This window comes from Erinaceus europaeus, chromosome 8, assembly GCF_950295315.1.
Source record: "Erinaceus europaeus chromosome 8, mEriEur2.1, whole genome shotgun sequence".
NCBI classification, from domain to species: domain Eukaryota; kingdom Metazoa; phylum Chordata; class Mammalia; order Eulipotyphla; family Erinaceidae; genus Erinaceus; species Erinaceus europaeus.
In genome coordinates, this window is record NC_080169.1 from 7,828,653 (window position 1) to 7,972,831 (window position 144,179).

General features: G+C 42.0%; 3 protein-coding genes across 7 annotated transcripts; 2 read left to right on the forward strand and 1 right to left on the reverse strand.

The window, feature by feature from the left end:
• Positions 1 to 3,126: 3,126 nt before the first annotated feature.
• ANLN (anillin, actin binding protein) lies at positions 3,127 to 61,041 on the reverse strand. 4 transcript variants are annotated; one of them, XM_060195866.1, is made up of 25 exons: positions 60,809 to 61,041; positions 55,167 to 55,320; positions 51,374 to 51,685; positions 44,696 to 45,081; positions 43,349 to 43,577; positions 41,042 to 41,232; positions 39,794 to 39,898; positions 37,263 to 37,371; positions 34,661 to 34,765; positions 33,374 to 33,597; positions 29,366 to 29,511; positions 28,936 to 29,080; positions 28,266 to 28,401; positions 27,177 to 27,359; positions 26,270 to 26,396; positions 24,421 to 24,469; positions 24,271 to 24,327; positions 23,241 to 23,279; positions 22,731 to 22,752; positions 21,640 to 21,752; positions 20,681 to 20,734; positions 14,271 to 14,357; positions 8,327 to 8,434; positions 5,442 to 5,614; positions 3,127 to 4,440 (listed from the first exon to the last, which is right to left on the reverse strand). In XM_060195866.1, the coding sequence occupies exons 1-25, from the start codon at positions 60,824 to 60,826 to the stop codon at positions 4,317 to 4,319; spliced, it is 3,396 nt and encodes a 1,131-aa protein (XP_060051849.1). In that variant the 5' UTR covers positions 60,827 to 61,041; the 3' UTR covers positions 3,127 to 4,316. The 4 variants fall into 4 exon arrangements, with proteins under 4 accessions (XP_060051849.1, XP_060051851.1, XP_060051850.1 ...); XM_060195868.1 differs by lacking the exon at positions 34,661 to 34,765; XM_060195867.1 differs by lacking the exon at positions 20,681 to 20,734 and having other exon boundaries at positions 60,809 to 61,040.
• Positions 61,042 to 86,134: 25,093 nt separating this feature from the next.
• MATCAP2 (microtubule associated tyrosine carboxypeptidase 2) lies at positions 86,135 to 116,171 on the forward strand. Of its 2 annotated transcripts, none has more exons than XM_060195873.1 (7): positions 86,135 to 86,215; positions 96,756 to 97,447; positions 100,965 to 101,108; positions 102,039 to 102,171; positions 102,910 to 103,215; positions 108,572 to 108,669; positions 113,618 to 116,171. In XM_060195873.1, exons 1-7 carry the CDS (start codon positions 86,152 to 86,154, stop codon positions 113,777 to 113,779), a joined length of 1,599 nt encoding a protein of 532 aa, XP_060051856.1. In that variant the 5' UTR covers positions 86,135 to 86,151; the 3' UTR covers positions 113,780 to 116,171. The 2 variants fall into 2 exon arrangements, with proteins under 2 accessions (XP_060051856.1, XP_060051857.1); XM_060195874.1 differs by having other exon boundaries at positions 97,152 to 97,447.
• A 20,309-nt stretch (positions 116,172 to 136,480) lies between these two features.
• Positions 136,481 to 141,994, forward strand: YAE1 (YAE1 maturation factor of ABCE1). The gene is made up of 3 exons (XM_007535169.3): positions 136,481 to 136,666; positions 138,674 to 138,795; positions 141,196 to 141,994. Exons 1-3 carry the CDS (start codon positions 136,538 to 136,540, stop codon positions 141,623 to 141,625), a joined length of 681 nt encoding a protein of 226 aa, XP_007535231.2. The 5' UTR covers positions 136,481 to 136,537; the 3' UTR covers positions 141,626 to 141,994.
• The last annotated feature ends 2,185 nt before the right edge of the window (positions 141,995 to 144,179 follow it).

The following is a 144,179-nucleotide window of genomic DNA, read 5'->3' on the forward strand; positions in this document are numbered from 1 at the left end:
GACCTTTGATTCTAAGGGGGAAAAGTCAGGTGACACATGTAGATTCCTTGTAAACATGTAGAAAACTAGGCCTTTTGGTGTGCAGTATTTGCCAGGAAGACACTTATCTATGGAATGCCCTTAAGCAGGATGAAGTTCGTTAAGGATCACTTATGACAAATAGACTCTAGAGTTTATAGATTTGTAAGGCTAGATTCCTGAGACAGTCAACAACTCTATAGGGTAGGGTAATGTTTCCTTACCTGCAGTGTAAAATCAATAGACGTCCTCCTTTGTCTTTAACCCACCTCCACCCCGCCCCCCCCCCAAAAAAAAAAGTCTGGACAAGAGAACACATATCCATTGTGGGAATAAAAAAGTTAGTCAGACTTCACTTCTCAGTGTCACCATCTCCTTCTCCTTATTCTCCTTCTCCTTCTTTTTCTTTTTCTCCTTCTTCTTGATACAGAGAGAATGAAAGAGACCACAGCACCAAAGCTTCCTTCAATATGTTGGGAGCTGGGCTCAAACTCGGGCTGCACACATGACAAAGTAGCACATTACCCAAGTCAGCTATCTTGCCAGCCCTTTCCCAGTATCTCATTCGCCTAAGTCCTTAATATCATAAGCACGGCTTCATATGGGTAAGAACTCTGAGAGTCAGTCTGAATTTAAGAGAGCCCTGAGTATTAACACGGAGACTCTGGGGAGCTACAAGTTGCTGTCCAAAGTTTTTAATCACTTTGTTTTTTCCAAAAGTATGGATTTGCCTCACAACAACACTGACTAGTTTCACCTGATTGAAGGGTCAATAGCCACTGCTATTTAAATTAGCATCTTTCTGTTTGTTAATATTATTTTTAATGTTTCTTGATTTATGGTGATGGTTTGGTGGAAGGGGTGGTGTTGAACCTGAGACTTCAGAGCCTCAGGCATGAAAGTCTCTCCCCAAGCCTGTGTTTGTTGACTCTGGATGGAGAGGCAGAAGCACCACCTCTCCCTTACACAGGGGCATATTTGAAAGTTACATTATGAAAGTGGGGAAGGTGGGTCAGCACAGACGGACAAAAGAAGTCACGTTATGACCTGCCCCTCAAAGGAAGAATGCAGAGATTGAGGCCTCCCTGGTACAAGTAGACGTATTGAAACAAAAATTAATAGTTAAACTGTACCAGACCTAGATGAGCAGTGGTCCATACCAGGCAAAGATCCGTATGCCCCCCATAGAAGATTAATGATAGAAATAGCCCTCAGCAAAAGTCAAAAACAATTCTGGGTATGACCTCCCCTGAGAACAGGGCGATACTAAGTATTGTAACATTCTTTAGTTATAGGGGAGTAACATGTAGCCTGCCAAAGCCACAAGACTATGATGCTATTGCTACTTCCTTATGAGCTAGTTCCTTAGGCAACCTGAATGTAACCTGAAAAAAGTATAAAAGCTAATGCAGTTTCACTATTAAAATGAGTCCAGATTCACCCTCCAATGGAATGTGGTGTCTATCTGTTCTCCCTCATGCCGACTCCTGACCCACCGGGGAGGTTGCCTTCGAGACCCCTGACCCTCCTGCTGCTCATCCACTGTGGTGGTCCGCGGCACACCACCATAAACTAGAACTAAGCAGCGCTCAAGGAAGGGAGGGAGGGAGGGAGGGAGGAGTTTGGTTGGGAAGAAAAGAAAGGAAGAGAGGGAAGAGGGAGGGAGAGAGAGAGAGAGGAGATACTTTTCAAATGAGCTTTTGAATACCAGGTGAAGTGCACATATTAGGAAGCACAGGACCCATGCAAGGACCGCTGTTTGAGCCCTGGTTCCCCACCTACATGGAGGGTCACTTGACAAGCAGTGAAGCAGGTCTTCAGATGTTTTTCATTCCTCTTTCAATTTCTTTCTGTCCTATCCAATAAAATGTAAAAAAAAAAAAAAAAAAAAAAAGGCCTCCATAAACAGTGGATTTGTAGTGCACTGAGCCCCAGTTGTAACCCTGGAGGCCAAAAAAACAAAGAAAAATTAAAAAGTCACAAAAAAATCCCCTCCAATAAAGGGGAAAAAAGGAAATTAAATTCATATCTATAGATACAGAAATTGATCATTTTTCACTGATCTGATCAGACCTATTCCCTGCTTAGCTGTTACTTTTTCCATTCAGTCTCTGCTGAGCAACTGGAGTCATCCCATCCATATAAATTAAATGCATATCCACTTATAATCTGTTGAAAAGCTTTAAAAAACAAAAAAGAAAGAAAAAAAAGGGACCCTTCACCAACCCATTCCTTTAATAGTTACCCTTAAAACACAGTGATCGGGGAGTCTGGCGGTAGCGCAGCGGGTTAAGCGCAGGTGGCGCAAAGCACAAGGACCAGAGTTAGAATCCCAGTTCGAGTCCCCGGCTCCCTACCTGCAGGGGAGTCGCTTCACAGGCGGTGAAGCAGGTCTACACGTGTCTGTCTTTCTCTCCCCCTCTCTGTCTTCTCCTCCTCTCCATTTCTCTCTGCCCTATCCAACAACAATAACTACAACAATAAAAAAAGGGGGCAACAAAAGGGAATGTGTCGTATGTTTTACATTGGTTTGTTCTAGCCCTCCCCCGCCAAGAGAATTGGATCAGTCTTATTAATTTCGCGGGCCTGCTTGGCCCCGCCCCAAGGAACCCCGAGAGAGGGTTCCTGAGTCCGAGAGTTCCTGAGTTCCTGAGTTCGAGAGTTTCAGGGTTACAGAGTAAGAGAGAGTTCCAGTGTGCCAGAGTTTCAGAGGGCTCTCAAGTACGAGAGTTCCAGAGTGCCAGAGTTGGAGAGGGTTCCTGAGTTCCAGAGAAAAAGAGAGAGTGCTTGCGCCGCCGCAAAGAGACAGCCGAGTTCTGTCTGGTGATTAGTTTGTCTTAGTTTGTGAATCGTTGTTCCTGAATAAAAAAATACAGCTTCCCTGCCCAGCCGTTGTCTCCGCGTCTCTGTTACCTGCCCGTGAAGCTAGACCCGCCAGCTAGAGCTGACGAATTTTGACAACAGGAATGAATAAATATTTAAAAAGCAAAACACAGTGACCTGAGTACTGGGCTGAATGCAAATAAACACTGTCTGTCCCCAACGTAGGGATGCAGACCGACGGCGACATGGCCCATGTGCAGTGTTTCTCCAAGAACTCACTCTAAGTTATTTGCAAGTATTTATTCAGGGAAGAGATCATCAAATATATTTTTATAATACACATAAAAAGCACACTTGAATAAAAAGTAAATTGACAGGTGACAAGATTTAGTGTTTATAAATGAGAACACTGGTAACAATTCAAAGACATTCAAAATGTATTTAAAAGTTGAGACCAGGCTTTACAACACCCTCTAATAAAAAATAATAACAACAACATATTAGGCTTTTAAAGAAGGTACATAACTTAAACAGGTTTTTCCTTTTTTTAATGCTTCCATGAGTTCCTAGAAAGTGTCATATATGGACATGAAAAAAAAAAAAGATAAGAACTTTGGCAAGCAAAGTATTAGTTCATAGCAGCTTGGTCAAGTTTACTTGGTTTATAGAAAGGTTTTCTTTTTCAATTTACATTTGTTCTTATAGGAGTAGAAAAAGACCTGATATGCCAAGTATACTCGAGGAGCCTGTGAGCTATAGGCAAATAAGGGTTATCTTTAAAAGCCTGTGTTCTGTGAAAATGTGCACCACACAGCGTCTGTAGCATCTGAGTAGAGGTAAACCAGGTGATTATTAATCCTGCCAAGTAAAGCCTTGCACCTCGCACAGGATGGCCTGTGTCTGTATCTCTTGTTTGAAGGCAACTTCAAGCTTTAAGGTAAGATACATTTGTTATTTGAAAATTTTCTTACGACCATTACTAAAAAAACATTTTCTGCGAATCTCTTGTAACAGATTTTCAGTACTTCAGTAGTAAGACACAGCGTGAATGACACCCTTAAGGAAACAAGGACTCAGGCTGAAGAGAATAGGGATTAACAGAAATCAACCCCTAGAAAGCGTTTTTACTTTCAGGCCCATGGCCCCAAGAAAACTCCAAGTTTCTTACGTTTAGAAAAATCTTTTTTTCATGAATAATTTGCTACCTAGGGAAATGAAGGTTTTTTTTTTTTTATATTAAGATTTAGCAAAAGTGGCTAGAGTGAGTTTTCCTCCAGACATTTACAAGTGGCAGAAGGAAAATCAGTTGAGGCTTTACATATGAAATACATAAATATTGCATAATATGTAGTGACTATTGGCACATACCCTTTTGCATTCAAAGCATAAAATGCAATTAGCACATCTGCTGCTCTTAGCATTTATTTATGACGTAACTCAAAACACCTCCACCTGGCTTAAAAACTGCCCACAGCTTAAGGCTTTCCGATAGGTTTGTAGCAAGCATCAGGTTGCCAGAGTCGAATATCAACGAGAACTTGATTGAGTTTTTGCATCCAGAGATCCCGCTCTTCCTTGGTATCTGCAGAAAGCCAATTCCTATAGGAACAGCCAAGCAAAAGGTCAGGAGAGACAGCTAGCTCTATGTATGTTTACTAGAAAATGGGGGACAGTTAAAACAAGTTGATAAACAGCACTGTTCTGAAAGCCCTTCCCCTTCAGCCCCCGGACACCCCAGAGTCCTTTTCTTTGGTGAAATTTTAATCAAAACATTGTACACTGAAGACAGTCTTTTAATTTATATTGAGCACCCTAAGCAAAATAATCTGTAGTGGCCTCTTCACAAAAGAAGCTTTTTCATTTTTCATTTCATTACCTAACAGCTTCCCAAAAGTCTATTCTGCCAATCTCCAAAAAGAATTTTGCAGAGTAAAATTAGATTGTTTTTTTTAAAGTCACCTAATGGATATGAGTATTTTGGGGATGGAAAAGAAGACACATAGAAACTTTCTGAGTAATGTTTGACTCCCCAGCCCAAAGTTTATTAGTGAGTGACCTTTAGATAGGCTAAACTGTGTGTACATTAGCATGTGTAATTAAGACATAGTGGTGGTAGGTTTTAACTATATTAGTTTTATAAACTGTTCTTTTATTGATGAGTGCTGTTTTCTCATCAAGATGGCACATAATTCAAATACATAAGCCATATGTCATTTTTAAAGAATACATGTCATTTGCTTTATTTAATGAGAGAAAAAGATACAGAGGGAGACAAGAGCACTGCTCAGCTACAGCTTATGGTGGGACGGGGAACTGAACATGGGACTCGGGAGTCTCAGGTATGAAAGTTCTTTTGCATAACCATTATGTTATCTCCTCTGACCCATATATCTTTTTTAAAAGACTTATTTACACAGAGAGAACCAGAGTATCAATCTGTCCTATGCTGTGCCAAGGACAGAACTTGGGACTTCGTGCACGGAAGTTGTACACTCTACCTGCTGTACCACCTCCTGGGACACTGAACCGTATTTTTACAGTGGTAAAAACATCCCAGACAAGTGGTTACTTAGTAGAACTATGAAGAGACCGATACGTACTTGGTGACACAGAGCGTGTCCCTGCATTGGCTGACAAGAGTTTCTCGGTCATCTTCTCTTTGCGGTCGGACAGTAATTAATTCAAAAGTGTTGCGTCTTGCACAAAATTCTCTGTTGGCTGGTTCTATCTGACGACTGGTACAATTGGCTAGATTTATTCTTCCTATGGGATTCTTTAAAAACAATTAATATATACACATATATATTAGTGGAAAATAAGCAAGACCGTTGCATAAGTAGTAATCAAACCATTTTATAAATATAAAATGAAAATTCCACTCGTTTGAAAGTTAAACACAAATTATTACACTGGAATTAGAGGAACATATTCAATATTAATTATTGTTCCTTACTGAACTCAAAGACAAAAAAAAAAAAAAAAAAAAAAGATTCCCAACTAGAGCATTTAGAAAAAAACTCCAAAGATACAAAACAAAGAGAACATGCAAAACCTCCATGTATCTACCAGTCGGTTCCAGGAGTCTGAAACACATACTCAACCCCCTTTAGTGTTCCTCCTCCTCTTGTTTTAATATTCACTTATTAACCAATGATAGAGAAGACAGTGCGAGAGAGAAGCAGAGCGTCACGCGAAGCTGGGGCCTAAACTCAGGTGTCATGCAATGCTTGAGGGCCCCACGCTGTCCCCTACATCACCTCCCAGGTCACAAAGCCAACCACAATCTTTTCCTTCCTCTTTTTTCTTTCTCTCTTTCCTTCTATATTTCTTCCTTCCCTCCCTCCCTCCCTTTCTTCTCCTTCTTTCCTTCTTTTTTTTATTTTTTATTTTTTGCCACCAGGGTTATCGCTAGGCCTTAGTCCCAGCATGATGAATGCTGCCGATCCTAAGGGCCATTTTTTCCTTATTTTTCTTTTTCCATGTTTTTATTAAATAAGACAGATTAAAATTGAGAAAGGAGTCAGAGATAGAGATGGAGAGAGAGAGACCTGCTCACTGCCTGTGAAGCACTGCCCCTGTAGATGAGGAACAAAGGGCTCTACCCTGTGTCCTTGACCATAGTAATTTGTGGGCTTAACCCAGTGCATCACCGTCCAGCCCCATTCATCTCTCTCTGTTTACTCTCTCTCTCTCTCTCTCTCTCTCTCTCTCTTTTCCTTCTCTCCTTCCTTCCCCCTCCTCTTACTTTATGTACTTAACAGAGCATCACTTAGCTCTGGCTTAGAGTGGTGCTGGGGCCTGAACCTGGGACCTTGGATCCTCAAGCATGAAAGTCTTTTGAAGAACCACTATACTATTTCCCCAGCCTATTTCCTCCTATAAACAGACTCCTCAATATCTTAGTGAACCTAATATTTATGTATCTCTGAAAGATCAAGCAAAATAATTATTTTGACTGATTGGAAAGTCATGTCATTTCCAAGGTTGGAAATCGAAGACCCATGAAGTTTTACTGAACAACAGTAAAAGAACCATCCATGGGAATAATGGTTTAACAACCATTAATAAAAACATCAACAATATTAGAAATTAAAAAAAAAAAAACCCTAAGATAAAATGCACCATTTCACTGTGAGATTGCTGAAGTCTAGAGAGAACATACATAACCCCTTGCCGAATGTTTGAAGGGTAAGAGACAGAAACTCTTACACATTTGAGTAAAAGCACAAAATGTTTGATAGGCTATTTGCTATGCAAAAAAAATTTTAAAGAAATAGGTGAATCATACCTAGAAGAAATTTATGCTAAGGATATGCATGTTTGTATCCATAAAGGTGTCTACATACATGCAGTGAACTTTACATAACAGTGAAAAACTTTAAAACAAATTAAATCACAATAGGGGAATATTTAAACAAATCATATTTTGCTTCCAACAAGTGTGGAAGCCTCAAGATTTTCCTGTTTCATAACTCCACAAATGCAACATTAGTGAACTCAGAGAAAAATAAAAGAAACCGTCAAGGGCAAAAATCAATGAGGAACTGAGAGGACAGAATGTTAAATCAGCCTGAACTCTGGTTTCCCTGAGGTATCTGCCACTGCTAGGAGCTTAGTCTTGGATCACACAGACAAAATAATATAATGTCTCTGCTATTTACTTTAACAACAGCCAGCAAAACAAGGAAGTATGTGTGCTTAGGGGAGATAAATGAGACATGAAGCCTAGTCCATGAATCAGTTCATTATTCTACTTCTCTGCTTTACAGACATTTCAACATTTTTTTAATTATAAAAGGTTAAATAAATCCATAGGTGTGTGTGTGTGTGTGTGTGTGTGTGTGTGTGTGTGTACACTTGCCTTTAAAATTTAAAGTCATGGTAACTGGGCTGAAAGATAAAAGACTGAAGGACTAAAACTGACACCCTAAAAAAAGGACCCCCCCCCCCTTCATACATGCCAGAAATGGTTTGTGTATTGCCAGGGAAAGGATTAACTACCTAGTAGTACAAACGGGAGTCAGAAAACAAAACAAACAATATACCATAGCAAAGGAAATGTTCACACCAGAAAGGATACTTGTTCTAGCAGTGGAAACACAACATAAAAACTCAATGAAGAGCATTTCAGACCAGCCAGACGAACAGAAGGCGGAAAAGCTGACCTACCAGGTATTGGTGCAGGTGTGACACACTGAGGACCCTCATATGCCCTCAAGGGGAGTAGAATAGTACACAACTATTTTCATTAAAAAATTGACAAAATCCTTTCAGATTGAAGCTAGGCAAACTATACAATCCAGTGATTCTAAGTAGCTACAAACTCAAGAGCTCCCACCGATGTTCTTAAGCACCTATCACGGAGAAGATGGAAACCGTACGCGTGTCAGTGACTGTCCTGCACACCAGTACACCCCACACCTCCTCAGTAAAATGATTTTTTTTTAAAAGTGAACTATATATATATTCAAAAAAGGAAGAATACCTTTCGTTTCTCATCATCTGGATAAGTCCAATAAGAGATACAGTTTCCAGAAAGGACACACCATCTTCTATGCCAGGCACCAAAACCACTAACATCTTCAAATATAGTCTGGAAAAATCGATGAAATCGGACTTTGGAAATGTGAGAATCAATGAACTGTTCATTCTATACATTAAACTCCAATGCTGACAGAGCTTGTCCTTCAAAACTTAACTTGCATAACTTTTTTTTTTCTTGTCTCCAGGGTTATTGCTGAGGCTCAGTGCCTGTACCACGAACAAATCCACTGCTCCTGGAGGCTATTTTTTTCCCTTGTTGCCCTTGTTGTTTTATCATTGTTGTGGTTATGATTATTGGTGCTACTGCTATTGTTGTTGTTGGACAGGACAGAGAGAAATGGGGAGAGGAGGGAAAGACAGGGTGAGAGAGAGACAGCTGCAGGCCAGCTTCACTGCTTGTGAAGCCACCCTCTGCAGGTGGGGAACCAGGGACTCGAACTGGGATCCTTAAGCCAGTCCTTAGGCTTCGCACCATGTGTGCTTAACCTGCTGTGCTACTGCCCGACCTCCAACTTGTATGACTTTTAATAATGAAACTCTGTGATCAATCATATCCAAACATTTACCCAGATTTTCAGCAGCACTGAGTACAAGTTATTTAAGAACTTTAATATATCAGCCCCAAATAAATGATTCAAATTTTAGATTTTTTTTTTAGATGCATGTACCTGACCAAATGCTCTCCACATAATGGAAATGTGTCTCAAGTGCCGGAGATTAAAATACTATAAGAGCATTGCAGCCTTACATATTGAAACATGAGCGCTGGTTTAGTAAGTAGACGTATCTTAGTATGGAAGACCAGCATTTATTTGTTTGTTTGTTTGTTTGTTTGTTTTTGCCTCCAGGGTTATTGCTGGGGCTCAGTGCCTGCACCATGAATCCACTGCTCCTGGAGGCCATTTTTTCCCCTTTTCTTGCCTTTGTTGTTGTAGCCTCATTGTGGTTATTATTGTTATTGTTGATGTTGTTCATTGTTTGATAGGACAGAGAGAAGTGGAGAGAGGTGGAGAAGACAGAGAGGGGGAGAGAAAGACAGACACCTGCAGACCTGCTTCACCGCCTGTGAAGTGACTCCCCTGCAGGTAGGGAGCCGGGGGCTCGAACCAGGATCCTTACACCAGTCCTTGCGCTTTGCACTACGTGCGCTTAACCTGCTGTGCTACCACCCGACCCCTCCCCCCAGCATTTAATTTTTTATATAAGACAAATCAGGGTTAGAAAAGAGTCAACTCATGATTGTATTCCTTATGGAAACCATGATAAACATCAGAATTCCCTACCTACTATTGAGTCACCACACAGACTTAAAGTACCATCTCTCAGCTGTCAGGCAATTGGCCAGCTTGTGTATTAGAAATAAGTTCCTTTTTTGTTGCTAAGTTTGGTGAGTTCTTTATATACTTTGGCTATAAGCCTCTTGTTTGATATATTGCATGTCAAGATCTTCTCCCATTCTGTGACGCCATTTGTAGAAAATGCCTTACTTTTAATTGTTTAAAGGGTCAAAATAGACAAGCAGTCATAAATAACTAATAAACAAATGCATCCACATTCCAACAAAAATTTATAAAAAGAGCAGTGGGCCAGGGCAGGGGGGTAGATAGCATGATGGTTATGCAAAGTGACTCTCATGCCTGAGGCTCCAAAGTCTCAGGTTCAGTCCCCTACATCATCACAAACCAGAGCTGAGGGAATAGGGTGGTAGTGCAGCGGGTTAAGTGCAGGTGGTGCAAAGCGCGAGGACCAGAGTAAGGATCCCGGTTCGAGCCCCCGGCTCTCCACCTACAGGGGAGTCACTTCACAAGCGGTGAAGCAGATCTGTAGGTGTCTATCTTTCTCTCCCCCTCTCTGTCTTCCCCTCCTCTCTCCATGTCTCCCTGTCCTATCCAACAACAATGACATCAATAACAACAATAGTAACTACAACAATAAAACAAGGGTAACAAAAAGGACTAAATATAAAAAAAAAGAGCTGAGCAGTGCTTCTGTAAAAAAAAAAAAAAAAATAGCAGCAGGCCATATTTTGTTAACCCCTGATAAAAATCACCCCAAAACACATCTGCTTTATTTCAGAATGCACTAATGCTGGTTCAGTTTTAAACTGCTCAGCTAAGTGTTAAGTCAAACATACGGTGGTAGATATACACACTCTCCTCATTTCACTAACTTGTGTGAATTTACCAAATGGGGCTTTAGGGATAGTCTCTGGCCTCAGGAGGTCACTTTGTGAGAGAAACAGCTCCATGATAAACTGAAATTTCAAGATCAGTTTAATTAACTGGAATTAGTTTACTCCAACTATATAAACTCTTACTCCATTTTAATTTCTCCTTTTAAAGGCAAACTTTTAATATATATATATATATTTAGAGGGAGAGGGAGAAATAAAGATATCCCAAACATACAGTGCAAGGAAATAAACTCAGGTCTCTGGAGTACTCCCCTCACTAGATCACCTCCCAGGTCACAAGGCACATTTTATCTAAACAATACTGTTTATTCACAGCCACCAAAAAAAAAAAAAAAAAAAGTCTTGTTATTTTGACCTCAAGTACAAAACTATGACAATAACTCATCAACTTCCTTCTGTTTCTGTTCACTTTTACATCATAAATAAATAAGAAAAAATACGGGACTGGGTGGTGACATACCTGGTTGAGCGCACGTTACAATGTGCAAAGACCTAGGTTCGAGCCCCTGGTCCCCACCTGCAGGGGGAAAGCTTTTGCAAGTGGTGAAGCAGGACTGCAAGTGTCTGTCTGTCTCTCTCCCTTTTCTCTTAATTTCTGGCTATCTCTATCTAATAGATTATTAAATAAGGATTATTTTTAAAAAAACTTGGAAAATGTGTGTAAGAATGACAAATAATTAGTATACCCTCTATATTCAGAGAAATAATAACAAATAGCTTTTTAATTTTTAGTTAAGAAAACTGAGGGCCAACCTTCTAGCTTCTAATCCAAGAATGTCCATATATTGCTTCTCAACCAGTCTAAGCAGAGCGAGACCAGTAGCATTTTGGAATCACTTAGCTAGTCTCTTTGGATGCCAGCTCTTTGTCTCCCAGCAGACAAGAAGACCTCAAGAATAAAAACTGAGCCCAGTAAGTTCAATGTCATTCACTGCATCAACTTCATAGAGAGGGTGAAGTTAACTTAAAAACATTGCTGAGACAGGAGACAAATTCTTTTTTTTTTTTTGAAATATTTATTTATTCCCTTTTGTTGCCCTTGTTTTATTGTTGTAGTTATTATTGTTGTTGGTACTGATATCATCATTGTTGGATAGGACAGAGAGAAGTGGAGAGAGAAGGGGGAGAGAAAGACAGACACCTGCATACCTGCTTCACTGCTTATGAAGCGACCCCCCTGCAGGTGGGGAGCCGGGGGGTTCGAACCGGGATCCTTTTGCTGGTCATTGCACTTTGTGCCACCTGCGCTTAACCCGCTGTGCTACTGCCGACTCCCTAGGAGACAAATTCTTTTGTCTTTTTGGAGTATCCTGGACAACTTCTTTCCCCATTTCTCTAAGTGCAAATGTGATAAAAGATAGGCTACAGGATTCAGGCTAGAGTAAACTTGAAGAAATCTTACTCTGCGCTAATTAAGAACCCAGCTCATCTGCAAAGGAGCCAGGTGCCATGACAGAGTATGCAAATGACTGACTAACAGGTTCGACAATGAAATAATGGGGGTATTCACATTAAAAGAAAAGCTGAGTAGGTAAGCACTGCCTTTTTAAAAGCCAGAAATATATAAATCACTTTCCCAAGGATATCTAGTGCCACCTACTGGATTTACATATAAAAATAGCTAAGAAAGTCACGTAAAGTCACTTTTACCACGTAAGCTTTTCACAAGTCCAGCTTTTCTTTGTTGCGCACTTGACATGATTACAAACTGGCACATGATATCTTTTGTATTCAAAGTTAAACGCTGTTCAGAAAAATCCAAGCTCTAAGCTTTTCTCTACTTCTTGTGCACATTCATTTGTTTTAAGATCAACCCCACAATTTCTGAGGTTTGGGTCTTAACTGCTTCCCATTTTTGTGGCCTTGTCTCATTCCTCAGTATTTTCCTTTTTTTTTTTTCTTTTTTTTGCCAATGCTTCTTTTATTTTAAATCTTTTCAGCCCTTTTAGAAACTATACATGAAAATTTAAAGATTCTCCAAACAAAAATGTCAACAGAATTCTTTTTTCATCCTACCTGGTTGGACAAGTATAATTGTCTAGCTCTTTGTGCCTTTTGTGGGTAAACTTTCAAATTCTCATTGCTCACTTCCATTCCTCTTCCATAGCCATTTGCAATGTAGCTTTCGCTTTCAATATGACTAAAATGACTGTCCTGTGAGTCTAACAGTCTCTCATAGATCCTAACCTAACGTTCTTACTTCCTCTTCTCTTAGCAACAAGGGCACTACATTTCCCATTTCCCTCCCTCCCTAGATCCTTTTTTCAAAGCTTCTCCTCCTTGATATGTCTTTAAATATCAGTGTTGCTCCTAATTCTGCTTTACTCAATTCCCTGTGAATTTCAGTTACTAATATCTCTATGCTAAAAACTTCACAATCTTTGCCCCAGTTCAAGTTGCTATCATGAGTTTCAAACCTACATCTTTGAAACATCTCTAGGCATTGCTTAAAACTTAACCCTTATAAATGTCCTACCTACCTTAGATGGGAACAGACTGTCAAAGCATATGAGGTAACTTTCTGGGAGGATGTTCTAGATCTTAATAGAAACTGAATTACATACAGTCAAAACTCAGACAGGTAAGTATTTACTTTGAAGGGAAATGTACTGATGCCAATTACATACAAAAATAAAGCAAAGATAATGAAAAGCGCTAACGGCTGGTTTAGATGGCCAGTATCTGAGTGCTCACTGGAAAATCCCTGACATTGTCAGATGATTGCAGTTATTCGTAAGAAGATTTGGGGGGAAGGAATGAACACTTGCCATCCCCCATGAGTTCTTCTTGCTCCTCTTCTGAGGTCCTTTCTTCAAAGGCATCACTGTAACCCAACAAATTGGGCAAGGGAGGGATCCGGGTGTCACCCAGGCTTCTGCTTCTCCATCCCTTCAAGCTGAATTGCTAGTATCTGCCCTTCTCCCTTCATCTCTGCTTAAGAAATCCTTCTTTCTTTGCCAGTCGTTGGTCTCCAGCCCCTTTCTCACTGAGTAACTCAGATTCCTAAATAGTCTGGTGCAGGACTGTCACTTTCCAGTGCACTTCCCTTATGTCAACTTTTCCAAACCTCCAGTCTGACGTTAGCACTCTGTTTAAATTCCTGCAGTAGCATTTTGCTGGCCTCAGGATTAAGCTTAAGAGTCTTTCAGAGGCCATTTAACACTTTCCCCCACAATTCCTAGCCACGCTTTCCTCTAGTCCCTCCTCAATCTCTACCCCAAAAACCTACCTAACACTATCTCAGCTGGCTGTGCCTTTCTTTGTTGGGATGAGAAAAAGAAGGGAGGGTCCTCTAGGCCATTGGATACATTCCTCCCTTCCTCTGAAGTAGTCCCTTATTCCCCCATTTACAAGTTAGTACATGCAATGGCTTTAAGTCTCCCTAAACATACAGATCGGGAGTTGTAACAGTTCAGATCCATGCACTCTCTGCTCTGTTATAGTGCTATACTGTACTCACCAGTTGATTGGTATTTTTTCCCTACTAGATTAAAATCTGAGTGGGAAGACAATTTCTGTTACTTATTACATTTGAACAACAGCACAAAGACCTGTGTATAGCGAACATATAACAGACCTTGACTACACTAATTTATCATTGAATCACACAGACTCTGTGTCTACAGAAAATCAAGACTGTATTTTACAAAATGGAAACAGCATATATACTTAAGATGAAGAGATTACTTACTAGAAAGCCTCTTTCTTCAACACTTGAATTCACTTGACACTTTATTTTTAAATAAATATGACCTTCCAAAGGACATAAAAAGGGTACCTGTGAAGACAGAGGGCAAGTTATTTTTCAAAACAGTTTCAAAGTGCAATTTTTCTCAACAACACATGTATAAATCATAAACAGAGGGGCCAGATCGTGGCGCACCTAGTTAAGTGCACATGTTACAGTGTGTGAGGGCCCAAGTTGCAGCCCCTGACCCCCACCTGCAGGGGGATACCTTCATTAGTGTTAAAGCAGAGATGCAGGTGTCTCTCACACTCTCTTCTCTCTCTCCCCATCTCTCTGTCTCTACCCAATAATTAAGAACGAGAGAAAGGAAAAATAAGAAGAGAGAGACACTAGTATGGCCTGAAAACACGGTATGTGTAAATAGCTGGCAAAAAAAGTCTCTGGCTCCTTAGTGGAAAATGCTTTTGAAGAATAATGCATTCAAGATAGAACTTGATAAAAACAGAATGCTGAGTCCCAAGTTAACGTGATAAGAAAGCACAGACTGTGGTCTGGGAAGTTGCTCAGGGGATGAGGCACTGGACTCTCAGGCATGAGGTCCTGAGTTCAATCCCTGGCAGCACATGTACCAGAGTGATGTTTGGTTCCCTCTCTCCCTCTCCCTCTCTCTCCTCTTGTCTTTCTCATTAATAAATAAACTACTTTTTAAAAAAAGAAAGAAAACAGATTTGTGACTGTATGTGCTTATCTACTTTCTATCAACAAGCTATATTCAATAGGAGACTGAGTAAACTATCCAATATATTAATTAATATATAACACATTATTACTGGGCAATATACAGACAATGGATGCAAGCATGGAAGTTTATACAGAATTATAAGAGGTCCAAAATAACTAAACCAACCTTGAAAAAAAAGAGCAACTAAGTGGATTCCTGATTTCAAAACTTAATCCAAAGTTAAAGCAACCAAAATAATGTGTTACTGAGATAAGCACAGGTATACAAACCAAAGATACAGTGTTAAGGGTCCAGAAATAAACTCCTACATCTATGGCCAAGTGGTTTTAAGCAAGGAGACCAAAAGCATTCAGTGAGGAAACAGGAGTCCTTTCAAAATAGTGCTGAGGGAAGCTAGACATGTACTCAAATCCTTGCCTCAAGTTGCATATAAATACTAACTCAAAATCAACCACGTCTAATTCTAAAACCAGGAAACGCTTGGAAGAAGATAAAGATGTAAAATCTTGTCATAATCATTTTGGCAATAGATTCTTAGAAAGGAAAAAAGGAAAAGGAGTGAGAGAATGAATGCAAGGCAGATTTAGGAGTGAGAGAATGAGTAGCAAGACAGATTTCATCAAAATAAATAAATAAATAAATACATAAATTCAGGCCAGGGAGATCACTCAGGGATAGCACATAGGGGTGTGTGTGTGTGTGTGTGTGTGTGTATGTGTGTGTGTTTCTCCAACTTTGACCCTTAGCACCACTAGTAAGAATAGCTGAGCGTGATCTGGTCCACAAATATTTAAACTTTTCACTTGGAGGTTCCTCAAAAAAAATGACAAGCAGAAACAGAACTAGCATATAAGCAAATGATCTGCCTTGTGTGTATTCTTTTGTATAAAGAATTAAAACTAATTCCTCAAGGACATCCATGCCCATTGTGGTAATATTTTTCATGATATCAAGCGGTAGAAACTGCCTCAATGTCCATCAATAGATAAATAAATGTGGTGCAATCTCTTTTCCCCACATTTTTTTTTTTTTTTTGCCTCTAGGGTTATCACTGGGGCTCAGTGCCAGCACTACGAATCTACTGTTTCTGGTGGTCAGTTTTTCATTGGTTAGGACAGAAAGAAACTGAGGGGTGGGGGGAGATACAGAGTGAAAGAGACAGAAAGACATCTGCAGACCTGCTTCACTGCTCCCCGAAGGAGGGGAGCCAGGGGCTCAAACCAAGATCCCTGTGCAGGTCCTTACACTTCATACTATATGCATTTAACCCAGTGTGCCACCGCCCATCCCCTCTTCACACTTCTAAGGATGAACACTACTCTAAAACACTGAGATACCATTCTTCTCAAAATCTAAAGTTTATCTTCTAGGCTCTAAAACGTTTTTTACTTATTATTTATTATTTTTTATATTATTTTTCCTTATTTATTCATTTGTACTGAGCCTCAGCAGTTACCCTGGTGGCTATTAAAGAAAATAATTAAATAAACAAGGGGGCCAGCCTAAGATGCACCTGATTAAGCATTTACATCACAGTGAGCAAGAACCCAGGTTCAAGCCCCTGGTCCCCACTTGCAGAGGGAAAATTTCATGAGTAGTAAATCAGGGCTGCAGGTGTCTTTCTGTCTTTCTTCCTCTCTACCTCCCCCTCCCCTCTCAATTCTCCTCTGTTTCTATACAATAATAAATAGATTTTAAAACGCACACGCACACAGAAACACACCTAAATCTAAATCCCTGACAGGGGAGAAGAACCATTAAAAAGATAACATAAGGGAGTCCGGCTGTAGCGCAGTGGGTTAAGCGCAGGTGGCGCTAAGCACCAGGACCCGCATAAGGATCCTGGTTCAAGCCCCGGCTCCCCACCTGCAGGGGTGTCGCTTCACAAGCGGTGAAACAGGTCTGCAGGTGTCTATCTTTCTCTCCCTCTCTCTGTCTTCCCCCTCCCCTCTCCATTTCTCTCTGTCCTATCCAACAACAATGACAACAATAATAACTACAACAATAAAACAACAAGGGCAACAAAAGGGAATAAATAAATATAAATGAATATAAAAAATATATTAAAAAAAGATAACATAAATAATAAATAAGAACTGGGGCAGGGTAGATACATGATGGTTATGCACAGAGACTCTTATGCCGGAGGCTCCAAAACCCCAGAGTCAATCCACCATAGGCCAGAGTTTATCCGTGCTCTGGTAATAAATAAATAATAATAATAAAGAACTAAAATCACCAAAAGGTAATATATGAGGCTATAGTACAGTATCAGCATATCAACATTCACATTATAGAGGTGTCAGAAGAGGAAAGGACAGAATTCTTTTTCTTTCTAGTCATCATTGGAGTTTCACTGTTCCAGGCCAATACTTTCACACAGAAAAACAGAGACAGAGCCAGGGAAAGAATAATATTGGTACTATAGCAAACCTAGATGCCTAAAGTCCCAAGGTCCCAGGTTCGATCCTCAGTACCACACCAGGGTTGAGGCGTGCTCTGATTAAAAAAAAAAAACTAAAAAAACAGAGATAGAGAGATAAAGAAACAACAGCCCCGATGTTCCTTCAATGTAGCGGGATCCAGAGTCATGCCTGGGTCGTCTGTGTAACAAAGCAGGTGCACTATCCAAGTGAGGTGTCTTAACTGCACAAAGACAGGATTCTTATTTGAAGAAAGAATAGCCAAGAAGTTCCCCGATTCAGGAAGGAGATGAAACCAGCACATCTAGGAAGCTCTAAGAGTTACGTAAACAAGGAAGCCAAGTCTCCACTGTAGAATAAGATGATGGCTCAGTTGACAGTGAAACGTACTGATTGCCATCTTGAGAAAATGTGGAAATGTACCTTTGTGATAGCAAGCATTCTGTAAATCAATGTGCTCATTGGGGGCAGGGGAGGAGGAGGGGGGGGAAGAGGAGGAGGAAGAAGAAGAAGATGATGATGATGATACCAAAATCAGTTAAGAATTCATATTCTATTCCCTGGCAAAGCAAAAACAGAAAAAAAGAATACACAAAGTTATGATTAGAAATATTTGGCAAAGAGAAAAGGTGTACAAAGGAAGGGGGGAAAGAATACAGTTATGGCTAAAAAGTCAACAAAGGAGGAAAAAAGAGGACCGTTAAAAGTGCAAGAACCAGCGTAAGGATCCTAGTTCGAGCCCCCGGCTCCCCACCTACAGGGGAGTCACTTCACAAGCAGTGAGGCAGGTCTGCAGGTGTCTGTCTTTCTCCCCCTCTCTGTCTTCCCCTCCTCTCTCCATTTCTCTCTGTCCTAACAATGACAAAAAAGAAAAAAAAAAAGTTCAATTATTCCAGAGGAAGGCAAAAAAAAAAAAAAAAAAAGGAAGAACCAATGAGAGACACAGAACAAAGAACAGAGAACAGAATAATAAACCAAGAGTTTGTCAGACTTTTCTGTCAAAATCCAGGCTGTAACACTTTAGACTTTGCAGACGGTACATACAATCCCTGTGACAATCATTTAACTTAGTGACGATACGAGAATCCAGCATGAAGCCCAGCCAGTCTATCTTGGCGTTACTCTCGATCGCACCCTGTCATTTCACGAACATCTCATAAAAACTGCAGCAAAGGTGGGCGCGAGGAATAACATCATTGCAAGACTGGCCAGCTCCTCATGGGGCACGAGCGCTTCCACACTGCGATCATCCTCTCTGGCATTATGCTATTCCACTGCAGAATACTGTGCCCCAGGATGGTTCCGTAGCCCCCATGTCCACTTGGTCGATTCCAAATTATATTCCTCCATGAGGATTATTTCTGGAACCATCCGTTCCACCCCGGTTCCATGGCTGCCAGTTCTCAGCAACATCGCCCCGCCAGATATTTGTCGGGATGCGGCATCATCTAAGTTCATTTCCCACGTCTACGCTCGACCGGACCTGCCAATATACGCGGATATCTTCGCCCACCATGTCCAACGATTGACGTCTCGTCACCCAATCTGGTCCCCTATGCCTACACTGAACTTCTCTGTTCCAGTCTCTTGGAAACAGAGCTGGCAGTCAGCTGAGGTAAAGAACAAACACCTCATCACAGACCCCTGCAAGCGTCAACCCGGCTTTGACCTAGCACGTTATGATTGGGCCCTCCTCAATTGCTATCCAACAGGCCATGGCCAGTGTGCCGCTATGTTCCATCGCTGGGGAGCCAGAGACGACCCGAACTGCCCCTGCGGCTCCAGACAGACTATGACCCACATAGTCAACGACTGCCACCTCTCCAGATTCAAAGGAGGTCTCGAAACTTGACATCAGGCTCAACCTGACGCTGTTGACTGACTACGGAAGAAGGGCAAACGCTAGAAGAAGAAGTGATATTCAAATGGACATGACTATATCTATATTTTCCCCACCAACTTAAGGAAGGTCTGTATTTACCTTAAATAGCCTCCCATATCAACTACACACTATTGGAACAAATGTTCATTTTCTTGTACTACTCACCAAAGCTCATTTGGGGCAGTATTAGAGGGAAGTATTAGAGGGGAGAGTGAGAGAAAGAAAGCAAGAGAGAGGGAAGGAAATCTCCACCATCCATGGAGTTTTCTTGGAGGTGTCCATGATACATGTGAAGCTGGAGATCAGACTCGGGGCTTCACACAGTAAAGGCATGCACTCTACCTACTGAGTCAGATTTCCTGCCCCCCCCCCAATTTAAACTGATGGCATGTGACACACAGAGATGTTAGTGTATTAGGTACAACCAGTAAAACTGAATGATTTCATTTTCCATCCAATCATGTGACTGGCTACAGAAGTTTACAAATTCAGAGTAATTACTGAAAGCAGAACTTATCCTCACAAGTTATTTTCACTTTGTGTGGCATGTGGAATTAAGATGGTAGCCTATTCTTTTTTCAGAATCACAAAGATTATATTTAATATATGTCTTCAAAGTATTTCTGATTTTAGAAATGAATGAAATCTCCTACATATCTAAAAACTGGTGGTGTGAGAACCCTGAGAAGGACAGTTCACAGGAGCACAGCCTTAGACCTAACTTGCAAACCTCATTTTAGGAATTTCAAATAGATCTGGGGAGATGATTCAGCAGCAGAGCACATGGTGTTCATGCAAGAGCCCCCCCCCCCAAATTTGATCCCCAGAACCACATTGAAAGGAAAAAAAGAAAAAAAAAAAAGGAATGTCACAAGTGTTACAGCAGTTCTCTCATAATTTCTTACAAAAAACAATCATCAAACTTATATAATTTTATGTAAGTTAAGTGCATTTTAAGTTCAAAACAATAAAAGCACTTGCTACAAATCAAAAATTTGTAGAGACCAGAGAGGTCTTATGATTTTATGTATCACTAGCAATAGCTCTTATATATGATATCTAAGAGGTCAACAACATTGAATGAACTTTAATCTTAACTATAGATATATATTTTAGCACCCCAAAATTTAATGATAAGTGACTAGAATCTTGGAGATTCACAGTACGAATAAAGAAGACAGAAGCCCAATGACCAAGCATGCATGAAAAAAAGAGAACTTTCATAGTCTTAAAAGTATTGTTAAAGTAAAGAAAAAGATACCCATCAACAAAAGTTTAATGAAAAGAAGCATAAAAATCATATCTTTAATTATTCAAAATAATCAAGACACTAGAGTGGTTAGTAAACAAATATATAGATGGTAACCTTTTCCTGGAACATATAGCTCAGTAGCTCTCGCTCTTTTACATCATAATTTATCTAAAACAAACGAAATAAAAGACAAAGAAAAAAAAGATCCATGATCACTAATTTGCTACACTAGCTGCATTGTTAAATAAAAAGCTACACATATCCTATTCAAACACATGTAAACATTACACAAAATATACAGAAACAATAATCCAATTTTTAAGTATATTGTCTTTTGCCTTTCAACTAAAGGAAACATATCATAGAAGGATATGGGGAAAGACCCCAGAAAAACAAAGCAGCTCTGCTTAGTGTTAAAAAGGAAATAACAGGATAAACACTGACGACCAGGTTTCTGTATATTTCACCTCTACATTATACTATAGAAACTTATAATATACTAAAATACCACTGTATCGTATAGTAGGAATTAATCCAAGCAATAAAGTTTGCTTCCAGTCCCCTCTCCCCCTTAATAAATGGTCTGTTTAGCTGTTGTTCCCATCATGGTGAAAAAATACTACTCAGTAATGGTACTCAGGTATCTGAATTTTACAGCTCTTTTAACTTGGAAAGTTTGGGCAGGAAATCCATTACATCCATAAGTACTCTTCTTAGAAATCAGCTTATCCTTTCCTATCTTGTCAGAACTAAATCTATAAAATATTACTCATTTCAAATATAACTTCAAATAAAGTAGATTTGCTTTAAAGCTGTACATTTAACATTTATATGCAAGAAGTAATACTTCTTGAGTCAGAAGTAATAATACATTGAGGATTTAACTATTAAAATACAAGAGGCAAATACTCATATGCCAAAATACATATCATTTACGTATATCCATGCCTACTTCACACTTCCTAAGAACACGTATTTTTAGTCAAAGATCTCAAGTATTTGAAAGAACTGGGCCATTTTCATGACCTTAGTTTTTCTAAAACTACGTATGTAAATAAGTAAATTTGGATTACCTTGTCAAGTGCAAATTTAGCGTTTCCTACTGAAGACAGTGAGAGTGTGTACGACCCAACAAGGGCAAAGTTGCTGGTTCGCACAACATTAAGACCACCTGGACTGGCCATAACTATAAAGGGGAGAGGGGAAAAAAAAAAAAAAAAGGAAATAGTTGATTGGTTCAGTTTAATTCCTTATCCCAACTGAGTGAAATTAAATTGTCACAGAAGCAATTATCTCATTAGTCTCCATCTCCAAATACAGAGGGGAAAGGTCAACAATCTCCCTCTTCCTCTCCTCTCTTCTATGTGTGTAGTGGTTTCTTGTCTAACAGCGAAGTCTCTACTCAATTTGTGCTGACTTCTGTGTACACTGTATATGGGGTTACATTTTCATTCTTCTGTGGGTTTCAACCCCAATTTTCTCAGCACAATTTGTGGGAAAGACTTTTTCCACTTAATGATTTGGACCACCTTGTCAAAAATTAATTGTTCATAAATGTAGGTTATTTTTAGACTCTACGTTATATTCCACTGGTTTGTGTGCTCTCCTCTCTTTTTAGCCAAAGCACTGTTCATACTGAGGAGGGAGCCTTGGACTTAACGTTTCTCATTTGTAAATGAATAAAATCAGTTGAGAAGAAGGCTTTCCCTGGCTTGCAAGTATCTAGTTTTCAGTGAACTAGATATATATATATATATATATATATATATATATATATATATATATATATATATATATATATATATATATATGCTTTTCTCATATGATTCAATGCCAGTAGGTCACAGGTCTACAGAATAAGAGAAATTCACAAAACAAGTCTCCAGAATAGAAGGTGGGCTGTTAAGTGACTAAATACCACATCCACATGTGCACTGCAGGTAAACCCTAAATAATGTGGTGATTGGTGGCCTAAGGTGGTACCTCCACAAAGGTGCATCCACACAGCATGCTATTCTGATCAGTAATCTTATGTCGCTAAAAGCCACACAGAAAATACTATTCAGAGAGAACTAAGGTAAACACTCATGACAGCCAGTATGTATAAGTATGTGACTGTTTAGTACTTTTCCTTAGTGCTTCAAATAGTTCAAGGTACACTCACCTGAAGAATGAAGGGTGCTTTTCTAAAAAAGAAAAATAAAACAGTGACAAAGTTATTTTGATACAGAGATTTAAGCACTGGCTATAAATCCATGAAGTAGACTTCATCACATACTGAAATTCCATTTGTCCTATGTAAATATCAGATTCTTCTTTTTTGTTTTTTGCCTCCAGGGTTATGGGTAGGGCTCTGCGCTGACACTATGAATCCACCACTCTCGGTGGCCATTTTTTTCCATTTTATTGGAAAGGACAGAGAGAAATTGAGAGAGGTGGGGAAGATAGAGAGGGGGAGAGAAAGACAGACACCTGCAGACCAGACCAGCTTCACTGCTTATGAAGCACCCCCCAGCCCCCCACAGGTGGGTAAATATCAGATTCTCTACCTCACACCACTAGTATACCTTAAAGGTTTCCACAGTGCTAAGGGTTTTAAAACAGCTTACAGTCTTACAAGTTAAAAAAAAAAAAAATTCTCGAGAAGATCAATATTCAAAAAAAGTCTACTCACAGTAGTAATGGATGTGAGAAGTCGCTTTGGAGTAATAGCCTAGAAGAAAAGAAAACTTAAGTTTATTTCCAATAAAAACACTAATATTCAGAGTTTTACTAACTGTGATATTTTGTCACACAGAAAATAATTCTTAGCTTCATGAGTGATGAAACCAGGTTGCTGGTATCTGTCACTTTCTCTCTCTAGCTCCCCCTCCCCTCCCAATTTGTTTCTACCCAATAAAAAATAAATAAGATTAAAAGTAAGTATTTAAAAAAACAAAGAAATATTATTTTAGGTTTTTATTTATTTATTTTCTTTTATTCAGGGGTATCACTGGACCTTGGTGTCTAGTAGTTGCTAGGACGGAGAAAAACTGAGAGGGGACAGGGAGATGGGGGGGTGGGGAGAGAAAGACAACTGCAACCTATTTCACTGCTCATGAAGCATCCCTCTGCAGATGGAGAAGAGGGCTCTCGAACCCCAGTCCTTGTGTATGGTAGCATGTACACTCAACCAAGTGTACCACTGCCTGGCCCCCAGAAAATAATTCTCAAATATGAGTTCACTGTCTATACTTGAGTCATTTTATTAAGGCTTCACTCATACTTTCATCCCTCTTTTGCTAATGCTAAAATAAATGTTTCTTAAATGATGGGGGGGGGAAGAGCAAGACTAGAAATGAAAGCTTCTACTCCTTATGCCTACACAGTGAGCACAACATTCTGAACTGCTAGCCTAGAGGACATGAGATGGTAAGAGTTCAAAGGAAAAATCTGAGAAATGTTTGAAGATATTAAAATTAAGGGGTCAAACAAATGTAGAGAGAACAGAATTACCTAACTTGGGTGAAGCAGCATTTAGTGATTCAGACTATGATCTTACTCACTGTTGAGTTGGCTTCCAATAGCCATGCCTGTCGAAGGCACTGAGTAGAAATACAAGGCATACACAGTATCCTCAAGTGGCATACCTGAAAGCTCTATCTAAATGTATAGTGACATGGATCCTTTCCCATTATAATGTTTCTACAGGCTTTGACTTTTACCTTAGACTTGTATGCTTTTTTCTTCTTATCAGGGCCTGAGGTATCTTTCTTTTGTACCTACACACAAAACCAGAGCATAATTAGTGTAAAATCTTGTATCTTTAAGAAAAGTACACTATTGGTGGTTTTAGAAAAATTTTCATTGCTTACCAAACTGTAAACTTCAATATTTATTCTGAAGTCATTAGACACATCATTCCTGAAACAATAAGGTATTAGATAAAACTCTAAGAAAAAAATACTATCAGGACATTTTAAATGATGCCACAAATATTGCTACAATAGAATGAGAGTAAAATCAGAGGACCTAGTGGGGGTTATATTGTTATATGGGAATCTGGGGAATGTATGCATGTACAAACTATTGTACTTACTGTTGAATGTAAAACATTAATTCCCCAATTAAAAATAAAATAAAATAATAAAAAACATTAATATAATAAAAAATAATAAAAATAAAACAAGGGCAACAAAAGGGAATAAATAAATAAAATAAGTATTTTCAAAAACACACACACACACAAAAAAAAGAATGAGAGTAAAAGAATTCACTATTTCCATAACCTAGATATACACCAGTTTCTGTGAGAGAGAGCTTATGTGCACACGTATCCATAAACTACTGCAAAATATATACCTGAAAGCAGGACTACACTAGAGTTTGCAGTGAGTACCTCCCTAACACTTCCTCTCCACTATTCCAAGCTTGGGATCCATGATTGCTCAACAAATTGTTTGGCCTCATATGTTAACTCTCTTTTCAATCACCAGGTTCCAGATGCCACCAGGATGCTGGCTAGGCTTCTCTGGAATGAAGACTCCACCAATGTGTCCTGGAGCTCAGCTTCCCCAGAGTCACACCCTACTAGGGAAAGAGAGAGGCAGACTGGGGGTATGGACCGACCAGTCAACGCCCATGTTCAGCAGGGAAGCAATTACAGAAGCCAGACCTTCTACCTTCTGCAACCCTCAACGACCCTGGGTCCATGCTCCCAGAGGGATAGAGAATGGGAAAGCTACCATGGGAGGGGGTGGGTTATGGGGATTGGGTGTTGGGAATTGTGTGGAGTTGTACCCCTCCCACCTTATGCTTTTGTTCACTAATCCTTTCTTAAATAAAAAATTTAAAAAAAAAAAGAATTCACTATTTTAATTAAATGCCATAGTGATACAAAAAAAAAAAATTTAATTAAATGCCATAGTGATACAAAAAAAAAAAAGATACAAAAATTGGTAAGACTACTCTACTTACTCCAATAAAACACATTTTTTTCCTTCAAGATTTTACAATTCAAGACCTTCAATCCAACACACTGGGTCTTGACTCTCTAACTATAAAATAAATTCACAACGTGGTTATCTTTGGGAGGCAGCAAGGTGTGGTGTGGAGCCACGCACTGTTTCTGTGTAACACAATCTTGTAACACACTGTTAATAACTGTTAATAAGAATTATAAACAAATCTGTGATGACAAAACAGTTTTTAAGTTGGGATCAAGTACTAGTTACATTCTGAGATTTAAAACATGCATTAAAAATTATGGTCTGGATTTTATATACAAACATGCATATACATAGTGCTATCTAAAAATGCTTCCGAACATAAGTATCTACAGTTACATGGAAGAAATGAGAAGAAACACACAGAGTTAAATCAAAAAGTAAGAACTAAGTTACACACCATATAAAAAGAATAAAAACACTAAGTTGCAGGGGGCCTGGGTGTGCATGGACCCGGGTTCAAGCCCCTGGTCCCCACCTACATGTAGGGGGAAGGCTTCACAAGTGAAGCAGGGCTGCAGGTGTGTCTCTGTCTCTCTTCCTCTCTATCTCCCCCCTCCTCTCAATTTTTGGCTGTCTCTATCCAATAAGCAAATAAACATAATAAAAAAAAAAAAAACGCTTAAGTTTCAACGATTACAAATGCCACCTACATGCTGTATGAACTGTATACAAGAGAATTACAAAAAGTGACCCCTCAAAAGTCAGATTTACTTACAGAGTAAAAGTAGTGCTGAACGTCAGAGCATCACCATTAAGGGAGCTTGAAGTACTTGCTAGTGGTGTAGCTACCATATTTTCAGGTCCTGCTTTTAGTATAATCAAGAAATAGTAGTTTGCTGCATCTGCAAGAAATAATCATCTTCTGTAACAAGCAAAATCAACATTCTGGATAGAGTTTAGTACTCTGGTTGAAAATAATAATAATAGGGGCCAGGTGGTCTGGGTATTAGCCCCCGGTCCCCACCTGTAGGGGGAAAGCTTCACGAGTGGTGAAGCGATGCTGCCGGTGTCTCTCTGTCTCTTTCCCTCTCTACCACCTCCTTTCCTCTCAATTTCTGAATGTCTCTACCGAATAAATAAATAGATAATAATAATAATAATTTCATGAAACTCATCACAGTTCTGTTTTCAAGTCTTGGTTCCATGTTCTCTTTTTGCTCATATATAATGTTTAGGAGAACACATACTTTGAAAAATTTACTTGGAGGCAGAAAGGGGATGATATTTCCAAAGAAGTATCTTTACTCCTTGCTCGCATAGGCAGTTAGTTCAGAATTTAGAGAACAAGTTTCTATAACAGTGAATTTTGAATGGAGTCGAGTAAAATCGGTTCTTATTAGATGTTCCAGTGATTTCCACAATAAAATTAAGTAGTATAACCGTCAGGATAACTCATCTTCGGAAAAACTTCACATCCGTATCTGTTAATGTAGAAATAAGTAGCCCCTGTGTGTTACGTTCCCTAACTTCATGTTGTACATATATTTTCCTAAACACTAAAGATCCAAGATATAAGTTTTGTGTCTTTATGCTGCTTCTACTTGGTCCCATTTGTACAAATCCTATCTAAGTGAAGTTCATCACTTAACACATGATGTAGCAGCAATGCAAATAGAAATCACCTGGTTTCTGCACTGTACTGCAGACAAAATCTGCTTTTAAAGGCAAGCGGATTTCTGACAACGTCACTGAGCCTTTCGATGGGACAAAATCACTCTGGAGTATAGCACCAGCCTTATTCTTCCTCTGAGGTCCTTCATTCTTCAGTTGATTCAGCTCTTCAATCAACAGTGTTCTCTTCTCAGCTATGTAAAAAGGTGCGATTGAACAGAATGTTAAGTGTTAAATGTTAAAATGGTGACTAGTTTTAAATGAGAAAGAATTCAGCAATTCCAATTCGAGATCTGTGCATGTAGCAGTTATACATAAAGGCCAAATACAGAGCCAGCAACAGCAACTCTCTCTTTACATGAACAGGTGATAGGGAGCTGTTGGGGAAACAATGATTACTCATTGAATCAAATATAAGTAAGATTATTTATTTGATTCAGTTCTCCTATGTGGTATAATGTCTCCATCCCAATAAGCCGTACTACTATATAAAGATGACAAAATGGATACCTTTTTCCAGCTCATAAATACAAAATGTGAAGACATATATATTTACATGAGTGTTCACATATTCATTCTAGCAGATACACACATATATTTCTTCATCTGAGAAACTACATCTCATTTCACAAAGTCCTTAAATTTTTTAAATATATTTTTATTTCCTTTTGTTGCCCTTCTTGTTTTATTGTTGTAGTTATTGTTGTTGTTTTGGATGATGTTGTTGTTGGATAGGACATAGAGAAATGGAAAGAGAAGGGGAAGACAGAGAAGGGGAGAGAAAGACACCTGCAGACCTGCTTCACCACCTGTGAAGCGACTCCCCTGCAGGTGGGGAGCCAGGGGCTCGAACTGGGATCCTGCCGTCGGTCCTTGGGCTTTGCACCACATGGACTTAACCCACTGTGCTGCCGCCCGACTCCCAAAGCACTTAAATTTTATAGGAAACAAAAAAAATGAGAAAGATCATTATCAAAAGAAGCCCTTTAAAAAAAAATGCCCTTTCTTCTCTAAGACTAGACATTTCTAAATATATTTGACTAAATGAGGTTTTCCTGGATTGAAATAGCATTGAGTTGTTTCAAGTGCATCACACCTACTTGCTATTAGAAGGAGTCTTTCTGCTTCAGCTTCCTCTAGGGATCCTTTGCCATGTTCCTCATCGGTGCAACAGTTAAGAGCCTGGCTAGCTTGGTAGATCACTGTCTGCTGCAGATTTATTTCATTATTGAGTTCCTAGCGAAAACAAACAAGAAGCCAGTGAGGAGGGGAGGAAAAAGAGCTCATGTTTTAATCATTTTTATTGTACCTAAACTTTAATTCTAACTAATTCAAAATGTTCAGAGAATAAAATTAAAATGCTACAGTTACACTGTCCATAGTATCTAGACTATGAACCAAAAAAATTAAAAAACATAGACATTTCGGAGGCCAGACGGTGGTACACCCAACCGAGTGCACACTTTATCAGGTGCAAGGACCCGGGTTTAAGCCTCAGCTCCCCGCCTAGGGGAAGGATGCTTCACGAGTAGTGAAGCAGGTCTGCAGGTGTCTTGACTATGATTTAAGGGTATTTGTGAGAAACATATTTAGAAATATTTCAGTAATTATCAAGCAAGTTTCCAACTTTTTGAAGAGGACCTTTCTCAAATTAAAGTGAATTCCAGAGTAATATACTAGGTGTCAGAGACTTAGTCTAGTTTGTTCCTCAAGGAGCTCATAGTCCAGTGGAAAAAATATTCCAAATTCCATTTCCATGGAAGTACACACCTGCATTTTCTGTTTGATAGGCACTTGACAGAAGACATTCTTTTTCTCATCCACTTTTGACATGACATTTTCCTTCCGAACAATCACCTGTTTTATTGAGGGGCGTTCTGTCTCTTTGAATCTCTGAGATCTGTATGCGTCAATGCTTTAGGAGATAAGTCATAATCACAAGTCAATGACCCTGTGGCACACTGAGCATTCTCTTTATTGAACATACAAGCAGAATTTGATACTAACATCCCAGAATATTTTGCCAAAATAGAAAATGCCACTTGGGGGACAAAAAGAAGCTGATAAAAGGTATTCAAGATTACCTGCAGATGAATTAGTAAAGCTGTAATTGCAAATTATAAACATCACGTATTAAGTCAAAGTGTCTTGGCTCACTACATTGTAAACCCTTAGTGAGTTTCTCCAAAGATGGTCTTACCTATAAAGAAGATCACGATCTTCTGAACCAATGCTATCACCAGACTCAGCTCTTGGGACTCGCGTTCTTTGGAATTTCCCTGGTTTCGGACTTTCATCACTTGTACTAGTGCTTTTCAGTTCCAACCCAGGTGGAGACACTAACCCCTGTAAGGAGACATACCAGACAGTAGTCGATTTTACAGATAATGCTGATTCCAAACAATTAGTCTCTAAGTGTCTCCATTTTGTTTGTTTGTTGTTGTTTTTTGCTGGTTTGATTTTTGTTGTTGTTAGTTTTTTTCTTGCTTTTGGTGGAACTGGTTGTGGTGGTGTGGTGTGTGTGGGGGGAGCGTCACACTTATGCAATTTTACCACTCATGGCCACTTTTTTCACTCAGACAGAAAGACTGACAAAGGAGCCACAGTACCAGCTTCCTTGAACTTCCGGGAGGCATGGCTACGGACTAACAGTGAACAGCAAAAACTCTCCCACCAAAAACAGCAAATATGGACAACCATCGAGCCCACAGACCTCACCAAATGACTGTTGGGACGTCTGCAGACACCGAGGTCTTAGGTAGGAGCTGGTGTGTGTGGCCGGGATGGGGGTGGGGAGGCACAGGACTCAACCCAAGCACGTGGAGGTTGGGAATTTTGGCAACAGAGGCCACCGTATCCTCTCTGAGCAACAGCAGTCAAGGCTGTGCAGGGTGCTGACTATGATGGGGCAGCCTCTGAGTTCTGGCCCATAGCCTAGGGGTGAGAATCTGCTGAACTGGTGATGGGGTCGCACCACTATAGCAGGGGACTTGCCAGACCAGTCTGGTCTGCCCCCCACCCTCACCCCCAAAACTAGGGCAGACATTCAGAAGATTATTTGTGACAGCTGACAGCTAAAAGGTGATAGTCAGCAGCGGGTGGCCAAATGGTAAACTGAGTCCTGATGCTCCAAACACAACTGCCACCTAGTAGCAAACACGGGGGGCTTGAATTCAGACTGAAATCTTACAGAGAAGTCACATATACACACTACACAAAGTATAAAGCAGTTCAAGGGACTAACAGGAGGCAAAACACCAGTCCCCCAGCCCCCATCATCTAATATATAAACAAGTGAAATCTAGTAAGTATAAAAATAGCACCATCTGTTTGTTGGCTCAGCAATAACTAGCACAATAAATGCACAAACAACAGAGATATAGCAAAAAACAAACTTCAGAACATGACTACTTAAAGACAGAAATGAAACAGAAGGACTCCAGGGAAATTCAACACAGAGGGACTATCAGAGAAACACTACCGAAAAAGCATTATGAAGTCTCTCCAAGACTTGAAGCACAGTCTTGAGAAGCATGCTCAAGAGTTGAAAGAGTATTTCATGAAGGAGTTAGGAAATACAAAGGAAGAGCTCCAAGCAGAGTTGTCCAAGCAACTAAAAAACATGAGAGAAGAACTTCAAACAGAATTCACCAAGCAGCTAGGAAGCATGACAGAAACACTTCAGATAGAATTGCAGGGGCGTGAAAGACTGAGCGCAGTGCAAGCTCGAGTATCAGGCTTCAGAAGTAGACTCACTCAGACAGAGGGAAGAGTATCTAAACTAGAGACAGAATTAGCCCACTCTTTCAGTCCAAAGCTTCTTCCATTGCTGCATTACTTCCATGTACAAGGTCTCAAATTTGGGTTGGTCTCATGACAATGTATTCACAGTAACCAGTGAGCTATCTATCACGCCCCAAATAACTGTTCTAAGAAACTGAATGACTTACTCTCTTAATAAACATTTTATATATTAACTGATCATAAAAATAAGGTAAATGGAGCAGGTCATGGTGGACCCAGTTAAGCGCATAAGTTACTATAATCAAGGACCTGGGTTCAAGCGTCCGCTGTCTACCTCTGGGGGAAAAGCTTCATGAGCAGTGAAGCAGGTCTGCAGGTCTCTCTCTCTCTCACACACCTTTCCCTACCCCTCTCAATTTTTCTCTATTCTACCAAAGGGGGAAAAAAGAGAGAGAGAAAGAAATGGTCACTGGGAGTGGTGGTGGAGGCACCACCACCAGGGTTATTGCACCTCAGCAATAACCCTGGTGGCAATCAAAAAAAAAAAAAAAAAATTGGGTAAAAAGACAAATTGGGGCTGGGCAGTGGAGCACCGGGTTAAGCGCACATAGTATGAAGTGTAAGGACCCACACAAAGATCCTAGTTCGAGCCCCTTGCTCCCCACCTGCCCTTGGAGGAAAAAGAGAGAGCGAAAGACAAATTAAATCTCTTTCTTTTTCTTAAGATTTTATTTATTTATTCATAAAGAATGATAGGCAGAGAGAAAGAACCAGATATCACTCTGTATGTATATGTGTGCTGCCAGGGATTGAACTCGGAACCTCACACTGAAGAGCCCAATGCTTTAGCCACTGCCAGACCACTAAACTAAATTTCTAAAAAGTAAATGATGTGGTCCAGGAGGTGGCACAGTGGAAAAGGCATTAGACTCTCAAGCATGAAGTCCCAAGTTTAATCCCCGGCAGCACATGTACCAGAGTGATCTCCGGTTATTTCTCTCTCTCCTATCATTTCTCACGAATAAATAAAATCTTTTTTTAAAAAAAAGTAAATGAAAAAAATTCAGACAATGAAAGTTCAGTTGAAACCATCACTCACACACATTTTTTTATTTGTTTTTTTTTAATATTTTATTTTATTTATTTATTCCCTTTTGTTGCCCTTGTTGTTTTATTGTTGTAGTTATTATTGTTGTTGTTGTCGTTGTTGGATAGGACAGAGAGAAATGGAGAGAGGAGGGGAAGACAGAGAGGGGGAGAGAAAGATAAGACACCTGCAAACCTGCTTCACCGCCTGTGAAGTGACTCCCCTGCAGGTGGGGAGCCGGGGTTCAAACCGGGATCCTTATGCCGGTCCTTGTGCTTTGCACCACCTGCGCTTAACCCGCTGCGCTACAGCCCGACTCCCACTCACACACATTTTAAATTAATTCTAATTCACTTTGTTTCCAAACAGTGCTATAAGTATTTAACTTGGAGACATAATTGATTAAATATAGTAAGCTACTAATGAATGTTAGTTATCTGTCTGATAATAATTCCTGATAGTAACATACTTTTATATTCATGATACAATCACTATTTCTAACCTCATTTTATACATATCATAACTGTGGCAGGAAGGTTAAATAATTTGACTGAGGAGTTCAGATGCCTATCTTTTAAGCCAACTGACAGTTTGGATTTTATCTACAGTTACAAGAAATGAGTGAAACACTGAAGATCTTTTAAGAGAACTGACATTAGCAATCCCAATAAAATATGTGTGTGTTTAACCCATCCAAAAAGATTTATGTACACCTATGTTCATAGCAGCACAAAATGTAATAGCCAAAGCCAGGAAGCAACCCAGATGTCCAACAACAAATGAGAGGCTGAGTAATATTACTCAGCTATTAAAAATGGTGAATTCTCTTTCTTCACCTCATCTTGGATGGAGCTTGATGGAACCATGTTAACTGAGATAAGCCAGAAAGAGAAGGATGAATATGGGATGATCTCACTCATAGACAGAAGTTGAAAAACAAGATCAGAAGGGAAAACACAAAGCAGAACTTGGACTGGGTTTAGTGCACTGCACCAAAGTCAAAGACTCTGGGTTGGGGGAGGGTACAGGTCCTGGAACAGGATGGCAGAGAAGGACCTAGTGGGGGGTTGAATTATTATGTGGAAAACTGAGAAATATTACACAGCTACAGACTACTGTATCTTACTTTCGACTGTAAATCATTGATCCCTCCAATAAAGAGGGAGGGGGAAGTGTGTGTGTGTGTTTTTACACTATGTGTGCTCAACCCTGTGCGCTACCACCCGGCCCCCATGTGTATATTTTTAAATCCCCCTGATTAGGCATTATCAAATCCCTCTGCTCTAACTAGAGCAAAAAGGAGATTTGCAGTAGTCCTCAGATTCTCTGTGCGCCAAGCCTATCTGGATCCCGCCCTTTCTTGCCTCCCAGACTTACCACGTCGACTGTCTGTGCCAATGGAGCAAGCAGAGACATGGAGGAGATATTCAGGGCATCTTCCTGTTCTTCGCCGCTTTCTGCTTCTGCTAGACCCACCTCTTCTTGGCTCTTTTCCTCCTCCAGTTCGCCTTCTTCTAGTACGTCACTGAAGATGTCGTTAATCACTTTGGAGCTATTGATATCATCGTCATCCACATTCATCTCAGTTTCATGTACCACTTCTGAAAAACATTTCAGTAGGTGGATACAGTGGTTTACACCTTGAGAAACTAAAGGAGAAGCACAGAAGAGCTGCTATTTCTGAATAAATGGAGGGGAGGGAGGTCCTAAGGAAAAGCAACTCTCAAACAGAAGAGATTAAAAAAAAAGGGGGGGGAGAAAAGGGGGGCGGGCAGTTAGGCGCACGTGGCGCAAGGATCAGCATAGGGATCCCGGTTCGAGCCCCCGGCTCCCCACCTGCTGAGGGGTCACTTAGCGGGCAGAGGAGCAGGTCTGCAGGTGTCTGTGTTTCTATCCCCCTCTCTGTCTTCCCCTCCTCTCTCCATTTCTCTCTGCCCTATCCAACAGTAACGACATCAATAACAATGATAATAATAACCACAACAATGGTAAAACAACCAGGGTAACAAAAGGGAAAAAATGGCCTCCAGGCGCAGTGGATTCGTGGTGCAGGCACTGAGCCCCGGCAATAACCCTGGAGGCAAAAAAAAAAAAAAAAAAGGAAAAAAAATCACTACCTATGAAACCAAATGATGTTCAAAGTTCTACCAGCATTTCCTAAGCCCTGATGTTGGAACTGTCACAAGTTCATTCAATATTTTCGGTTAGAGGATTAAAAACTCCAACTGAAAAGTAATAGCTAAAAGATCAAGCTTACAAAACAAAACCTCTTTTTATCATGACTTTCCTGTTCTGTTCTATTATTGGGAGCTACACTTCCACATCACCATCAGTAAGAAAAGCTTAGTTAGGGGTAGGCTTCACAGATAAGATTCAGGGGCACCAACTCCTCTACCAGTGCATGGGGAATGAGGAAGAAATCCCAGTATCCTGTCTTTCCCCTGTGAAAGCGATAGCCTTAATCAGATTTTCATGAATCTCTGGTCTACAGATAACTAGAACACTGTAACCCTGTGAAAGCTGTATTTCCTAGATAAAAACAACAACAACAAAATGAATATTGTAAAATCGTACACAAAGTGGGTTTGACTATGTGATCGTAATAATATGTTATTTATTATAATGTGTCTAAGGTCAAGGAGAAAGAAGTAGTTAGAAACCAACCAGTCTGCTGCTCTGAGTCTGCTGCTACGTTTAACGACTTCTTCTCTTCTAAAAACAATGTTATTTTCAAAGGGCTAGACTTTGTCATTTCGCTTTCAGTGACACCTAACCAAAAGAAATAAAAAGGCATATTAGTGTACAACAGAACCCAGAATACATCAGCTAAGAGGATTTCTTAAAAGATAAAAATGGAGGACAGCGCCCAGGTGGGCAACACGGGGTCTGCCATGTACACAATACGGGTTCCAGTTCAGCACCCACCACATGGCAAGTGTACTGTGCACACCTACGTTCATAGCAGCAGTTTATAATAGCCAAAACCTGGAAGCAGCCTAGGTATATAACAGACGAGTGGCTGGGAGTCGGGCAGTAGCGCAGTGGGTTAAGCGCACGTGGTACAAAGCGCAGGAACCAGCATAAGGATCCCAGTTCAAGCCCCCGGCTCCCCACCTGCAGGGGAGTCACTTCACAGACAGTGAAGCAGGTCTGCAAATGTCTATCCTTCTCTCCCCCTCTGTCTTCCCCTCCTCTCTCCATTTCTCTCTGTCCTATCTAACAACGACATCAATAACAACAACTACCACAACAATAAAAAAAACAACAAGGGCAACAAAAGGGAAAATAAATAAGTAAATATAAAAAAATTTAAAAAAAAAAAAAGATGACTGGCTAAGAAAGTGTGGTCTATATACACAATGGAATACTATTCAGCTATTCAGAATAATGAATTTACCTTCTTTACCTCATCTTGGATGGAGCTTGAAGAAATCATGTTAAGTGAGATCAACCAGAAAGAGAAGGATGACTATAAGATGACCTCACTCACGCACAGAAGTTGAGAAATAAGGACAGAAGGGGAACCACAAAGCAGAACTTGGACTGAGTTTGGTGGACTGCACAAAAGCAAAGGACTGGGGCGGGGGTGGGGGGGGGAGGCCGGTGCGGAGGAGGGAAGCAGGGGGACTTTCAGGGCCTGGTGTATGATGGTGAAGGACCCAGTCTGGGAGTGAGTTACAGAAAATTGAGAAATTTTACCCATGTATCAACAGCTATATTTACTGTAAACCATTAACCAACCCCCCAATTAAAAAAATACAGTCAACTTCTTCATTAAAAAATGAGCAAAGCAATGGGTTAAGTGCACATGGCACAAAGCGCAAGGACCAGCATAAGGATCCCGGTTCGAGCCCCCAGCTCCCCACCTGCAGGGGAGTCGCTTCACAGGCGGTGAAGCAGGTCTGCAGGTGTCTGTCTTTCTCTCCCCCTCTCTGTCTTCCCTCCTCTCTCCATTTCTCTCTGTCCTATCTAACAACGATGACATCAATAAGAACAACAATAACTACAACAACAATAAAAAACAAGGGCAACAAAAGGAAAAGAAAAAAAAATGAACAAATATTTAAAAACAAACAAAAAAAGAAAAAGTAAATGTGCATCTGGCTTTTAAGTAGCTATAAAACATTTACATTTACAAAATAACATCAAGTGGATTCAGCGTGATGTGTTTAAACAATCAACCTATGTATTTAGGTCATTTTAATCTTATTACTAACATAAAATGTGATGCAATTAGTCTCATAACAAACATCTTTACAGACAAGTTCAAAGCATTTGACTTACAGAAACATTTGCAGAAATATGACTCACAAAGCACACACATGTTAAAATTCAATAAATCTAACTGAATTCCCCCCACGCCTCCCCCATAACTGTTGCAAGAGCTGGACAGTGCATCCGGCAGAGTCATGCATTACCACATGCGAGGACCAGGGTTCAAGGTCCCCACCTGCAGGAAGTTTCATGAATAGTGAAGCAGGGTTGCATGTATCTCTCCTTTTCTTTCCCTCTCTACTTTCTCCTTCCCTCTCAACTTCTGTTTCTACCAAAAACAAGTATCGGAAGGAAAAGAAAACGGGATTATGGATTCATAGTGCCGACACCAAACCTCAGTGATAACCCTGGTGAACTCATAGTATGAATTTTCACTCTGGAAAAGAAACAAATATAAAAATTAAAAAAAACACGTGGTCCGGGAGGTGTCGCAGTGGATAAAGCACTTGACTCTCAAGCGTGAGGTCCTGAGTTCAAGCCCCGGCAGCACATATACCAGAGTGATGTCTGGTTCTTTCTCTCTCTCTCTCTCCTCCTATCTTTCTCATCAGTAAATAAATAAAGTCTTTAAAAAAAAAAAAAACACTCCATGAACAAATGGATCTATTCCTGAAATGTCAAAATACTATGTGTAATTAGGCCTGGGGTGCTATTATGAGCAATGTTTTCTTCCTCGTTTATTCTTTTCCATATTTCTCCAGTTTTCTCCACTGTGCATAGACTGTTTTTATAATTAGAGTATAAGATTTAAAAAAAAAAAAAAAAAAAAACAATGGAACAAGTCACCGCAATGCAGATGAGATCCCAGACACTTATTAAAAAGCAAATCTGAATAACAAAAAAAGAAAAACATGACGCATTGCTAATAATGAAAATAAAGAAATGAAACCTCCTTTTTATAGTAGAGAGGTAGTTCTGTTTTTCAATACTATTTCCAAAACTTTGAAAAATTGAACGCATTTTAAGGACAGCAGAAATAGAAACTGCTGACCTGTAGGTTCTGTTCTCAAAGATTTCTCTGGTGTTTTTTCTGTTACTGGGAGAGTTGAGGTATTTAAAACAACCTGTTTCCTGATGGAAGTGTCCTGACAGTGAATTCCCTGCAAGAGAAAAAAGAATAAAACAGTAAATTTTATTTCTCAAAGCTATGGATCTTTTTAATATAACATTAAATGAAGCAAGCAAGAATGATTACTCTATAAAACATCCTTCAGAACAAAATACAGTGGATCTGAAAGGTTCAGCCATGTTCAGAACCTGTCCTCGTACAATATTCCTGGTAGTTTTCAGTATGTGAAATCTCTCTCGCGGCGAGAGAGAAAATGAACGTTCCTACCACAACTCAGTATTTTTCTTAACTATCTGAGACTAGCAGCATGACTATTTAGTTAGACTCTTAATGAAGCTTCATCGATTTGTACAGCACATAGGAAATAGCACTGCCCCCACAAACAGAAGAAAGCAAGTCAATGAAACGTGCACACGACTCATTTTTAAGTAAGCTCAAGTAAAAGTCATATACTGGGGGAAAGCAATTCCTTCCGCATCATTTATCTCATCCCACATCTAGAAGATCTAGGAACAGTTCCTATGTCAGGATTCCACTTACAGTTACTCAGTGGGTATAATGCAAAGGAAACCACAAAGTGCAGAAAACAGATCAGAAGGAACGCACAGGGTGGGGGGGGGGGTCCCCCTCATTTGGGGTTTTTAATTACTTACAAGGCTACAGAGGAGAGGAGAGACATCCTTTTTTGACTAAATCAATGCTGGGAATAATCTAAGTGTAAGATATCAGCAGGCTGTTATTTACATTGAGCTCTACATGTGCTAGTCAACTTTCAAGCATTTTATATTATTGCTTCAGTTAATCAGCCCAGTAATCCTGTAACTTAATCCTGTCCCACTTTATAGATGAAACAACTGAGGCCCAGAAAAGCTAAGTAAATTCCATACACAACACCTAACTTAGAGTCCCTTTTAATGGATTCAGATTTTTTCCAAGCTCATGTACAAGCACCCAAGGAGGAATTCCACAGAATTATCAGAAACTGGCCAGCACGTAACAGTTTAATGATTATCGCTCAAAAAAAAAAAAAAAAAAAAAATCGTGGTCCGGGAGGTGACGCAATGGATAAAGTGTTAGGCTCTCAAGCATGAGGTCCTGAGTTCAATCCCCGGCAGCACATGTACCAGAGTGATGTCTGGTTCTTTCTCTCTCCTCCTATCCCTCTCATTAATAAATAAATATAGTATTTAAAAAAAAATCTTAATAGTGTTTTGTACACAGTAGACTTACAAATGAAATAGAACATTAAGGATTCTGCCCAAGGCTAATGAAATTTGACAGGAAGTAATGAGTAAACAGAAATCTGAGGTATTCAGTGACTGAAAGGATTATTGACAGTCTCAAATTCTTTTTATTTTTTTTTAAATATTTATTTATTGATTGCTTTTTGTTGCCCTTGTTTTATTGTTGTAGTTATTATTGTTGTCATCATTGTTAGATAGGACAGAGGGAAATGGAGAGAGGACGGGAAGACAGAGAGGGGGAGAGAAAGATAGATACCTGCAGACCTGCTTTTCACCCCATGAAGTGACTCCGCTGCAAGTGGGGAGCCAGGGGCTCGAACAGGGATCCTCACATTGGTCCTTGCGCTTTGCGCCACCTGCACTTAACACACTGCGCAACCTCCTGACTCCCGATAGTCTAAAATTCTATCTGTGAGAGATGTACTATCATTAGAGAGAAAAGTAGATCCTGCTATACGATAGCCCGCCCCCCAGTGTGGCTGGTCAGGCTGAAACCTGGGTCACCCACCTTGTTGACAAAGGCATGCTCTCCAGATGAACTACCTTGCTGGCCCTGAGAAACAGTTTTAAGACCACAAGGTAAGAATATTAAAAGGAATCTAAAAGAACGAGGGTCCAAGCAGTGGCACACCCCGTTGAGCACGCATCTGACCATGTGGGAAGACTCGGGTTCAAGCCCCTGGCCCTCGCCTGCAAGGGAGAAGCTTCAGAAGCTGTGATCCGGTGCAGCAAGTGTCTCTTTCTTGTCCCTATCTCCCCCGTCAATTTCTCTCTTCCCTATCAAATAAAAGAAAGGAAAAACTTAATTAAAGCAGAATATAATAAAGTTAAAGTATTTGAGTGAAAAAAAAATGTTGAATTTGATTTTAAGAAGGTCGACAAATGAGTATGTTAAAGAGTTACATTAATGGGAAAAGTATTGTAAGAAAGAAGTTAATAAACCAGGGCATAGTTTACTGGAAAAGGACAGTATAGAAAGAATGCCTACACCCCAGCATGACTTTAGTATAACGTTCATGTTTATATTTCTTTTTTAAAAAAAAATCTTTATTGGAGGAATAATGGTCTACAGTTGACAGCAAAACACAGTAGTTTGTACACGCATAACATTTCTCAGGTTTCCACATAACAGTTCAACTCCCACTAGGTCCTCTCCTGATAACATGTTCCGGGACCTGAACCCATGTTAATATTTCACATTATCGTTACCTGCTTGGTTTCTTGTTCGCTTTTTGTGGTTTTGTTTTTTTCTGCACTCCATAAACTGCCCTTGTCAAATCGGCCACGAAGACACGACAGTTCTTTCTCACGTTCCTAAAACCATCAAAAGTTCTATTATATACAAGTCAACAGTGTTATGCTTAAGAATATAACTAAAGCAGGTTTGGGAAGACAACATAATGGTGCTTTAAAAGACTTTCATGCCTGAGACTCCAAGGTCCCAGGTTCAGTCCCCAGTATGACCATAAGCCAGAGTTGAACAGCACTCTGGTCTTTCTGTATGTGTCTCTTTAAAAAAAAATAAATATTGAAAAAAAAAAAAAAAAAGAATATAGCTAAAGCAAACAAACCTGTATAAGTAAAAAAAAAAAAAAAAAAAAGTAAGCAAACTATCTCTCAAACTTTTGAGAAGTGTGATTGTTTGATTGTTGAGAGCAGAAGAAGACAGAAATTTGGTGGTGGATGTGGTGAATCACACATACACACCTATGAGAGGGAATGAAACACTACTAGAATACCAGTACTTTTTTTGAGAATAATAATACCCTAATACTATCTTATCTTCAGTCTTAAGAGTTAAGCCATGAATGGTATAGGGGGCCAGGTGGTGGCACCTGGTTGAGCGCACACATTACAGTACACAAGGACCCAGGTTCAAGTCCCTGGTCACCACTTGTGGGAGGAGGGAAGCAGGGCTGCAGGTGCCTCTCTGTCTCTCTCACTATTTCCTTCTCCCCTCAATTTCTGTCTCTGATAATAAATGAATTAATAAAAGATCATTTTAAAAAAAAACCTTTAGTAGGGGAGTCGGGCGGTAGCGCAGCAGGTTAAGTGCACGTGGCGCAGAGCACAAGGACCGGCTTAAGGATCCCGGTTTGAGCCCCCAGCTCCCCACCTATAGGGGAGTCGCTTCACAAGCGGTGAAGCATGTCTGCAGGTGTCTGTCTTTCTCTCCTTCTCTCGGTCTTCCCCTGCTCTCTCCATTTCTCTCTGTCCTATCCAACAATGACATCAATAACCACAACAATGTTAAACAACAAGGGCAACAAAAGGGAAAATAAATAAATTAAAAAAAAAAAAAAAACCATTAGTAGTGTATATGGACCACAAGACAATCTATATATTCTGAAATGAGTGGTACAGAGAATCAAAATATGATTTATCTTAGTCAAGATAAATTCACCATATGTTTCCTAGGTTCTGTGCTGAGACCACACAATAAGTAATGTGTTATACCTGCTTGAGCTGTTGGGCTACATGGGCAGTAGATGAAGAGGTGTTCTGCCTGAATAATCTTTCCTGGATGGCCTTGGTATTTGGAGTGACGGCAGGGGTTCTCTGGGGTGTGCTACGAGCTGGACTTTGTTTGCTGTGTTCTTGGCAACGCTCTCCAAAGCGTTCCAGAAAAGGCTTAATTCCAGCTCCTCCTAAAAGAAAACACATTTTGGAAGACTATTCAGAATAAGTAATCATTATGATTTTTATTTAAAAAAAAAAAAAAAAAAAAAAGCTCTAGGGTGAGGGAGATAGCATAGTGATTATACAAACACTTTTCATATCTGAAGCTTTGAGGTCTCAGGTTCGATCCCTAGCACCACCATCAGCCAGAGCACAGCGGGTCTATCTTTCTCTCAATAAAAAAAAATATGGGATTTAGTTCTTTAAAAACATTAAATTAGGGGCCGGGTGGTAGTGCACCTGGTTGAGCGCACATGTTACAATGCAGAAGGACCCAGGTTCAAGTCTCTGATCCCCACCTGCAGGGGGAAAGCTTCATGAGTAAAGCAGGGCTGCAGGTATCTCTCTTCCTCTCTATCCCCCCATTCCCTCTCGATTTCTGGCAGTCTCTATCCAGTAAATAAAGATAATAATTTTCTTTTTAAATAAAGGTGGTAAAAAAAAAAACAACATTAAATTAAATGGCTTGTTTACTACTCACCCAGTAGTAAACAAGCCTGAGAGCACAAACCACAGCACCATATGGGAGCACCATGACAGCACAGTGCTGACTCCGTGAGTGGATGGAGCAGTACTCCAGAGTCTTGCCTTTGCTTCTGCTTCATTCTGTGTGTCTGCGTCTCTTCTCTATCATACAGAGCTTAAACACTGGACCAGGAGGCCCAGGGCGGTGGCGCATCTGGTTAAGTGCACACATTATAATGTGAGAGGACCCAGGTTCATGGCCCTGGTCCCCACCCGCTGGGGAAAACTTCATGAGTGCTAAAGTGGTTCTGTAGGTGTCTCTCTGTCTCTCCCTCTCCCCTCCCCTACCAATTTCTCTCTGTCTCTATCCAATAATGAATAAATTTAAAAAATTTTTAAAAGAATAAATGCAAATTAAATATGTCTAAACCCATGGCAATGTATTTCTGGCATAGCTAGTAGCCAATAAAAAAACAAACAAACAAAAAAAAACTCATGTATTCCACAGGTCTTTAGAAAATCAGGAGCAACTAACTAGTTGTTTTAGCTGGAGATGCTACTGCAGCTGGTCCTTCCTGTGGTCCTGCCTCTGGAAACTGCCTGCTGGTTTGTGCTTACCCCACAACGAGGAAATTCCCCCCTCCTCTGTCTACTCCTCTTCTACGCAGTACTGTCATGTCCAGAAAATTTATATTTTCAAGAAGATAAAATTAAAAACTAAATATCTACACATAATTTCTTCAAGGTAATTCTAGAAGAATGTACTTGTTCTATCACCATATATTGGAGCCATATTTTCTTAGTCCCGAGTTTCTCTACCAGCAATTTGTGGAAAAAGTCACAAGGTAGAAGTCACGAATATGAATTTCCTGGAGCACCAAGTTGCTACAGGTAATTTTGAACTTTTACATGTATATATGCACACATATGTGAGTGGAATTAGTCATCTGCACACAGATTTACTTTTCTTTGCTATTGGTAGTGTCTTCATAGTGAAATCTGAGAACTACTCCTTTACATACCTGATTACAAAAATATTTCTCCATTAGGCCCTTAAAATGTGATTTTCTATTGTATGTTTATATATATATATATATATATATCATCTAATATGGTATTTCTAAGGGAAGAAAATATATATTTCAGTTGTTAAAATATAGTGGGTAACGCAAGGGGCGCAAAGTGCAATGACCTGCCTAAGGATCCAGGTTCAAGCCCCCGGCTCCCCACCTGCAGGGGAGTCGGTTCACAGGTGGTGAAGCAGGTCTGCAGGTGTCTATCTTTCGCTCCCCCTCTCTGTCTTCCCCTCCTCTCTCCATTTCTCTCTGTCCTATCCAATAACAATGACATCAATATTAACTACAACAATAAAACAACAACAAGGGCAACAAAAGGGAATAAATAATAATAAATAAATATTATATATATATATATATAGCGGGTTAAGTGCTTTAAGTGAGTTAGTCTACTTTACTGAGAAGCTGACTGTGAAAAAGCCTCATCTGATCCTTTGAGGCATTTGTGTTTGCAGGCAAACACTGGGTATTTTAAATGCGTAGGACATATATATACCCTGAAAACTGTTAACAGTTAACTTCAGATTGTAAGAAATTAACCAACCTGGTGTTGCAGATCTGTCTTTAGCCTGAGACTGCACAGAGGTCTCTCTAGTTAATTCTTCTTTGGGATGGACTTCCTGAGACACAGCTGACTTCCCAGTGGGTCTCGACACCTCTCTTTTCAGAGGACTAACATGAGTTTTGTGTGGTAGTTCAGGATTTGGAGGGTCACAATTTTTAGCACTGGTGATGGAACCTGAAGAAGCTTTTACTGGAGAAGAAGCAGCCTTCTGAAATATAAAACTTAGGGTAAATAGTAATATTCACAGTACTTATAAGCATAACACAACCCAAATCCTCTTCATTTATTAGCCCCTGAGTGGACTTACAAAAAATTTCTTACTCTCAAAGTAGATCAAGAATTTGAAGGGAAAAAAAAAAAGTCAACTTATATAATGCTACTATTTAAACTGCACTCTGTAATTTAATTCGTATAACATTGATGGGTAATTTTTTTTAGGGAGGTCAGACCTATTTTAAAAGGCAGTACCTTTCACATTGTCATACCAGTATCTCTAGACATTTTAATGGTGGATGAAATGATATACTTGTAGTATTTGAATTAAGTCAATATTAGTCCAACAAAGTCATATCACATAGTTGAGGACTGATTATAATAAATTACTAAGCATTTTCTCTTTGTAAAGCATTATGCTTAGGGTTTTATGCACATCAGTTCATTTAATTTTTCCTGTAGCTCTCACTTTAAAGATAGAAAAATAGGTTTTCAAACATTAAGTGACTTGTCAAAAGTAGCCCATCTAATAACGCTGCAGAGCTGGGACTGAATGCAGGTCTATCTCACTGCAAAACCTGCTTACACTTAAAGACAGTGCTTAGGAACACAATCTTCTTTATTCTTTGAAGATCATTTCAAAAGGTTATACTGTAAAAGCATTCATTCATTCATTCATTCATTCATTCATTCATTCTTGAGAACTCTTTTCAGTAGCTTGCCTTGTAGAAGTAACTACAGTTACTAGTTTTCAAAAGACATTTGTTAGCTTTTATTTATGAACATACTTAAAACTTCCTAATGATGAACGCAGTTTTTAGTGTTCTCCCTCATGACTAAAAAAGAAGTTCCAATAGTGCCATACTATACACCTGAGAACTGCTTTGAATTAGTGTAACTCAGTGGCTGATTTACCTGGAGATAGGGTATCATATTTATGATTTCCACTTTCTATGAGCCCAATATTCTAAAGGCTATAAACAAAATAAACAAAACTATGTGGATGATATCAATACACACTAATCATATCAATACACACTAATCAATGTATGCACGTTTTTACTCATAACAAGAAAGAAAAGCTTTCCGAAGGCAGACATTACACTGACTTACCACAGAACTGGAAATCGCAGCCTTACTCAAAGCTGTGCCGGCAGCACTGGATGTCGGGGCTTTATTCAAGGAAGCGGCGCCATCCTTCTGAGAACAGCATGTAGCTTCCTGCTGAACACTGCCGCTATTGATCCGAGCAGATGCTGCGCTTGCAGAGGAAAATTTGGATAAACAAGCAGTACCAGGCTGTTCTTGTGCACTGTTCTGCTTCGCAGATGAGTAATTTACATCATCTTCCCAGGAGCAAATAGTAGCGGCAAGGTTGGCCAGACGGCCTCTTCTCCCAACTGGAGTTGCTGAGGCATCTGAAAAAGTTGGTTTGGGAGGGGAGGCAACCTTTTGCTCTGGTGGCATTGGTGACTTGAGCGAGCTTTCAGGCAGATCATCTGAAAATGTTTTTTGGGGGAAGAAAAATGCTTAAAAGTTATACATGTAACATCTGAATCACTCTTCAGAAATTAAGAAGAGGTTAATAGGTTGAGAAGAAAAGTGTATGCAGGAAACTACCCAAATGTTTAATAATACTATCTTTTCAAATCAGATGATTTTTAATCCAAATCTTTTTTCTTTTTGCTGTTTTAGTGGCTTGTAAAAGCTACACAATAACATACATTTTGGCTATATTTTCAAAATTAGTGGTATTATGTAACACTGCTCAATTTACAGTTACGTATTCCACAGATTTTTTTTCTGTTTTATTGGTTACTTTCTGAAAACCTTCTTATTAGATTTAGCTGCTAAACAAATACCAATATAAGAAGTCACACATAAGAAAATGCATGGGGACCGGGTAGTGGCACACCTGGTTAAGTGCTCGAATTACAGTGCACAAGGACCCCAAGTTCAAGCAGCTGGTCCCTACCTGCAGGGGGAGAGCGCCACGAATGGTCTCTTTCCCTCTCTATCTCCCTTCCCCTCTCAATTTCTCTCTGTCGCTATCCAATAATAAGTAAATAAAATAATTTTTAAAAAGAAAATTTACATTTCTCATCAATTTTTGAAGTGTTCAGTTATAACAACTATGCATACATGAAGATATGTTAGCAAATGAGATTAATATTAAAACATAACTTATTAGTTGATAAATAAATAATACAACTTAGTAATAACTGAAATATGTATTTTTATCTTTTCTTGTCTTGATATCCAACAATCATTCAGTCCCTAGAAATATTAGAATCTTCTCAAACAAAGCTAATTGCTTATCTAAGAAAAGGCTGTAAGCTTCCAGAGAATAAATTATTGATGGGTCATCCCTTGGGGCTTATAATTTAAAGATCAAGATAATTTCTACAATCCAATAACAAAGTGAAAAAGAAACAAGGGTTAGGCACATGCCATCAATTAGACAGATGGGAGGAGGCTGGCAAGACAGCTTAGTATTTCAAATTCATGAACTAGGTGATCTGCTGGAAGGTAAAAGTCAGATAGTGTTGTCTTAAGAACTCTGGGTTTTAATGTATACTATTTTCACATACTACCAAGATTGCCAAGATAAAAGATGTATTGGTTTCCAAGAACAAGTTCAGAAGCCATGTTGCACATCTGTCCTCACACCTGAAAAGTACTTAAATTCCACCCAAGCTAATGAGTCAGGAAGGTGCCACTTGAAGGTAGTGGTGAACTCATTAGGCCTCCTTATCCTCAATTTAGGGAACTAGCATGCATGGAGATGCCACATCTGGACCAAATTCTGAGTTGACTTCATTTCCTATTAGCCAGGAAAATAGCTCTTATTGAGATTTAAATTCAGGCAATCATTTTATTGTGCAATTGTTTTTATCTATGGATTCCCCAGATCTTTTAGTTTTAGACTAAAATTAATTAGACCAGCAGTATACAATAGGGCTTTGTTCAGTGAAAACGGTCTATATTCATACTGTCTAGTACAGTAACTACTAGACAAATGTGCTTAGTAAGCACTTGAAATGACTAGAGAAATTAAGAAACTTCATTTTACTTAGATTAATTTAAATTAAATCTATAATAGACAGTCACTACAGTGTTGGAAATCACAGGGTTAAACAACGTTTTTCTGCAAGGCTACTTCATTTGGAAATAAATTTCCAGTAGCAACACTTAATATAAGCAATATATGAGTATATTTAAAGTCAAAATTCATGACCCGTCTATTCTACAAGTTCAGCCAATGGAAAAAGTATCCCTCCTGCAGCTTGCTGGCTTAGTTCTTTGCTTAAACTTATTTGTTTATTTTTCATTTTTCCACCAGAGCTCAGCACACCTCTGGCTTATGGTGGTGTTGGGGGTTGAACCTGGGACCTTTGATATGTTAGGCCCAAAAATCTTTCTACATAACCATTATGCATTCTCCCTAGTCCTCTACTTGGGATTTTTAAAGAAACTTTCAAAACTTCCTCAAGGCCCTGGCTCGTCCTCTCTACAATTTTTTTTCCTTTAACAAAAATATACTCAAGACCCTTTTATCTTAAAATGGAAACCATCTCAACAGACACACTCACTTAATTACTGCTGCTCCTTGAACAAAATATCCAAAATTCACTCACCAATTAACTCACCTCAACCCATCTTCTGCCCAGGGTTGCTTTTGCTACTGTCACAGGTGCTAAGCTATCCTTTGTAAACACTTTCCTCTCATTTGTGACATCGTCCTCTGCTAGATTGGTCGTTGGCTCTACTCTTTATGGTCTCCTTCTGCCTACCTACTACATCCACGTGGCTATCCCCCTGGGCACCACAACCAGCATAGCTGAAGTTTAAATTATCTGAAATATGCCAGTCCTCCTCATGACCTCTTCCACTCACCTCCCTTGCCCTCTACCACCCAATTCAGTCCTGCAGATTCTTTCTCCTCCTAAACCTCTCTTCGCCTGCATAGGCTTTCATCAGTGTATACTGAATTATATGTAACCAGTCTTTCACCCTCAGAGCTGCACTGTTACCTCTTGCCTCAATTCTGCTGGCAGAGTGATCCTTCCAAAAGGTTGACAGGCCTAAGGTCTCCCAGTACTCCCCCACTCATTAACCTCCTGGCTAAATTCCACATGCTTTGGACCTTGCTTTCTTCAAATATATCTCTTGCTTTTTCGACCACATGCATTGTATATACCAAGATTCCAATTCTTGGAACACAAATCATGTTCATGGGTACTGTGTTTTCTAGACCTTCTATGGCTTCTGCTTAAAACTCCCCTCTCTGAAGCCAGCTGATTTTCAAAGTTAAAATCAGTTGTCCCACTTGCATGAGAATCACTTTCCCATAAGAGGAAAAAAAAAAACCTTTGGTGCTGGGCAGTGGCACACCTGGTTGAGCACACACCTGCCATGCACAAGGATCCAGTTCAAGCCTCTAATCCCCACCTGCAGGGAAGGAAGCTTCACAAGTGGTGAAGCAGTACTGCAAGTGTCTCTCACTTCCTCTCCCTCTCTCTCCCACTCCCTTCTCTCTGTCCTATCAAATTAAAGAAAATAATAAACTCTTACTTAAAATCCATTTGTATACCTTTATTAATTTCCTTAGAGTAAGCCCTGTCTTCTAGGCTGATGAGAGTTTTATTTCCACATTTTAAGAATAAATAGAATAGGGGAGTCGGGCTGTAGCACAGCAGGTTAAGCGCAGGTGGCGCAAAGCACAAGGACCGGCATGAGGATCCTGGTTCGAGCCCTGACTCCCCACCTGCAGGGGAGTCGCTTCACAAGCGGTGAAGTAGGTCTGCAGGTGTCTATCTTTCTCTCCCCCTCTCTGTCTTCCCCTCCTCTCTCCATTTCTCTCTGTCCTATCCAACAAATACAACAATAATAACTACAACAATAAAACAACAAGGGCAACAAAAGGGAATAAATAAATTAAATAAATAAATAAATAAAAACAAGAATGAATAGAATAGACCTCTAGCATTAACAATCTGTTAGAAGTATTATACTAAAATATATTTCTATTTTAGTATAACACTTAACTAGCTTACGACCACAGTCATGTTTAACACTCACTAAACCATTCATTACATTTCATCTACAATTTTAATTGCTAAAATTAGATACTCTCCCTTAGATAGATACCTTAATATAATTTCTTTTCAAGACTGAAAGTCATTTGTTAACATTTGCTTCAAAAATCTTCAAAATCAGTGCTGTAATGAATTATGCTCTAAAATGTTCAGGGCTTTGGTCTTGTGACCACACACAAAAAAATTATGTTATTCCCTCTCTCTCTCTCTCTCTCTCTCTCTCTTTTTTTTTTTTAAGGAAATCAGGATTTTGCAACCATATATGTCCTAGAAAAGACACATTCTCCCTTTCAGGTGCATTTTCCCATTTGCTTTCCCAGGCAGTATAGAGAAGTATGGCTAGCCCCACCAACTGCCACAATTAGTAGGTCTTAGTGCCAGCCTGTAATATTTGCAATTCTTACATGTCACAGCAGGCAAAAACTAAGCCCAGGAGTCAAACCGGAGTTTGAATTTTGGCTGCTGACTATAGGCAGGAGAGAATCCAGTTTTTTCTTTCATAACAAAGAGTAGTATCCATCTCTTATGGTGTGATGAGAACTACCCTACTGCAGAGCAAAATTATTTAGAATGCTTAACACTTTCCATGGTGTTTATTCTAGAGATCATCATTGCTGCCAGAAAGTATACAATCTAAAACTTACCGTTGTCCAATTTTAGTGAAAGAATCAACATTTATGGAAAACTGCCTGAAATACATGTAATTCACTTATTTCTTGAGGTCACTGGGTCTCGGTTCTGGCTGTGCATTAGAATTGCCTACACTGTTTTTACAAAAGAAGAAAAGAAAAAGCAAATCCTATGGTTCTACCATACACCTGTAATTCCAGTGCAATGGTCTGAACGATTCTGGCTCAAAGGAGCTGGGCTGAAGGCCAAAATTTAAGGAATGCTTTCTTGGATAAGGCCCCGTCACCATTGAGCTAGCCATCTGCACTGACTCTGAAATGGATTTTTAGTGAACTGAGCTTCAAGTCAGGCCATCTGGCTACCTTGAGGAATAAATATTACATATTGACTAGCTCCCATAAAGTCATCTGAGGAACACAGAGAAAAAGACAAAGTTCTCTTAGGTTTCAGTATAACTGCTGCATTAATTTCACCTTACAACATTTAACATGTAACTGATAGTACTTCACTTCTTTGCATTGGCTGCTGAGAAGATCAGAACCATATCCCATAAATGTAAAGAGCCTTAAGACCTTTTATTTGGGGCCAGGTTGTGGCGCACCTGGTTGAGTGCACATGTTAGAATGCACAAGGAAGGACCCAGGTTCAAGCCCCCGGTCCCCACCTGCAGGGGGAAAGCTTTGCGAGTGGTGAAGCAGGGCTGTAGTGTCTCTCTGTCTCTCTCCCTCTATGTCACTCCCTTCCCTCTCAATTGCTGACTGTCTCTATCCAATAAATAAAGATAATTTAAAAAAAAAATTTTTTTTTTAAAGAGCTTTATTTGATCAACTGAATGTAGTCTTCACTTCTCTCTTTTCTTCCCTCCTACTTTCTTTTCACTCTGATTTCCTTACTTTCCATCTTATCATGGAGACAATTTATCAGGTCATTCCAAGGCTCTTTGTGAAGCAAGGCAGTAGATAATGAAACTGTCACTGTGCAGATAACCCTGTGGCATGGCTTCCAGTTTGCTTCTCAGTTTCTCCATGTAACTGTAGGCTTATGAGGGGCACAGACCAGGTCATTCATCTACTTCCACTATCTCAACAGAATCATGCAATTTGTAGTAATTCAGCAAGTGTTTTCTCCTTTTTTTTTATTTTTTAAATATTTATTTATTCCCTTTTGTTGCCCTTGTTGTTTTATTGTTGTAGTTATTATTGTTATTATTGATGTTGGTGTTGGACAGGACAGAGAGAAATGGAGAGAGGAGGGGAAGACAGAGAGGGGGAGAGAAAGACAGACACCTGCAGACCTGCTTCACCGCCTGTGAAGCGACTCCCCTGCAGGTGGGGAGTCAGGGCTCAAACCGGGATCCTTATGCCAGTCATTGCGCTTTGTGCCACCTGCGCTTAACCCACTGCACTACCGCCCGACTCCCGTGTTTTCTCCTTCTATATTAAACAACATGGCCACCATCCTCAGTGAAGTTTATTTAATTAGTGAATCTATGAAATATGAGTTATTGAATATAGGGTTAAAGGTCAACAATGTATTTATAATGCTGAGTACTGAATATTCTCTACTTTGCAAATACAGGGTATTTTTGCTACCAGATAAAGTTTCTGTGAACTAAAGAACCACAACATGGAGGCCAGGTGGTGGCACACCCAGTTAAGCGAGCATGTTACAGTGTGCCATCGATGACTCAGGTTCAAACTCTAGGTCCCCACCTGCAGGGGGAAAGCTTCACAGGTGGTGAAGGAGTGTTGCAGGTGTCTCTCTGTCTCTCTCCCTCCCTATCAACCTCCTCCCTCGCAACTCCTGTTTCCATTCAATCAATCAATATAATAAAAAAAAATTTTTTAATTATAAAAAAGAACCACACCAAATACTTCAATGAGAATAAAACCAATAAATAAATATATTACTAAAATACAAAAATATCTGTGAGCAAAGCATACTCAGGCTATGGATTTTAAAAAAAGCCTTTACTTTCTATACGTAATTGACAACATTTTCAACATACCAAGATGAGCCTTACTAAAACAACCTCAGGATTATACTTCTGTATAATACATACCGGTCATATCATTATCCCAGTGACGCCTTTGCTCTGCCAGTTTCTGCATTCGTGTTTTAATGGAAGAAGCTGCAGCTGTTTCCAGCTGTGAGTTCAGCCCTGTCCTCACACCCACCATCGAAGTGGGGGCCGCCGGAGGCTCACAGACAGAAGTGGGTACTTGTGGTTGTCCCTGAGGAGACAGAGGTCTTGAAGAACAGGGTTTGGCAGCAACAATCTCAACTGGTTGTTCATTTTCCAAGTTAGAAACTTCCACTTCGGTGTTGTCAGAACAGCGTTTTTTAGGTGGTGACAGTTTTGTACAAGATTTCTCTAGATCACAAAACAAAACAAAAACTCTAAGTTCTCACAGCATGGGGAAAAAAAAAAAAAACAGCGCTGGGTGAAGCTAACAAATTGAGAAAATAACATGTATGTCTGTCACTTTTTAAATGGCTTTTTAAAAATGCATTGTTTTCCTTGATAAGAGAGAGAAATTGAAGGGGGGGGGAAGTAAGACAAACATAGAGGCTCTTTAAATAATTTTATGTAGAAGAGGAAATACACAACATTTTACTTTCAAAACTTGCAAACATAATATGGAAAACTTCTTTTTCAGCAAACAGAAAATGTCTATCTATCTTGAAAAAATCAGAACAGGGGGAGGGGAGAGGGTGGTAGTACAGCAGGTTAATCGCACATGGCACCAAGTGCAGGGGCCAACATAAGGATCCCGGTTCGAGCCCCCAGCTCCCCACCTGCAGGGGGGTCGCTTCACAAGTGGTGAAACAGGTCTGCAGGTGTCTGTCTTTCTCTCCCCCTCTGTCTTCCCTCCTCTCTCCATTTCTCTCTGTCCTACCCAACAACAACGGCATCAACAACAATAACCACAACAACGATAAAACAAGGACAACAAAAGGGGAAAAAACAGCCTCCAGGAGCAGTGGATTCATGGTGCAGGCAAAAAAAAAAGAAAGATAGATAGATAGATAGAGGAGAAAAGAAAACAAAAAGAAAAAATCAGGGGAGTTGGGCTGTAGTACAGCGGGCTAAGCGCAGGTGGCGCAAAGCACAAAGACCGGTATAAGGATCCCGGTTTGAACCCCGGCTCCCCACCTGCAGGGGAGTCGCTTCACAGGTGGTGAAGCAGGTCTGCAGGTGTCTATCTTTCTCTCCTCCTCTCTGTCTTCCCCTCCCTCTCTCCATTTCTCTCTGTCCTATCCAACAACAACAACAACAATAATAACTACAACAATAAAACAACAAGGGCAACAAAAGGGAAAAAATAAATATATAAAAAAAAAAGTATAAAAAAAAAGAAAAAATCAGAATGAAGATAAAATAACATTCTCAAGATATATGTATATGTTACGTAATCATAAGAAATGCACACAGACATGAAACAAATATCCTAGTGGATTTCAATGATTCAAAAACCCAGTCACCTTACTGCTGTTATTTGTCTGTTTATTTATTTATTTATTTTTTACATTTATTAATCTTACGTGGTAGCTGAGAATGAACTCACTGTCTCCTGTATACATAGCATCACTGTGCAGCCTCTCTGGCCCAAATTTTTCATTCTTTTTATTTTATGGGAGAAGAGAGCAGAAGAGACAGAGAGACAACATAGCACAGTTCCACCAACCTATGTGGTGCCAGCACTCAGCCTCTCCCATCATAAGATGTGCTCTATCAGTTAAACTATTTTATAATCTATACCTCATTCTCAGATCTAAAAAAAAATAGTAATAAGCAGGTGGGAGAAATAGCATAATAGTTATGCAAAGAGACTCTCATGCCTGAGGATCTGAAGTCCCAGGTTCAGTCCCCTGCACCACCATAAACCAGAGCTGAACCAGAGCTGTGCTCTGATAGGGGGCAAAAAAAAAAAAAAAAATCAAACCCAAAGAAATTAAGTAACCTGCCTAAGAAGATATAGGAATGGGGAGAAAGGATGTTTCTTCTTCTAAAGCAATCTTCACACACAGTAATATGCCAGGGCAGAGAAAGACTGGGCTTAAGGCTTAGCAAAAAGAGAACCGAAAAAAGTAACTGAATTATCTGACCAAACAAATTCATCAGCATAAATATCTAATAACATTTCACACTTCAACTTCCCATGAACACCTAAAAGACAAAATTTAAAGCTCTATAAAAAAGGAGCTACTCAGGAGTCCAGTGGTAGCACAGTAGGTTAAGCGCACGTGGCACAAAGCACAAGGACCGGCGTAAGGTTCTCGGTTCGAGCCCCCTGGCTCCCCACCTGCAGGGGAGTTGCTTCACAAGTGGTGAAGCAGGTCTGTAGGTGTCTATCTTTCTCCCCCTCTCTGTCTTCCCCTCCTCTCTCCATTTCTCTCTGTCCTATCCAACAACAAAGACATCAATAACAATAACAATCACTATAACAATAAAATAACAAGGGCAACAAAAGGAAATAAATATTTTTTAAAAATTAAGAACATATATATATATATATATATATATATATATACATATATATATATGTAATAAAAAGGACCTACTCACACATAATTTATATATCCTTTCTACCCAGAGATGAGTTCTAATATACTAACTCTTTAGAGTAAGAATGTAAATTCCACATGTGGCCGGTTTCACTGGCTATCCACCCAAGCGTTTTTGTTAATGCCACAACAAATGGATTATTTGTGGGAAGTCATGACTGTCCCCATAGACACCAATCTAAGTAAATGTATACCATGAAATGTCCTTATCTTCTGTCCTACTATGTATCTATTTTCGGCAAACTTATCGAATTTGGGGGGAGTATTCTAATTTTTTTTTATTTATTTATTTATTTTCCCTTTTGTTGTCCTTGTTTTTTTATTGTTGTTGTAGTTATTGTTGTTATTGATAACGTTGTTAGATAGAACAGAGAGAAAGGGGGAGAGGAGGGGAAGACAGAGAAGGAGAGAGAAAGACATCTGAAGACCTGCTTCACCATTTGTGAAGCAACACCCCTACAGGTGGGGAGCCAGGGGCTCGAACCAGGATCCTTACGCAGGTTCTTGCACTTCGCACCACATGCACTTAACCTGCTGTGCTACTGCCTGACTCCCTAAGTCGTCTAATTTTAACATGCACTACCACCAGGCAGAAATATAGAATTATTCAAGTTTAAAATTCTTACAGTAAACATTAAATATTCCCAGCTAGGCATCAAAATTACAGTTCCCATCATTAATTTTCAAGTACACAGAACTCAGTATATAACTGTGTAAGCATTTCAAAGTGAAAATAGAAGGCCCTGAGCTTAGGCCTGGTGTCTACCTTCCTAGATGAGTCCAGTAGTTATATAATGTACTTACCCATCTCCCTCCCTGTTTTTAAAACGAATAAACAAATAACTGAGAATAATTTCTCATTCTATGGCTAGCTTCCAAAGTAAAAGAGGTTAAACCTAGGTCTTCATCTCTGCTTCTTTGTAGCACTCTACTTCTTACTATAAAACACTGTAATACTCCTTTATCCTTTACTACATTTATTATAAAGATATATACACATGTGGGTGGGGGGAGACAGCATAATGGTTATGAAAGGAGACTCTCATGCCTGAGGCTCCAAAGTCCTAGGTGTAACCCCCACACCACTATAAACCAAAGCTGAGCAGTGCTCTAGTAAAAAAAGTATAATATATATATATATTAAATCTCTCAAAATTAGAATATGAAATTACTGAGTGGTTATTGACTGCAATATGAAAAACAGTTATCACTTGAGACTTCATGCTTGCAAATACATAAGACTTCTAGTGCACCACCTCCCAGGCCACCGCCACAAAGTCTCTTACCTTCTCCACCAGACAGAGGTTGTTGGTTACTTGCTTCTGACAGCGGCTCTCTGGTTCTCTTAGTGTGAACACCAGACCTTGCTGCTGGGATGGGTCTCTCAGCCATTTTCCTCTGAAGATTCTCTCGCCTGGCACGGGTTCGTTCCAACAGTTTCTACACATTTATCAAAGAGACAAAACATAAATTGAAGCAAAAGACCCCGAAACTTGAGATCTCTTCTAAAATGGTCAATTACCATATACATATTATAGTAGTGAAATATATTTCAAAAGTAAAATCCTAACTAATTTAGCTGAGATTCACCAAATAAGTACCTCTAACTTAAAAATGATTCTAGCGATAGTAGAATGAAATGTGATATATAAGGTTGGAATGACAGCATAATGGTTATTATGCAGAAGACTTTCACGCCTGGGGCTCTGAGATCCCAGGTTCAATTCCTGCATCACCACAAGACAGAAGTGCTTTGGTATTTCCCTCTCTCTCTCTCTCTCTCTCTCACTCACTCACTCACTCACTGACTCTCGTTAAAATGAATAAATTACTTATACCAGAGCACTGCTCAGCTTTGGATTATGGTGTCCTGAGGATTGAACCTGAGGCCTCAGAGCCTCAGGCATGATAGTCTTCCGTATAACCATTATGCTGTCTCCTCAGATCTAAAAATATTTTTTAAGCAAATAGTAAATAAGTTTTCAACTTAGACAACCATATGATGGTTTCTCTCACATATGCAATACAGAGAATTGAAACACACAGAGAAGCAAACAAAACAAAAAAAAGTAAGCAAGCTTTCCGTATGACTTTGTGAAGACTATGGTGGTTGATGGGGTGCAGAAAACTGCATTGGTGGTGCAGTGTGGAACTCTATCCCTGAAATCTTATGGTCTATAAAGCATTATGAAGTCACTAATAAAAATACATTTAAGGGGCCAAGTGATAATGCACCTGGTTGGGTGCACGTTACTGCAGGAGAACCTGGGTTCAAGCCCCCAGTCCTCACCTGCTGGGAAGAAGCTTCATGAGTAGTGACAGCAGGGCTGCAGCTGTTTTTCTTTCTCTCTCCTTCTCTATCTACCCCACTCTCAATTTCTATCTCTATGCCATAAGTAAATGAATAAATAAAACAAAAAATATTCATTTAAAATTTTTCAGCTTACTCAAAAATTAACATTACTCGGGAGTCGGGCGGTAGTGCAGCAGGTTAAGCGCACGTGGCACAAAGTGCAAGAAGGACCAGCTTAAGGATCCCGGTTCGAGCCCCCGGCTCCCTACCTGCTGGAGGCAGTAAAGCAGGTCTGCAGGTGTCTTATCTTTCTCCCCCCCTCTGTCTTTCCCTCCTCTCTCCATTTCTCTCTGTCCTATCCAACAACAAACGACATCAATAACAACAATAACTACAACAACAATGAAAAACATGGGCAACAAAAGGAAAAATAAATATAAAAAAAAATATATATATATAAAAATTAACATTACTCAATTAATTCAATATATTCTGATAATCACCCTCATGATAAATACATCACTAGCCAAAATACAAACCTTGACGACTTTCATTCATTCTTGGGTATGTCTACATTCCATTCTGACCAGTTACAGTATTAGTCAGTCAGTACTTCAGTTACCATGAGCAGTGGGTCATAACAAAAGAATGTGGCTTTGCCATTCAAGCATACACCAATGTTCTATTGTCTACATAAGATTCAAAGTTCTCCGCAGTGAAAAAGTTTCTAATTGGGGCTGGGGGGGAGACAGCATCATGGTTTGTGTGCCTGAGGCTCTGAGGTCCCAGATTCAATCCGCGGCACCACCATGAGCCAGAGCTGAGCAGCACTCTGGTCTCTTTCTCTCTCTGTTTCTCTCAATGCTATTAACGTGAATAAAACATCTAAAAATATTTTTTTTATTTTAAAATGGTGATAGATGTCTCACTGGGCAAAGCACATGACTTAGCAGGCATTGGGGGCCTGGGTTTGATGCCATGTGCCACATGAGATTATGCCTGGACATCATCAAATGAACTCTATGGATGGTAAAACATTCGGCATCTTTCTCAACTCTCTAAAAAGAAAAAAAAAATTATATATATATATATATATATATATATATATATGTTCAGAGAGGGGTTCAGCAGTATTGTGCATATGGAAAGCCAGGGCCAATGATCCCCAAAAGCACATTAAAAATTAAATCACACACAAAAAAATTTAATCACTAATAAAAAAAATTAAAATAGATAAGCAAAAAAAAAAAAAAACAATGCCTAGTCTATAAAGTAACACTATAAAGTACCACCCAAGACAATAAATTTAAAAGAAATAAGGTTTCGGGAGTCAGGTGGTAGCGCAGCAGGTTAAGTGCACGTGGAGCACAAGGACCGGCAGAAGGATCCCGGTTCGAGCTCCTGGCTCCCCACCTGAAGGGGAGTCGCTTCACAGGTGGTGAAGCAGGTCTGCAGGTGTCTATCTTTCTCTCCCCTTCTCTGTCTTCCCCTCCTCTCTCCATTTCTCTCTGTCCTATCCAACAACAATGACATCAATAACTATAAAAATAAAACAAGGGCAACAAAAGGGAATAAACACTTAAAAAAAAGAGAATGTTTCTTAAGTGCATATACCCAACAATTTAATAAATGTAAATCATCCTATCCTTATTAATAGTAAACCAGAAATAGAAGGGGTGGTGGTACACCCAGTAGAAAGCACACCTTACTGTGCAAGTTCAAGTCCCCGGTCTCCACTCGTAGGGGGAAGGCTGCACGAGAGCAGGAGAGCAGCACTACAGGTGTCAGTATTTCTGTGGCTCTCTGTGTGATATAATAGGAACCATGATAATGATTTCTTCTAGATGGGACTCGCTTCTATTGCTGTTATTCAACAGAATGCACTGCTTATTCTTGATGTTGGCAAAACCTCTCTTAAAAGAAAAGAACAGAGCTACAGCCAGATGAAGCTCACATTCTTGCAGAAAACAGATTCAACAGGTACATGGAAGTGAGAGGAGCACTGTGAAAGGTGATTTCCCATTTGTAGAAGAGAGATTAAATTTAGAGCTGGCAGGAGAAAATGCTGGGAAAAGGAGGAAGTTAACCTATGACAGTCTTACATAGATAAGAGGTGGCCGGGCCCGGCAGGATTCAAACCCACATCCCAAGCAAGGACTGCAGCTTTTGTCCACAAGTCACCAGTGGCACAGCAGAAGGAAAAAACATGCATAACAACCTTGTTTGGAAAATTAAGCCCTAGTGCTCTGTAATTTATACTGAAGTAACAGCTCTCCTGTGCTTACTGGATGGCATCATTATGAATCAATCACTTTCAAAAAAACCGTCTCTCAAAAGTTTGTGTTTTACTTCTAATGAGGAACTCTGGTTGAGAAAGCCACATTGACTTTCAGTCCTCTGCAGACAAGAAACTGTTCTAGCTCGTTTCACTGTGGAAAAATGTTATGAATGCTATCATTAAGCAAGCACCTTATGGTTGGAGTCAATTCAAATGGAGTTCACTCATTACCAAGTAAGGAAACGATGTTGAGTCGCTTATTTCAAATGCAACTGATCTAACTTCTCCCATGGTACAAACCATACTTTGAGTGAGCTCTAAAATGAAAGGTTTCTTTCCTAGAAAAGTTTCTTTCAGATGAGATTTGTATCTAACTTCAGGGTTTGTTAAGTAAAGGAATTTTTGTAAACTTTCAAATGATTCGTTCCTGCAGGTACTTAAGAATATTCAGAACACAGAGCTGATATTCTAAAGAATCCTAGTCTTAGCAACAAAATAAAATATCTCCTAACTTTAATGTAAGAGAAATACATATGATGTGTGACCAGCCCTGTTCTTTAAAGCTATCATAAAAATCTGTACTAGGCTTCTCTTTTTCAGTCTTTAAAGTGAACAAACTGATGTGTTTTCTCCAAGATGAGTGATAATATGAAACCAAAATACTGTTGTGCATGAATACAAGTACATTTTAGTTGCTATAACTTTCAGAACCTTCTCCTAACATGGAATTACAACTCAATCTCGAAGAAAGAAAAAGAAAATGTTGACCATTCTTAAATTTAATCTAGTGTAGACATTTTTCAGGACTACTTTGCAACAACTAAAAACAAAAATAAGTCAAGGGTAGGGCAGAGGGGAGATAGCATAATAGTTATGCAAAGAGACTCTCAAGTCGGAGGCTCCAAAGTCCCCGGTTCAATCCCCAGCACCACTATCTGCCAGAGCTGAACAGGGCTCTGGGAAAAAAAAATAAATAAATAAATAAAAATATATAAGCCAAGGGGAGGTAGATAGCATAATGGTTATGAAAGACACTCTCATGCCTGAGGCTCCGAGATCCCAGGTTCAATCCTCCACACCATCATAAACCAGAGCTGAGCAGTGCTCTGGTTAAAAAATAAAATAAAAACAAGTCTTAAACTTGTACAGTAACCAAAAGAAAGAGGAAGTCTCATTGAAGAAAATGGAGTGGACATGTGGTAACAGGAAACCCCAGAGTGTACTCTCAACAAGAAGTCAACAGCCTATATATATATATATATATATATATATATATATATGCCCAACTAGGTAAATAAACAATATCCTATTTACAAAAAAAAAAGTGGGGGTTGTATTGTTATATGGAAAACTGGGAAATGTTACGCATGTACCAACTATTGTATTTACTGTTGATTGTAAAACATTAATTCCCCAATAATTTTTTTTAAAAAAGTGAGGCATCACGGGAATATTGTGTTCTAGAAGCACATGAAAAGGATTGACGTCTGATTCTTGGTTGTTGTTTTTTTTTTTTTTAATCGTGGACTAATGAATGCTTTAGGTGCGCTGTGTTCTCTCTCTAGCACTGTTGTTTCCAAGTCCTGCTACTTAGCTGAGCGAGACAGTCCGCAGGAGCTTAGGGAATGGTCCCAGCCCTGACTCTGAGTCGGCGGGTCAGCTATGTCCTTGCAAACACTCCTCCGAGAGCCAAGTCGCCACATTGCACCGCGCTTGCAGGCTGAGCCCTGAGTCACTCGGGCGCCCAGCTCCACCCAACCTCCCAGCAGGCCAGGCCAGGGGTCAGGGATCCACTGCGGAGGGGAGATGCCACGAACCCTTTCTTTATTTTTAAGGGCATGCCACGAACCCTTTCTTTTCTTTCCTTTTATTTTTTTTTTTAAAGGATTTCATTTTATGTATGAATGAGAAAGATGACGAACACCAAACCTCGATCTGGTCTATGTGCTGCTGCTGGGGATTGAACTCAGGACCCCCTGCTTGAAGGCTAGATCCTCCCCCCGGGGCCGCCACTCTTGGACACTAAGCTTTGGCTGCTCCTGCCTTTGATTTCCAGCTCCGACTCGCACGGGTGGCGCAGGGCTGGGGTCGGGCGAGAAGCGCGGAGGCTGCAGGTGCAGAAGCTGCGCGCGCAGCCCCCCGGCGGCCCAGCCCGACCCCGACCCCTGACCCCGGCCCCGACCCCCGGCCCCCGACCCCCGGCCCTGGCCCCTGACCCCGGCCCCGCGCACTGCGCACGCGCGCTCGCGCCCCGCGGCCGCCCCCTTCCCCAGCCGCGGCTGACACCGTGGGAACAGGGAGTTGGGGGCGCCCGTCCACAGCGGGGGATGGCCGGCTGCGCCCGCAAGTCGTCTCACCTCCGTAAACGGGTCCATGGCCCCCGGATTCGCGTGTCGATTGCGAGACGACGGAGACTCTGGTTCAAATTCAAAAAAACAAAAGTAAGTCTCGGCGGACACCAGACCGGGAGTCGGCACTCGGGGTGGGGGACACTCTTCGCCACCTCTCGGCCCGATGCCCCCCTCGCTCTCGGCGAGTCCGAGGCGGCCTCCTGCTGCCCGTTCAAATTTGAATTTCAGCGCCCGGAGCCTCGCGCATGCGCGCCGGGTGGGGAGGAGAGGGGCGGGGCGACGCTCGCCCCGCCCGCCTCTGGTCACGTGATCTGCCTGGATTCCGGGAGGGTCCCGGCCGCCGCCCTGAGCGCCCGCCCGGGGCCGAGCCGGGGAGGGAGACGTGGGGTGTGGTGCTCTCTGGGCTTGAACGGCCTCTAGCGCGCCCGGAGCACCCACCCTGGTCGCTCTGCAACTCCCCACTCTGTTTAAACTGATCCCTTTGCAAACGCAGAGCATGGGCGGGCCTTCCCGCCTTCCTACTTTCTCTTTGGATTTTTGGCTGTCTCTATCCAATCAGTCAATAAAGATAATTTTAAAAAGAGAGAGATGGGGAGACACACCTGCAGGCCTGCTTCACCACTCTGGCAAAGCTTTTCCCCCTGCAGGCGGGACCAGGGTGCTCGAACCCGGGTCCCTTGTGCATTGTAACGTGCACTCAGCCAGGTGCACCATCACCTCCGGCCCCTGCGCCTTCTCTTTCTCATCTGCCTCAGTTTCTTAGGGCAAAGCTACTACTGCTTTGCTTCTCCTAAGGGGCTGGCCTCCTTTATTTTATTTTATTTTTTTCTCCACTGGCATTATTGGCCACTGGGCGCTGGAGACCTTCCTTACTGGGAACATAAGTTTGATCTAGGTTGTCAAGTCTATATACCAAACTCCTGTCCATACTAACTGTTTTAAATCTCACTCCTACGACATGCGATGTCAGAGAGCTACAAGGATTCTGAGAAGTCATCAGTTTTAACTCTTAGAGCTAAGAAAAAAAAAAAAAGAGAGATCCTGAGATCATAAAGTCATTTGTTCAGAAGAAAGCAAACCACCATGTCCAGCGCAGGGACCGCTTCACCTGGAGATCAAGCAGTGTTACGTGGCTGTTTTTTATAATTTACTTTAATTAGAAAATGCACTGCCAAATTGCTACACCAGATTCTTATTTAACAAGTCCATGCTAGGGCATGTTGTGAAAACAGCGCTTGACTTGTTCATTTGAAAAATAACACCATGGAGAGTGCCCATTGGCTGAGCAAGTCAAAACTATTTCTTTTTGGGGAGTAGCCCTTCTTGGCAAGTAAGTATTCCAGCATACTTAATAATTTCTCCATCCTAGCATTCAGAAAACATTACAAAAAATTATTTCACCGGGTGGGAATAGATAGCCTAATGGTTATGCAAAGAGACTCTCATGCCTTAGGCTCCAAAGTCTCAGGTTCACTCCCCAGCACCACCATAAGGCAGTACTTTTGGTAAAAAAAATAGAAAAAAAATTACTTCACGAATAATATCTCTAATTCTAATATTGATACTACCATTTGTAAGTGAAAAGAATTCTGACTGGGAGAAGTTGCATGGGGGTCTTAACCCCACCAGGACCCTATAACCTTATACCTTAACACTCTAGAAAAATCATTTTACTCACTGCTTTTAACCTTTTGGAGATTTATGGCCTTCTTTGAAAGTATAATAATAATTTCAAAAAGCCCATTTAGTTATAGATTACTTAACAGGACCTCATGAAGTTCACGATTACCAAGTTTAATTTCTGATGTAAATTCACTGGACTTTAGTTTAAATAATCAAAGCTGTTGGTTTCCTCATAGTTGTTAAGAGGATCCAGTGACAATCAAGAGAGCCAAAAACACCCTGTCTGCTGAACTGAAGTGTTAACATTTAACTCAAAATGAGCTTCATAAGAGTAAAAAAATATGTGGGCAGGAGAAATTCTCAAAAAAGGCGATTGTATTTTAAACATTAGAAAGTGAGTCACGGAGCTCCAGTGGAGCAGTTAGCAGAAAATGAGTCATTAGAAATTTATGTATACTTTGTGCTCTTCCTCTCTGGCATCTCAGGGCCTGATTCTTTATAACTAAATTCTAGTCAAGACTAAATTAGGGGGCGGGGCGGGGCGGGGCGGTGGCGCAGCGGGTTAAGCACACGTGGCGCAAAGCACAAGGCCCTGCTTACGGATCCTGGTTTGAGACCCCGGCTCCCCACCTGCAGGTGGGGTTGGGGGAGGTCCACTTCAGAAGCCTTGAAGCAGGTCTGCAGGTGTCTATCTTTCTCCCCCTCTCTGTCTTCCCCCTCGTCTCTCCATTTCTCTCTATCTTCCCCTCCTCTCTCAGTTTCTCTCTGTCCTATCCAACAATAACAACCACAACAAGGGCAACAAAATGGGGAAAATGGCCTCCAGGAGAAGTAGATTCGTAGTGCTGGCACCGAGCCCCAGCGATAACCCTGGAGGCAAAAAAAAAAAAAAGACTAGATTAAATAAATGGAATTGGCATATTGCACCAAAGTAAAAGACTCTGGGGTGGGGAGAATACAGGTCCATGAAAGATGATGAATGACGTAGTGGGGGTTGTATTGTTAAATGGGAATCTGGGGAATGTTATGCATGTACAAACTATTGTATTTACTGTTGAATGTAAAACATTAATTCCCCAGTAAAGAAATAAATTATTTAAAAATAAATAAATAAAACCGGTGGAGGTGAGGGGCACACCCGGCTAAGCACAGGTAGTAAGAAGCACAAGGATACGTGCCCACCTGCAGTGAGGACGCTTCATAAGAAGCAAAAGTCTGCAGGTGTGTCTCTGTCTCTCACTCTCTGTCTCCCGTTCCCCTCTCAGTTTCTGTCCTATCCAATAAAATGGAAGCAATGGCTGCCAGGAGCAGTGGATTCGTACTGCCCTGGAGGGGGAAAAAGAAAAGAAAAGAAAAGAAAGCGTGTAGCACAGCACAGCACAGCTACTCAAAACATTTAGCTTTTCCCCCCACAAATCTCATACAACTTTAATCTGTACTTTGGTAATAATAATGGTGAGAGTGACAGGAAACACGATAATAGCTTGTTAAACACCTATTGTGTGCTAGAATTATTATGAGAGCCAAATGTACTTATTTTTTGTTGTTGTCCTTTTTTATTGTTGTTGGATAGGACAGAGAGAAAGGGAGAATGGAGGGGAAGACAGCGGGGGAGAGAAAGACACCTGCAGACCTGCTTCACTGCCTGTGAAGGGAGGGGAGCCGGGGCTCGAACCAGGATCCTCATGCAGGTCCTTGCACTTTGCGACACCTGCGCTTAACCCACTGCACTATCGCCCGACTCCCAAATGTACTTTGAAAAAAAAGAGAGAGAGAGAGTTAGACAAAGAAGGAAATAGACCACAGCACCAAAACTTCCTTCAGTGCAGTGGGGCCAGCGCTGGAACCTGGGTGGTTCACATAACTCAAACTTAGCACCTGCCTCCTGACACATCTCACTTCTATCTTAACCCCTTGAGTGTTTATTTTTCAGTTTATCAGCTGGGCAATACTGCGCTTCTTTTGTAAATTTTTATAAAACATTCCCAGATCATATAAATGTAGTGAGTAAAATGTCTGACCGTCACTTAGTTTAAATATGCTGTGTAACAATATGTACATGGTCAGCATCTCCTGTGTGTCCTTGAATATCACTCACCAGCCATTCTCTAAGGGTAAAACTAGGCCGATACTGATGTTTATCATTCCCATTACATTCTTGTAGTTCTTTATATCTTTACATATAAATATGAATTTAAAGGAGGAAGAGGAGGAGAGAAAAGTATGAATTCATACACATTCATAATGATAAAGTGTTTTGCATAGTTTTTTCATTGTAACTATCATTTTGCTATTTTTTTTGCTCCATATTCTCTTTTTTTAAAGATTTTATTTATTCATGAAGAATGATAGGTGGAGACAGAAGGAACCAGACATCACTCTGGTACATGTTCTGCCAGGGATTGAACTTGGGACCTCGTGCTTGAGAGTCCAATGTCCCATGTACTGCAACACCTCCCAGACCACTTCAGTATTCTCCTTAGAAGATTCTTCACTAGTAGCTACAGCTACATTTGATTTAGCTTCACTGCTGTATCTGTATAACTATACTCATAATTTATGCATCAACCTTTTAGTAACTACTTAGCTCATTTTCAAATGTTCATTGCAAAAATGAGCTAAGTTGAGGCTTAAGAGATAGTTCACCAGATAGGCAGTCTTACCCTATTCAAGACCAGTACCACATGATAATTTCTATGATATTCTCCCTCTCTCTCTCCCTCTCTCTCTGCCTCTCTCTGCCTCTGTCTCTCTCTCTCTCTTTGAAAAAGAATCTCAGGGAAGGGGAAACCACATGCTGAAGGCCCTGACTCTACAAAAATATTACGCAAGATGCCATGAAAATATTTATATCACCTTATACACATATGCAGAACTTCCTCTAGCATACTTTGAAGTTAGAGGATTATCTAAGTAAATATGTTTAGATAATCATTTCCAGATATTAAATTAAAAATTAAATTGCTCTTCAAAATGGTTGGAACAGTTTAGACCCTACACAGAAGTAGATGCACATGCCCCAGTGTCTCCCGAATACTTGAATACATTTTAGATTTTGCCATTCTTGCTTTTGAGCACTCCTCTCACCACTTAAAAGCACGTATTATCTATTGTGCTTCCCACATACCCCTTTTAGTGTTCTTTTTCTGAATTGCAACTTCACAGTCCCTTGCCATTGTAGCTTGCAGTGTTTCTTTCTTCTTACACATAGGCTGTCATTTAAAATTTTATGGAATAATAAAAAAAAAACTGGGTTGCTGTTGTTGGCTTGAAAATGACCACAACTTGGAGTCTGGCGGTAGCACAGCCGGTTTAAGTGCAGGTGGTGCAAAGCACAAGGACCTGTATAAGGGGCCCCCCCGGCTCCCCACCTGCAGGGGAGTCGATTCACAGGCGGTGAAGCAGGTCTGCAGGTGTCTGTCTTTCTCTTCCCCTCTCTGCCTTCCCCTCTCTGTCTTCCCCTCCTCTCTCCATTTCTCTCCATCCTATCCAACAACGACAACATCAACAACAATAACAACTACAACAAGAAAACAACAAGGGCAACAAAAGGGAATAAATAAAATAAAATTTAGAGTCTCTAACACTTTTAATTTAAAAAAAAAAAAAGAAAATGATAATAGTTACTAGTTACAGTTTGCCCTTTCATTTTAGGATGTCTGCCATGTACAGAAAAGTTTAGTGGTAGGCCAGCAAGAGAGCTCACCTGCGCCCAGCCCCTGCTCTGCCACTGTGCGACCCTTATTCATGCTCATCGCTCAGTGCACTGGAGGAAACTTCAGTGCTGTGACAGTCTGCTCTTCCTCTGACTCTCATTTTCTCTCAAAAAATGTTGGACCAGGAGTTGGGTGGTGGCTCAACGGGCTAAGCACACATATGAGCAGGTACAAGGACCGAGGCTAGAGCCCCCGCTCCCCACCTGCAGGGGCTCCGCCTCAGGCGCCGTGAAGGTCTGCAGGGGTCTGTATTTTAATCCCTCTCTATTGCCCCTCCCTCTGTCAACTTCTCTCTATCTAATAAATAAAAATCAGAAAGAAAGAAGGGAAAAATGGCCACCGGGAACAATGGATTCGTAGTGCTGGCACTGAGCACCAGCGATAACACTGGTAAAAATAAATACATAAATAAATAATAAAAGCAATAAAATAAAATAATTAAAATGTTGGCCCAGAGTAGTGAGACCCCAGCAGTGACAAAAATAAATAAATAAATAAAAATAAATATAGTAGTATAAAATAAAAGTTCAGTGTTCATAGAATCTTACATAAGTGAGGACTAAATGTTGTATGTGTGTGCGCTTACCAGAGCACTGCTCAGCTTACGGTGGATGGGGTGGGGGGATTTGGAGCCTCGGGCATTGCAGTATCTGCATAGCCATAATCATGTGCTACCTTCTCTGCCCTAGGGCTAATTTATTACACTATGGTGTATATATATTTATATTTTAAGAGTTATATAGGTTGTCATCATTTGTCTTTCAATTAGCTAAATTGATTTTCTTTTTTCTTTTTTTTTTTTTTTTTTTTACCAGAGTACTGCTCAGCTCTGGTTTATGGTGGATGCAGGGGATTGAACCTGGGACTCTGGAGCGTCAGGCACCAGAATCTCTTTGCATAAACACTGTGCTATCTACTCCCACCCATTCTGGGGGTTTTGTTCTGCTACCAGAGTTATCACGGTGATAACTACTCCTGGAACTCACTTTTTTTTCCCTTTTTTTTCTCTCTTCCTTTCTTTGTTATTATTTGATAGGACAGAGAAATTAAGAGAGAGGGGAAGATAGAGACAGAGGAAGAGAGACACCTGTAACATTCTTTCACTGGGAGTGAAATTTGCCCTCTAGTGGAGAAGACCTGATGAGGGAAAAAATGATTTTAAAAAATGAGAGTATGGGAATCTGGGGAATGTTATGCATGTACAAACTATTGTATTTACTGTTGAATGTAAAACATTAATTCCCCAATAAAGAAATAAATTATAAAAATAAATAAAAATAAATAAAAATTAAAAAAAGAATTTAATAGATAGAGATAGCCAGAAATCAACAGGAATTAAGAGATACAGAGGGAGAGAGACAGAGAGATACCTGCAGGCCTGCTTCACCACTCGTGAAGCTTTCTCCCTGCAGGTGGGGACTGGGGTCTTGAGCCCAGGTTCTTGCACATTGTGACATGCACACTTAACCAGGTGTGCCACTGCCAGACCCCCAGATTATTGCTTCTTTCACCTCTCTTCCTTCTGTTTTTCCTTTCATTTCATGTCTGAGGGGAAAATTTCAGAGCGGCTATTTCCATGATACAGGTAACAGATTTCCCGAAGAAGGAGCTTCACAAGCGATAATGTATATATGTGAAACGGTGGTGGGAGAACACTTCTAGACTGAGTAAGCTATGGGAGAAGAAAAAAAAAAAATCACTGAAATGGGCGTGGGAAGATATAAAGAGAACATTCAGGGAAGAGAGTGGCTTGAAAATGGAGGGGAGAACCATTGGGAACATACATGTTTTAAAATCACCATAGAAAACCAAAAGTTGGGGGGTCAGACAGTAGCGCAGTGGGTTAAGCGCATGTGGCACTAAGCACTTGAGTGACCTGAGTAAGGACCTGAGTAAGGATCCCGGTTGGAGCCCCAGGCAGGAGACTCACTTCACAAGCAGTGAAGCAGGTCTGCAGGTGTCTTTCTTTCCCTCTCTCTGTCTTCCCCATCTCTTTCCATTTCTCTCTGTTCTATCTAATGACGATGACATCAGTAACAACAATACTAATAACCACAACACAATAAAACAATAAGGACAACGGAAGGGGGGGGAACAAAAAAAAATGACTTTCACGCCTGAGGCCCAAGACTTCAAGGTCTCTGGTTCAGTCCCTAGCACCACCATAAGCCAAAGCTGAACAGTGCTCTGGTTAAAAATAAATATATAAGGCGGAGGGTAGATAGCATAATGGTTATGCAAACAGACTCTCATGCCTTAGGCTCCGAAGTCCCAGGTTCAATCTCCTGCACCACCATAAGCCAGAACTGAACAGTGCTCTGATGATAATAATAATAATAATAATAATAATAATAATAAATACAAATAAATATATAAATAAACAAAATTTTAAATATTTTAATTTTTGAAAAATTAGAGATGAATATCTCAGTTTTCCATGATTCAAGAAGTATGGCAGAAGTAAATGGAAATTTAAAAAATAACTTTAAATTTTTCAACGTAGCTGTTGTTATTGTATGTATCATAGTTTCCCGAAGACAGCATGGACAATAATTAAACAATTTTTGAGCCACAAACTGTATTCATAAACTTTTTTTTCCCCCTAAGGGCACTACTTAGCTCTGGTTTACAGTACCCTTGGGGATTGAACCTGGTACCTCAGAGCCTTAGGTATGAGAGTTTTTTTATGAAACCCTTAAGCTGTCTCTCCCACCCTTGTGAAGGGAGGGAGGACAATCCCCCACCCCATGGAAGCTCCCTCCAGTGCACTGGAGATGAGGCTCAGATCTGGGTTGTACACATGACAGAACAGGGCGATCCTTCTTTTCTATATAAGAAATAGTGTTAATGATTCGGTAGCAGTTTAAATTGCAGGGTTGCAACGTCATACCTCTGTTGTGTGCGTGAGTAATTTCCCACCAGCTTTCTAGTGCCTTCCTCCTGCTCCTCTGCTCTGATAATCACTGTCGTCCTCACAGTCTAAGAGGCGGTGGAGTTACTGCACCTTGGGCAAGATGATCATGATTTCGTAGTAGAGATGGGGAGGCGGAAACCCTAGAGGCTAAGTGATTGGCCACCCTAATAATTTGACGCAGATCAGTCTGACTTCAATGTAGACTCTATACTCAGGACATTTTCAGCTAATTTATTTGTTTTAATCATCAAAGACATGATAAATAATGTCACAAATATGCGACTGCATGCTAGCTAAAGTGCTCATTACATATCAAGCATGTTTTTCTGCTGGTATTAAGTTAAAATATTTTGAACTATAATATTGAGTTAGGAAAAATAAATACATGCTGTATTCACATGGTTATTAGTAGTTAACTTCACGTGTGTCTAGTACACTAGTACACTTTTCCTTAGCTTGAATTAAATTATGTAAATATTTTCCTAAAAATCATCAAGTGATGATAAAGAAAAAAAAAAACACATAACTTCCTAAGTTAAGACCCTGACTTAATTACATTGATGTAGGAATAGAATTAAGCTCTAAAGTAGAAATAACTAAAGATGAATAGTGACTCTAGTAAGCTATTATTTGCCCCTTCTAAGAACTTCCTTCTCAACAAAAGAAATAGTAATGTATTTTGCAAGACAAACAAACTTCACGAAGGGTTAAGAGCACAAAAATTTGAAAACATTGATCTCAATAATAGTCAAAATGCTCTACATTGGGAATTGGGTGGTAGCGCAACTGGTAAAGTGTGGGTGGCACAAAGCACAAGGACTGGATTAAAGATCCTGGTTCAAGCCCCCGGCTCCCCACCTGCAGGGGAGTTGCTTCACAAGCAGTAAAGTAGGTCTGCAGGTGTCTGTCTTTCTCTCCCCCTCTGTCCTCCCCTCCTCTCTCCATTTCTCTCTGTCCTATCAAACAACAATAACAGTAATAACTACAACAATAAAACAAGGGCAACAAAAGGGAATAAACAAATAAATAATGTTTCATATTTATAAATAATTTTTCAAAATATGTTCATGCATATTTTACTTAATTCACAAAATAATATAGTAATATGAATATTCTTATGTTTATAGGGAATGAAGAGGTCAAGATCTACCCATAAGGCCGTGACAAAAAGGATTAAAGTCAAGCTCTCTACCTCAGGTTATCTGGCTGGAGAGCCATTTCTTTTGCACATTTATTATAATGCAGAAATAAGAACCATAAAAAAGTGTTCTGTACATGAAAAAGGCTATTTTGTTGGGTTACAATCTTTGCTGTTAAGCTGTTTAGCATCATGTAGGGTTTTTTTTTCTTTTCTCCTTCAATCAACAAAATTGTTTCATATTCCAAAGTGAGGGAAAATATATTGTACTTGTTAGACATAATGTTTCCAAAAACCAGTGCAACTATTGGTATTTCCTTTATTCAAGTAGAGCACTCTCAAACTTTCTGCAGCCTTAACCTCCCTTTTACTTTCTCCAGTGTTTAGTAGGGGTACCCAGAGCATTACTTAACCTCCAGCTTCAGCTCAGAGACTTTCATAAATCCCCAGTCCTTAATCTAGAGCACCATCTAGCATGTATCTCCAGTTGAATGTGCTTTGTAGTGCGTACCTGTATCTGAAATAATTAACTTGATTATTGTTTGTTTTCCCTATTACAACATAAGTTACAAGGGGACTGTGGCTTAATATAGTTTTGACCACAGTTTCCCTCATGTGTGCACTACAGATTGGCTGATGTATGTACGTGTATACATTGTGTTACACATAGATGAGTGCACTATAGCAGTCATCTAAGGTACTTGACCATGTCTTTTTCATTACCTGTTTGCCTTATATTTAACAGGCAGTTAAGAAATCTGTGCAGGGGCCAGGAGGTGGCACACCTGGTTAAGCACTCACATTATCATGTGCAAGGACCTGGGTTCAAGCCCCTGGTCCTGCAGGGGGAAAGTTTCACAAGTAGTGAAGCAGGGATGCAGACATCTCTCTTGTTTCTTTCCCTTTCTATCTTCCCCCCTCCTCTCAATTCCTCTATCTGATAATAAATAAATAAAAGATATTGATTAAAAAATAAACATCTGCGGAAGGGATAAATTAATGCACAGCTAGGTTTCTTCAAAATATAGTATGGATAATTTTCTGTCTGATTAAAAAGTATCCTTCAGGGAGTCGGGTGGTAGTGCAGTGGGTTAGCACACATGGTGCAAAGTGCAAGGACCGGCATGAGGATCCCAGTTCGAGCCCCCGGCTCCCCCCCTGCAGGACAGTCACTTCACAAGCGTGAAGCAGGTCTGCGGGTGTCTATCTTTCTCTCCCACTCTGTCTTCCCCTCATCTCTCCATTTCTCTCTGTCCCATCCAACAATGAACAACATCAGTAACAAAAAAAAATAATAATAACTACAACAAAAAGGAAATAAATATATTTTTTTAAAAAAGTATCCTTCTACCCATCATTTACCACAAAACATCCTATCAAAAAAAATCAAATTGGAGCAGGGGAGATAGCACATGGTTATGCAAAAGACTTCCAAGCCTGTGTCTCCAAGGCCCTAAGTTCAATCCCATGCACCATCATATGTCAGAGCCGTGCAGTGCACAGCTGGTAAAAAATAAATAAATAAATGTACAAATCAGGATTTTCCCAGGATTTTTTTTTTTTTTTTGGCACTGCTTTATTTTTGTTGAAGTGGAAGGAAGAGGAAGTCTCACAGAGCATTCATTCATCTGACTTTCACTTGAAGGCTTCTATTCCTTCATACACACATACTGAAAACATCCCATTCTCTCTATACTGACATCCTGAAAGAATTCAAAGTTCACTGAAAAGATTTCCAAAAACCCTCAGAAATCAGTTATATATCAACCGTTCCCTAGGGTTTTTTTTTTTTTTTTTTTTTCTTATTTTGAGTCAAGAAACTGTGTCTATGGCTTGTCCCAAGGCATCTCTAAAGTTTGTTAGATCCTGAAGGGGTGAAGATCTTTACATGTTTGACGCCACACATCAGACAAAGAGCTAATAATTGCAATATATAAAGAACACACAAACCTCAGCAACAAAAATACAAAGGACCTCATTTAAAAATGAGGACAGGACAGGTGGGGGGTAGATAGCATAATGTTATGCAAAGAGACTTTCATACCTGAAGCTCTGAAGTCCCAGGTTCAGTCCCCCAACACTACCATAAGCCAAAGCTGAGCAGTGCTCTAATAAAAATTAAAAAAAAAAAAAATGGGGATAGGACATGGGGAGAATCTTTACCACACAAGAGATCTAGATGGCCAACAAAGGAGAAAAAAACGCTCCAAGTCAGTGATTATCAGATAAGTGCAATTAAAGACAATATTGAGATACCACTTCATACCTGTGAGAATATCTTACATCAGAAAGGACAGAAACTACAGCTGCTGACAGGGATGCAGAGAGGAGGGACACGTCTTCACTGCTGGTAGGAGTGCACATTGCCTCAGCTCCTGTGAAGACAGTCTGGAGGTGCTTCAGAACATTTGAAATGGACCTGCCCTATGACTGGGCAAGCTCTCTTCTAGGAAACTATGCAAAGAAAACAAAAACACTTATCCAAAGAGATTTATGTTTGGCATGTTCATAGTAGCAATATTTATAATAGCCCAAACATGGAACCAAACCAGATGTCCAACAACAGCTGACTGGTGGCCAAGAAAGTTGTGGTAGGTACCAGGTAGTGACATACACAGTAGAATGCATAACTTCAGTCCACTGGTCTCACAAGTGGTGAAGCAGTGCTGTAGGTATCTCTCTTTTTCTCCTCCATTTTCTGTGTCTATTATAAATTTAAAAGTAAAAGAAGAAATAAAAAAGAAAAGAAAAATCTCTCTGGAATCAACCTGGGGGAAAAAAGGAAGGGAGAATGACAGAAAAGAGAAAGAAAGGAAGGAAGAAAGGAGGGAAGGAAGGAAGGAAGGAAGGAAGGAAGGAGGGAGGGAGGGAAGGAAGGAAGGAAGGAAGGAAGGAAGGAAGGAAGGAAGGAAGGAAGGAAGGAGGGAGGGAGGGCCCGGCAGTGGTGCACCTGATTAAGCGCACACATTACGGTGAACAAGGACGTGGATTCAAGCCCCTGGTCCCCACCTGCAAAGGGAAAGCTTCACACGTGGTGAAGCAGGTCTGTAGGTGTCTTGTTTCTTTCTCTTTTTATCTCCTCCTCCCCTCTCAATATTTCTCTTTTTTAGTATTTTATTTATTAATTAATTAGAAAGTAAGGAGGAAAGAGAGAACCAGACATCACTCTGGTACATGTGCTGCTGGGGATTGAACTCAGAACCTCACGCTTGAGAGTCCAATGCTTTATCCACTACACCACCTTCTGGACACTCAATATTTTTTGTCTCTATCCAATAATAATTTTTTAATTAAAAAAAGAAATTAGCTCACTAACAAAATACCCAGCTGTGAAAAGGGCAAAAGATCTGAATAGTCAATTCTTTTAAAATAATTTTTTTTTAATTTTAAAAGAATTTTAGATGACCCAAAGACAAATGAGTCAGTGCTGCACATCATTGTCACAAGATAAATATAAACTCGGGCCACAGTGAGATGCCTCACACCCATGAGAAAGACCAACCTACACCAAGGAAACAAGAAACGACAAGTGTTGGTGAGCATATGGAGAAATGGGAACTATGGTAGGTTGCTGGCAAAGATGTAAACCAGTATAGCCCCCTGTGGAAAACATTTTGGAGAATGCTTAAATAAACATACCCTGCTGCTCAACAAAACCACTCCTAGGCATACAGCCAAAGAACTGGAAGCTCGAATCTGAGAGAAAACACGTGCCCCCACGTTCTCGGGCCACTGTGAACAATAGCGTGGAAACAACCTAAGTGCCCAGCAACGGATAACTGGTTAAGGAAGTTGTGGGCCAGCTAGCCACTACTCCACAATCCAAAAGGATGAGATTGTATCATTCAGAACAACAAGACGGGACTGGAGGTGACTGTGCTCAATGAAGTAAGTAGAGAGGAGAAAGACATCGACCAGATGGATTTACTCAGATGTGGAATATAGATGATTAAAGTAGAAGAACTTGAACAAAGGGGGGGGGGAAAGGTAAACAAATCATTTGTTGGACTTCATGAGAAATAAGATGTTCCCTCCACCCCCGCATGTGTATGTGCGCGGCATGCAACTTTGGTGGAGTATGGTGACTTGCATGCATTACGTTTAACAGTGGTGCTGATGATCCTATTCATGGGTGGAACCTAAGAAACTAGGAGGTGGGGGAGTCGGGCAGTAGCGCAGCGGGTTAAGCACCTGTGGCACAAAGCACAGGGACTGGCATAAGGATCTCAGTTCGAGCCACCGGCTCCCCACCTGCAGGGGAGTCTCTTCACAGGCGGTGAAGCAGGTCTGCCGGTGTCTATCTTTCTCTCCCCCTCTCTGTCTTCCCCTCCTCTCTCCATTTCTCTCTGTCCTATCCAACAACAATGACATCAATAATAACTACAACAATAAAAAAAAAAAAGGGCAACAAAAGGGAATAAATAAATAAATACTGAAAAGAAAAACTAGGAGGGGAAGCCAAAACACCGGGTGAAACAGACTATATATAGTCTGTTGCACAAGGATAAAGAGATAGTGGTCGAGGGGTAGGCAGAGGGCTGAGAGGGTACTGGGTGGCCAGTGAACGATGGTGGAGAAAGACTTAAGTTGATGGTGACGATATTGTTATGGAGACACCTATCATGGGAGGATTCGAAGTTGTTCCCATGAGACAAGTCTATATAATTTATTCATTTAATGAGGTATAGACCAGAGCACTGCTCAGCTCTGGTTTATGGTGGTACTGGAGATTGAACCTGGGACAATAGAGCCTCAGGCATAAAAGTCTTTTATATAAGACAGCAAGTGTTTTGTAAACCATTGTTTCCGCAAGCACCTACACAAACCTGTGCTGTTCCTATAGAGATGTTCTGTTTTATTCATTATTTAGTTTTTTATTTTTAAAAAGGAAACATTGACTAAACCATAGGATAAGAGGGGGACAACTCCATACAGTTCCCACCACCAGAACTCCGTATCCCATCCCCTCCCCTGATAGCTTTCCCATTCTCTATCCCTCTGGGAGCATGGACCCAGGGTTATTATGGGGTGCAGAAGGTGGAAGGTCTGGCTTCTGTAATTGCTTCCCTGCTGAACATGGGCGTTGACAGGTGGATCCATACTCCCAGTCTGCGTCTCTCTTTCCCTAGTGGGGCAGGGCTCTGGGGAACTGGAGCTCCAGGAGACATTGGTGGGGTTGTCTGTCCAGGGAAGTCTGGTCGGCATCATGCTGGCATCTGGAACCTGTTGGCTGACAAGAGAGTTAACATACAAAGCCAAACAAATTGTTGACCAGTCATGGACCTAAAGGCTGGGATAGTGCAGATGAAGAGTTTGGGGGGTCCTCCATTTTGTGGATAGCTAGTAGGCACATTTCAGTTGTATAGGCCTGTGGCTATACTAGTGTTTTTTTTTGTTGTTTTTACCTGAAATCTGATATGCAGGTGGATCCTAATTATTGTGTGGGAAGGTGATGTCATGGCTGGCAGAAGGACCAGAAAGCTGGATCAGGGAAGAGAGTAGCTCCCAAATATAGGAAAGGTATATAAATATTGTTGACTATAAACCCTATCAATTTGATGTGATCTGGGGGCTTTCTGTTTTTTAACAGAAGCAGCTAAAGACAGATTTTTCCCTCATTGATGTTTTGTTAGTGGCATCAAATGTTATAAACTGCTTTCAAAAGAACAGGGGGAAAAGTAAAAATATTCTCTAGAATCTTCTCCCGTTCTTTTCAGCTCTCATTTGGATTTCCAAAGTAAATAATATTTGGGCAGGGGAAGATGCTCTCATGTCTGAGGTTCCAGAGTCCCTGAAACATCATAAACCAGAGCTGGGCAGTGCTCTGGTTTAAAAAAGAAAGAAAGAAAGAATATTTTAATATTATAATGTTTCATTAGTTACTAAGAACTTTTCCTTAACATATTAGACTCTTTTTTTGAAATTAAACCTATTATCATAATATATACTTAATCTGTTATTAGCAAAATGAACTCCCGCTGTAAAGAGTGAAATACAGTTATCTGACTGTCCACCAGCACTGGCAATACTTAGCGACTTCTCCAGCCTTCACCATCTCTCCCTCTTTCTTGGCCATACTCTCCAACTCCTCCATAGTCAAATCTGCTGTAAGTCAAATCTGCTGTAAGCCTTTTTCTTTTTTTTTTAAACAGTGTGGCACTTTTATTTCATCTAGTGCTACTGACCAGGACTACCAATAACAGGATGAATGCAAGCTCAGTCTTGCCTTGTTATTGGCTGCAGTGGGTGAATGAAGGGGCCCATCACTGGAATAGATGCCTGCAGGTCTTGGGGTGAACCCCCTTGGGGTTCTTAGGGTGCTCAGGGTGCACCAGACTGAGATGCAGATTATCTGGGAGCTGCAAACAAGTTTCTTATCATAGATAGTGACCCATTTTGCAATTTCCTCTAGAAAAATTAATGTATTCCTTTTTGTTCTGAGCATTTCAACTAGCAATTTCCTCTAGAAGTTTGAATGTTAGGTTTTCATGGAAACCTAACAATGCTTCTAAACATGTCTAGAGATTAAAGGTAAATTATGCAAGGAAGAGCAGGGGTAGATAGCATAATGGTTATGCAAAGAGCCTCTCATGCCTGAGGCACCAAAGTCCCAGGTTCAATTCCCTGCACCAGCATAAGCCAGAGCTGAGCAGTGCTCTGGTAAGAAAAATAAAAAATAATAAATAAAATTATGCAAGGAAATTTACAACAGACACAGCCATTGCATTCTTGGTTTGGGGAGAGAGGAGAGGATAGTGCTTAAGGATGCTTTAAGCCTTTTATTAAAAAGGAGTATTTATGTTTTATCTACCAAAACAAAATAAAACAACGAAGACTCTTTACACAGAAATATTGTGGCCAACATATATTTTTTTCCCTCCAGGGTTATTGCTGGGCTCGGTGCCTGCACCATGAATCCACCGCTCCTGGAGGCCATTTTTCCCCCTTTTTGTTGCCCTTGTTGTTGTAGCCTCGTTGTGGTTATTATTATTGCCATTGTTGATGTTGTTCGCTATTGGATAGGACAGAGAGAAATGGAGAGAGGAGGGGAAGACAGAGAGGGGGAGAGAAAGACAGACACCTGCAGACCTGCTTCACCGCCTGTGAAGCGACTTCCCTGCAGGTAGGGAGCCGGGGGTTCGAACCGGGATCCTGACGCCGGTCCCTGCGCTTTGCGCCACATGCGCTTAACCCATTGCGCCACCGCCCGACCCCCGGCCAACATATTTTTTTATCTCCAATTCCATCTGCTAAGAATATTTTGCTGGGCCAGGAGATGGCTCAGCCACCGGAGCACTTGCATTGCCATGTGCACCTGTTGGTGGAAAAGCTTCAGAAGCAGTGAAATAAATGTTGCATATTTCTCTCTCTGTGTGTGTCTCTCTGCATCTCTCTCTCCCTCCCTTTTTCCCTCCTTCCTCACCCCCTCTCAATTTCTATCAAATAACAAGGAAAAAATGGCCATCGGGATTACAGGCACCGAGCCCCAGCAATCACCCTGGTGGCAATAAAAAAATCTATGAAAGCATATACAGATATGGCTACCTATAGTTACTGTTAAAATAAAAATATGAGCCCTTTATCCTCACGTGTGAAGGAGCATAGTTTCTGTAGAAACACCTATGCTCTTATCATTCCTGTATGTAACACTGAGTAGAAAACATCATTAAAGTTATTCCAAAATTGGGGGTCAGGAGATAGTGCAGCGGGTTAAGCGCACATAGCACAAAGCGCAAAGACCAGCTTAAGGATCCCGGTTTGAGCCCCCACAGGTGTGGGGAGTCACTTCACAAGCGGTGAAGCAGGTCTGCAGGTGTCTGTCTTTCTCTCCCCCTTTCTGTCTTCCCTCCTCTCTCCATTTCTCTCTGTCCTATCCAACAACAACAATAATAACAACGACAATCCAATAACAATAATAATAACCACAACAACGATAGCACAACAAGGGCAACAAAAGTCTCCTTCAGGAGCGGTGGATTCGTAGTGCAGGCACCGAGCCCCAGCAATAACCTTGGAGGCAAAAAAAAAAAAAATGTTATTCCAAAATTAAGGTCAGGGGAGTGGTTCTGGAGTCGGGCCTTCCATTCATTAGGCGAGGCCTCAACTTGGACCAGCCGCCCTCCCCTTCGTGCATTAAGTGATGGAGGCCTCGTCTCCGTCACTCTCTTAGAAAAGATACTCAGATTCCAAAGTGGTTACAATACAAAGTTAGTAGTATACATGAAAATAGGGCCGGGTGGTGGCGTACCTGGTTGAGGGCACATGTTACAATGCGCCAAGGACCCAGGTTGGAGCCCCTGGTCCCCACCTGCAGGGGCAAAGCTTCAGGAGTGGTGAAGCATTGCTGCAGGTGTCTCTCTGTCTCTCTTCCTCTCTATCTTCCCTCTCGATTTCTGGCTGTCTCTATCCAATAAATAAATAAAGATAATACAAAAATATAAAAAGGAAAATATGAGGGGCCAGGCTGTGGCGCACCTGGTTAAGTGCACACATTACAGTGCACAAGGACCCAGGTTCAACCCCCAGTCCCCGCCTGCGGAGGGGAAGCTTCACAAGTGGTGAAGCAGAGCTGCAGGTGTCTCTCTGTCTCTCTCCCTCTCTAACTTCCCCTCCCCTCTCAATTTCTCTCTGTCTCTATCCAATAATGCATAAATAAAACACATTAAAAATAAATAATAAATAAACATGAAATGAAAATGATGTGTAATGTTGCAGTAGGATAAGCAGTATGATATTCTTGGCTCTTGTTAGAAAACTTTAGGGGGTTGGGCTTTGGTGCACTTGGTTAAGCACACATCACCATGCACAAGAATCCAGGTTCAAGCCCCTACTCCCCACCTCCAGGGAGGACACTTCATAATTGGCAAAGCAGGTCTGCAGGTGTCTTTCTCTCCCTCTTTATCTCCCCTTCCCCCTCAATTTCTCTCTGTCCTGTCAAATAAAAATAAATTAGAGAGAAAAAAGGAAAAAATGACCACCAGGAGCCTTGGATTTGTAGTGTCGGCACCGAGCCCTAGTGATAACCCTGAGGGCAATAAAAAAAGTTAAAAAAATAAAAAAGTAAATAATAAAATAAATTTGAAAAAAAGAAAACTTTACAAGAGAGAGAAAGTGCATCTGTATTGTAGAGCCGAGGCCTCACACCTGTAATTTCACTGCTCTGGATTTTTTTTTTTTTTCCCTCCAGGGTTATTGCTGGGCTCGGTGCCTGCACCATGAATCCACCGCTCCTGGAGGCCATTTTTTCCCCCTTTTTGTTGCCCTTGTCGTAGCCTCGTTGTGGTTATTATTATCGCCATTGTTGATGTTGTTCGTTGTTGGATAGGACAGAGAGAAATGGAGAGAGGAGGGGAAGACAGAGAGGGGGAGAGAAAGACAGACACCTGCAGACCTGCTTCACCGCCTGTGAAGCGACTCCCCTGCAGGTGGGGAGCCGGGGTTCGAACCGGGATCCTTACGCCGGTCCTTGTGCTTTGCGCCACGTGCGCTTAACCCACTGCGCCACCGCCCGACCCCCCTGGATTTTTAATTCAAATAAATGAGACAGACAGACAGACAGGAAGGCAGGCAGGCAGGCAGGTCGGGGGACAGCACTGAGCCTTCCCCCAGTGTCATATTACCTCCCCTGTGATGCTGGGACTTGAATTTGGCCTGCACACGTGGCAAGGCTTGTACCCTCTCTCTCTGGCCACAGAGGTGCATCTTTCGCTATTAATATACTGCTATAAACAGTTAAGGGGCTAGGTGACAGTGCATGCTATCTCTCATTGTCATTGTGACTTGTGCCTTATCAGGTTCAAGGCTTAGGGTTCAGGGTTCGAGCCCCTCTACACCATGTGGGAAATTCATGAACAATATGGAGATGCGGAGAGTGCAGAGGTGGTAGAGTGGTGTTTTGGGGTCTTCTCTCTCCATTCTCTCTCTCTCTCTCTCTCTCTGTGTCTCTCTCTCCTCTTTAAAGTAAAGAATGGAATAGTAGTCCTAGAGAGGCAGCAACTTGGTGGTATTGTATATGCATAAGACCCTCGGCTCATTTTCCGGTGGAAAAGAGAAAGGAAGAAAGAGAAATGAAAAGAAAGAAGGGAGAGAGGGAGAAAAAGGAGGGAGGAAGGAAGGAAAAAGAAGGGAGATCAGCTTTAATAACCTCTTAGGTGTATTTTGCAGTACTTTGAGTGGTAATTGATAATCATATCATTTTTTTTTTTTGCCTCCAGGGTTATGGCTGGGCTGGATACCTGCAGTACAAATCCACTGCTCCTGCGTTTGTTTGTTTTTCTTTTTGTTAGGACGGAGAGAAATTGAGAGGGGAAGGGGAAATAGAGAGGGAGAGATTTGCCACATGGAAATGCTCAACAGGCCTTGAACAAAGCAGAGCTGCTTCACCACTTGTGAAGTGACACCCCCTCCCCACCACAGGTGGGGAGCCCAGGGCTGGAACCCGGATCCTTGTGCAGGTACTTGCGCTTCATACCATTGTGTACGTAACCTTGTGCGCCACTGCCCGGCCCCTTCATATCAGTTCTTCAGTGTAAGTATTAATGGCGTGTGTCAAAACATGTACTAAGGAGGGTTCCTCAGAAGATGGTATTATTCATTGCTCCGGTGGATACGTTAAAACAATGACTCAAAAGCAGCCAAGAGGACAGCTACACATGGTATATAAACCTCACCGAAACGCTCAGCAGGCACTGAACAAATCAGCAGTTAACAGGGCAGAGACACCGAGCTCGATGAGGATAGATAAGAACTGTAAAGGAGCTGATAACAGTGCTGGCTTCGGAAGACAGACGATACACTCTGCGCTCACACAAATTTGTGAAGAAAATTATTTTTGTGCTTAGTAATGTAGAAAGGATCATTTCGGAAAGTTTTTTTTAAGATTTTATTTATTTATTAATGAGAAAGATAGGAGGAGAGAGAGAAGGAACCAGATATCATTCTGGTACATGTGCTGCCGGGGACTGAACTCAGGACCTCATGGGTGAGAATCCAATGCTTTATGCACTGTGCCACCTCCAGGACCACGGAGAGTCCTGTTTTTTTTTTTTTTTTAATTAGATTCATGTGCACTCTTATGTAATGATCACTAAAAATATGTAGAAACCAAATTGATACTCTTAAGAAGTATGGGTAGAGTAGACATAAAGATGATATCACCATTGAATGATTTTCCACAGGTGGATTTTTTAAATTTATTTTTGCCAAAAAGATTAAGAATGGAAAGAAAGAGACAATTCAACACCACTCTCTCACGCATATTTGTGATGTTTTTGCCCTAATTCTCTTTGTGGTGTTCCCATGTGGTTCTGGAGGTTGAACCCAGGGCTTCATGCTTCATAAAATGCATGATACCCAGTGAGCTATCTCTCACCTTCTAGAATACTTTTTAAATATTTATTTATTCATTTTCTCTTTTTGTTGCCCTTATTGTTTTATTGTTGTAGTTATTATTGTTGTTGTTGTTGATGTCGTCGTCATTGTTGGATAGGACAGAGAGAAATGGAGAGAGGAGGGGAAGACAGAGGGGGAGGGAAAGACAGACACCTGCAGACCTGCTTCACCACCTGTGAAGCGACTCCCCTGCAGGTGGAGAGCCGGGGCTGGAACCGGGATCCTTACGCCAGTCCTTGCGCTTTGCGCCACCTGCGCTTAACCGCTGCAGTACCGCCCGACACCCTAGAATAATTTTTAAGCAAAGAATTAAACTGTATTATCAGTGGGACAGTTTCTTACTGTTTAAGGAATTGTCGAAGAGGGAAGCAGACCTTTGTTGCAAATCACCTTCTAACTTGCATTATGCATGGTTAGGAATATAAGCATGTGTAAAACCTTCCTTACTAGTCAGATCCCTGAAGATAAGTATATTCTGACTGTTAATGTTGTTTGAAAAGCAGTAAGACCAGTCAGATTTGTGATGTGTGTGACCTAGACCGGCCTCCTCCGACGTTCAGGAGTTCTTTTATCTTTCCCTCCATCTTTTCACCCGCCTCTGTCTCCTTCCCTCTATCTTTTCTCCTGCTTCTTCCTCCCTCCCTCTCCCCCCATCTCTCTCCTCTTCGTCTTTTCTTTTTTTAAATGTTTTACAGGTTTTTTTTTTTTTTTCCTCCAGGATTATCTATGGGACTCAGTGCCGGCACTACAAATCCACTGCTGCTGGCAGCCATTTTTTCCACTTTATTGGACAAGACAGACATTGAGAGAGGAGGAAGAGATAGAGAGGGAGAGAGAAAGATACCTGTCGACCTGCTTCACAGCTTGTGAAGCACTCTACATGCAGGTAGAGAGGGGACGGCTAGAACCCAGATCTTTGCATGGGTCTTGGCATTTCGTACTATGTGCATTTAACTGGGTCCACCACTCCCTGTCCCCTTTCCTTTTTATTTTCAAAGCATTTAAAATATAACTTTATTCCTAATTTACTCCTTAAACCTGAAAAAAGTCAAAATGATAAAACCTCAGCTATGACAAATAGCAGTAACAATAATACTATAAAATAAAAACAATAATCCCAGTGCTTCTGTATAAATAAATGTCTCTGAAATGAATAAAACATCTCGATGCCTTCAAAATGGACAGTACAGTTAAACACGCTTTAGAAAAGCATACAGGGGGGAGTCGGGCTGTAGCGCAGCGGGTTAAGCACAGGTGGCGCGAAGCACAAGGACCGGCATAAGGATCCTGGTTCGAACCCCGGCTTCCCACCTGCAGGGGAGTCGCTTCACAGGCGGTGAAGCAGGTCTGCAGGTGTCTGTCTTTCTCTCCTCTCTGTCTTCCCCTCCTCTCTCCATTTCTCTCTGTCCTATCCAACAATGACAACAACAATAATAACTACAACAATAAAACAACAAGGGCAACAAAAAGGGAATAAATAAATAAAATAAATATTAAAAAAAAAAGAAAAGCATACTTGGCCAGGCGGTAGCACACCTGGTTAAGTGCACATATTACAGTGCGCAAGGACCCAGGTTCAAGCCCCTGGTCCCCACCTGCAGGGGGAAAGCTTCACGAGTCGTGATGCAGGGCTGCAGGTGTCTCTCTGTCTCTCTCCCTCTCAACTTCTGACTGTCTATCCAATAAATAAATAAAAAGATAATAAAAAAATTTTAATGCAAAGTAAATTATTTACACATACACTGAAAATGTGACCTAGAAACATCTTGGAAGAGATTTTTTTTTTTGAGAAAGTTCTTTTCAAAATATTTTATATATTTATTAATGAGAAGGATAGGAAGAGAGAGAGAGGGAGAAGCAACCAGATATCACTCTGGTACATGTGCTTCTGGGAACTGAACTTGGGGCCTCATGCTTGAGGGTCCAATGCTTTGTCCACTGTGCCACCTCCCAGGCCACTTTAAACATTTTATTTTATATTAGTATTATTATTTTTACTAGAGCACTGCTCAGCTCTGGATTATGGTGTTGCTGGGTAGTAAATCTGGGAGCATTGGTTCCTCAAGCATGAAAATCTTTTTGTATAACCATTATGCTATTTCCCCAGCGCGAGAAACAGTTCTTAAATTGCAATGACTTTAAAAACTAACAATTTTCAGTGGTAATATATACATTTATAGTAAATTTGGGAAGTAGTTTCAAAAGGATTAGACATAAGGAAGCTGAGGAATATATCTATATATATAAATTATTTACACATACACTTAAAATATATATATATATAAATAAATATATATAAAGAAATGTTATAGGAAGTTCATTTGTTGCTTTCATTCTTAGCACTTATATGTTGCAAGAATAAGTCCTCTTACATCCCCAAAGAATTTGTTGCTTTTTATCAATGTTTTGACTCAAAATGTATTCTCTGTATGCAATTTTAGATGATTCTATTTTATCATGTAAAATACATACTTTATCCATTGTCCACTTATTGATTTACAATTTTTAAAAACATTTTTATTTATTCCCTTTTGTTGCCCTTGTTTTATTGTTGTCGTTGTTGGATAGGACAGAGAGAAATGGAGAGATGAAGGGAAGACAGAGAAGGGGAGAGAAAGATAGACACCTGCAGACCTGCTTCACCGCCTGTGAAGCGACTCCCCTGCAGGTGGGGAGCCAGGAGCTCGAACCGAGATCCTTACACCGGTCCTTGCGCTTTGCGCCACCTGTGCTTAACCCACTGCACTAATGCCCGACTCCCTGATTTACAATTTTAAAAGACCTACTGAGTGCTGGACACAACTCTATACTGCTACTCAATTTTATACTTGTGGAATTTTTATTCTAAATTTTATTCTTTTTTTATTTTATTCAATAATCAAGATCAATCAGGAAAGAATCTAGAAATTATATAATGTGAAGAACTAATGGAAAATATAAAGCAGAGGAATTGTATAGGAAATCTGAGATAGGAGTGGGATTTTAAATTGAATGGCCAGGAAAGCTCTTAAATAAAAGTGACCTTTGCATTGAGCAGTGAAAGCAGTGACTGGCAAATTCTTGGGAGATCTAGGGGTAAAACACTCCAAGCAGGATGTAGCATAGAAACGCAGCATGCTATCCAAGTGAACTGTCCTGCCCCCTTGTTAAGTTCTTATGACCTGCCTCAGGATTCTGAACAGTAGTTGATTAATTTGTGTTGAATGGCATAGCCACTGTATTCCCAATAAATGGGTAAACTAGAAGCAACACCAAGCTTCTATCATTCGTATTATCATAAATGAAAATTTAGGGCCAGAGAAATAGGTTGCCCGGTCGAGTACCTCTCTGTGCCCAGTCCTGAGACCAGGCATCACATAATAGGCCCTGGGGGTGAGGCTGGGACAAGCTCCAATGCTTAGATGTCTTTCACTTTCTTTTTATCTGAATGAAAATAAAGATGTATTTTACTAGTAAAACCACATTATGATGGATTATTCAACTGTTAAATCTTAGTTTCCTGCACTTCCCCTACCCCCCACCCTTCTTTATTTTCCTCATTAATAGACACCCAGGGGCTGAGGAGATAGGATGATGGCTATGCAAAAAAAAAAAAAAAAAAAAATCATGACAGAAGCACCCTAAGTCCCAGGTTTAGTCCTCAGCACGATCATAAGTGTGAGTTGTGAAGTGCTCTGGTAAAACAAAACACCTCTATAAAGCCACTTAGATCAGAGCTTTATAATAAATAAATAAGTAAATAAATAAATAAGATCCCAGGGATATCGTTTCACATCCACACAAGGCGTGTTTTAAGTCACCACACCCTCCAACAAAGCCCTGTTTCCTCCCTTTCCTATAAACGCCGCTTGTCAGTCTGACAGTTCTGTTATCATTTTGTCTCCTGCACTACAGTTCTTTTTTTTTTCTTTTGCTCTTTTTTTGTTTTCTGCACTACAGTTCTTGAGCAACTGTAAGTTAATTAAAAGGTGAAGACTGGTTTGCAATTCACATCTCCAGCTGAGTGTCACACCGCTCTCTAGCCACTGACGCTACTGCGGATTTACATCTTTTGAGCAGCGTAGAAAAGCCTCTGACCCAAAGATGTCATCCCCTGCTCTCAGACTAGCCCATTATTAGGCCTCCCAGTGCTTTAGGGGCCAAAGCTCGCGAGACGCACGCACGCACACATGCGCGCGCTTTGCACGACGGGAGTTGTAGTTCTTCAGCTCTCCCCGAGAGCCGCGCGTCATTCGCTTGAGCGCCCCCTCGCGGCTCCCAAGCTTTGTGACGTCGGGCCCCGCCAGACACGCTAGGACCGTCTCCTAGCAACGAGGAGCTGTAACGTCACGGCGGCGGGTTATAAACCCCGCTCCCCAGGCTCCTGGGCCGCCTCGTGTACCTTCCGGCACCTGAGCTTCGGAGGGAAAGCGTTTGCCGCCCGGTGTCCCTTCCTTCTTCCCCAGTCCGCCCCTACCCGTCCTGCCGAGGTCGACCTCCTTCCTGCCTGGACACCCCCCCAGTCTCTGCGATCGGGGCCGGAGGGCCGGGTCCTCGCCCCCGCACCCCGCACCCCGCACCCCGCCCCATGCCCGCAGAGCCCTGGGCCCGCGGCCGCCGCGGGAACATGCTGGAGTCCATCCGTGTGACAGGTCAGTGTCTGCAGGGGTGGCCGCCTAGACTCGGTCGGCCGGGGGCACCGGGACTTGCAGGCCCGGGTGAGGGGGACAGCCGCGGACAGGCGCCGCGCAGCCCGGGGAGCAGAAGCAGCCGGCGGCCGCCCTGCGAGCGCCACTCTCGGGTCTCAGCGATGCGGTGAGGCATCGCCTTCAGCCCTCAGTTTCTCCGAGGCTGGCAAAAAGCACATCGCGGCCAAGAGCATGGTCTCGCTGTCCGTCACCCTGCCGATGCCTTGCATGCACATTTTTATTCTTGGGTCAGGACGGTTTCAGACAGTCCCGTTATACAGTATTATCATAGCGGGAGGAAAAAAAGAAAAAAGGAAAAAAAAAAAAGGGTCTGGGTCTGAAAGTTTCCTCGTTGCTATTTTAACATAACGATGCATGTAGTAAACCAGGTTCATCTTTTTCTTAGACAATACTAAAATAATTTTTTTTTAGGCGTTTGTTTACGGGTAATGACCTTTCTGTAAAACAAGGTTTGTGGGAGTCCATATTAACTAAGTACAGCGGAGCAGGGGGCCAGGTGGTGGCGCACCTGGTTGAGTGTACACATCACAGTGCACAAGGAGCCGGGTTCAAAACCCCTGGCCCCCACCTGCAGGGGGGAAAGCTTCACAAGTGGTGAAGCAGGGCTGCAGGTGTCCTCTCTGTTTCTCTCCGTCTCTATCTGCCCCCCCCTCGCAATTTGTCTCTGTCCTATCAAATAAACGAAATTTTTTTAAAAAGACCAGCAGATTAAAAGGATATCCTTGGTCCTCAAACTAGTGTCAACATAAGGTCAGCATATTAAATTTTAAGTTGACCACTTCCAAGATTAAAAAAAATAAACTAAGATCTATACTAATGGAGATATTTATAAAATTATATTATTATTATTATCATTATTATTATTACCACCAGAGCACTGCTCAGCTCTGGCTTATGGTGATGCAGGAGACTGAATCTGGAAATTTGAAGCCTCAGGCATGAAAATCTCTTTGCATGACTGTTATACTAGCTACCCCTTCCCCAGCTTAATTTTATATATTTTATGCTAGTTCATGATGTGTGTTTAAAATACTGGTTTTGTGCAATCATGTTACTGCTGTGATTTCTTTCACTTATCTATGTTGACAGGAAGCACAGAAAGTGACTGCATAATAAGATCTAAGAAACAACTTAAATTGGCATCAGACTTTTTTTTTTTAAAAAAAATATTATATTTACTTATTAATGAGAAAGATAGGAGAGAGAAAGAACCAGGAGAGAGAAGGAATCACTCTGGTACATGTGCTGCCAGGGATTGAACTCAGGACCTCATGCTTGAGAATCCAGTGCCTTAGCCAGTGTGCCACCCCCCGCCCGGACCACAGCATCAGACTTTTTAAAATGTTTGATGTAGATGTTTATTTTTCTCAGTGACATTTGAAAGTTTCTTAAAATTGTTTATCTTCTTACCTTGGACAATGCTGGCACTATTATCATTAAATTCATAATTCTTTGTTGGGATAGGGGTGCCATATGCATGAATAATGTCTAGTAGTTTCTTTCCTTTTTTCTTTTTTTTTTTTTGCCTCCAGAGTTATCACTTGAGCTCAGTTCCAGCACTACGAATCCACTGTTCCTAGAGGTCATTTTTTCCATTTTAATGGATAGGACAGAGAGAAATTAAAGGGGCAGGGGAGATAGAGAGGGAGACGAAAGACACCTGTCGACCTACTTCCACCACTTGTGATATGGGGAGCGAGGGGGCTCGAATCCAGATCCTTGCACGGTCCTTGCACTTAGTACTATGTGCACTTAACCTGGTGCACCACCTCCCGGCCCCCATGTTTAGTAGTTTTCTCTGGTTTCTGCCTACTAGATGCTAGTAAGCATCCCACCTCCCTACCCCTCACACAAAGTAATGAAAACCAAAAATATCTCCAGAAAGTACCATCTTCTGGAGGCCGGTCCCTCTTTCAATTTGAGAATTACTGTCTTGGGGGAGAATATAGCTAGAGATTCTTTTTGTTAATTTTTTAAAAATTATCTTTATTTATTGGACAGAGACTGTCAGAAATCAAGAGGGGAGGGGATGATAGAAAGGGAGAGACAGAGAGACACCTGCAGCCCTACTTCACCACTCACAAAGCTTTCCCCCCAGGAGGTGGGGACAGGGGGCTCAAACCTGGGTCCTTGAACATTGTAACATGTGCGCTCAACCAGGTGCGCCACCACCTGGTCCCAGTTAGAGATTCTTAATCTATAGTTTATTAGAGAGCAATTTAGGAAATAATGATTACAAGTCTTTTCAAAATAGAACAAAGCATAACAAAAATGTTTTTTCAAAACATAACAATCATTATAAAGCAATAATACAATTAAAATAATATTAGCAAGTGGGTATGTGAAATACAAAGTGTACCTCCTGATATCTCAGTTTGTAGAGATAGAAGCTTGAGGGGTATTTTATAAAATAAACGGTCTCTTCCTTCTTTAATTCTTTCCTCATAACTTAGTGACAGTACACTCATCAATACAACTTATATACCCTGAGGGATAATTTGGCAGTGAATGTTTATAGTTCAACAAAAATTCATATAGCCATTTGAAACAATTCGAGCCTCCAACTTACAGCTCTTTTAAAAATGACCAGCTGGGCTGTTTTTCAAAAGTTTTTCCTGTTTCTGTATAGTATTTGGCTAATTATTATTACTTTAAATATTATTATTTTTATCAGCACAGCTCAGCTCTGGCTGGTGGTGGTGTGGAGACTTGAACCTGGGACCTTAGAACCTCAGGCATGAGAGTCTCTTTGCATAACCATTATGCTATCCACCCCTGCTAAAGTTTTCTTAATATCAGTGCTTGGCCACAGAGGATGAATATAAGAAGGCACATAACTCTAGCTTGTCCCACAGCAGTAGATGTCTATCATTAAAAGCCTGTGTTTGGCTTCAGAAATCAGTTCATTTTCAGTGCTATTATGATAAGACTTTTCACTCACCCTTTGGGCATCTGGATCCTGTATTCCTCATCCCTCAAGTATTATTTTCTCTTTGCTACCATGTGGCCATCCTTTCACAAGCAGGGTAGTAATGTTATAATGGAGTTTATATTATCAATGTTAGCAGAGACCACCAAACACCTAATGTGAAACCACATAACAGATGCTTCAGAAAGGAAAAGCTGTTCGTAGAATGATCGATCGTATGTGAAGGGGCCTAGAGAAGGTTTCCTGTACAAATAAGCAAAAGGGAAAGTAAGACAGGAAAAGTCTCTGCAAGTGTAGAGTAGCATGTGATGTCCACAGAGAAAAAAGATGAGTGATCATATTTGACAAGATGACATGAAGCTAGAGTGGAATCAAGAGTCAAGATGAGACTGGGCGTGAGTGGACTCATCCGCCATGGCTAGGACCCGGTCTCCTAAGTGAGAAGTCATGCTTCTAATTCACTGTTGTTTTAGAGGGTGTTTAGTGCTGTTTTGTTTTATGCTTAATTTATTTGTTGAATTTAGAGATGCTGGGAAGAATAAAAATGGCAAAATAAATGTTTTTAAAGGCTCTTGAGTTTCATATCATTAAAGATAAAGGTGTAAATTTCACTGAATTAAGTGCATGGCTTTTAATATTCAGCCTGTCAAATTTATACATATGTAATAATTGCCCTGGAGCAAGACACAAAACATTTCTACTACTCAGTACCCTCATACCTCTTCTCAAATCATCACTTCTTCCTCAAAAGTAACCACTATTCTGACTTAGAACACCAGAAGTTAGTTTTTGAAATATATGTATATACAAGTGGAATTTTACAGTATATATGGCATTTCTTTTGCTTTATACTGTCTATGAGATCTATCTGTGTTGTTACTACCAAGTTCAGTTATTTTTCTTCACAATGTTATTGGATATGACTACACCACAGTGTATTCATTCATTCTACCCTTGATAAAAAACAAAACATTTTGAGCCACTACAAATTGGCTTGGTAGGTAGGGGGTAGGGCTTGTATATATGAGGTCCCATCCCCTATATAAGCTGGAGTAGTGCTCTGGTTCCCATCTCATATAAAATAAACATAGCTTTTCAAAGAAGGGTTAATAAACTCAGTTATAGAATATGTCTGTGGTAATGACTTGAAACTATAGCATTTATCTTCCAGAGGTTTACCATTTTCCTTTTTCTTCTGTTTATAATCAAGCAACCCATTATTACTGCTAAAAATTAACCTATAGGAGCCGGGTGGTAGCGCACCTGGTTGAGTGCACATGATACAATCTGCAAGGACCCAGGTTCAAGCCCCCGTCCTCACCTGCGGCGGGAAGGCTTTGCAAGTGATGAAGCAGAGCTGCAGGTGTCTGTCTATCTGTCTCTCTCTCTATCACCACTTTCCCTCTCGATTTCTGACTGTCTCTATCCAATAAATAAAGATAATAGAAAAAAATTTTAATTAAACTATAAAATAAAAAAAAATTAAACTGCTCTCAGGCTTCCTAAATCTTAGTGCACTCTATAAAACTGCCACTTTGTGAGACAAAATGACAACTGAGTGGTATTTTCCACCAGACTTCGTTTCTGGTGATCTTACTTTCCTTTCAGCCAGACACCTCATAACTGCTGTGAACCCTCACCTGAGAAGAGTCTAGTGAGCAGTGTTCTCCTTTCCCATTCTTCTTGATGAAGAACATGAGGTACTGATGGGCTCAGTGATGAGGCTAATATCACAGAGAGGTCATTGAGAGAGCTCGAAATGGAAGCCAACAATCCTGGTATCCTTTTCTCCTGTTCTAGATATAAATTAAGCTTTCATTGTGTTGGTAATTTAGTGAGTATACTGAATACTGATTTCAAATGTAATGTTTCCCTTTCTTCACATCAAGTTGAGTTGAAAGTGTTCTTTCACCAGTAAATTATTTTTGTCCACTTTGAAAGTAACCACTGCTCATGACTAGAATGTTATATTAATAGTCAGTACTTCAACATGAGAGGGAAGGTTATCTTTTAATTACCTTACTACTTTTCCCAGGGAAGATGAGTTACACTTGTCCTGAAGATACCTGTACTATAAAAAAGACATTTTGGGAGCTGGGTGGTAGTGCAGCGGGTTAAGCGCAGGTGACACAAAGTGCAAGGACCAGAGTAAGGATCCTGGTTCAAGCCCCCAGCTCCCCACCTCAGGGGAGTCGCTTCACAGGCGGTGAAGCAGGTCTGCAGGTGTCTGTCTTTCTCTCCCCCTCTCTGTCTTCCCCTCCTCTCTCCATTTCTCTCTGTCCTGTACAACAACAATGACATCAATAACAACAATAATAATAACTACAATGGTAACAAAAAGGAATAAATAAATATTAAAATACATTTTAATTTTTTATGTAAAAGGAATCAGAAGAATAGTTTTAAGAAAATGTTTTTTACTATGTTCTTATGCATATCTAAAAGTAATTTTTCTTAAGCAGTATTCTTTGTTTTTACATTTTATTTATTTTATTTTAATCAGAGATAGACACAGAGACCAGAGCACTGCTCAACTCTGACTTATGGTGGGGACTTGGGATTGAACCTGGGCCCTCAGAGTCCATTGCATGAAAGTCTTTTGCATAGCCATTGTGCTGGCAAACGCTAGAAGAAGAAGCCATTGTGCTGGGTCCCCAGCACCACAGTGTCCTTCTTGTAACGTGCACTCAGCTAGGTGCGCCACCACCCGGCCCCTAGTATCCTTCTTAATAGTGTACAAATAGTATTTTAGTCTCTATAACACTTTTAAAAGTATTTGCTTATGTTTATGAGAGATAGAGAATGAAAGAGATGGGGGTCAGGCAGTGACACACCTGGTTAAGCACCTGGTTAAGCCGCACATTAAAGTGCACAAGGATCAGGGTTCAAGCCCTTGGTCCTCACCTGCAGAGGGAAGCTTCATGAGCGGTGGAGCAGGGCTGCAGGTGTGTCTCTGTCTCTCTGCTCTCTACTTCTCCCCTCTCAATTTCTCTCTGTCTCTCTCCAATAATAAATTAAAAAAATATTAAAAGAGAGAACACCACTCAGCTCTGACATGGTTCCAGGAGTTGTTGTACCTGTGGCCTCCGCAGCCTTAGACTGACAAGTTCTGTGCTTGTAAGAATGCACCATTAAGGGAGTCGGGCTGTAGTGCAGCGGGCTAAGCGCAGGTGGCGCAAAGCACAAGGACCGGCATAAGGATCCCGGTTCGAACCCCGGCTCCCCACCTGCAGGGGAGTCGCTTCACAGGCGGTGAAGCAGGTCTGCAGGTGTCTATCTTTCTCTCCTCCTCTGTCTTCCCCTCCTCTCTCCATTTCTCTCTGTCCTATCCAACAATGACAACAACAATAATAACTGCAACAATAAAACAACAAGGGCAATAAATAAATAAATTAAATTAATATTTTTTAAAAAAAGAACGCACCATTAGGCACTCTCCCTACACTCTGTAACATTTTTTTTCATAATGATTTTTTAAGTGTAACTGAAATATCAGGGTGACTCTGCAAAATTAGTTTATATCCATCTTGTATGAGATGTTTGAAAAGCCATCTGTCCCCTTGTAGCAACTTCACAGCTTATCAACACTTGACAGGAATGGTGTTTATTAAATCAAATTATTGGCACTCCCAAACTTTAATCAGCTTTAATCATGGGAGTTTATGAAAGACTGTCGCTAAACCTCTCAGGTAGATCATCATTAGCAAGTGGACTGACGGGTTCTAACATGTGTACGCTTTCATTTTTCTCCCCACCCCCGCCACTCTTCCTTGAGTATTTTTGAAGATTATCTAGAATATGTTTTTATCAGAAGTCAGGCGGTAGCACAGCGGGTTAAGTGCACATAGTGTGAAGTGCAAGGACCAGAGTAAGGATCCCGGTTTGAGCTCCCGGGTCCCCACCTGCAGGGGAATCACTTCACAAGCGGTGAAGCAGGTCTGCAGGTGTCTATCTTTCTCTCCCCCTCTCTGTCTTCCTCTACTCCCTCCCTTTCTCTCTCTTCTATCCAACAATGATATCAATAGCAACAATAGTAATAACCACAACAATGATTAAAAAAACAAGGGCAGGGAGTTGGGCGGGCTTATCGGGTTAAGCGCACATGGCGCAAAGCACAATGATCCCAGTTCCAGCCCCAGGCTCCCCACCTACAGGGGAGTCGCTTCCCAGGCTCACAGGCGGTGAAGCAGGTCTGCAGGTGCCTTTCTCTCCCCCTCTCTGTCTTCCCCTCCTCTCCATTTCTGTCTGTCCTATCCAACAACAACATATAACAACAATAACAATAACTACAACAATAAAACAAGGGCAACAAAAGAGAATAAATAAATACTTTAAAAAGTGTTAAAATATTTTTTAAAAACAAACAAATAAAAAACAAGGGCAACAAAAGGGGAAAAAATGGCCTCCAGGAGCAGTGGATTCATGGTGCAGGCACCGAGCCCCAGCAATAACCCTGGAGGCAAAACAAAAAAAAAATGATGACTTCGATAACAACAACAATAATAACTACAACAACAGTAAAAAACAAGGGCAACAAAAAGGAAATAAGTAAATATAAAATAATAATAATAATAATAAAGAAATCCAGAATGTTTCCAGAACTACAGATAAGTTTATTCAGACTGAAGAAGTGGCATGTTTAGGGTCGTCTACTCATTCCTTTATTCAGTGTGCGTATATTGAATGCCTACCAAGTCTCATGCTGGTTAAAAAAAAGAGAAATAATAGATGATCTTGGTAGACTTACCTTAGTATATAGCAAGTATACTAAGTACCTCTGTCAATTTAGAATCTGTCAGATTATTATGTCTTACGGGTGTACCATGTCCTGCAAAAAGGAATAAAAGGTTTTGCACCATGCATGAAACAAGATTTTAATAGTGCATGTATGTCTGTTGGTAATTAAACACACAATAGAATGGCACGAACATGCCTTTACTCACATTACCATTCGTGGTCTATCACCTCTGACCTTTAACAAGTTGCTCAACATTTCTAAGACTTCAGTGACCTAATGTGTAGAGCTCTTCATGAAATGCCATCTTCTGTGGTCCAGGAGGTGGCGCAGTGGCTAAGGCACTAGACTCTCAAGCATGAGGTCCTGAGTTCAATCCCTGGCAGCACTTGTACCAGAGTGATGTCTGGTTCTTTCTCTCTCTCCCCTATCTTTCTCATAAATAAATAAATAAAATCTTAAAAAAAAAAAAAAGAAATGCCATCTTCTCATAAATGTGTCAACAAATGGTAAGCATTGTTACTGTTACTATCTATTACCATTTATCATAGAAAGGATCTTTGAGCATCTCATCTTAGATACCAAACATATATGTGGATAAACACTTTAAAAATACATTTTCACTTAACATTATTCCTTCATTCTCCATCTAAGATGAGGTGAAGAAGGCAAACTTATCATTCTTATTAGCTGAGTGACATTCCATTGTGTATATATGCCACAACTTTCTCGGCCACTCAGCTGTTGTTGGAGACTTGTTAAGTGAGAAAAGCCAGAAAGAGAGGCATGATTATAGGATGCTCTCACTCCTGGGCAGAAATTGAGAAATAAGAACAAAAAGAAAAACACGGAGTTGAGCTTGGACTGGATTTGATGTATTGCCCCAAAGTAAAGGACTTGGGGGAGAAATGTTTCAGGTCCTGGTGCTGCAGGATGGTGGAGGAAGATCTAGGCTGGGGTGAGAGTGTAATCCCTGTAATAAAAATTTTAAAAGATTATGCAAAAGGTAAAACTCAAAATACATCTTCAGGGGCCAAGCGGTAGCGTGCCTGATTGAGCACACATGTTACAGTGTGCTCGGACCCAGGTTCAAGCCCCCCAGTCCCCACCTGTAGGAGGAAAGCATTGTGAGTGGTGAAGCTGTGCTGCAGGTGTCTCCCTCTCTGTCACCCTTTTCCCTTTGATTTCTTGCTGTCTCTATCAAATGCATAAAGATAATTTTAAAAAGTTACATTTTCATAAAATTGGGGGTGGGGAGTCTTTGTCGGCAAGGCAGTCAGCTGTCCAACCCAATTAGCGCTGAAATTGCACCAGTGTAGAAGCCAAGGGTTGAGGGCTTACAGGCACAAGTGTCCTTGATGCTTGAATAAGAGAACTGACTGACAGAATGTGTCACATCTGCAAAAAGGATTTAGAAAGTACTGTGGTCCGGGAGATAGTGCAGTGGATAAAACACTGGACTCTCAAGTATGAGGTCCTGAGTTCAATCCCCAGCAGCACATGTACCAAAGTGATGTCTGGCCCTTTCTCTCTCTCTCTCTCTCTCTCTCTCTCTCTCTCTCTTCCTATCTTTCTCATTAATAAATAAATAAAATATTTTTTAAAAAACTATTTAGAAAATATTTATAAGCAACCTCTGTCTGATGGTATAATTTTTATTATTTTATTAATGATTGAATAGTGGTTTATAAGATTATCAGATTATAGAGTAACAACATTTATATACTTTTCCCATATTTGGGAGCTACTCTCTTCCCTGATCCAGCTTTCTGGTCCTTTTTCCAACTATGACACCATCCCCCCAGACAATAGCTTAGGTCACCTGCATTTTAGATGGCAGACACAGGCAAAAACTAGTAAAGTCATGGGCCCCTTGGAATATACCTCAAATAGACCTACTAGCTTTTTCCAAAATGGAGACCCCAAATCTTCATCCACAAGAGGGTAGAGTTTTAATAGCACTTGTGCTTGGGTTTCGTTCTAATAAACTAAGTCATGTTCAAACACTGTCAGTTTAGAATAGAATCTGAAAGCTCTTGAAGGTGTACATGAAATTTCTTACTTTCTCTTCATGTTGTTCTCTGACATCAGTTATTTTCTTTATCTTTTTCTATATTTCCTCTTTCACCGCTCTGTATTTTTATTAAAATGTTGTAGGAATACCTACATTTTTCCAACCTGCCAAGGGAATAAAATATTTTCTTTCATCATAACCTATAGCCAATTATGAATGTTCGGTGACATTAATAAAACATTGTAAGCATACACTTATGATCTAGTTAATCTTAAAATGGCTTTTGATACAGATAAGGTACTTTTGTCCTATTGTTACTAATAGTTGCATTTACTTATATATATGTATGTGTGTGTATGACTTTGTAATATCTTAGGCTGTGCTCTGATTTTTTAAAAAATTTCATCCTTTCTGTGATATCCCCATTCTTTGGTAATTGAGTGTTCATATTAGTTTATTATATCTACATTAGATTTTGATTATCTGAATGATTTGCTATAAATAACTTAGTGTATAAAGTAATTTTATATTATTATAATATGTACAAACTGGAAATGCTGAAAGCTGTCACTTCTATGTTAATTTTCATATAACATTTAGAGTTTTATGCATGACCAGTTCAGCAATATAATATTTAATATAATATGACTGTTCAATGTAACTTCTAATATTTTAGGTGGCTTTTCTAAAGATAATTGCAAAATTACAAAGTTTACAGAACCTTCAGAATATTTTGTATAGTTAAAAATTTACTTCATCTGGTATTCTGTTATTTCTCTTGTTTTGATTTTGTTTATTCACCCAGAAAAACTTCACTGGCCTGAACATGAACTTGCTAAGAAGTCTGTTCTAAATGCAGAAGAATCATTGACCGCTGACAGCAAAAGAGTAATCTCACATTTATCTCCTGGAATACTTAAGGACATTTTCACGACTGGAACCAGTAGTTACAATGTCCTATTACAGAGCAAAGAGGAGAAAAGGCATCATTCACAAAAACAGTCTTCCTCTGCCTACTCCAAAAGATGCAGAAACCTCAGCAAGACTCCTAGCTCTTCTCATAGCAAAGATCTTCACAAGCTGAAAACTGCAGTACCTGTGGTGAACAGTGGTACTTTCTCCTGCCCAGAAAGGCAGCCTACTGATCTTGTCACAAGTTCAAGTCCTATAAAGTTCATACATGATTCAATCTCTGTTACAGGGAACAGCATAGTATTGCCGCCTAAACCGCCAAGCAAAGCCAAGCAACGCATTTTCTCTACTCTCCCGAAGCCAAAGCCTCAGCCTCAGCTGTCTAGAAGTTTTGAGAAAGGAGATGACTTTTCTGGAAAGAAATTTTGTATTCTGACTGCTATAAAACCCACCAACTTGGAGAAAGAAAAACTGAAATTCTTCAAGTCTGACTATACCTACAACCCTCAATTTGAATATGCTAATCCTTACCTGCCAAGCGTGTTGGCTAAGCACAGCCATGCTTCTGACCAATTCCTTAAGCAGGTAAAATGCCATTTCTGGTGTATTTCACGTTTATGTAACTAAAGCAATTATTTGCAGTCTTCAAAAGGCATTAAAAATATTCCAGTTACACATATGTTTATTGTTAACGTCTACATAGGATATATAAATATGTGACTAGTAAACTAAGTGACTGAATAGACTGAATAGACTAGGTCATGAATAGACTGCTGGGGCAGGGTAGATAGCATAATGATTATGCAAAGAGACTCATGCCTGAGGCTCCAGGTTCAGTCCTCTGCACCACCATCAGCCAGAGCTGAGCAGTGCTCTGGAAAAAAAAAAAAAGGGAAAAAAAGGAAGCTACTCTGCACTTTATGCTATTTTTGTTTGTTTGTTTTAAGATTTTTTATTTATTAGAAAGATAGGAGAGAGAGAAAGAACCAGACATCACTCTGGTACATGTGCTGCCAGGGATTGAACTCAGGACCTCATGCTTGACAGCCCAGTGCTTTATCCACTGCGCCACCTCCCAGACCACTGTTTGTTTGTTTTGTATTGGAAAGAAACCTCCAGATTCTAGTTCTAAGCTTTCATATGGGAGTTACAAAGTTGAGGTCAATTAGCTAGCCTGCAGGTAAGTGTTGTGTAGCCCACTTTATTTATTTATTTATTTATGATTTATCATTTATTTATTTATTCTTACCAGAGCATTACTCATCTCTGGTTTATGGGGGTGCTGGGATTGATTCTGAGACTCAGAGTCTTAGGCATTAAATTCTTTTGTATAACTATTGTGCTGTCCCCTGACCCTTTGATTTGATTTGAATGTCTTAAGTGGAGCTGGCAACCTCTCCGTTTGCCTGTTGTGTCACCTTCCTTGCTTTAGTAAGCTCAGATAGGCAGTTTGGGGCAGAGGCTTGATCTCACCTAGGAACCTATTAGTGCTGCATGAGAACTGTTTAGCCATCGTCAAATGCTGTGAGCTGGGAGGTGGGCGGCACAGTGGATGAAGTGCTGGAAATCTCAAGCACGAGGCTCTGAGTCCAGTCCTCCTCCGCACCACATGCGCCAGAGCGATGTGCTGGTTCATCTCCCCCCCTCCCATCTCTCTCTCCTAAGCAGACATCTAAAAAAATAATTAAATGTGTGAGCACTTACAGAAAGAACAATGGTATTTTAAACATTATTTGCAAGGACAGCAAATTTTTATTTTTATTTTTTTATTAATTGGGGGGTTAATGTTTTACATACAACAGTAAGTACAATAGTTTGTACATGCATAACATTCCCCAGTTTCCCATTTAACAATACAACCCCCACTAGGTCCTCTGAATCCTTCATGGACCTGTATTCTCCCCACCCACCCACCCCAGAGTCTTCTACTTTGGTGCCATACGCCAATTCCATTTCAGGTTCTACTTGTGTTTTCTCTTCTGATCTTGTTTTCACTTCTGCCTGAGAGTGAGATCATCCCATATTCATCCTTCTGTTTCTAACTTACTTCACTCAACATGATCTTTTCAAGGTCCATCCAAGATCGGCTGAAAACAGTGAAGTCACCATTTTTTTACAGCTGAGTAGTATTCCATTGTGTATATAGACCACAACTTGCTCAGCCACTCATCTGTTGTTGGACATCTGGGTTGCTTCCAGGTTTTGGCTATTACAAATTGTGCTGCCAAGAACATATGTGTACACAGATCTTTTTGGATGGATGTGTTGGGTTCCTTAGGATATATCCCCAGGAGGGGAATCGCAGGGTCATAGGGCAGGTCCATGTCTAGCCTCCTGAGAGTTCCCCAGACTGCTCTCCACAGGGGTTTTGCCTCCAGGGTTATCACTGGGGTTCAGTGCTTGCTCTCTGAATCCACTGCTCCTGGAGGCTATTTTTTCTTTTTTTGAGCCAAAGGTTCAAACCGTGATCCTTATACCTTGTTCTTCGCACCATGTGTGCTTAACCCTCGCTACCGCCCCACCCAGTTTAGACCTTTAATCTCTTGATTAGTTCAGACACTATTCAACTTCATATGATATGGACCTGAATTCGCTAAATTCTCTCACAAAAAACCTTTGAAGTTAATTTTATTTTTCTTGTTTTCCTAGCTCATTACTTCCAAATAGACACTAATGTTCTGTGGTTTATTAACAGTTTTTTTTCTGCAAGTTTCATATTCTTTTAATATGAAAATTAATGGAGTGAAAAAGTATTTTTTAGTACTAAGACTGTTTTCTGCAAACAGGAGTCCAGGAAAACAACAGAATTTTATAGGATTGTCTGAGAGGAATGATGGATTCTTTTGTGTGTTCTTAAAAACAAAACAGGAGTCAGTGCGGTAGCACAGCGGGTTAAGCGCACATGGCGCAAACGCAAAGACCTGTGTAAGGATTCTGGTTCGAGCCCCGGCTCCTCACCTGCAGGGATGTCGCTTCACAAGCAGTGAAGCAGGTCTGCAGGTGTCTGTCTTTCTCTCCCCCTCTGTCTTCCCCTCCTCTCTCCATTTCTCTCTGTCCTATACAACAACGACATCAACAACAACTACAACAATAAAACAACAAGGGCAACAAAAGGGGAATAAAATTAATTAATTAATTAATTAAACGGGAGTCAGGCGGTAACACAGCAGGTTAAGCGCATGTGGCGCAAACACGGAGACCAGCTTAGGGATCCTGGTTCGAGCCCCCCAGCTCCCCATGTCGCTTCACAAACAGTGAAGCAGGTCTACAGGTGTCTATCTTTCTCTCCCCCTCTGTCTTCCCCTCCTCTCTCCATTTCTCTCTGTCCTATTCAACAACCATGACAACAGTAATAACTCCAACAATAAAAGAACAAGGGCAACAAAAGGGAATAAATAAATATTAAGAAAAGGGAGTCAGGCGATAGTGCAGTGGTTAAGCGCAGGTGGCGCAAAGCACAAGGACCAGCGTGAGGATCCCAGTTCAAGCCCCCGGCTCCCCACCTGCAGGGGAGTCGCTTCACAGGCGGTGAAGCAGGTCTGTCTATCTCTCCCTCTCTCTGTCTTCTCCTCCTCTCTCCATTTCTCTCTGTCCTATCCAACAACAATGAAATCAGTAACTACAACAATAAAACAAGGGCAACAAAAAGGGGAAATGAATAAATAAATATTTTAAAAATATATTAAGAAAAAACAAATTACATACATTCCAGTGGTTAATTCTAATCTAATGACTAGAGCAGGAACATACTCTCCACTCTGAATTCTCCTGCTAAAATGCCTAGTGAGAGATCAAGAAGCCAGAGCTGCTTAACCTCAGCTGCTGACAGAATATACCACATTGAACCCTTTTGTCCTGCAGAGTCTCAGGGAGAAACAAACATAAAAATCAGAGAGTGTTTATTTGTAAGCACAGGGGTATTTGGGGGGAAAAAAAGTGAAAACTATTTAGGGTGAGAAGGCTATGCTACTTCAGTTATAATTGAATCTGAAAACCAATAAACTCCAAAGGGGCCACGATAAGTAGGAAAGTAAGTAACTTTATTGCTGATCTCAAAGCAATAGGAGGCTATTGAGTCTCACGCCCTCTGTTTCTTTTATAGTCCATCAACATCATGGAACTGACTTTACAGAAATACGGAAGTTACGAAAAGTTTGAACAGGCCACTGGTGGTAGCCTGCTGTCTAAAACTCGAATCTGGAGTCATGTTAGGAGGTACATGCTGAAAGAAGGCTGCCTGGGTGAGGTATGAGTGACCACGGAGGGTGTAACTCTGGCATGTTCATGCTCAGTCAGTGCCATGGTTTTTGGTTGTTTTTTTTTTTTTTTTTATCAGTTTTTTGTTTTTCCAATTCTGTTTCACCCATTAAATTGTTCACCTAACTTTTTCATATTAAGTACTATAAATCTAAGTTTGTTACACTGAATTGTGTTCTCTCTCTCTCTCTCTCTCCCTCTCCCTCTTTCTCCAGGGTTATGGCTGGGGCTCGGTGCCAGCACTACAAATCCACTGCTCCTGGTGTCCATTTATTTCCATTTTATTGAATAGGACAGAGAAAAAAATGAGAGAGGAGAGGGAGATAGGGAGAGAGAAAGAGACACCTGCAGACCTGCTTCACTGCTTATGAAGTGACCCCCTGCAGGTGGGGAGTGAGGGCTCGAACCCAGGTCCTTGCGTGGGTCCTCAGCTTAGTACAATGTGCACTTAACTGGTGAGCCACTGCCCGGCTGGTCTTTTTTTTTCTTACCGTCATACCTGTATAGCTTATGGAATTATGTGAATTGTTTTATGAAAATTATTGAGCAGATTTGTCCCCGTAGCCTCTCTTTAATTTAGAGTTCAAATTTAGATCTCACAATAACCCTTGGCCTGGCAGTGAACAGGATTCTAGCTCTTGTATCCCTCTCCAGCTGCTTTTCCCCAGGGGATTATATTTAAGGGCACAGTGCAGATACAGCTTCCTCAGCACAGCCACCTGCACGCCCCTCAATCCAGGAAAAGGTTCCCAATTCCAGGAATGGTCACATTAGAATGCAGATGTGATTGACACTAACTACATTTATTGCTGATGGGGTGCTCGTAGTAGCAGTGAGCAAAAGAAGAGGTGTCTACTGATTCGCACGCTCTCTCTGTGAAAGCTGCTGTTTACGCCCGTGTTTTCCTCTTGCCCCTAAGATCGTGGTTCATCTCACCGAGGACCTGCTTTCTCGAGCTTCCATGACAGTAGTCAATGGATGTCCGACGTTGACCATTAATGTTTCCACTGCCCGTGAGCATTGGCTGGAGGGAATGCTGAGACATGAAATAGGTAGAAGCTACCGTTCTCCATCTGTGACACCAAAAATTAGACTTTTCTCTTAATTTCTGTTGTTTTCTTTCTTCCTTTTATTTGACTTGATAAGACAGAGAGAAATTGAGGAGAGAGAGAGAGAGAGATAGATAAAGGAGAGAAAGACATTGTCAGCCCTGTTTTACAGAGTGTTTGAAGCTTTCTCCCTGAAGGTGGGGACTGGGGGCTTAAACGGGGGGTTTTGTGTGTAGTAATATGTATGCTCTGCGAGGTGCATATAGGAAAAATATATAAACTTTTTCTGAGACATGATGCTTGTAAGGGTAGTGAGTTCCTTCAAAATAGAAGATCTTTAAGGGGATCTGGGTGGTGGTGCACCCAGTTAAGCACAGATAGTATTAAGTGCAAGGACCCACTCAAGGATCCAGGTTCGAACCCCTACTCCCTACCTGCAAGGGGAAACCTTCACAAGCATTGAAGCAGGTCTGCAGGTGTCTTTCTCTCCCCCCTCTGTCTTCCCCTCCTCTCTCTATTTCCTCTGTCCTATCCAACAGCAACGACAGCAATAGCAATAATAATAACAGCAACAATGATAAGTTCACCGCTTGTGAAGCAATCCCCCTACAGGTGGGAAGCCAGAACTTGAGCCAGGATCCTTACTCTGGTCCTTGCGCTTTGTGCCATGTGCACTTAAGCCACTGTGCTACCGCCCGGCCCCCGGCATTTCTTTAATGTTCCTTTTCTTTCCCTTCAAAGGCACACATTATTTCCGAGGTATAAATAACCTCCAGCAGCCATGGAACAGTTGGTCTGGCCGTAAAAAACATGAGCTAAAGCCAAACAACCCCACAGAGGAAGGACTGGCAAGTATTCACAGCGTCCTGTTTAGGAAAGACCCTTTCTTGTGGCGAGCTGCCCTCCTGTACTACACTGTCCATCAGGCCAGCCACATGTCTTTTTGCGAACTCTTCCGCGATATCGGAAAATTTGTCAAGGACCCCAACACAAGATGGGATTACTGTGTGCGAGCCAAACGGGGATGGACCGACACTGCTCAGCCCGGTGAGTGTCCCCGGGCTGTCGGCTTTCTGACTTGCTGGGTGACCAGTGTCACGTCGGTAGCATTTTCATTCACCAGTCAATCAATTCACTCACTTATGAAAAATTAGGGAAGTCAGGCAGTAGCACTGAGGGTTAAGCGCACGTGGCACGAAGCGCAAGAACTGGCATAAAGATCCCGGTTGGAGCCCCCTGCTCCCCACCTGCAGGGAGTTGCTTCACAGGCGGTGAAGCAGGTCTGCAGGTGTCTTTCTCTCCCCCTCTGTCTTCCCCTCCTCTCTCCATTTCTCTCTGTCCTATCCAACAACGACAACAAGAATAACAACAAGGGCAACAAAAGGGAATAAATAAATATTAAAAGAAAGAAAGAAAAAAGAAAAATCAGGCTTTTGTTACTTGAGACCAAACCACATCTGTTAACAGTTTCCACCCTTATTATTTTGAAAACTTTTGGTCCTGGGCCTGATGGGCATCTAAGTAGGTGAAGTCCTGCCTTATCCTGCCCAAAATCTGGGTTTTGACCCTGGCAACACAGAGGGAGTGCCAAGGCTGTCAGTTCAGTCTATCAGTAATTTTTCTAACATTAAGCTCTTTGAAGGTTGGAAATAATGAAATCTGTGAGAATTAAGCCCTGAGTCTAGTGTGCATTAGCATTTCCTGCCTGTGATGTAGTTTTATGAAAGCATGGTGTCTTGAGTCAACACCATGCAAGAAGGGGCCAGGCAGTGACGTACCTGGTTAAGCGCACACACTACAGTGCGCAAGGACCCGGGTTTAAGCCCCTGGTCCCCACCTGCATGGGGAAAGCTTCATGAGTGGTGAAGTAGAGCTGCAGGTGTCTCTTGTCTCTCCCCCTCTCAGTTTCTCTCTGTCTCTATCCAATAATAAATTTTAAAAAAACAAAACACCAAACAAAACACTAAGCAAGGCACGTTGCCCCTGCCTTCCGTGTATATAAAGCGGCCTCCCAGCTCAGCTTCAGGTCGGCAGACTGCGTCTGTCATTTCCCGATCCTTCCCAGACCCACTTACCTGAGTTGAGTCTAGGGCTTGCTTTTTCACAGATGCAGTTTTCATGCTCCTCTTGACACCCTGTGGAAGCTCATCACTCTGAGACTTGTTGACATTGTCAAGGGTATATGAGTGGTTAATATGTCACAGCCTCATAATACATTACCAGGTCTTGACTATCAAATATTTCTATGGTCCATCTATTTTTTCAAGTTTCTATTTTCCTAGTTTATTTTATTTTCAATCTCAGCATCGTTATGTTGAGGAAATGTTGATTTACAGGACAGTTGTCCCAAGGGTACATTTTGCATGTCCTCACGTTTCTTACATTATTTATAAGCATTTTCTACACCCTGCTACCCATATGCATCTCTAACCAATGACAGCATACCGAACAAAAGTGATGACACTTTCTTAATACATGATTAGTACATTTAGTAGATCAAAATTTCATTTGCCCAAGCTCTATAATACAACTATTATATCATGTAAATACAATATAATATAAATGCTAAATTCTGGTGCACTGCACCAAAGTAAAAGGCTATAGGGATAGGAGGGGGGTTCAGGTCCTGGAACATGATGGCAGAGCAGGACCTAGTGGGGGCTGAATTGTGATGTGGAAAACTGAGAAATGGTACACATGTACAAACTACTGTATTTTACTGTCGACTGTAACCATTAATCCCCCAATAAAGAAATATATATACATACATAAGTTCTATTTTCTAGAAAAATAGAGGTTTTCTTTGTGAGTGAATCATAATTTGTGCGTATATGGAGTCTGGGCCTTGTGCGTGAATGATTTCACTGCTCTTGTGCCAAGCTTTGTCATTCAGATAGAGATCTGAAGCATTCTTTAAAAAAATATAGTGGGGAGAATACAGATCCAAGAAGGATGACAGAGGACCTAGTGGGGGTTGTATTGTTATATGGAAAACTGGGAAATGTTATGCATGTACAAACTATTGTATTTACTGTTGAATGTAAAACATTAATTCCCCAATTAAAAAATTAAAATATATATATATGGTCCGGGAGGTGGTGCAGTGTCTAAGGCACTAGACTCTCAAGCATGAGGTCCTGGGTTCAATCCCTGGCAGCACATGTATCAGAGTGATGTCTGGTTCTTTGCTCTATGTGCGCTTAACCCACTGCGCTACCACCCAACTAGATGTCTGGTTCTTTCTCTCTCTCTCTCTCCTATCTTTCTCAATAAATAAATAAAATCTTTATATATATATAATCTTTATTTATTGGATAGAGACAGCCAGAAATTGAGAGGAGAGGGAGATATAGGGAGAGAGACAGACACCTGCAGCCCTGCTTCACCACTCGCAAAGCTCTGCCCTTGCAGGTGAGGACAGGGGCTCAGACTTGGTCCTTGAGCACTGTGACATGTGCTTATTAAATGTCATGAGCTGTCCCTACCTTTCATGTCCTCTTCATATATTTTATTTTTTTCTAAACCACATATTTGTCATTGAGATATTTTGTTTGTTCTGTTTTTTGCAGAACACTGCTCACTTCTGTCTTATGGTATTTCTGGAATTTAAACTTGAGACCTTGGAGCCTCAGGCATGAAAGTGTTTTTGCAAAACTATCTTGCTACCTTCCTCACCCTTGACTTCTAGTTAAAACTCTTGTTTTTGGGAGTCGGGCTGTAGCGCAGCGGGTTAAGCACAGGTGGCGCAAAGTACAAGGACCGGCATAAGGATCCCGGTTCGAACCCCGGCTCCCCACCTGCAGGGGAGTCCCTTCACAGGTGGTGAAGCAGGTCTGCAGGTGTCTATCTTTCTCTCCTCCTCTCTGTCTTCCCCTTCTCTCTCCATTTCTCTCTGTCCTATCCAACAACGACAACAACAATAATAACTACAACAATAAAACAACAAGGGCAACAAAAGGGAATAAATAAATAAAATAAATATTAAAAAAACTCTTGTTTTTATTGGGAGACATCATATCAAAATCATCTGTAGTTATTTTTCATGGGGTGGGGTGTATGCTTTATTAAATAAAGAATTTCTGAAGTTGTCCCTAGCTATGAGGGTTTATTTTGGGGCTTTCAATTCTATTCCACTGGTCTGTATGACTATTTTTGTTCCAGTGCCAGGCAGTTTTGATTATAGTAGCTCTGTAGTACAGTTTGAGGTCAGGAAATGTGATGTCTCCAGTCTTGTTCCTTTTATTTTTTTAATTTAGATACTGGGGGATTAATGGTTTATAGTTGACAGTAAAGTACAATAGTTTGTACATGTGAAACATTTCCCAGTTTTCCATATAACAATTCAACCCCCACTGGATCCTCCTCTGCCATCATGCTCCAGGACCTGAACCCTCCCCACCCACCCCAAACTCTTTTTACTTTGGAGCAATACACCCACTGTAATCCAAGCTGTCTTGTTCTTTTTTTTTCTCAAATTGCTTTGGCAATTCTAGGAACTTTTTGGTTCCAGATAAATTTTTGTAGCTTCTGTTCTATTCCTTTAAAGTAATTTGGTGGTTTCTTCATGGGGGTTACATTAAATCTGTATATGGCTCTGGGTAGGATGGTCATTTTTGATGTTAATTCTTCCTATCTAAGAGTGTGGAATCTTGTCTCTCTCTTTGTTCACTTGAAGAGTGAGTCATAGTTTTCAATGTGTGAGTCTTTCATTTCCTTTATTAACTTTATTCCTAAATATTGTATTGGTTTTGCTGATGTAGTAAAAGTAATTGATTTCTGGATGTCTTCTTCTAATTTAGTATTTGCATAGAGAAATGCCACTGGTTTTTTTTTCCTCCAGAGTTATCACTGAGGCTTTGGTGAACCCCTCCTGGCAGCCTTTTTTTTTCCCTCCATTTTATTGGATAGGACAGAAAAATTGAGAGGGGAAGGGAGATAAAGAGGGAGAGAGAAATATAGATACCTGCAAACCTGCTTCACCCCTTGTGAAGCATTCCTGCTGTAGGTGGGGATCGGGTACTTGAACCCAGATTCTTGCGCATAGTACTGTGTGCCCTTAACTGGGTCTGCCATCACCTGGCCCCCCACAAATTTTTTGTGTACTGACTTTGTAGCCTGCCACTTACTATATTGTTCAATAACTTCCAGGGATTTATTACTTTATTCTTTAGGCTTTTTCTATGTATACAATCATATCACTTGAAAATAGTGACAGCTGGGAGTCGGGCGGTGGCGCAGCGGCTTAAGCGCACGTGGTGCCAAGTGCAAAGACCTGCGTAAGGATCCCGGTTCAAGCCCCCGACTCTCCACCTGCAGGGGAGTCGCTTCACAGGCAGTGAAGCAGGTCTGCAGGTGTCTTTCTCTCCCCCTTTCTGTCTCCCCTTGTCTCTCTATTTCTCTCTGTCCTATCCAACGACAGCAACAACAACAATAATAATAACCACAACAATGATAAAACAACAAGGGCAACAAAAGGGGGAAAAATGGTCTCCAGGAGCAGTGGATTTGTGGTGCAGGCACCGAGTTCCAGCAATAACCCTGGAGGCAAAAAAAAAAAAAGAAAAGAAAATAGTGGCAGCTTAACTTTCCCCATCTGAATCTCCTGAATTCTCATGCCTGATTGCTGTGGTAGGATCTCCAGTACTGTGTTGAATAGTAATGGTGAGAGCGGACAGCCCTGCCTTGTACCTGACCAGAGAGGGGAATTTTTAAAAAATTTTTAAAAAGACTTTATTTATTAATGAGAAAGACAGGGGGAGAGAGACAGAACCAGACGTCACTCTGGTACAAGTCTTGCTGGGGACTGGACTCGGGACCTCCTGCTCGAGAACCCAGTGCCCTAGCCACTGCACACCTCCCAGACCCCCACAAGAGAGGGAGAACTTTCAGATTCTCTCCGTTGAATATGATGTTGGCTGTGGGTTTCCTATCCTCATTATTTGTAATGCTTTATTTTTATCTTTATTTATTCATTCGATAGAGACAGAACTCAAGAGGGCGGGGAAGATAGGAAGAGAGATGGAGAAGCACCTGCAGCCCTGCTTCACCACTTGCAAAGCTTTCCCCCTGCAGTTGAGGGCCAGGTGCTCAAACTTGGGTCCTTGTGCCTTGTAATATGTGCACTCAACCAGGTGCACCACCACCTAGCCCCTCTGTAATGTTTTGCAGGTCTGATAATTTCTTGTAAGAGAAATGAAATGAATTTGTGTTTAATTACTTAGTAATTTTTTTTCCCTACCAAAGCACTGCTCAGCTCTGACTTATGGTGGTGAGTGGGATTGAACTTGAGACTTTGGAGCCTCAGGCCTGAGAGTATCTTTGTTTTACCACTGTTTTCTCTGCCACACGCTTAGTTGTTGTTGTTTTTAACTGTGGACAGAAATGACTGTTCTGTTCCCGCCAGGATGTTTCAGCAAAGACCAGGTGTACTTGGATGGCATCCTGCAGATCCTGCGGTACCGACAGAGCATCGACTTTCACCTGCTGACGGCTCTGGGGAAGGTGAGTGAAGCCAGCACCGCACTAGTGGCACCTGCACACGCCAAGTCAGCTTCCCGCAGGCTAATTCCGCAACTGAGTAGAGCTGAGGCTCCGCTTATATTATCTGTGTAGTAACCTTTGTTTGTTTGTTGCCACTAGGGTTAACCACACTATGAATCTGCTGCTCCCAGTAGCCTTATTGTTTTATTCTTTCTATTTGTATTTGATAGGACAGAGATAAATTGAGAGAGGGAGGAGATAGAGCGGGAGAATGATAGACACCTGCAGACCTACTTCACCACTTGTGAAGCGTCCTCCCTGTAGATGGGGAGCGGGCCATGAACCGGGGTCCTTGTACATGGCAGTGTGAGTGCTCAGCTGGGCATATCACTGATAGGCCCCTCATAACATTTACTTTAAATACACCTTTTGCTTCCGTCTAAGCGCTAACCAGACTCGACTTTGCTGAAGTCTCTGAGATCAGATGAGACCCCTGTGCTGTAGACACAGCCCCGTCCCGACATGTGTCAGTGTGTATCTCCCCCAAATAAAGATATTTTATGACATGGCCATATAATTTTCTTAATAAATTGATCACTGATTCAGTATAATATCTAAAAAAGCAATTCACTTAACATTTCCGTGATCATATCCTTATATCCAGTATGTCTTCACTTGCTGTGTTTGTTTTCTCACCGGCTGTGGTAGCTCTGAGAGTTGAACTTGGGACCTCGAAGTCTTGTCTTTTCTTTAAATTTTTAAATCTCTTCCCTTTTGTTGCCCTCGTTTTTTTTACCGTTGTTGTGGTTATTATTGTTGTTGTTATTGATGTCGTTGTTGTTGGATAGGACAGAGAGAAATGGAGAGAGGAGGGGAAGACAGAGAGGGAGAGACAAAGATAGACACCTGCAGACCTGCTTCACCGCCTGGGAAGTGACTCCCCTGCAGATGGGGAGCCGGGGGCTCAAACCAAGATCCTTACGCCAGTCCTTGCGCTTTGCGCCATGTGCATTTAACCCGCTGTGCTACCGCCCGACCCCCGGGACCTTCAAGTTTTTTATATAAGCAATATGCTATCTCCCTGCCCCAATATGTCTTTTTTTTTATTATTATCATCTTTATCTAGTTATTGGATAGAGACAGCCAGAAATCGATAGGGAAGGGGGTGATAGAGAGGGAGAGAGACAGAGAGACACCTGCAACGCTGTTTCACCACTCACAAAGCTTTCCTCCTGCAGGTGGGGCCCAAGGGCTGGAACCTGGGGCCTTGCGCACTATAGCTTGTGCACTCGGCCAGGTGCACCACCACCCAGCCCCCCGCTACTTCTTCATAACTCCTCTTTTCTTTTCTTTTCTTTTCTTTTCTTTTCTTTTCTTTTCTTTTCTTTTCGTGACCATGGATCCTATCAAGATATACTCCTTGCATTTGGTTTTAACACTTGATACTTATTTTCTATATCAGATTTTAATCGCTCACAGCCGACCTTGTCTCAGTCTTTTGGTTCACCAAAACATTTCAGGGTCCAGCATCCTTGTCTTGAGGATTCGCACAACTAGGTTATGAGGTGACTCCCTGCGCTTAGATACAGGTAGACACCTGGGCGCTCAGAATGCTCTGTATGTGAGAGACAGGGGGGAACGGGGGACGCTCTCACTCACAGGCAGAAGCTGACAAACAAGGTCAGAAGAGGAAACACTAGGCATAACTTGCACTGGGGTCGGTGCACTGCACCAAAGTCAAAGGCTCTGGGGTGGGTGCGGGCGGAACGGGCCTGGAACGTGATGGCAGAGGACCTGCTGGGAGGGTTGTATTGTTATGTGGAAAACTGGGAAATGTTATGTGTGTACAAACCATGGTATTTACTCTTGGGTGTGAAACATTAATCTCCCAGCAAAAAAAAAAAAAAAAAAAAAGCTATGTATGCAGTTTGTTCCCTACTGCCCTGTATTAGCCATCACTTACTGTCGCTTTGTGTCCTCAGCTAGCAAGTGACCCAGGCAGCTTTCCCCGCTGGATGAATACACGAGCTGTGACGTTAGACCTGTAGACAGACTGATGTTCACTCGCAGCCATTCAAGGAGTGGTGCTCATCTGTCGATGATCTTTACTCAAATCAGTCGCAGCACTGCTAGTAGCAAAAGACAGATCTTAGGCGGTGGGTGGTGGACACTTGGTGGACTGCACATGTCCGCACGCACAGGGACCCGGGTTCAAGCATTTCGTCTCGCAGGAGTGGGGGTGGGGTGAACTTCGCTAGCTAGCGACAGAGCAGTGCTGACGGTGCCCCTTTCTTCTTCTCTATTTCTCCTTGTCTCTATTGAGGAAAGAAAGGGAGAAAGAAGTGCCGGGAGTGGTGGATTCCCAAGGCAGGCACCAAGCTCCAGCACTAACTGCTGGGAGGGAAGTGGGGAGGGAGGGGGCACAGATCTTAGAATTCTGTTGCATTTCACTCTTTTTGCAGAATGAATATGGGATTTTTTAAAAATCCAACCCTTCTGAGGGGCTGCTGCTGTTTTAAAAGACTTCACATTTCTGGGAAAATAAAAATGTTTTGGGCTCGTTGATATTTTCCTTTTTTTTTTTTTTTTCCCTCCAGGGTTATTGCTGGGCTCGGTGCCTGCACCATGAATCCACCACTCCTGGGGGCCATTTTTTCCCCCTTTTGTTGCCTTTGTTGTTGTAGCCTCGTTGTAGTTATTATTATTGCCATTGTTGACGTTCATTGTTGGATAGGACAGAGAGAAATGGAGAGAGGAGGGGAAGACAGAGAGGGGGAGAGAAAGACAGACACCTGCAGACCTGCTTCACCGCCTGTGAGGCAACTCCCCTGCAGGTGGGGAGCCAGGGACTCGAACCGGGATCCTTACGCCGGTCCTTGTGCTTTGTGCCACATGTGCTTAACCCACTGCGCCACTGCCCAACCCCCTCATTGATATTTTCCTACTTAAATCAGATATAATTTTTCAAGGAAGCCTTGATTTATTTTGGTGGCTAATGGTTTTTAAATAATAATAATAATAAAATAACATGATCAAGAAGCAGTGGGTGTACTTCTGGATACTGGGGTGCTGTACTCCCGGGCTTCTTCAATAATCAAATAATATGTGTCCGGTTTAACCCTTGCGTTTCTCTTCCCATTCCATAGTTGTGTCTCTCTTCTCTTACAGCTACATAATTTATCTTGTCCAGTGTCAGTGTGTTGATTCTGATCTGTAATGATCTCAGAATGATCTAAAAACTATAGAACCATACCAGCATCTGCAATAAACCCATTGATTTACAGTCAGTCAACAGTAAAATGAAATACAGTCGTTTGCACATGCGTAACATTTCCCAGTTTTCCACACAACAGTTCAGCCCCCACCAGGTCCTCCTCTGCCATCATGTTCCGGGACCTGAACCCCCACCTCAGAGTTTTTTACTTTGGTGCAATACACCACCTATTTTCATTATATTTAGTGGTGGTGTAAATACCCAGTGAAATAGAGAATATTCTAAACATGTTTTGTTTTGTTTTCTTATTTTTTTAAATTTATTATTTATTTATTTATTCCCTTTTGTTGCCCTTGTTGTTTTATTGTTGTAGTTATTGTTGTTGTTGTTGTTGTTGGATAGGACAGAGAGAAATGGAGAGAGGAGGGGAAGACAGAGAGGGGGAGAGAAAGACAGACACCTGCAGACCTGCTTCACCGCTTGTGAAGCAACTCTCCTGCAGGTGGGGAGCCGGGGCTTGAACCTGGATCCTTACTCCGGTCCTTGTGCTTTGCGCCACCTGCGCTTAACCCACTGCGCTACAGCCCGACTCCCTTGTTTTCTTATTTTATGAGAGAGGATGTGACAGAGATGGTAGCAGACCACTTCTCAGCTCTGCTCTGTGTGGTACTGGGAGTGGGACCTAGGGCCTTACACATGCAGGTCTGCTGCCCTACTACTGAGAAGCCTCTTTATCACAAAATAAATATTTTTGTTGATAACCAAAAAATAAAAATAAAAAGGGATTCATAGCACACTGGAATAATGTGACTGATTTCTTTACTTAGAACCTTTCTACTAAACCAAGAAAATTGTCAATCAAGAATTCAATGATAGTGGGGCCAGGCGGTGGCGCACCTGGTTAAGCGCACACACTACAGTGCGCAAGGACCCGGGTTCAAACCCCTGGTCCCTACCCGCAGCGGGGAGGCTTTGTGAGTGGTGAAGCAGAGCTGCAGGTGTCTCTGTCTCTCCCTCTCTATCACCCCCTTCCCTCTCGATTTCTGGCTGTTTCTATCGAATAAATAAATAAAGATATTTTTTAAAAATTCAAAATACCAATAAAAGCAAGAAAATTTAGCACAAAACATACTGTATCTCTGAAACTAAATAGAAACAGAGTTACATTGCATTATTATCCTCAATTTTTCAATTTAATACTATGGTGTTTATCTTTTCAGTTTATAGATAGATAGATAGATAGATAGATAGATAGATGTAGTCAGGAGAGTTGTTCTTTGTTTGTCTTGTCTCTGTTTTCACCAGAGCGCTGTTCAGCTGTGGCTTATGGTGGTGGTTGGGGGGCGGGGTTTGAACCTGGGACCTCAGAGCCTCAGGCATGAGAGTCTGTTGGTGTAACCATTATGTTACCTTACCCCCCCACACCAGGAGATACGCTCAGGTGTATAGCTGTAAATCTAGTTGTCTAGTCTCTGCGCACAGAGTAGGTCTAAAGTAGACAACTAAGTCAGAAGCTGACTCTGGGTCTGTGTTCAGTGTGGTCACGGTGCGAGCAGGCAGGTGTCTATTCTGCTGTCTTCACAGTAGCGGGAAGAAGCCGACGTGAAAGCCAGTCCCGCACTCGGGCTTTGCCGGCCCCAGGAGCACTGGCCTTCGGGAGGCAGAGGGGGCAGGACAGCTGCGGGGCTGTGGTCAGCGGCCCTCTGTGCACCCCGCGGTCGCGTCCTCTAACGAACTCGCCTTTCGTCCTTGAAGGTCTCTTACGAAGATGTGGATCGGCTGAAAGGATTGGCGGCGACTGAGAACACGAGGGTCCCTCACTTCCTGCAGGACTACGACCGCTACATGGAGCAGTTAGACAAGATCATGGGCGTGAACGAGCTGAGCGACAGGGAACTGCAAGAGCTCATCCCCTGAGCGGCTGGGACAGGCGGCTTCACTGTGCCTCTGGGGCAGGGCCGCTCGGTGTAGATTCAGAGAGAGGGAGTGTGACTCCAGTGTCCTGAGGGGTCTGCAATGCTCAGCTGAAGCTTTAGGTTGAGTACAAACCCTGGACTTTTTCTGAAAAAAAGCGTTCCCATAGGCTGCGAGGCAAAGTGAATCCTTCTTCTGAATCTCAACAGAATCAGATTGAAATACTACTGATGGGTATTTTTGAAGAACATTGGTCACAGGGAGCAGTAAACTTCCTGAGCAGTAAGCACGGGTCTCTGTTCAGTTTCTTCCTGCCCAGCAATGCCCGCTCTCCCCAGAGGCTGTTTCAGTATTGCTCACTCACAAGATTACAGCATCACTGGGAAGAAGGACTAACACTCCTTTGAGAAAATCCTTTTGTTATAGTGCTCCCCCAACAATTAGTCCCACCTGAGATTATTCCTTCTCCATGTTAAGTAAGGGTAAAAAGGAGGGGAGGAGCGTTTGGAAAAGTTTTCAATCTTAGCTTCTCATCCACACATTTCTCACTCTGAGCTTATAGGAGTTAAAATAGAAAATCACCTGATGTGTCTGGTTATCTCTTATGTGTTTTTATAAATAGTCCAGGTTTTGGAAAAGTGTGTCTGCATCCATTAAAATGGAGAAGAAAGCATCTACTCACTGTTCTGTCAAACAGAACAACTAGCAGGCTACAGACAGAGCTAGTTCACCTCAGAGCTAGATATTGTCTGGGTCGTGGGTAAGGTAAACTTGAAGAGACTCACCAAAAATGATAATTCTGGCTATTTCCAGTTGATAATGGGAATGACAATTGATAATGGGAATGATATTGTCTCAGTGGATCTTATCAACGTCCTAGACTCCTTCAACCCAATAGTAATGCAGTTCGAATTTTAAACAGTGATGCTTTGCTCTGTTTCTTCTGCTGAACGATTATATATGTAGTCTTAACAGTGTACCAGCTTTGATATGTACTTGGGATCAAATGATTCTTCTAGCAATTTATATTAAGGATCAGAGAGGATTCTGCTATAAATACTCACTCAAAACTGTGACTGTATTTCCTACTCAAAGTTATCTGAGAGTTTACCTCAATTCAGGCTGGTGTATGGTGCTAACAGTGGTACACTGCAAAACCTGTTCCAAAGTCCTGTTTGGAAGCAGACCAGCTCATGTAAAGTTTCTCTTTCACATAGATAGAAGGCCCTGCCTCAAGAATGTCGCAGCTGCAGGAGAGACTCTAACTGGCACCTGACGGGCCTTCAGAGCCGAGCATGACTCCACTGGCAGTAGCAAAGCCAGGTCTCTGGAGCATGGAAGGTGCCTACAGGCATGTCATGCCTTGTGCCTGAACACTGCAGGGTGGCCCAACACTGACACCAGAAAACACTCGAGTTTGAGCATGTTACTTCCTTCTGGCAGGGCCTTGCCAGTTCAGCCTTGTGTACTGTCTTCTGACTGTGACTTGAGGTTTACCAGAGGTGACAGTGAAAAGTGTCCACTAACTAGAATTGAAGAAAAGGCAAAACTGGCAACATGGATGTCCTGTGATTTAAGTCAGCACGCATGTAAACTCAGCATCTGTAGGCAGTGAAACTACTGAACTCCGTGTGGCTTAAACAGAAGGGAAAACCAGACACCTTAATTTCCTTAATGGTTTGCAGTGGTTCTGATCTCTGGATTTTTAAATGGACAGATATTTTCTATCTGGTTTGGAAAAGAAGAAACTTTCTTGCCTTACTGCTTTGCTATAAAGACACAAAGAAAAAAAAATAGAACAATTGAAATTAAAATGATACTTTAAATTACATAGATTGTCTTACAGTAATTTTAAAGTTGGCAATGAACCAAAAATAGCTTCAATTTAGCAAAAATGTCTAAGGTGCACTAAGCTTTACAAGTTGAGATTGAAGATTTAATATTTATCCTCTTCTGAAACATCAAAGTCATTTTTGCTCCCTAAAATAAAAAGTTTTAGTAAATATAAAATTATACAGGCCATACTTAGGAGAGTAGTTGAAGATCGTATTACTTCTCATTATTATGGTTATTTGCTGAAGACTATTGATTAGAATTGCATCAGTTTTGTTCATTGTAATTCTAATGTTTGTATGAAATACAAAGACACTTGTTAGGCTTTCACATCAGACAGCATTCAACATTAATGTCTGTAAGCAAATCAGTAGTCCTCACTTTATATTTTCACCTTTGTAAAAGTTAAAAATTTGTATTGTTTGTATATCTTTGGACAGTTTATGTCATCTGAAGTAGAAGTAAGTAGCACTGAGGTTCTCCGGTGAAGTCTGTGGATATGTACGTATGTGAACTTCTGTTCTTTGGAAACCTAATTATATTTTTATTATATTATAGCACTGCTGCTTTTGTTTCATGTGGTAATTATTGAAAGGACAATGATGTTCTAGTATCTGCATTTATAGAGCAGTATTACAACACACACACACACACACACACACCACCTTTCTCCTGGTTAGTTTGTCTAGATCATCTGCAGAGAATTCCATACAACAGCAGCAGAATACACATTCTTCTGCTTTGTACATGACGTATTTTTTTAGGACAGGTCATAGAAGTTTCAAACAAGTCTCAGGGAATTTATAATGTGCTGACACTGTTGGACATAGAACTGACCAGGAAACTCGGGAGAAGATCTACACCTTGGTGGCCTAGCGGTGGGGCTGTGTGGTGGGAGTCTTTCCATGTTGTTCTCCTGATGAGAACATGGTGAATCAAGACTAGCATTTTTATAGCATTTTTCTAGTTAATTGTGAAATCATTGCCAAGGAAATTAAACGATATGCTCCACAAGTAAACTGACCTATTTGGATTTTAAAAGACACTAATTCTGCTTCGTGTTGGGAAATTTGTTCTCACAATAGTGAGTCCTCTGAGCACCAGCAGAGGCCCTTAGTGAATTTCTGCTTGCCACTCCACAAGTGTCCGTGTGAGGAGATTAGCTCTGCCCTTCCCTGTTCCTTCTCTTTCCTCTCTGTTTTTTCCTAGGCTGGAGGCCTTCTAAATGACTACTCTTGTTTGTTGACCAAAACTCTTGATTTCAAACCAGCACAGCTTTTTTTAAAGACTGGATTTAATTTCATTATTTTAAAATTTTCCTTGTTGCTCCATTTTATTTAATAGGACAGAGAGACATTGAGAGGGATAGGGAGATACAGAAGAATGAGAGAGAGAGAGACACCTACAGTACTGCTGCATTACTCATGAAACTTCCCCCTGCAGGTGAGTATCATGGGCTTGAACCCAGGTCCTTATGCACAGTAAAGTGTGCACTCTGCTGGGTGTGCCACCACCCAGTCCCAGCAATCATAACTATGATGGGAAAGATTTACATATTTTTATTAGTGGTTTAATAATGGTTAAGATTGTAAGGTGGCAGATAACAATTCCACACAGTTTAAGCACCAGACTTCCATGTCCTATCCACACATTAGAAACATCAATATTCTTTATATCCTCTGGGAGTATGAACCAACATAATTTCTGGGATGCTGAAGGTGGAAGGTCTGGCTACTCTAGTTGCTTCTCTGCTAGACATGGGCGTTGGCAGGTGGATCCATACCCCACCCAGCCTGTTTCTATCTTTCCCTTGTGGGGCAGGGCTCTGGAGACTGGAGACTTAGGGACAGATTTACATATTTAAGAGAATCAAGAAGAACTTACTGAATTCTAATGTTTCCTGGATCCCACTGGACTGCCCCATGATCAGCCCTATTGTTCATTTGGGGCAGGGTGTCTCCACAGTGTTCACAGTATCTAGAGGCAGGAGACAGAGTTCACTGGGTAGAGCACCAGGCTTGCATGGCTGCGGAGCCCAGTTGCCTGGCCTGGTAGGGTGGCCACAGGGAGATAGGTCCTGAAGCTGTGCCATGGGTCAGTCCCTTTCAATCTCCTGCACTGTACAAACCCCCTTCCAGGAAAAAGGAGCTATGAGAAACTGTTCAGTGCTGGGTGGTGAAGAACCAGGTTGAGTACCCGGACACCCATGCATAGGACCAGGCTTTCGTGTTCTGCACATGCAGGGGGAGGAGAGGTTAAACAGGCGTGTGGGGTTCTCTCATTCTTTCTACCTCTCTATATCACCGTCCCCTCTCAAATTCTCAGTGTACTTCAAATCAAAAAGAACAAACATGAAAGTGTTGGGGGGAATGGCCACCAGTATCCCTGGACCATAGTGCTGGCACAGAGCCTCAGCAGTCCACCTAGTGGTAAGCAGCCAGAAAGGGGACGGGGTCCAGCAGAGTGCTTAGGCAAAGAGGCTCTCATGCCTGAGGTGCTGAATTCCCAGGCTCAATGCTATGCTGCACCATTACACAGAACTGGTCACTTCTCAAGTTGAACAAAATAAGAAATAGAAAGGGAAAATACAGAGAGAATAAGGGGGGAGGAAGAAAGAGAAAAAGGGGGAGAGCACATGTGCAGGCCCTTTCACAGGTGATGCTGGAGATTAATCTGGTAGAACGAAGATCAAGGCTGGTGCTTGTGATTGGCCAGCAAGCAGAAAGTCTGTCAAAGTGTCAAAGCAGTGCAGAGGGCCTGGGGTCAGGGTAGAGGTCACACAAGCAGCCTTGCTTCAGGGGATGCCTGGCCTTCCTGCTGTGGACCCAGTAGGGCTCTGAGCTGCCTGTCTCCTTGACACAAAGGTCCCAGGTGTCCCAGGAGGTGGGTGAGTGCCACTCCATTCTTGGTGTGAATCAACAATCTGTGGGCTCAAGAAAAAAGGAAACCAGGAGGGCTGGGGAGATAGTATAATGGTTATGGAGAGGCTTTCCAGCCTGAGGTTCCAAGGCTTCAGGCTCAGTCCCCAGTTCTCCATTCTAAGTCTGAGCTGAGCTGCGTTCTGGGCTCACTTTTTTTTTTTTTTTTTTTTTTGCTTAGCCCTGCGTGAAGTTGTTGTGCTTGCTTCTCTTTGCATCTCCATTATGACCTCTACCCCCTGCTCATCCCACTTTCTCTGTATCTTTCTCTCTGCATTTCTAGTTCTCATTTCTAAACCTAACAATGAAGTACAACATCATAGCACAGGCATGAAAAGGGGAGCTTGGGCTGAAGTGGCTGCCTAGTAGTTGCCCTTTTCTTCCCTTCAACCTCTTGTGCATCACTCAACATATGAACAAAGTGGAGTAAAATGAAAATGTTTAATAAAGACTTTCTTGGGCTGGGAGGCAACTTTGTAGCTAGCATCCTTCTCTCTCTCTCTCTCTCTCTCAATAGCTAAATATAATCATAGAAAAATGCAGCATTTAAAAGAAGACCTTGGATATAGAAGCTATGTTAAGATTTCTACCAAAGCCTCTCATGCCTGTGGTTGGAAGAATCTAGGGTCAATCTCCGGCACCCCCGTCAGCCTGAGCTGAGCAGTGTTGTGGTGTTTTTCTCAAGGCATCTATGTCAGGAAGAGCAAATGAAGAGGCTATTAGGAGAAATACGGGAGCCCTTGGGTTGCCTCTGATGTCCAGGAAGGTGCATTCTACTGCGTGTCCACCAGGCGGCGACATCACACAGCTTTGCCCCTGCTGGGTGGGCCTGGCTCCCACTGGAAGGGAAAGTAACTGCCTAGCAGTTATTCTCTCTCTTTCTTTAAACACATCTCTCATGACGAAAAATATTAACAAAATAGGGGGAAAAATATATGCATAAAAAATAAATCCTAGGGCTGGGAGACAACCTAATAGCTAGCATCATTCTCTCTGTATTTCTCGTTGATTCAGCATCAGAAACTGCATCATAGTTTCCAAGCTGTGAGCAGTGTCTGGCTTCGGGGTGGAGGTCATACAAGTAGGATTCCGTCAAGGGCATTCGCTCCCCTTCAGCACTGACCTGTAGTGGTGTCATGACTCAGCACCCCTGGGGAAGTATCAAGGAGGAACGTTTTGATCTGACTGGTCCATAGAATGAGCTCGGTTGCTTAAGCAGCTTTGGGCTCTAAAGGAAGAGAGATGACTGCTTCTACCGGGCGGGGGATGCAGGCTGAAGGGCTGGTTGCCTCCATTACTTGGTATCTTTTCCCACACAGCTGTGTCTGGGGAGAGCTTCAGGACCTAGAATTTTTATGACCCATCAGGACATAATGTGCCCCTCGGGGGACATTTCTCAAGGCCTCCTGTCATCTGGGAAATCTTCTCTTTTCTATAATTTGGTTGATTTTTTTTTTCAGTTTTCTTTTAGTACCTCTATTTTTTTTATTGGATAGAGACAGCCAGAAATCCATTGGGAAGTTGGTGATAGGGAGAGAGACAGTGAGACCCCTGTAACCACGGCTTCACCACTTGAAAAACTCCCCCTGGCAGGTGGAGACCGGGGTCTCAAGCCCAGGTACTTACACTTTGTAGCATGTCTGCTTAACAAGTTGCACCACCATCTGGCCTCACTTAGCTGACATTGCCTTGACATTCTCTTTCTCACTCCACAGGGACCTAGTTTCAAACCCTTGTCCCACCCCTGCCCCTGTAGGCGGGAGCAGTTTCTTAAGCAGCCAACAGGGCTGCAGGTGTGTCTCTCCCTACTTCCTCCTTCCTTCTCAATTTATCTGACTCTATGCATTATTTTTATCCAACATTAAAGAAGAAAAAAGGCAGAGGACAATGCAGGAAGCTACTCAAGAGGTTCTTAGGTCCAAACTGGGGAAGCCCTTGTTGAAAAGATGAGACCTCTTTCTTATTCAGAGTTTCCAGATCTTATTCAAAGTTTCCAAAAATACTCTAGCCCACATTCTTAAGGATAGACTATATGTTAGGCCACAAGACAGCATCAGCAAATTCAAGAGCACTGAAATCATCCCAAGCTTCTTCTCAGACCACAATGGAATTAAACTAACACTTAACAATCAACAAAAAGATTAGTAATAGTCCCAAAATGTGGAAGCTCAACAGTACACTACTAAATAACTACTGGGTCAAAGAGAAAATAAATTTAAAAAAAAATACTCTAGTGGCTGGGATCTCCCTCCGGGTGGAGAGCACCTGTTGAAATTTGCAAGTCTCTCTGGAGATCCATTTCCTGGGCAGATAGAGCAGAGCAGTTGAGGGACTTTTTCTCCCCTCTCTGGGAAAAGTTGGAATTTGACTTGACTTTGCTAAAGGGAAGGGCAGACCAAGACCTGGACAGAGCTTGCAGCCAGAGCACTGACCCTGCATGTGTGAGGTCAGGGCTTGGTTCCTGGCAGCGACGCGCACAGTGGGTGAGCTTACCTCTGTCTTGGTCTCTTTAAACAGTATAACTTGTGGCTCCACACTTTGGGAAGGTCAACTTGCTAGTGATTTAATAAAAACTAAATGTGGCTCTGTAGCCAAGTAAGATGCCCTGCAGTCATGGAAACTGTCACTCCCAACCCCCAACACCTGACAAACAAGGGAAGGTACTTCATCTGAGCTGAGCCCCTGGCAGGTGCCTGGGAATGGGTTCCCCCTGGGTCCCCGGGGAATCTGGTGAGGAGGGGAACAGCAGGGTGGAGACACCTGCCCGAGCAGAGCAGAGGGAAGGAGGGGAGGTGTGAGAGCACAGGCTGAGGCCACCTGCGTTGAGCTGGGGCCAGGCCTGCTGTGGAAAGCAGCTATTTTGCTGAAGAAGGGCCTGCTGGTCTGGGTCTCCCAGCTCCTCACTGCTCTGCCTTCCCCCCTTCCCTGACTCTCCTGGCTTTATGAAACCTGACTTTCTGATGGTGTTTTTTTCCCTATAATTAAAAATATATTTTATTTACTCAATATTGTGGAGAGGCAGAGAGAAATTAAGAGGGGAGGAGGAGATAAGAAAAAAAAAAAAAAAAAAAAAGACAGAGCCCTTGTGATGGTGTTTTCAAAAGCTTATTCAGGGAGCCCAGACAGCGGTACACCGGGTTAAGCTTACACATTGCAGTGCACAAGGACCCAGATTCAAGTCCCCTGTATCTACCTACAGGGGGAAAACTTAGCAAGTGGTGAAGCAGGGCTGCAAGTGTCTCTCTGTCTTTTTCCCTATCTCCCTCTCCCTTCTCAGTTTCTGTCTCTATCAAATAAAATTTAAAAATGATTTTATTTAATTAATTAATTTATTCCATTTTGTTGCCCTTGTTTTTTATTGTTGTAGTTATTATTGTTGTTGTCGTTGTTGGATAGGACAGAGAGAAATGGAGAGAGGAGGGGAAGACAGAGAGGGGGAGAGAAAGACAGACACCTGCAGACCTGCTTCACCGCTTGTGAAGCGACTCCCCTGCAGGTGGGGAGCTGGGGGCTCGAACCGGGATCCTTACACCAGCCCTTGTGCTTTGCACAACCTGCGCTTAGCCCAATGCGCTAACGCCCGACTCCCTAAAAATGATTTTAAAAAGCGTATTCAGTAGTTGCTGCTCATTTAACTGTACAACTTAAGTGTGTGTGAGTGTTATCATTATTATTGTTGTTATTTTGTCACCAGGGTTACTGCTAGGACTCGGGGCCTGCATAATGAATCCATACTTCCTGTGACTCTTCCCTCCTTTCTTTCTTTCTCTCTCTCTCTCTCTCCTTTGCTTTCTTTTTAAATTTTTTAAATTATCTTTATTTACTGGAGAGAGACAACCAGAATTTAAAAGTAAAGAAGGAGATAAAGAGGGAGAGAGAGAAAGAGAGACACGTTTAGCTCTGGGGGCTCAAAGCTGGGTCATTGCACATTGTGACATGTGTCTCTCCATTTCTCTGTCCTATCCAACAACAACAACAGCTATGACAACAATAATAACTACAACAAGCACAACAAGGGCAACAAAATGGGAAAAATGGCCTCCAGGAGCAGTGGATTCCTAGTGCAGGCTCTAAGCCCCAGCAATAACCCTGGAGGCAAAAAAAAAAAAAGAGCTCAAAGCCCAGCCTGGAGTGGTGGGCAGGAGAGACAGCCCAGCGGCAAGGCTCTCACCTGTGAAGCCCAAAACCCGACTTCGGTGCCTGCCATGCCTTGCCGCTGGGCTGTTTCTCCCGCCCACCACTCAAGCCGGGCTTTGAACCCTTAAGCTGCTGGGGCCCGGAGCAGCTGCCCGGGGCTCTTAACTGTTGGCAGAGAGCTCTGCTGAGAAAAGACTTGGCATGGACAAGACACCGGATCCCAGGGTCATAACAGGAACACCTTTGCGTCCACCACTCCCAGCCGGGCTTTGGGGCCTATAAGTCCATGGGGCCAGAAGCAGCTGCCCGGGGCTCTTAACTGGCAGCAAGGAGCTCCACTGAGAGAAGACTTGGCAAGGGACCAGGTCCCGGGGCTCGGCAGGTGAGCGCCTTGCCTCTGGGCTGTTTTTCCCAGCCACGACTCCCAGCCGGCCTTTGGGCCCTATAAGTCCATGGGGCCAGAGGCCGCCCCCAGGCCTCTTCACTGGCAGCAAGGAGCTCATGCTTAAAAAAGACTTGGCAGGGGAGCCGGGCGGTAGCAGCGGGTTAAGCGCAGGTGGCGCAAAGTGCAATAACCAGCATAAGGATCCCGGTTCCAGCCCCCGGCTCCCCACCTGCAGGGAAGTTGCTTCACAGGCGGTGAAGCAGGTCTGCAGGTGTCTGTCTTTCTCTCCCCCTCTCTGTCTTCCTCTCCTCTCTCCATTTCTCTCTGTCCTATCCAACAATGATGACATCAATAACAATAATAATTACAACAATAAAACAAGGGCAACAAAAGGGAATTAATAAATATATTTAAAAAAAAGACTTGGCAGGGATTCGAGACCAGGTCCCAGGGCTCGGTAGGTGAGCACCTTGCTGCTGGGCTGTTTCTCCCATCCACCACTCCCAACTGGGCTTTGGGGCCTATAAGTCCATGGGTCCAGGAGCCGCCCCCAGGCCTCTTAACTGGCAGCAAGGAGCTCATGCTTAAAAAAGACTCGGTAGGAACTCGAGACCGGGTCCCTGAGCTTGGGAGGTGAGCGCCTTGCCTGTAGGCTGTTTCTTTTACCCTCCACTTCCTCTGGGCTTTGGGCCCTTAAGCCATAAATGTATGTTGACTTCTAAATTTTGCTGTGCTCTTTGTAAAAAGTATCACCTGGGCCAGGATGGTATCTGAGCACTTGCACTAATGTGACCAAGCAGTTCAATTTTGGGAACTTTATAAGTGGAACCAAATTTGCTATCCAGTTACTTGAAAAGTATACTGCATTACGTGACTTTTTAATGAAAAACTTACTTTAAAAAAATTAAATTAATTTTGTAAGGACAATATTACATCACTCTTTTTAAAATTAATTCATGTTTCATTAATACATGAGGAGAGACCCCACACCTATGGACATCTAATCTTTGACAAAGGGGCCCAGACTATTACATGGGGAAAGCAGAGTCTCTTCAACAAATGGTGTTGGAAACAATGGGTTGAAACATGCAGAAGAATGAAGCTGAATCACTGTATTTCACCAAATACAAAAGTAAATTCCAAGTGGATCAAGGACTTGGATGTTAGACCAGAAACTATCAGATACTTAGAGGAAAATATTGGAAGAACTTTTTTCCGCATAAATTTTAAAGACATTTTCAATGAAACGAATCCAATTACAAGGAAGACTAAGGCAAGTATAAACCTATGGGACTACATCAAATTAAAAAGCTTCTTCACAGCAAAAGAAACCACTACCCAAATCAAGAGACCCCTCACAGAATGGGAGAAGATCTTTACATGCCATACATCAGATAAGAGTTTAATAACCAACATATATAAAGAGCTTACCAGACTCAACAACAAGACAACAAATAACCCCATCCAAAAATGGGGGGAGGAATTGGACAGAATATTCACCACAGAAGAGATCCAAAAGGCCGAGAAACACATGAAAAAATGCTCCAAGTCTCTCATTGTCAGAGAAATGCAAATCAAGACAACAATGAGATATCACTTCACTCCTGTGAGAATGTCACACATCAGAAAAGGTAACAGCAGCAAATGCTGGAGAGGGTGTGGGGTCAAAAGAACCCTCCTGCACTGCTGGTGGGAATGTCAATTGGTCCAACCTCTGTGGAGAACAGTCTGGAGAACTCTCAGAAGACTAGAAATGGACCTACCCTATGACCCTGCAATTCCCCTCCTGGGGATATATCCTAAGGAACCCAACACATCCATCCAAAAAGATCTGTGTACACATATGTTCTTGGCAGCACAATTTGTAATAGCCAAAACCTGGAAGCAACCCAGGTGTCCAACAACAGATGAGTGGCTGAGCAAGTTGTGGTATATATACACAATGGAATACTACTCAGCTGTAAAAAGTGGTGACTTCACTGTTTTCAGCCGATCTTGGATGGACCTTGAAAAAATCATGTTGAGTGAAATAAGTCAGAAACAGAAGGATGAATACGGGATGATCTCACTCTCAGGCCGAAGTTGAAAAACAAGATTAGAAAAGAAAACACAAGTCGAACCTGAAATGGAATTGGAGTATTACACCAAAGTAAAAGACTCTGGGGTGGGTGGGTGGGTGGGGAGAATACAGGTCCATGAAAAATGATGAATGAAATAGTGGGGGTTGTATTGCTAAATGGGAATCTGGGGAATGTTATGCATGTAAAAAAAAAAAAAAAAGTAGAAACGCAAAGCAGAAATTGAGTTTGGAGTATGGCACCAAAGTAAGAAAGCAGAAGTATACTAGAGTTTGCGGTGAGTACCTCCCTAATACTTCCTCTCCACTTTTCCAAGCTTTGGGTCCATGATTGCTCAACAATTTGTTTGGCTTTGTATGTTAACTCTCTTTTTAGTCACCAGGTTCCAGGTGTCATCAGGATGCCGGCCAGACTTCCCTGGATTGAAGACACCACCAATGTGTCCTGGAGCTCAGCTTCCCCAGAGACCCATCCTACTAGGGAAAGAGAGAGGCAGACTGGGAGTATGGACCGACCAGTCAACGCCCATGTTCAGCGAGGAAGCAATTACAGAAGCCAGACCTTCTACCTTCTGCAACCCTCAATGACCCTGGGTCCATGCTCCCAGAGGGATAGAGAATGGGAAAGCTATCGGGGGAGGGGGTGGGATATGGAGATTGGGCGGTGGGAATTGTGTGGAGTTGTACCCCTCCTAAAATAAAAAAAAATTAAAAAAAAATAAATAAAGTCAAAAAAAAAAAAAAATACATGAGGAGAGAAATACAGAGCATATACCAAGAACTGACTTCAGAGGCTCTTGCTATGAAGTCTACTGCTATAGCCATTAAGGTTTTCTCCCTCTCTCTCTCTCTCCTCTTTCTCTTTTTTTCTCTCTCTCTATCATTAATGGAACAGCAAAGACTCACCTACTGGGACACCAGGGACCTTTTTGTCAAGCAAATAGGCAGCTCAGAGCCTTTCCGGGTCCACAGCTGGAAGGCCAGGCATCCCCTGAAACAAGGCAGCTTGTGTGACCGCCTACCCTGACCCCAGGCACTCTGCACAGCTTTGACACTCTGATGCACTTCCTGATTGCTGGCCAATCACAAGCACCAGCCTTGACCTTCATTTCCAGCACTGCTTGTACAGAGGCAAACATGTATGCTTCCCCCCTTCATATATCCTCTCTTGCTTTTTGTCTTATCCCTTTGCTTAAATCTATTACTGTCTCTACATTGATCCTCATTCTAATTCTTCCTTTCTGTTTCTTTTTTCCTTTCTTTTAATTTTAACCAGAGCACTGATCAGTTCTGGCTAATGGTAAAGCTTAGTTATTGAACCTAGGACTTCAGAGCCCCAGGCATGAGAGTCTTTGCAGAAACCCTCTGCTGGGCCCCCCGCCGCCTTTTCCACTTTGCATTCCAGCTGACTGCTGAGGCTCTGTGCCAGCACCCGGAATCCAGGAATGCTGGTGACCATTCCACCCCACCACCCTCCCGTTTGTGCTTTCTCTTTGATTTTAAGTACACTGGGAAATTGAGGGAGAGTGGTGGCACACCTGGTTGAGTGTTACAGTGTGGAAGGACCCAGGTTCAAGTCCCCAGTCCCTACCTGCATGGAAAAGCTTTGCAAGTGGTGAAGCAATGCTGCAGGTGTCTCTCTTTCTCTCACCTTCTCCACCTCCATCAACCCTCTCAATTTCTGGCTTTCTCTATCCCATAAATAACAAAATTTAAAAAAAAAGAAATTGAGAGTGGAGGGTGAAATAGAGAGGTAGAGAGAAAAGGAGAACCCCACACACAGCTGCCTCATCTCTGCCGCCCCTTCAGGCGGGGGACGGGGCTCTAGCTTGGTCCTTGTGCGTGGACGGCTGTGGACTTCACTGGGTTTGTGACCTCCCTGCTCCTAGCACAGGATCTTAAATCCCCTTCTTTTTCTCTTCTTTTTCATTTTCTTTCTATTCTTTTCTGTTCTTTTTTTTTTTTCTTCTTGTCATCAGGTATCTCATTGGGGCTCTGTGCCTGCAATTTGAACCCATTGTCCTGGAGGCCATTTTTCTCATTTTGAGGCCTTAATGTTGTTGCTATTTTTGCCATATTTGTTGTTGTTGAATAAGCCCGAGAGAAATCGAAGGAGGAGGGCAAGACAGAGAGGGGGAGGGAAGGTAGACGCCTGCAGACCTGCTCCACTGGTTGTGAAGGGAACCCCCTGCATGTGGTAAGCCGCGAGCTTGGACCCGAGTCACCGAGCCTGTCCTTGCACTTTGAGCCATGTCTGCCTAACACTGACTGCCCTAAGGCCAGGACCCTTCAAATCTCCTTTTACTAGGAAAAGGATGGAACAGTGCAGGAGACTGAAAGGGACTGACCCATGGCAGGGGCGGGGGGGGGGGGGGGGGGGGGGGCACAGCTCCAGGACCTGTCTGTCTCTGTGGCCACCCCACCGGGCCAGGCCACCTGCGGCCTCAGCCACATGGGGGGCTGCTCTGGCTCCTGCCTGCCTCCCTCTCTCTCTCTCTCTCTCTCTCTCTCTCTCTCTCCTGGCCAGGAAACTTCCAAGAACAGATCCTGTCAGCACACTGCAAACACCCTCCCCCAAATGAACAACAGGCCAGACCAAGGGGCAGCCCCTCCAGTGGGAGCCAGGCCCACCCAGCAGGGCACAGCTGTGTGATGTCGCCTCCTGGTGGACACGCAGTAGAATGCACCTTCCTGGACACCAGAGCCAACCCAAGGGCTCCCGTATTTCTCCTAATAGCCTCTCATTTGCTCTTCCTGACACAGATCCCGAGAAACACACAGAAAAACACCACTACACTGCTCAGCTCAGGCTGATGGGAGTGCCAGGGATTGACCTTGGCTTCTTCCAGCCACAGGCATGAAAGGCTTTGGCAGAACTCCTAAGATAGCTACTATGCCCAAGACCTTCTGCTTTTAAAAGCTTGGATTTTATTGTGTTATTGTATTTGGATACAGAGGGTGGGGAGAGAGAAAGAGTGAATGATGCTAGGTACTAAGTTGTCTCCCAGCCCAAGAGATGCCTTTTTAAATATTTTATTGTACTTTACTTTGTTAATATATTTTTGGAGAGAGAGGTTGAAAGAGAGAAAGATGAACACTACTAGGCATCACTTCCACCCAGGTTCTCATTTTTTAATGACTATGTGATCTATTTGACTTTATTATTAGCTTGAGTAATAAGACCTAGAGATACAGAGAGGAAGACACACAGAGAGTGAGCTGGGCAGGGTAGAGAGCTTAAGGGAGATGCAGAGACTCTCCTACCTGAAGCTCTGAGGTAACCACAACACTGTCACGGAGGGCTGAGCACTGCTCTGCACGCACAGACAAACAGACAAATCAGTAAGACCAGAACCCTGCTCAGCTCAAACTCTGAATGGAGAGCTGGGGACTGTACCTGAAGCCTTGGAACCTCAGGATGGAAAGCCTTTCCATAAGCAGGAGGCTATTCCCCAGCTGTTGGGCATTCTGCCAGCTCCCCCCTGCTCTATGCTGCACTGCTTGATGCTGTGGTCTATTTACATAATCACTGTTTTGCCTGAGACCTGCCCTGCCTGCAGGGTATTGGTTTAATCCCTGGTTAGATGGAAGCTTGCTATCTTCCTTGCTCTTTCCCTTCTCTCCACCCACTCTCCTACGTATTTCCTTTTTCTGACCTACCACTTCCGTCTCAGAAGATATAAAGGGCAGGTTTTTCTGATCAATAAAACATTGTATTGCATTCCCGCTCCGCCACGAGAATTCCTGGTTCCTCTCCTGCATTGCTGAGTAAGCAGCAGCCTACGTTGGCTCTGGTCGAATTCTCTCCAACCTGGAGAGCACGTGCCCAGGAAGAAACACCCTCAGGCTAGCCCAGCATCTGATGCCTGAACAGGGACCCACCCCTCAGCTTCACACACAAGCGGCAGACCTACGAAGATGCCTGCTTGGCTCTCTTCTTCTTCTTCTAGCGTTTGCCCTTCTTCCGTAGCCAGTAAACAGGTCAGGTTGAAAGCTGTCAGGAGCTGCTTGTTGCTGGCTTTGAAAGTGACTGGGATCCATGTGGATTCAGTCGGCTAGGAAGGATCGTCAGTTTCCCCAATCTTCTTCTAGCGTTTGCCCTTCTTCCGTAACCAGTCAACAGCGTCAGGTTGAGCCTGATGTCAAGTTTCGAGACCTCCTTTGAATCTGGAGAGGTGGCAGTCGTTGACTATGTGGGTCATAGTCTGTCTGGAGCCGCAGGGGCAGTTCGGGTCGTCTCTGGCTCCCCAGTGATGGAACATAGCGGCACACCGGCCATGGCCTGTTCGATAGCGATTGAGGAGGGCCCAATCATAACGTGCCAGGTCAAAGCTGGGTTGACGCTTGCAGGGGTCTGTGATGAGGTGTTTGTTCTTGACCTCAGCTGACTGCCAACTCTGTTTCCAAGAGTCTGGAACAGAGAAGTTCAGTGTAGGCGTAGGGGACCAGATTGGGTGACGAGACGTCAAGCGTTGGACACGGTGGGCGAAGATATCCGTGTATATTGGCAGGTCCGGTCGAGCGTAGACGTGAGAAATGAACTTAGATGATGCCGCATCCCGACGAATATCTGGCGGGGCGATGTTGCTGAGAACTGGCAGCCATGGAACCGGGGTGGAACGGATGGTTCCAGAAATTATCCTCATGGAGGAATATAATTTGGAATCGACCAAGTGGACATGGGGGCTACGGAACCATACTGGGGCACAGTATTCTGCAGTGGAATAGCATAATGCCAGAGATGATGATCGCAGTGTGGAAGCGCTCGCGCCCCATGAGGAGCTGGCCAGTCTTGCAATGATGTGATTCCTCGCACCCACCTTTGCTGCAGTTTTTATGAGATGTTTGTGAAATGACAAAGTGCGATAGAGAGTAACGCCAAGATAGACTGGCTGGGCTTCATGCCGGATTCTTGTATCATCAAGCTGCACATTAAGCTCACGCGAGGCCGAGGCATGGTGTAGATGGAAAACAGATGATACCGTTTTTGCAGTGCTAGGGATTAGTCGCCATTTTTTACAGTAATCAGATATCAGAGACATGTCTTTCGTGAGTGAGTGAGTTTCCCCAATGAATGGGTACTCACGGGATGCACCACGAGAAGGTCGATCCAATGCATCCCATTGGCTCTCTACAACCTCTTGTTAAGGCACTGTGATTCTTTTTTTTTTCTTTCCTTCTTATTATTTTTCTGAGACCCCTCTGCCATGGGCAATCTTCCTCTTTATGAAGATGTTTTCCAAACTCTGTACTTCTTTTTCTCTATACAGTTTTTATATTTCTGGGACATTTTGCTCGGGGCCACACCTTGGATCCTTTTGACCATAGTCGCAGGAGCCAGAGACGACCCGAACTGCCCCTGCGGCTCCAGACAGACTATGACCCACATAGTCAACGACTGCCACCTCTCCAGATTCAAAGGAGGTCTTGAAACTTGACATCAGGCTCAACCTGATGCTGTTGACTGGCTACGGAAGAAGGGCAAACGGTAGAAGAAGAAGAAGAAGAAGGGGATATATAGGGCACCCTCCCAAAAGACTAAGGGACCTTGAGGCGGAGGTCCAAGAGTTAAAGGAGATGGTCGTTGTGCTTACCCAGCACCATACATGCTTACTAGAGAAAGCAAAGCCTGTTCCGATTCTGACCCACCCTAAGCCCTCTCTCTGCATTTTGCCCCGAGGCTCCCGTTTTGGCAGACACGTGTCTGGCTTCTCCGACAGCCACCACCGCCACCGCTGCTTGTCCCCTTGTCCGGCTGCTTCCACTTCCTCGACTCCTCCCCCCGCCGCTACGGACACTGAATACCTTTGCCAGCTTCTCGATGGAGCTTTTCCTCCAGAGCAAGTCCACACATTCCCAGTTAATGTTGCCCCCAATAGACAGAAACCTTAGGCATGGTACCCGTATTTCTCCACAGATCTTAAAGCACTTCGCCAGACGATTAAGGAGGATGACTTCATGCTCCATGGACCAGGTCCATTTTACAAGGCCTTCTTTTTTTAATTTAATTTAATTTAATTTATTTACTCCCTTTTGTTGCCCCTGTTGTTTTACTGTTATAGTTATTATTGTTGTTGTCGTCGTCGTTGTTGGATAGGACAGAGAGAAATGGAGAGAGGGAGGGGAAGACAGAGAGGAGGAGAGAAAGATAGACACCTACAGACCTGCTTCGTGGGGAGCCGGGGTTCGAACCGGGATCCTTATGCCGGTCCTTGTGCTTTGCGCCACCTGCGCTTAGCCCGCTGTGCTACAGCCCGACTCCCTTTACAAGGCCTTCCACAGAAGCTTAATACTCCACAAGACTGGATGTGGCTTGAGCTACGCTTCCAGGCCCCCTCTTCCTTCAATGGGAGGCATTTTTTCATGGTGAATGTTCACAGCAATCCCAGAGAAATAGCCAGAATCAGCCTGAGTGGAATTTTGAGGCACTGTTTGGAATGGGTCATTTTGAAACCAGAATTTAGCAGGCAGAGGCCAAGTTTTCACCCAGTTATTTTGATCAGGTACACCTCTGTGCATTACAAGCATGGGAGAGGTTAACAGCACCCACGGGAGCAGCCTCAGCCCCCATTCTCTCCCTTCGCCAAGAACCGGATGAATCCCTAGCTAAATTCATTACCAGGGTCCAATCAAGTTTAGAGAGAAAGATTTATAATCCTGATGCCCGTTTTCTCCTCCTGCATTCCATTGTCTGGAATGACATACTTCCGGAATTCCGTCAGGCATGCTTCAGTCTTAAAAACGAACAGCCAGATACCTGGATTTTAGTGACACAGGAGCTTAGCTCTTGTCAGGTACCTATTATGACACAGGCCTATGCAGCTACATCCCAATAGGTCTGAGCTCACATTCTGTGGTCAGCTAGAAACGTTCCAGGCTGCACTAATTTCAGGACCCATCTTCCTCAAGAGGTAGAGTCTGTTGCCCATGCTCCCTTCAGAGAATGGAACAGTCCCTACCATTGTTGATCCACATTGAGGGCAAGGTCCTATAGGGGCCCATTATGTTATTCCTGATGGAGGTGACCAGTGGCAGAGGCGAGAGGGATCTGTTAGAGGTCTAAGCCCATCATGTCTGTGTGGGAATCCCAGGGCTCCCTCAGAGCTTCAGGCGGGAGTCTCTCCACATGTCCCTCATGCTCTCTATCCCTGCCCAGCTCACTCTCTGCATGTCTCACTCTCTGTGTCTCTAGGTGACATGGCTCAAGCTAACAATAAAGTCAAATAGAATAGCCTAGGATGTAAAAAAGAGCTAGAAGTGAAGAGATCCAGTGTTTTTGGTAAAAACTATTCTGATTTTAGCCGCTTATGGTATATGTCATTTTAATTATTTCCTTTTTGATACAACTGTTATACAGAAATATGTTTATTTTTTTTCCATGTTTGTCAGTTGTAGTTTTGTGAGTTTTATTGTTAGGTTTGTTTATTTTTAATTTTTTTAAATTATCTTTATTTTATTTACTGGATAGAGACAGCCAGAAATAGAGAGGGAAGGGGGTGATAGACAGGGAAAGACAGAGAAACACCTGCAGCCCTGCTTCACCACGTGCAAAGCTTTCCCCCTTCAAAGGGGGACTGGGGGCTTGAACCCGGGTCCTTGAGCATCGTAACATGTGGCTCAACCAGGTGCACCATGACCTGGCCCCTTGTTTGTTTTTGTCTTTCACTTCTTTTTTTTCTTAATCTTTTTAATGATTTAATAGTAACAAGATTGTAAGGTAGCAGGGGTACAATTCCATACAGTGCCCACCACCAGAGTTCTGTGTTCCATCCCCTCCATTGGAAGCCTCCCTATTTTTATCCCTCTGGGAGGATGGACCCCCAAAATTTTTTTTCCCCTTTTGTTTGTTGTTTTTGTAGTTATTTTTGTTGTTGTTATCGATGTCATCATTGTTGGATAGGACAGAGAGAAATGGAGAGAGGAGGGGAAGACAGAGAGAGAGGAGGAGATAAAGACAGACACCTGCAAACCTGCTTCACTGCCTGTGAAGCGACTCCCCTGCAGGTGGAGAGCCAGGGGCTCGAACTGGGATCCTTAGGCCGGTCCTTGTACCCACTTAAGCTGCTGGCTACCACCCAACTCCCTGGACCAAAATTCTTTATGGGGTGGCCAGGTGTTGGTGCACCTGGTTAAGTGTATGTGTTACAGTGTGCAAGGACCTCAGTTTGAGCCCCCAGTCCCCACCTGCAAGGAGAAAGCTTTGCAAGTGGTGAAGCAGGGTTGCAGGTATCTCTCTCTGTCTCTATCTCTCGCCTTCTCTCTTAATTTCTGGCTGTCTCTACCCAATAAATACAGAAATACAATGAAACATTGTTTTGATTCTTTATGGAGTGCAGAAGGTGGGAGTTCTGGCTTCTGTACTTGCTTCTCCACTGAACATGGGCAGGTAGATTCAGACCCCCTGTTTCTATCTTTCCCTAGTGGGGCAGGGCTCTGGAGAGTGAGTTTTCAGGACTCACTGGTGAGGTCATTTGCCCAGGGAGGTCAGGATGGAATCATAGTAGCATCTGAAACTTGGTGGCTGAAAGGAGGTAAGATGTAAATCTGGACAAATTGTTATTAACAGGAGCCCAAAAGTAGGAATAGAGCAGATGAAATTAGGGATCTTGTGTGGGAAGAAACTAGGGAGTCTATTTTAGGTATGTTCCAAGGGGGCCATAATTTTTGCCTGAGCCTGACAGCTAACATGCAGGTGGGCTAGAAGTATTGTCTGGTAAGATGGTGTCAGAGTTGAGAATAGGACTTAGAAAGCTGGATTAAAGAGTAACTCCTGGGAGTCGGGTGGTGGCGCAGCGGGTTAAGTGCATGTGGCGCAAAGTACAAGGACCGGCATAAGGATCCTGGTTCAAGCTCCTGGCTCCCCACCTGCAGGGGAGTCGCTTCACAGGCGGTGAAGCAGGTCTGCAGGTGTCTGTCTTTCTCTCCCCCTGTCTGTCTTCCCCTCCTCTCTCCATTTCTCTCTGTTCTGTCCAACAACGACAACACCAGTAATAACTACAGCAATAAAACAACAAGGGCAACAAAAGGGAATAAATATTAATTTAAAAATCTTTAAATAATAATAATAAATACGATTTTTAAATATTTTTGTTGTCAAGTATAGAACGTTTTATACATAGGCCAAGAACCTACAAAATCAATATAGATACTTTTTTTAAAAACAGTTATAATCAGGGTTAACACACAGGACTTGTGAGAGGTTCCACTCCAGGGATCAACAACAGCCAAATCTGACCGGCACTCAAGTAAATAACAGTAATAATAATAAAATTGTCATCAGTACTATCTATTCTTGCTCACACACTCGAGTCCCCTTGCTTTGCTTGGGTTAATTTTTTTTTTTTTTTTACAGTGCCTGGCACAATGTATATGTTCAAAAAAATATGCTTGACAAAAATAAAATCATGACTACAAAATCACAGAAATATAATGGGCTTCACAGAAGCAACTCTGTGTTCATTCATTCATTCATTCGTTCATAACATCTGTTGTGTCATTTCATTTATTAACATGTCCCATCATCTCATCTCATTTAAAGACGGGTGCTGTCTTTGTTGATCTCACAGCAGCCTATGACATGGTCTGGCACCGTGGTCTCCTGGTCAAGATCTCAAGATGCCTGCCTCCATGGGTGGCCAACACTATATCGTTTCTTCTCCAAAACAGAAGATTCCGGGTGCATCTGGGTGACAAGTCTAGCAGATGGAGACCTGTCTCAAGTGGCCTCCCCCAGGGCTCTGTTCTGGCTCCTACGCTATTTAATATTTACCTCAATGACCTCCCAGAAACTTCTTCAAGGAAGTTCATCTACGCCAATGACATCTGCTGTGCAACTCAGGCATCCAAGTTCGACATCCTCGAGGAAACACTCACGAAAGACATGTCTCTGATATCTGATTACTGTAAAAAATGGCGACTAATCCCTAGCACTGCAAAAACGGTATCATCTGTTTTCCATCTACACCATGCCTCGGCCTCGCGTGAGCTTAATGTGCAGCTTGGCGATACGAGAATCCGGCATGAAGCCCAGCCAGTCTATCTTGGCGTTACTCTCGATCGCACTCTGTCATTTCACGAACATCTCATAAAAACTGCAGCAAAGGTGGGCGCGAGGAATAACATCATTGCAAGACTGGCCAGCTCCTCATGGGGCGCGAGCGCTTCCACACTACGATCATCATCTCTGGCATTATGCTATTCCACTGCAGAATACTGTGCCCCAGTATGGTTCCGTAGCCCCCATGTCCACTTGGTCGATTCCAAATTATATTCCTCCATGAGGATCATTTCTGGAACCATCCGTTCCACCCCGGTTCCATGGCTGCCAGTTCTTAGCAACATCGCCCCGCCAGATAATCGTCGGGATGCGGCATCATCTAAGTTCATTTCCCACGTCTACGCTCGACCGGACCTGCCAATACACGCGGATATCTTCGCCCACCCTGTCCAACGCTTGACGTCTTGTCACCCAATCTGGTCCCCTATGCCTACACTGAACTTCTCTGTACCAGACTCTTGGAAACAGAGTTGGCAGTCAGCTGAGGTCAAGAACAAACACCTCATCACAGACCCCTGCGAGCGTCAACCCGGCTTTGACCTAGCACGTTATGATTGGGCCCTCCTCAATCGCTATCGAACAGGCCATGGCCGGTGCGCCGCTATGTTCCATCGCTGGGGAGCCAGAGACGACCCGAACTGCCCCTGCGGCTCCAGACAGACTATGACCCACATAGTCAACGACTGCCACCTCTCCAGATTCAAAGGAGGTCTCGAAACTTTACATCAGGCTCAACCTGACGCTGTTGACTGGCTACGGAAGAAGGGCAAACACTAGAAGAAGAAGAATCTCATCTCACTGGTGCAAGTCCCCGCCGTGACTGGACCAAGAGTCTGCTTTGGGACAAAATAGGGGAGTGGCAGGTACTTGAACCTATAAATATAAATAATATATTCCTTTCCTTAAAGTACTGTGATAGGGCTCAAAATGGCCACAGTATCTAACTTTCCGATTCTATTGTCCTTTGCTCTTAAGAAACGAAAGACATCCTGCCGTCGTCCTTTCAGTGCGAGGATGACCTGGGCCAGTGACACGGTTCCGCAGGGTCCCGCCGGCTCCGAGGCTCCCAAGCGCGGACGCCATTGCGGGCAGGAGAGGAGCCTCCGCCGCCACGCCCACGCCCACGGCCACGCCCACTACCACCGTGACGTCATCAGAAACCGCCCACAACAACCCCCAGGGCGCAGAGACCGCGAGACGCCAGCCCACGCGAAGCCCCTCCCTTCCCCGCCTGGAGCCTGCGCGCGCATGCGCAGCTTCCCTAGCCCCCCATAATAATCCTAGCCCGGCCTCTTGGACCGGAAGGAGTTGCCCGCCGTTTCCGGCGCGCCCCCGCCAGGTGTTTAGCGCTGCTATGTCGTGGGTTCAAGCTGCGTCTTTGGGTCCAGATCCTGGGAAGGAGGGAGACGTGTTTGATGAGGACGCGGACGAGTCGCTGGTGGTGCAGAGGGAATGGCGGAGCCACATGCAGAGAAGAGTCAAAGTAACGCGGCCGTGCGGGCGCGGGGCCCCTGACATGGCGGGGGGTGGAGGACGGGGCGCCTGGCCCGGCGGGGCCTGCTGGCGTTTCCCGGCGACTTGCTCGAGAGCTGTTTCTCTTTTATTTCTTTACTATTGGGTAGAAACAGAGAACTTGAGAGGGGAGGGACGCCTGCAGCTCTGCTTCACTCGTGAAGCTTTCTTCACGTGCCGTGGGGGCCGGGGACTCGAACCCGGGCTGTTGGGCACGTTAGTGATGTGTGCGCTCGACCAGGTGCGCCCCCGCCTGGCCCTATTTAGCCTGAATCATTTTGGAGAGACAGAAATTGAGAGAGGAGTCGGGCGGTGGCGCAGCGGGATAAGCGCACATGGAGCAAAGCGCAGGGACCGGCGTGAGGATCCCGGTTCGAGCCCCCGGCTCCCCACCTGCAGGGGAGTCGCTTCCCAGGCGGTGAAGCAGGTCTGCAGGTGTCTGTCTTTCTCTCCTCCTCTCTGTCTTCCCCTCCTCTCTCCATTTCTCTCTGTCCTGTCCAACAACGACGACATCAACAATAAAAAACAACAAGGGCAACAAAAGGGAATAAATACAATGAAATAAAAAAAGAAATTGAGAGAGAAGGGGGCCCATAGTGGACTTGACGCACTGCTTCGCTGCTTGTGAAGCTTTCTGTCTGCAAGTGGGCACCAGGGGCTTGAACCCAGGTTCTTGCACATTGTAATTGATGTGTGTGCTCGGTCAGTTGCACCACTACCTGGCTCCGTGGCCCGTGTTTGTTTGTTTGTTTGTTTGTTTTTGTCGAGGGTATGAGACAGGCTGAGCGACACGGAAGTCGGGTGAGGCAGCTGCAGCGCCGCTCCGCAGCCATGAAGCTTCCCCTGCAGGCGGGGACCAGGGCCGCCCCCGCCCCCGCCCGGCCCCGCTGCCTTTCGGAGCCTCGGATGCTGGGCACCGAGCCGGGACTTTGATCTGCAGAGAGACTCGTTCCTGGGGGTCCGGGGCCCCAGGTTCAGCCCCCGCCCCGCACAATCATCAGCCAGAAAAAGAGAAAGAAAAAAAAAGGGGGGGGGATGAACATAAGAATATTGTTACAAGGCGGTTACGAGAAATAATAGGGAATGTTGATGACTGGGTAAAGGAATATTACGGTTCATTTAATAATTGTTTTTAATTTTTATTTATTACTGCATAGAGACAAAGAGAAATTGAGAGGGGAGGGGGTGGTGGAGAGGGAGAGAGACCCATGCAGCCCTGCTTCACTGAAGCTTTCCCTCTGTGTATCTCTCTGGTTAAAACCAGATATAAGAAAGTATTTTAGATGTTATTTAAAAGTGGAATAAAACGGAGTCGGGCGGTAGCACAGCGGGTTAAGCGCAGGTGGCTTAAAGCACAAAGACCGGCCTAAGGATCCCGGTTTGAGTCCCGGCTCCCCACCTGCAGGAGGGTGGCTTCACGGGCGGTGAAGCAGGTCTGCAGGTGTCTGTCTTTCTCTCCCCCTCTCTGTCTTCCCCTCCTCTCTGCATTTCTCTCTGTCAGATCCAACAGCAACAACAACAACAATAAAAACTGCAACAATAGTGGTCTGGGAGGTGGGGCAGTGGATAAAGCATCAGACTCTCAAGCATGAGGTCTTGAGTTCAATCCCAGGCAACACATGTACCAGAGCAATGTCTGGTTCTTTCTCTTCTCCTATCTTTCTCATTAGTAAATAAATAAAATCTTTTAAAAAGTTATTTAAAAAAAAACTGCAACAATAAAATAACAAGGGCAACAAAGGGAATATTTTTTTAAAAGTGGAATAAATCAATAGTATATGGGTACGTATATATATCTTAAGTATACAATGATTATATTAAGTAACAGGAAAAGCGTATTTCATCAGTTTTCTTTCTTTTTTTCTTTTTTTCTCATCACTTTTCTATATTGGCTCTGTGACTTTCCAGAAAAGCCTATATTGCTTCACTTGGTGTTAGTTACATATGTAGTTCTTTATTCTGTGTTTCTGTGTTTTAGGAAGGTTACAGAGACGGAATAGATGCTGGCAAAGCAGTTACCCTTCAGCAGGGCTTCAATCAAGGCTATAAGGAAGGTGCAGAAGTTATTATGAACTATGGGCAACTCAGAGGAACATTGAGGTAAGTTTTAAACCTTAACTGCTAACTGCTGAGTACTAGTAGAGGGCTTTTAGAAAAGTGAAAATAAAAATGTTTATGCTGAAGTGCTTTTCCCAGGGTTAAATCCACAAAGATGCTGCAGAGCATGGACAAATAAATACTGCCTTCAAAAAGCCAGAATCATCAGTTCATGCCGGTGTAGTTTCTGCAAGATGAACTAACAGTAATATATGTCAAAGCAATTAGTCTTACAATGTATGTAACCAAACACCATGTAACATTTCAACACCAGAAGTGCATGATATAAATTATAGCTAGTAATGGAAAAGTGAGCCTATTTACTCCTGAATATTGACTACTTGTCATAATTTTATTATTTAAGCATATCATAGTTAAGCATATCTTTATTTTTTAAGCATATCTTTATTTATTGGACAGTCAGAAATGGAGAGGGAAGGGGATGATAGAGAGAGAGAGAGACAGACACCTGCAGCCCTGCTTCACCACTCATGAAGCTTTCCCCTAGCAGGTAGGGAGGGACCTGGGGCTTGAACCTGGTAATGTGTGCATTCAACCAGGCACGCCACCATCTAGCCTCCCTGTCATAATTTTATAATGATAGTGGCATAGATCAGAGCCTAGTGGTCAAGGTACATGGATTAAGAAACCTGACACACTTCTCTTTCATGCTTTACCTTTTAAACTTTTTAAAAAAATTATCTTTGTTTTATTTATTGGATAGAGACAGCCAGAAATCTAGAAGGAAGGGGGTGGTAGAGAGGGAGAAATAGAGAGACACCTGTAGCCCTGCTTCACCACTCAAAGCTTTCCCCCTGCAGGTGGGGACTGGAGGCTCAAAGTGGGTCCTTGCACGTTGTCACATGTGCACTCAGCCAGGTGCGCCACCACCCAGCCCCCTACCTTTTAAACTCTTACAGCACAAAAAGGAAAAAAAACTTCAAGGAATTACTAATTCTAAAAAAGATATAAAATAAAAGTTATCAAAGCAAAACAAACATATTTGAGAAAACTCAACTATTGGGAGTCAGAATTGACAGTTTCCTACAGCTGGAAGATCAACAAGTGTTTATCTTCACACCAAGTTAAATTAATTGCTGATAAGCTGAGAAAAAAGTGCTTATTTTTTCTCAGTCAATTCCATTTTTATGAAATACTGCCTTTCACAGCAATAATGATATAATTGTCTAAGCAGCTAAAGTGTAAAAGAAAAAAAAAGTACTATCTACTAGAAAGGTAAAGAATATTTATTACAATTTGGAAGAAAAACATCTTAGCTCAGTAAGCAGTATTAATATCAAAGTTTAGAAAATGAAGTTGTCTCAAAAAAGTTTTTAAGACTAATTTATTCATTTTCTGAGACGGAGACCAGAACAGCACTTTGGCGTGTTTGGTGCTAGTTATGCTGTGTAAGTCCTGCGTTCTGACTCTTGTGCCATCTCTCCAGCCATGCCTCAGAAGCTTTTTTTTAAGTTCCCCAGTTGATTCCTCTATGCACTGAATATTGAGAATCACTAGTTTCAAAAGATGTTGATATCTTGAGAGATTTTTTTATTGTTCTTTCTATTGTTACCCAGTCAGAGTAGAAAAATATAGATTTTTCTTTTTTTTTTTTCTTTTTTATATCCAGGGTTGTCGCTGGAGCTCACTATGAATCCACTGCCCCTGATGGCCATCTTTTTTCCATTGCTGTTGTTGCTGGAAAAACCTAGAAGTGTGTGTGTGTCACACACTGTGGAGACATTAAGAACTATAAATGGACTATATGATTAAATCCATTATTTAACCTATTTTTTTAAATAAGTTTTTTTTTTAATGTTTATTTATTTATTCCCTTTTGTTGCCCTTGTTGTTTTATTGTTGTTGTTGTTGTTGTTGGATAGGACAGAGAGAAATGGAGAGAGGAGGGGAAGACAGAGAGGAGGAGAGAAAGATAGACACCTGCAGACCTGCTTCACCGCCTGTGAAGCGACTCCACTGCAGGTGGGGAGCCGGGGTTCGAACTGGGATCCTTATGCCGGTCCTTGTGCTTTGCGCCACCTGCGCTTAACCTGCTGCGCTACAGCCCGACTCCCTGTTTAATCTATTTTTAAATCTTGTTTTATCAGGCATGGGAGGTAGCATAATGGTTTGCAAAAGATTGTCATGCCTGAGAACCTGAGGTCCGGGTTCAATCCCCATTACCACTATATGCCGGACTTAAGTAGTGCTGTCTCATTAAAATAACTTTTTTTTTAATGTAAGCAGTCCTGTTTTGTCATCATTTCCTAATTTCACTTCCATTGACGTTAACCTGTTGTTACATACTATCTGAAAGAAATCTGTCCGAGTTAACATCAAAAACTAATTAAAAATCTATGATTGCTTTTTTTTTTTTTTTAAAGCTCTTGTTTATATTTTCAGTGCTTTGCTTTCTTGGTGTCAGCTCCATGATAGTAGTTTGATGTTGATCAGTAAAATTAGTCATCTTCTGGATGCAGTTGGCCAGTGTGAAGAATATGTGCTCAAACGTCTAGAATCAGTCACTCCACAGCCTCACGTGGGAGATTTACTGGACTCCATTCAGGACATGGACCTTCGTCATGTAGTACCAGCTGAGGAGAAAACTGATGGAAATAAAGATGAAAGACTCTGTGAAAATAATGCCGAACCCAATACAAACTGTAGCAAGACATTAAGCGGAGCAGATTGCTTATCTTCAGAATGTTGTAGAGCACATGAGTGTGCACATTCTGAAACCCCAAGCCTCACTTGGATTTTAGAACAGACACACAGCTTAGTGAGACAGCTGGGAGTCTCAACAGATATATTACAGCACCTCAAACAGCTGTGAGAAAAAAAGAAAAAAGTCCACTCTTCTAATGAAAATAATATGCAGAATAGTTTTGAGAACATTTTGTTAAGCTAGCCAGAATTTGTCCTGGTTTCTGTATAGCAAGAATTCACAGAAGGTATCATCCTTGATATGATGGCATTTTTGTGTGGATGTTCTTAAAAGAATGTCAAGAGAACTAAGTTATTAAGACTACTAAATAGAAAACATACGCTACAACTTGTTTTGCTTTTTTAAAGTATGAACTACAATTTGTGAACAACCAGGAATATTTATGATTTATGCAATCTACTTCTCTTGCATAGTTATGCTTTGTGGTAATGTGGAATGCCTTCAAAATTGACACTATTAAATGTAATGTGGTCTTTATTTCTTTGTCATTGATAATTTCTATGTAGTTTTTAATATTTATTCCCTTTTGATGCCCTTGTTTTATTGTTATTGATGTCATTGTTGGATAGGGCAGAAAAATGGAGAGAGGAGGGGAAGACAGAGAGGGAGAGAGAAAGACAGATACCTGTAGACCTGCTTCACCGTTTGTGAAGAGACTCCCCTGCAGGTGGGGAGCCAGGGGCTGGAACCGGGATGCTTAGACCGGTCCTTGCGCTTGGCACCATGTGCGTCTAACCTGCTGTGCTACCGCTCAACTCCCTGTTTCTGTGTAGTTTAAGATATGGTCATGTCTTTATCATTTTTATTATGATAAGGTGTCATTTTCAGATTTCTCATGAAAATCAAGTCTTCAGACTACAACAAAAGTGAGTAAGAATCAAATGTATTTTGTTAAAATATAACACGGTGTTCTGCTCCTGTCATCACCAGGTGGTTGGTTAAGAACTCATCACTAATAACTTAAGCAGACTGAAGAAATCAAAAATAAATGTATGACTAGATAGACACCCAGAGGGATATATAGATGTAGACATACTTAAGAGGCAATATATGTAATAAATTGAAAAACTATACTAAAAGTTTTTAAAAAGTTCATCCAAGTAATATTCCAACCCCCGTTACTCTCCCCAATTGAGGATTTCTCCATAAGACTTCATGCTTATCTTACTGACTTAGCCAGTGTATATGGCATCCATACAACTGACCACATAGTCAATATTCTCCCTTCACATCCCAGATTGCTTTGCCTTTGTATTTTCAGTCTGCTAATGTTCAGTCAAGGCTAGATTTTTTTTTCTTTTTCAAACAGTTCACATTTATTATTAACTCAGGAAACAGGAAGAGATCCAAGGCCGAGTGGTTCCTAACCAAGCGAGCAAGACAATGGTGCTTCACTCAAGATACCAGCAGTCTGTCCCAGCACAGATCTGTGTGCATCTTAGGGCAGTCCTTACAGACCCAGCTTTGTTCCTTCCCAGTGTCTCCTCTTGGGAGTTGTAGATGATTTTCTTACCAGTTTTCATCCATATCCGTTGAGTGGAATGGTTCTGCTTTTGCTTCTTAGCCAGGAAACACTTGATTCTGAAAGTCTTGTGGGGAGACGTGGGGAGGATGAGTTAGTCTGCCAGCATAATGGTGGAGAAAAGGCTAGGAATATTTTTAAATTGAGATATAATTGACTTGATGCCTCTTGCACGGGAACTCCACAGTTCCTGGCAGTCTCTTTTCTTTTTTCCTTTTTCTTTCTTAAAGAGATGAAGATAAAAGGGAGGAAGGACACACATGCGACCCTGTGCCATTCCCCATGAAGCTTCTTCCATGCATTTGCAGAGTAGGGCTTGAACTCTTGTCCTTAAACATGGTAACGTGCACACTCTAGCTCTACCAGGTAAGCCCAGCCCCAACATATGTATATAAATAGCAAAATTACCACAAAAAATCTTATTAACATCTGCCACCACATAAAAAATTTATTAGGATAACTTGTTGGAGGCCAGGTGGTGGCGCACCACTTTTAAGCACACATTACAGTGCACAAGCACCCAGGTTCAAGTCCCTAGCCCCCACCTGCAGGGGAAACTTCACAAGTGGTGAAGCAGAGTTCCAAGTGTCTCTCTGTCTCTCTCCCTACCCCCCATCCCTCTCAATTTCTCTCTAGAGATCAATAGTAAATAAAATTTGTTAGACCCTCTGTAATCAACTTTCAAATATACAACATGTCATACTGTACCTTACACCCCTAGGATTAATCTTGTAGCTGAAAACTTATTAAAAAATAAAAATAAACTGTCTTCCTCTGCTTTCCTTTGTTCTCATGTCCTACTTTCAATTAAAACAGGTTTATACCTTCAAATCTTAAACCTGGCTTCACTTTATGCTGCTCATCAGATTTTAATTTCTATACCTGCCTCATTACTATCCAGTTCTGTACATTTTCTGTCTATGCTCCACTGCTATCACTATCTACCTAAACAGGTTACATTGTTTAAAAATCTAATTTATGGGGAGTCGGGCAGTAGCGCAGCAGGTTAAGCGCAGGTGGCACAAAGCGCAAGGACCGGCTTAAGGATCCTGGTTCCAGCTCCTGGCTCCCCACCTGCAGGGGAGTCACTTCACAGGCAGTGAAGCAGGTCTGCAGGTGTCTCTTTCACTCCCCCACTCT

Excerpts from the sequence above, each read along its gene's own strand:
- YAE1 (XM_007535169.3), top strand. The coding sequence starts at position 136,538 with ATGTCGTGGGTTCAAGCTGCGTCTTTGGGTCCAGATCCTGGGAAGGAG. Across the intron at positions 136,667-138,673 it reads ACATGCAGAGAAGAGTCAAA|GAAGGTTACAGAGACGGAAT; the intron begins GTAACGCGGCCG and ends TCTGTGTTTTAG. Across the intron at positions 138,796-141,195 it reads CAACTCAGAGGAACATTGAG|TGCTTTGCTTTCTTGGTGTC; the intron begins GTAAGTTTTAAA and ends TTATATTTTCAG.
- ANLN (XM_060195866.1), bottom strand. Across the intron at positions 43,578-44,695 it reads CTGCGATTTCCAGTTCTGTG|AAGGCTGCTTCTTCTCCAGT; the intron begins GTAAGTCAGTGT and ends TTTATATTTCAG. Across the intron at positions 29,512-33,373 it reads TGGCACAGACAGTCGACGTG|GGGTTAGTGTCTCCACCTGG; the intron begins GTAAGTCTGGGA and ends GTCTCCTTACAG.
- MATCAP2 (XM_060195873.1), top strand. The coding sequence starts at position 86,152 with ATGCCCGCAGAGCCCTGGGCCCGCGGCCGCCGCGGGAACATGCTGGAG. Across the intron at positions 97,448-100,964 it reads CTGACCAATTCCTTAAGCAG|TCCATCAACATCATGGAACT; the intron begins GTAAAATGCCAT and ends TTTCTTTTATAG. Across the intron at positions 103,216-108,571 it reads GACCGACACTGCTCAGCCCG|GATGTTTCAGCAAAGACCAG; the intron begins GTGAGTGTCCCC and ends TGTTCCCGCCAG.